At 47.0% G+C, this 144,179-nt stretch overlaps 3 protein-coding genes across 7 annotated transcripts; 1 reads left to right on the top strand and 2 right to left on the bottom strand.

Moving 5' to 3' along the window:
• Window positions 1-46,825: 46,825 nt before the first annotated feature.
• LOC138661665 (immunoglobulin superfamily member 6-like) lies at window positions 46,826-80,680 on the bottom strand. The gene is made up of 5 exons (XM_069746507.1): window positions 80,112-80,680; window positions 63,922-64,296; window positions 59,984-60,094; window positions 49,209-49,231; window positions 46,826-47,139 (listed from the first exon to the last, which is right to left on the bottom strand). The coding sequence occupies exons 1-5, from the start codon at window positions 80,173-80,175 to the stop codon at window positions 46,978-46,980; spliced, it is 735 nt and encodes a 244-aa protein (XP_069602608.1). The 5' UTR covers window positions 80,176-80,680; the 3' UTR covers window positions 46,826-46,977.
• A 543-nt stretch (window positions 80,681-81,223) lies between these two features.
• Window positions 81,224-106,020, bottom strand: GPANK1 (G-patch domain and ankyrin repeats 1). Of its 3 annotated transcripts, none has more exons than XM_069746504.1 (3): window positions 105,930-106,020; window positions 92,858-93,467; window positions 81,224-81,732 (listed from the first exon to the last, which is right to left on the bottom strand). In XM_069746504.1, the coding sequence occupies exons 2-3, from the start codon at window positions 93,439-93,441 to the stop codon at window positions 81,273-81,275; spliced, it is 1,044 nt and encodes a 347-aa protein (XP_069602605.1). In that variant the 5' UTR covers window positions 93,442-93,467; window positions 105,930-106,020; the 3' UTR covers window positions 81,224-81,272. The 3 variants fall into 3 exon arrangements, with proteins under 3 accessions (XP_069602605.1, XP_069602604.1, XP_069602606.1); XM_069746503.1 differs by having other exon boundaries at window positions 105,765-105,992; XM_069746505.1 differs by having other exon boundaries at window positions 105,769-105,992.
• Window positions 106,021-107,649: 1,629 nt separating this feature from the next.
• On the top strand, window positions 107,650-124,643 carry CSNK2B (casein kinase 2 beta). Of its 3 annotated transcripts, none has more exons than XM_069746500.1 (7): window positions 107,650-107,800; window positions 117,036-117,119; window positions 118,638-118,740; window positions 119,160-119,275; window positions 122,354-122,429; window positions 122,517-122,706; window positions 124,334-124,643. In XM_069746500.1, exons 2-7 carry the CDS (start codon window positions 117,048-117,050, stop codon window positions 124,422-124,424), a joined length of 648 nt encoding a protein of 215 aa, XP_069602601.1. In that variant the 5' UTR covers window positions 107,650-107,800; window positions 117,036-117,047; the 3' UTR covers window positions 124,425-124,643. The 3 variants fall into 3 exon arrangements, with proteins under 3 accessions (XP_069602601.1, XP_069602602.1, XP_069602603.1); XM_069746501.1 differs by having other exon boundaries at window positions 107,658-107,753; XM_069746502.1 differs by having other exon boundaries at window positions 107,663-107,750.
• Window positions 124,644-144,179: the final 19,536 nt, after the last annotated feature.

Below are 144,179 nucleotides of genomic sequence, written 5' to 3'. Positions count from 1 at the left end.
CACGCAGAGTTTACAAAAAATCTCCACACCTGACTAAAGGTGTGGAGGGCAAATCTGCCTCCCAGAGCTTCCAGCAAGACAGAATTAATTTACACTGATAAGCTGGACAAACATAGAAAGCACAGAATGGATAAGTCCACAATCTATGGACAGAAAAGGGCAAGCAAAAACTTAGCTTAGCTGAACTGGTCAGGATAACAGGGAACTCCAAAGAGATGTGAATCCAACCAGGAACCATTTACAAGTGGCACTGGCTGGAGATAGAGCCAGACTTAAATAGCCGAGCAGAAGAGACGATAAGTGGAGGCAGCTGATGACAAAAAAAAAAAAATTATCTTTCACAATTGGTGCAGAATCCAACCAGAGGAGCAGCACTTTTAGACCTAATACTATCTAATAGACCTGACAGAATAACAAATCTGCAGGTGGTCGGGCATCTAGGAAATAGCGACCACAATATTGTACAGTTTCACCTGTCTTTCACTAGGGGGACTTGTCAGGGAGTCACAAAAACACTGAACTTTAGGAAGGCAAAGTTTGACCAGCTTAGAGATGCCCTTAATCTGGTAGACTGGGACAATATCCTCAGAAATAAGAATACAGATAATAAATGGGAAATGTTTAAGAACATCCTAAATAGGCAGTGTAAGCGGTTTATACCTTGTGGGAATAAAAGGACTAGAAATAGAAAAAACCCAATGTGGCTAAACAAAGAAGTAAGACAGGCAATTAACAGTAAAAAGAAAGCATTTGCAATACTAAAGCAGGATGGCACCATTGAAGCTCTAAAAAACTATAGGGAGAAAAATACTTTATCTAAAAAACTAATTAAAGCTGCCAAAAAGGAAACAGAGAAGCACATTGCTAAGGAGAGTAAAACTAATCCCAAACTGTTCTTCAACTATATCAATAGTAAAAGAATAAAAACTGAAAATGTAGGCCCCTTAAAAAATAGTGAGGAAAGAATGGTTGTAGATGACGAGGAAAAAGCTAACATATTAAACACCTTCTTCTCCACGGTATTCACGGTGGAAAATGAAATGCTAGGTGAAATCCCAAGAAACAATGAAAACCCTATATTAAGGGTCACCAATCTAACCCAAGAAGAGGTGCGAAACCGGCTAAATAAGATTAAAATAGATAAATCTCCGGGTCCGGATGGCATACACCCACGAGTACTAAGAGAACTAAGTAATGTAATAGATAAACCATTATTTCTTATTTTTAGGGACTCTATAGCGACAGGGTCTGTTCCGCAGGATTGGCGCATAGCAAATGTGGTGCCAATATTCAAAAAGGGCTCTAAAAGTGAACCTGGAAATTATAGGCCAGTAAGTCTAACCTCTATTGTTGGTAAAATATTTGAAGGGTTTCTGAGGGATGTTATTCTGGATTATCTCAATGAGAATAACTGTTTAACTCCATATCAGCATGGGTTTATGAGAAATCGCTCCTGTCAAACCAATCTAATCAGTTTTTATGAAGAGGTAAGCTATAGGCTGGACCACGGTGAGTCTTTGGACGTGGTATATCTCGATTTTTCCAAAGCGTTTGATACCGTGCCGCACAAGAGGTTGGTACACAAAATGAGAATGCTTGGTCTGGGGGAAAATGTGTGTAAATGGGTTAGTAACTGGCTTAGTGATAGAAAGCAGAGGGTGGTTATAAATGGTATAGTCTCTAACTGGGTCGCTGTGACCAGTGGGGTACCGCAGGGGTCAGTATTGGGACCTGTTCTCTTCAACATATTCATTAATGATCTGGTAGAAGGTTTACACAGTAAAATATCGATATTTGCAGATGATACAAAACTATGTAAAGCAGTTACTACAAGAGAAGATAGTATTCTGCTACAGATGGATCTGGATAAGTTGGAAACTTGGGCTGAAAGGTGGCAGATGAGGTTTAACAATGATAAATGTAAGGTTATACACATGGGAAGAAGGAATCAATATCACCATTACACACTGAATGGGAAACCACTGGGTAAATCTGACAGGGAGAAGGACTTGGGGATCCTAGTTAATGATAAACTTACCTGGAGCAGCCAGTGCCAGGCAGCAGCTGCCAAGGCAAACAGGATCATGGGGTGCATTAAAAGAGGTCTGGATACACATGATGAGAGCATTATACTGCCTCTGTACAAATCCCTAGTTAGACCGCACATGGAGTACTGTGTCCAGTTTTGGTCACCGGTGCTCAGGAAGGATATAATGGAACTAGAGAGAGTACAAAGGAGGGCAACAAAATTAATAAAGGGGATGGGAGAACTACAATACCCAGATAGATTAGCGAAATTAGGATTATTTAGTCTAGAAAAAAGACGACTGAGGGGCGATCTAATAACCATGTATAAGTATATAAGGGGACAATACAAATATCTCGCTGAGGATCTGTTTATACCAAGGAAGGTGACGGGCACAAGGGGGCATTCTTTGCGTCTGGAGGAGAGAAGGTTTTTCCACCAACATAGAAGAGGATTCTTTACTGTTAGGGCAGTGAGAATCTGGAATTGCTTGCCTGAGGAGGTGGTGATGGCGAACTCAGTCGAGGGGTTCAAGAGAGGCATGGATGTCTTCCTGGAGCAGAACAATATTGTATCATACAATTAGGTTCTGTAGAAGGACGTAGATCTGGGGATTTATTATGATGGAATATAGGCTGAACTGGATGGACAAATGTCTTTTTTCGGCCTTACTAACTATGTTACTATGTTACAGCTAACTCCAAGGAGCAGCCATACCACTAGAAATCACAAGAGGGAGCCCAAGAGCAGAACTCACAAAAGTGCCACTTACAACCACCGGAGGGAGCCCAAGAGCGGAATTCACAACACCACCATCCACAATAGGTGATGTCACAGCTCACCTCCTCCTCCTGTACAATGACTGATAACACCTCTATATACTGCAGATAACACAGGATCCACCATTCACAATAGGTGATGTCACAGCTCCCCTCCTCCTCCTGTACAATGACTGATTACACCTCTATATACAGTAGATAACACAAGATCCACAATTCACAATAGGTGATATCACAGCTCACCTCCTCCTCCTGTACAATGACTGATAACACCTCTATATACAGTAGATAACACAGGATCCACCATACACAATAGGTGATGTCACAGCTCACCTCCTCCTCCTGTACAATGACCGATAACACCTCTATATACAGTAGATAACACAAGATCCACCATTCACAATAGGTGATGTCACAGCTCCCCTCCTCCCCTCCTGTACAATGACTGATAACCTCTATATACAGTAGATAACACAGGATCCACCATTCACAATAGGTGATGTCACAGCTCACCTCCTCCTGTACAATGACTGATAACACCTCTATATACAGTAGATAACACAAGATCCACCATTCACAATAGGTGGTCACAGCTCCCATCCTCCCCTCCTGTACAATGACTGATAACCTCTATATACAGTAGATAACTGTTATGGACCTGGTGGTTAGGAGCACCCGGAACGACCTTATGGTTAAACTCACACAGGACAAGCTCCGGGAAGTGGGAACTCTGCTGACCGCAACCCCTAATCCTATCACACAACAAGAAATAGCCGTGGAGCGTACCTAACACGACCTAGACGCCTCTACACAGCCTAAGAGCTAACTAGCCCTAAAGATAGAAAATAAAGCCTACCTTGCCTCAGAGAAATTCCCCAAAGGAAAAGGCAGCCCCCCACATATATTGACTGTGAGTTAAGATGAAGTCACAAACACAGAAATGAAACAGGTTTCAGCAAAGGGAGGTCAAACTTACTAAACAGACTGAGGATAGGAAAGGTATCTTTGCGGTCAGCACAAAAAACTACAAAAGACCACGCAGAGTGTGCAAAAAGACCTCCGCACCGACTCACGGTGCGGAGGTGCCACTCTGCATCCCAGAGCTTCCAGCAAGCAAGACAAAATCATGATAGCCAACTGGACAAGGAAACAATGAACAAATAAATAACTAGCAGGGACTTAGCTTCTGCTGGAGTAGACAGGTCACCAGAAAGATGCAGGAGCAAACTGAACCAGTACAAGAACATTGACAGCTGGCATGGAGTAACGATCTGAGTGGAGTTAAATAGAACAGCCAGCCAACGAATAAACTACGTCACCTGTGGAAGGAACCTCAGAAGCAGCAGCTCCACTCACAGCCACCAGAGGGAGTCCATGGACAGAACTCGCCGAAGTACCATTCATGACCACAGGAGGGAGTTCGAAAACAGAATTCACGACAGTACCCCCCCCTTGAGGAGGGGTCACCGAACCCTCACCAGAGCCCCCAGGCCGATCAGGACGAGCCAAATGAAAGGCACAAACTAGATCGGCAGCATGAACATCAGATGCAAAAACCCAGGAATTATCTTCCTGACCATAACCCTTCCACTTGACCAGGTACTGGAGTTTCCATCTCGAAATACGAGAATCCAAAATCTTCTCCACCACATACTCCAACTCCCCCTCGACCAACACCGGGGCAGGAGGATCAACGGAGGGAACCATAGGCGCCACGTATCTCCGCAATAACGACCTATGGAACACATTATGGATGGCAAAAGAAGCTGGAAGGTCCAAACGAAATGACACAGGATTAAGAACTTCAGGAATCTTATATGGACCAATGAAACGAGGCTTAAACTTAGGAGAGGAAACCTTCATAGGAACATGACGAGATGACAACCAAACCAAATCCCCAACACGAAGTCGGGGACCAACACAGCGCCGGCGGTTAGCGAAACGTTGAGCCTTCTCCTGGGACAATGTCAAATTGTCCACCACATGAGTCCAAATCTGCTGCAACCTGTCCACCACCGTATCCACACCAGGACAGTCCGAAGGCTCAACCTGCCCTGAAGAGAAACGAGGATGGAAACCAGAATTACAGAAAAAAGGCGAAACCAAAGTAGCCGAGCTGGCCCGATTATTAAGGGCGAACTCAGCCAAAAGCAAGAAGGACACCCAATCATCCTGATCAGCAGAAACAAAGCATCTCAGATATGTCTCCAAAGTGTGATTAGTTCATTCAGTTTGGCCATTTGTCTGAGGATGGAAAGCCGAAGAAAAAGACAAATCAATGCCCATCTTAGCACAAAAGGACCGCCAAAACCTCGAAACAAACTGAGAACCTCTGTCAGAGACGATGTTCTCCGGAATGCCATGCAAACGAACCACATGCTGGAAAAACAATGGCACCAAATCAGAGGAGGAAGGCAATTTAGACAAGGGTACCAAATGGACCATCTTAGAGAAGCGATCACAAACCACCCAAATGACCGACATCCTTTGAGAGACAGGGAGATCTGAAATAAAATCCATGGAAATATGCGTCCAGGGCCTCTTCGGGACCGGCAAGGGCAAAAGCAACCCACTGGCACGAGAACAGCAGGGCTTAGCCCGAGCACAAGTCCCACAGGACTGCACAAAAGAACGCACATCCCGTGACAAAGAAGGCCACCAAAAGGATCTAGCCACCAAATCTCTGGTACCAAAGATTCCAGGATGACCCGCCAACACCGAACAATGAACCTCAGAGATAACTCTACTAGTCCATCTATCAGGGACAAACAGTTTCTCCGCTGGACAACGGTCATGTCTATCAGCCTGAAACTTCTGCAGCACGCGCTGCAAATCAGGGGAGATGGCAGACAAAATTACCCCCTCTTTGAGAATACCCGCCGACTCAGGAACACCCGGAGAGTCAGGCACAAAACTCCTTGACAGGGCATCAGCCTTCACATTCTTAGAGCCCGGAAGGTACGAAACCACAAAATCAAAATGGGAGAAAAACAGCGACCATCGAGCCTGTCTAGGATTCAACCGTTAGGCAGACTCGAGATAAGTCAAATTCTTGTGATCCGTCAAGACCACCACGCGATGCTTGGCTCCTTCAAGCCAATGTCGCCACTCCTCGAATGCCCACTTCATGGCCAACAACTCTCGATTGCCAACATCATAATTGCGCTCAGCAGGCGAGAATTTTCTAGAAAAGAAGGCACATGGTTTCATCACCAAGCCATCAGAACTTCTTTGCGACAAAACAGCCCCTGCTCCAATCTCAGAAGCATCAACCTCGACCTGAAACGGGAGCGAAACATCTGGCTGGCACAACACAGGGGCAGAAGAAAAACGACGCTTCAACTCCTGAAAAGCCTCTACAGCCGCCGAAGACCAATTGACCACATCAGCACCTTTCTTGGTCAAATCAGTCAATGGTTTAGCAACACTAGAAAAATTAGCGATGAAGCGACGGTAAAAATTAGCAAAGCCCAGGAACTTCTGCAGGCTCTTCACAGATGTCGGCTGAGTTCAATCATAAATGGCCTGAACTTTAACAGGGTCCATCTCGATAGTAGAAGGGGAAAAAATGAAACCCAAAAATGAAACCTTCTGAACCCCAAAGAGACATTTCGACCCCTTCACAAACAAGGAATTCGCACGAAGGACCTGGAACACCATTCTGTCCTGCTTCACATGAGACTCCCAATCATCCGAAAAGACCAAAATATCATCCAAATATACAATCATGAATCTATCCAGGTACTCTCGGAAGATGTCATGCATAAAGGACTGAAACACAGATGGAGCATTAGAAAGCCCGAATGGCATAACCAGGTACTCAAAATGGCCCTCGGGCGTATTAAATGCTGTTTTCCATTCATCGCCCTGTTTAATTCGCACAAGATTATACGCCCCTCGAAGATCTATCTTGGTGAACCAACTAGCCCCCTTAATCCGAGCAAACAAATCAGACAGCAGCGGCAAAGGGTACTGAAATTTGACTGTGATCTTATTAAGAAGGCGGTAATCAATACAAGGTCTCAAAGAGCCATCCTTCTTGGCCACAAAAAAGAACCCTGCTCCCAACGGTGATGACGACGGGCGAATATGACCTTTCTCCAAGGATTCCTTTATATAACTCCGCATAGCGGCGTGCTCTGGCACAGATAAATTAAACAGTCGGCCCTTAGGAAACTTACTACCAGGAATCAAATTAATAGCACAATCGCAATCCCTATGAGGAGGTAAGGCACCGGATTTGGGCTCTTCAAATACATCCCGGTAATCTGACAAAAACTCAGGGACTTCAGAAGGAGTGGAAGGCGAAATTGACAGCAATGGAACATCACCATGTACCCCCTGACAACCCCAGCCGGACACAGACATAGATTTCCAATCCAATACTGGATTATGGACCTGTAGCCATGGCAACCCCAAAACGACCACATCATGCAGATTATGCAACACCAAAAAGCGAATATCCTCCTGATGTGCAGGAGCCATGCACATGATCAATTGAGTCCAGTATTGAGGCTTATTCTTGGCCAAAGGCGTAGCATCAATTCCTCTCAATGGAATAGGATACTGCAAGGGCTCCAAGAAAAAACCACAGCGCCTGGCAAACTCCAAGTCCATCAAATTCAGGGCAGCGCCTGAATCCACAAATGCCATAACAGAATAGGACGACAGAGAGCAAATCAGAGTAATGGACAAAAGAAATTTCGACTGTACCGTACCAATGGTGGCAGACCTAGCGAACCGCTTAGTGCGCTTATGACAATCGGAGATAGCATGAGTGGAATCACCACAGTAAAAACACAGCCCATTCCGACGTCTGTGTTCTTGCCGTTCAGCTCTGGTCAAAGTCCTATCACATTGCATAGGCTCAGGCCTATGCTCAGAGAATACCGCCAAATGGTGCACAGCTTTGCGCTCACGCAAGCGCCGATCGATCTGAATGGCCAAGGACATAGACTCATTCAGACCAGCAGGCATGGGAAATCCCACCATGACATCCTTAAGGGCTTCAGAAAGACCCTTTCTGAACATTGCCGCCAGGACACACTCATTCCACTGAGTAAGCACAGACCACTTTCTAAACTTCTGACAGTACACCTCCGCTTCATCCTGACCCTGACACAAAGCCAGCAATATTTTCTCTGCCTGATCCACTGAATTTGGTTCATCATAAAGCATTCCAAGCGTTAGAAAAAACGGATCTACATCACACAATGCAGGATCTCCTGGCGCAAGGGAAAATGCCCAGTCTTGAGGGTCACCACGCAACAAAGAAATAATGATTTTTACTTGTTGAACGGGGTCACCAGAGGAGCGGGGTTTCAAAGCTAGAAACAGTTTACAATTATTTTTGAAATTCAGGAATTTAGATCTATCCCCAGAAAACAAATTAGGAATTGGAATTCTAGGCTCTAACATCGGATTCTGAACCACAAAATCTTGAATGTTTTGTACCCTTGCCGTGAGATGATCCACACAAGAGGACAGACCCTGAATGTCCATATCTACACCTGTGTCCAGAACCACCCAGAGGTTAAGGGGAAAAGAAAGACAAAAAACACTGCAGAGAAAAAAAATGGTTTCAGAACTTCTCTTATCCCTCTATTGAGATGCATTAATACTTTGGGCCAGCTGTACTGTTATGGACCTGGTGGTTAGGAGCACCCGGAACGACCTGTTGGTTAAACTCACACAGGACAAGCTCTGGGAAGTGGGAACTCTGCTGACCGCAACCCCTAATCCTATCACACAACTAGAAATAGCCGTGGAGCGTACCTAACACGACCTAGACGCCTCTTCACAGCCTAAGAGCTAACTAGCCCTAAAGATAGAAAATAAAGCCTACCTTGCCTCAGAGAAATTCCCCAGAGGAAAAGGCAGCCCACCACATATATTGACTGTGAGTTAAGATGAAGTCACAAACACAGAAATGAAACAGGTTTCAGCAAAGGGAGGCCAGACTTACTAAACAGACTGAGGATAGGAAAGGTATCTTTGCGGTCAGCACAAAAAACTACAAAAGACCACGCAGAGTGTACAAAAAGACCTCCGCACCGACTCACGGTGCGGAGGTGCCACTCTGCATCCCAGAGCTTCCAGCTAGCAAGACAAAATCATGATAGCCAACTGGACAAGGAAACAATGAACAAATAAATAACTAGCAGGGACTTAGCTTCTGCTGGAGTAGACAGATCACCAGAAAGATCCAGGAGCAAACTGAACCAGTACAAGAACATTGACAGCTGGCATGGAGTAACGATCTGAGTGGAGTTAAATAGAACAGCCAGCCAACGAATAAACTACGTCACCTGTGGAAGGAACCTCAGAAGCAGCAGCTCCACTCACAGCCACCAGAGGGAGTCCATGGACAGAACTCGCCGAAGTACCATTCATGACCACAGGAGGGAGTTCGAAAACAGAATTCACAACAGATAACAAGGATCCACCATTCACAATAGGTGAAGTCACAGCTCACCTCCTCCTCCTGTACAATGACTGATAACACCTCTATATACAGTAGATTATACAGGATCCATCATTCATAATAGGTGATGTCACAGCTCACCTCCACCTCCTGTATAATGACTGATAACACCTCTATATACAGTAGATAACACAGGATCCACCATTCACATTAGGTGATGTCACAGCTCACCTCCTCCTCTTGTACAATGACTGATAACACCTCTATATACAGTAGATAACACAGGATCCACCATTCACAATAGTTGATGTCACAGCTCACCTCCTCCCCTTCCTGTACAACGACCTTTATCCATATTAGAGCATGCCCTGTTTAAAGTTCTATGTAACTAAATAGGGTTTTTGTCAATCTATTGCTGCTAATGTCTGTGCCTAGTCGAAAGTATAGAAAATGGATGAGTATTGTTTTTTAATAAGGAAAATGATCTGTAAAATAAATAAATACATTTCATATTTCTTACAAACTGATCCAACTCCAAAGCACTTCTTGAGTCGACAGAGGTGATCCAGCTATTATGAAAGAGAAGGTGCTGAGGTCTGAAACTAGCAAGGATAGCCACAGAGAAACAAAATAAAGGCTAGCCACAGAGAAACAAAATAAAGGATAGCCACAGAGAAACAAAATAAAGGATAGCCACAGAGAAAGAAAGAAAAATCTGATCCTAGTTATAAAATTCTAGAGGACAAAGAGTAGGCTGAGATAGTAGACATGCACTTCTGCCCGCACTAGGTAGCATTCAGCAAGGTAGAAATCAAAGTTTACCACTAGTGATGAGCGAATATACTCGTTATTCGAGATTTCCTGAGCACGCTCGGGGTCCTCCGAGTATTTTTTAGTGCTTGGAGATTTAGTTTTCATCACCGCAGCTGAATGATTTACAGCTACTAGCCAGCTTGATTACATGTGGGGAATCCCTAGCAACCAGGCAACCCCACATGTACTTATGCTGGCTAACAGATGTAAATCATTCAGCTGCGGTGAAGAAAACTAAAACTCCGAGCACTAAAAAATACTCGGAGGACCCCCGAGCGTGCTAGAGAAATCTCGAGTAACGAGTATATTCGCTCATCACTATTTACCACCCAATATTACAAAATTAGATATTGATAAAGTCCGCACACCAGATGGCATTCACCCATGGATATTGAGGGAGTTGAGCTCAGTAATTGACAGACCACTGTATCTCATAGTCTTAGACTCTCTTGCAACAGGGCTGGTGCCATAGGATTGGAGGATGGCTCACGAGGTACCGATATTTAAGAAAAGTAAGAAGGTATATCCAGGCATCTACCATCCAGTGAGTCTGACATCAGTAGTGTGCAAAGTTTTTGAGGACATTATCAGAGCTAACCTGCACAGATATATTGCAGAGAGTAATATAATAAATGACGACCAGCATTCCTGAAAGATAAGTCGTGTCTCACCAACATACCGACTCTCTGCGGTAAGGCAAGTACAAATCAGGTTGTACTGAAGTTCCAGATGCAGGCACTAGGGGGCGCTATATGCTCACAGGAAAAAAAAACTGGTTAAGTGACAGGAAATAAAATTCAGTTTTCATTTATTTGCCAATATAAGATAATTGATGGAACATTCTGTTTAGGTGGCATCTTTAATCCACAAATTTGATTTTTTTTTCGAGGCGGGTAAAATATTGAGAATTAATCAAGAGAGGGAATATTTTACAATGTAAAGTTATAAAAACAATACTTTTACTGTAGGTGCATTGTAATACATAAAATCTACAAAAACGCTGAGATACATTTTTATTTTATTTCCATTGTTTCTGTATATACTATAAATGTAGTCTCTTTAGCCAATTAGGCATGGTTCTCAATACTTTTCTGCGGGCTTCTTCTTAGGACCATGCCCACTTGGCAAAAAGGATGGATTAGATTTATAATGAGGGAACAGGGACCTTATATTAGTAATGGAGAGGCACAGGAACAAAAGAAAAATGATGCCAGATTCAGGTGCATCACTTCATTTACACCAGGTAAAAATGACATTTATGGAAGTGACTGGTCCTCGGCACCACAATTAGTCCATGCCCAAATATCTCAAACACATAAATACTAGTACAAATTCTTTATAGAGACTTTTTTTTATTGGAAATACACAAAACATGAGGAGAATGTACAACTTTTTTTTTTTCCAAAGAACTTTATTGGAATTTTGTGTCTTAACCTGGAGAGGAGGGGCAGGGAATAAAAGGAGGGGAGGAGGGGAGGAGGGGAGGATACGAGTAAGGGAAATATGGGAGGGCAAAGACAATACATAACAAGCAAAACTTTTGAAGAGTAATAACAATTCAACGTAGAGTAGTGCAAGGGACGTAGCCCTTGAGAGGCATATAGGCAGAATATGAATCAACAACAATGTTTCAAAACAATGCCAGGGGACGGCCCTTGTGGAAAACTTGTTAATATCAAGTAACTGCAACTACAAAACCAAAGTTTAGTGTGGGAAGGGAAGGAGAGAGAAGATCTTGTGAACATTTACGTAGACATAAACCAATTTAGGAATGTTGGTTTTTCAAGGAGGATAATGCTGCTCCCATATATGCCACTTTTGGTAAAATCTGCTAAACTCATTATTGAGCAAGGCAAATTTGAGCTCAAGCTCTCTATGCTGCATCATTAACTTGATGACAAAAGCTGCATTGGGCAGAGTGGCCTTTTTCCAATGACAGGCAATGGATTTTTTAGCTACCAAGCAGATATGCAAGATTATGCGCAATAAGGGTCTGTCGATAAGGTTGGTGTCCAAGGAGAGAAGGGCTAGTTGTGGGGAGAGTGTAAAAGGGGATCCTGACAATTTAGAGATGATTGAAGAGATTTCCAGCCAAAAGAGGGCCGCAGTGGGGCAGCTCCAAAAAATATGTAATAGGTCGCCTTTATGTCCACAGTTTCTCCAACATAGGGAGGAGTTGGATGGGCTGAAGTGGGACAGTCTTGCTGGGGTGTAATACCACCTGGAGCACACCTTGAAGTGCGACTCCAGAAGGGACATTGAAATTGTTGATTGGTATGAAGCCGAAAAGGCCTCCTCCCAATCGTCTATGGAGGCGGAGAGACCTAAGGATTTCTCCCAGGTTATGAGAGCTGCGCTTTTAGCCAATGATTCATCTTTATTGAAACTGTTGTAAATGAACTTGTGACTCCAGAAAATTGAGTGATTTGGATTAGAAAGGATTTTTGAAGAAAACTCCGAGAGTTTCAGTTTGAGGTTAAGAAAAAGGCTTAGGTTTTCCCTCAGGATCATGTATTCAAGGAAGAGAGATGAGGGGGCATTAAATTTGCTTTTTAGTGAACTGAAGTCAATGAATTTAGGCCCAGTGTAAATGTCGCCAAGTGTTTGAATTTTTAAATCAGCCCATACAGGGGGTAGGATAAGATTCAGAATTGAGTAGATAAATGATAAGGATAATTTGAGAAGAACGGAACTGTTTTGATCACTATCCCTCTTTTTTAAAGTAGAAGACCATGTGAGGGAAATCGCCTGAAAAATTGGGTGGTTATGAATTTTGTTGGGGGAACTGGAAATAGCTTTGAGAATGATGGATTTAAGGGGTTTTCTTCCGTTGATCTCTTCCTCCAAGTCGAGCCATGCAGGCTCATTCTGGTCTGACCACCAGGGTGAGCTTTGTTTTAGTAGGAGCGTATTATAGTGGGCCGTAATATTTGGGAGATCTATTCCTCCGTGGATTTTTGTTTTGTAAAGGGATCTGGTATTTGTTCTGGGCTTTTTATCATTCCAAATGAATTTATTTAGCCTTGTTTGGATCTTCCGCAGGAGAGATGCGGAGATGGGAAGGGGAATACATCTAAGAATATATAAAATTTTTGGAAGGGTGAACATCTTAACTGTTAGGTTTCTCCCCCACCAGGACAAACTTTTATCATTAAAAGTGGTGCAATCTTTTTTAAGTATTTCGTCTATCTTTCTCAGGTTTGAGGAGACAGTCTTATCAAGGTTTTTGTTAATTATGATCCCTAAGTATGGGAATTCTTCAATGCACCACCTGAATGATATTACTTTTTTCAAGGAATTGATTTCCTTTTTGCAGAGGTGGATGGGTAGGATGTTGGATTTTGAACCGTTAATTTTGAATTTGGAAAGAGATGCAAAGTTTTCAAGTTCTTTGATAGTTTCTAGGGTGGAGACAGCTGGGTTGGTGAGGGTTAAAATTATGTCATCTGCAAATAAACTGAGTTTATGGTGACGTTTGTTGGTGAATATGCCTGTAATGGAAGAATTTTGTCTAATGTGTTCTGCCAGGGGTTCAAGAGCCAAATTAAAAAGTAAAGGGGATAGGGGGCAACCTTGTCTAGTGCCGTTGTTAATATGGAAGGGGTCAGAGATATGGTTATTGCAGGTTACTTTAGCTGTAGGGCCTTGATATAATGTCATAAATGAGGAGATGAGTTTGTCATTAAAACCAAATTTTTGAAGTGTGTGTTTGAGGAAGCTCCAATCTATACGATCAAAGGCCTTTTCAGCGTCTAAGGAAACAAAAACTGTAGGGGTTTTGAATTTATTGGTGAGTTTAATTTGGTTCAGAATCCTTCTGGTGGCGTCAGCTGGTTGCCTATTTTTAATAAACCCCATTTGATCATTGACTATTAGTCTGGGGAGGATGACGCTAAGTCTATTGGCCAAAATTTTTGAGAACAATTTGATGTCTGTGTTCAGAAGAGATATAGGCCTATAACTACTAGTAGCCATAGGGTTAGCCGCTTGCTTTGGGATAAGGACGATTGAGGCCTCCAACATTTCTGGAGGGAAGGAACCCGAATTGGATGCATAGTTAAATAGTTTTACCAGGTGAGGTATTAAGTTTGTTCCGAAGGCTTTGTAATAAGAATTACAGAAGCCATCTGGCCCTGGGGATTTTTGCGATTTAAGGTGGTTGATGGCCTCTTCAACTTCTGAGGAGGAGAAAGGAGCTGATAGAGATTCAATTTCTTCCTTTGTAAGGGAAGGGAGGTTGATATTGGCGAGATAGGCTTTGATGTCCGAATCTTTTGGTGGGGGGGATGATGGGTCTAGATTTAAGTTATATAGTTTAGAATAATATTTGGAAAATTCATTAACTATATCTTGGGGATGAGACAAGGTGGTATTGTCAGAGAGGGAAGAAATTCTGTTAATTTTGTTGTGTATTCTAAATTTTTTTATTCTATTTGCCATATATTTGGTTGGCTTGTTCAGGGAGGAATATACCTTAAATTTGGAGGAATTGAGGGCTGCTTCGTAGGGTGAGAAGAGGAGGGATCTTAGGTCTTGTCTAAGGGAGTTTAAGTCTGTTTGGAGTTTAGATGAGGGGGAAGGGAGGCTAATTAAGGATTTTTCCAAGTCACGAATGTCTTTTTGAAGTTTTTTAATTTTTGCTCTTTTTTCCCTTTTTATTTTAGAGGATATGCTTATTAGGGTGCCTCTAATAACAGCTTTATGGGCGCACCAATTGGTTGCGGGATTGGTGATTTCTGGAGGGTTTTCATTGAAGTAGTGGGAGATATTATTACGAATCGTTGTCGCATGGATAGAATCATGGATGATAAATGAGCTGCATTTCCATGCTTTAGAGTTTTTTAGGGAGGGGCCAAGGCTAACTTCTCCAGTTACAGGGGAATGATCCGACAGTGTCCTGTCCCCTATGTCCACCTTTTTGAATTTTTCGAGAGAGAAAATGTCTGACAATATCAGATCAATCCTGGATGCTGAATGGTGGACCGAAGAAAAGTGAGTGTATTCTCTTGATGTGGAATTAAGACATCTAAAGGTGTCGTAGAGCTCACTTTTATCCAGCCACCAATTCAGGTCCTCTGAGGCTGGTCTCAGGCCGGAGGAAGAGTCGAGCGTTTTGTCAGGGGTGGCATTAAAGTCACCTAGGAAGATGAGGTTACCCTTCTTAACCTTGTTAATTTTCTTCAGAAGCTTGGACAAAAAACTAATCTGGTTTTTGTTTGGGGCGTATGTGTTGATTATAGTACATTCTTGGCCGTTAATATTGCATATCAGGATGTGGTATCTGCCTTTTGGATCAGCATATTCCTCAGTGAACTCGAAAGGTACACTATTCCTGATCAGGGTAATCACCCCCGCCTTTTTGCTGGAATTACAGGCCTCAAAAATATGAGGAAAGCTACGATGATTAAAGTAGGGGTGATTCCCCGCCAGGAATTTTGTCTCCTGTAGGCATGCAATGTCTGTCTGAAGGCTGATCAACTCTCTCCACAAAGCATGTCTTTTTTGTGGGCTATTCAGCCCTCTAACATTATAGGAGAGTAACTTGAATGACATATTTACAACGTAGAACAAAAAGGGCTGATGTAACCTAGGGAGAAGAAAAATTAGAACAAAACTGGTAGGTCGGCAGAGCTACCTAGGAGAAAAGGAGAGGGGGTTAGTACACGTGGACGGGAATAAGGGGTTTATCCCAAAATATGGTGAGGAAGAGAAAGGAAAAGGAGACCCCTTATAATAAAGCTTAGCCACATATATGGAACATAAACGATCAACGGCCCAATGATCTGACGAAGTCCATTCCTTCCTCGACCGAGTAGATCGGGATGATTTTTTCCCGGAAGGAGACTAGAAGTTTGAGCGGGAAGCCCCATCTATATTTAATGCCTCTGTCGCGGAGGGCTGATGTGACAGGCCTGAACTCTCTGCGACCCTCCAGGGTGTCTTTGGAAAAATCGGGAAAAACCTTCAGATTTTTGTAGGGGTCTGGGAAGGATTTTTTGTCCCTCAGGTAAGAGAGAATGGCTTCTTTAGTCTTGAAAAAATGAACTTTGAGAATAGTATCTCTAGGTAGATCAGCGGGGACCTTAGGAGGTTTTGGCAGTCGGTGGGCCCTGTCAATTGTTAGGTCTAGGTCTGATAGATCGGGCAAGGCTGATTTGAATATGTCTTTTATATGATGAGATAACTGATCTTGAGGCACATCTTCAGGGATACCTCTGATTTTTAAGTTATTTCTTCTACTTCTGTCCTCCAAGTCGGCCATCTTGGAGCGTAAGTTTTTCAATTCAATGTTAACTCGGTCAAGTTCGTCAAATGACATTGATGACCTGTGTTCGAGCCTGTTGATCCTTTCCTCATGTTTGGATAGTTGTCTGTCTAAGTTGTCTATTTTATCGTCTAATTTGTCACAGTATTTTTGGAAGTTAATATCCATTTCCGTCTTTAGTGTTTTGACGGCGATATTCAACCTTTCGTCTATTTTTGATGCTAGTTTATTAAGTAAATCTTCGTAGTCTGGCGGATTAGAGCTTACGAAGGGGCCTGGGTTAGCGTATTTAATTTTGCTCTTCATGGGGGTTGGATTTGGAGAGGTGTCACTAGAGTCAATCTCGTCTTCTACTCCAGAGTAATTTTCCGTAGATGTGTATTTCTCACTTATTGCGCCTGGGTTCGATCTTTTTAGGCTAGACGATGAGTCCATTTTTATTGGGGAAGGTTTACTGGTTGGAGACTTGCTAAAAGATTCGTATTCTAGAAAGTTAGGTAGGTCTCTCCTTGGGGACCTAGATCTGGGCCTGGGAGAGGAGAAGGAATTGTGTCTGGTTTTTTCCTGGTCTCTGCGACTTAGGGTTTTCTCCTGTTTCTGGCTGTATTGGGATCTAAGTGTCGCGGACAGGGCGGTTTTTCCTTTGGGTTTAGTGCCGCTCATATTGGCAGATAAAGGCGTATGAGCCGTTGGTACCTTGGCTAAATTTATACTGATGTATTTGAGTTGAATGCAGTGGCACTGAGTTTCAACCTTTTCCCCTTAGTTATCTGTTAATGTAGGAAATAAAGCTCCTTATTATAAGAAGTCAGGAGAGAAAATACTGTAAGAGTCTCTGGACAGGAAAATTTTTTATAGTTTTGGTAAAGAGCTTAGAATTTAGAGCTGTTGTTCTCTGTTGTCAGTTGTAAGGAGCAAACAGCAAAAAGGCCCCTGCGTATGAATTCCTGGGAGATATTGCCGGGACTACTTCCCATAGGCAGCTGATTTGGGATCTTAAATATTAGTAGGAAGGAGAGGTGGAGGGGGATCAAACCAGTGACCCACCGGAGCTGCGCTGTGGAAATGTGCCCCAAGGATTGCCCGATAGGTCCGGGGTTACTGGGGAGAGTGAGAGCTTAGGGGTATGGAGCGGTGCCGGTAAATCGGCAGCACCGCTGATAGGCAAGCCTTCAGGAGAGTCGGCACAGCGTGTCAGGGCCCGATGGGGGGTCAGGAGCTGGGGCGGTTACCTGGATCCGTGCCGCTGCAGCTCCGTGCTCACCAGCGCAGTCCGATGTGGCTGAAGATGTCCTCAGCGGCGCCGCGGTCTTGAGAGGTTGGGGCGGAGCTTCGGGTCTCCGTCCGAGACCCGAGCTCCGGTGTTTGCTGCGTTCCGGGACTTCCTACCCTGGAGTGTCGGCCGGGGGGGGTCTTCTGCCCGCAGCTGCGGGGAATTCTTGGTGCGCGGCAGAGCCTCTGTGGCTCTGCACTGGTTGTCAGCGCCTGTCAGGCGTTGGCGATGGGGTCCCGGCGGTGCTGTGCCTGAGGTGGGAGGAGTCTTCTTCCTTCTTCTGTCGCCGACGCTCCGGTGCCGGCTGTCTGAGGATAAGCGCCGGGTCTTCTCACGGAGCAGACGGCCGGAAATCCTCGGCTTCCTGGTCGGCTGGTACTTGCTTGTAGGTGCTGCTGCAGCTTCGCCCTCGCCGCCCGTGGATAGCGGCCGCTGAGGGCGGATCTCCGGCGGCGCTGCAGGCCTGAGGGCTGGTACTATTTTGGCTGTGTTCTTCTGGTAAAGCTGGGGTCCCAGATGCTTGGTGCTTTACTCTGCGCTTGACTATGCAGGGGGGTCGGTCAGGGGGACCCCGGAAGGCGTAGATGAGCCTTAGATGAGCCTTTTCTGGGATGTGTTCCTAGGTGCAGGAGGCAGAAACCTCCTTACACAGCGCGGATTAATCCGCCGGGCAGCGGCAGGCCTGAGGCCTAGATGTGCTGGTGCAGCTTTGGGGCTTTGGAGCCCTAAATGTGGAAATGTTGCCCCGGAACTTGGTTGGAGGGGGTCTCTGGTGCATCAGCTGGTGTTATAAAGGGTCTTTGTGGCGTGGGGGTCTCCTTCATGCGGTGAATGTAGATTATTTGGGACAAAACCCCAGGAGCTCCCTCTTCACAGGTGCTTCTCCATCAGCACCGAAGCCACCCCGAGAATGTACAACTTTAACCTCTTTCAACTTTAAGCTTCTGAGACCCCTACGCAATAATGCTACAACATGAGCTGATCAATGGTAATATCTGTATTACCTGTACACTGACACTATATACAGAGCTCCTGTGTATAATGTTGCTGGTGATCCCTGTATTACCTGTACAATGACACTATAAACAGAGCTCCTGTGTATAATGTCACTGGTGATCACTGTATTACCTGTACACTGACACTATATACAGAGCTCCTGTGTATAATGTTGCTGGTGATCCCTGTATTACCTGTACACTGACACTATATACAGAGCTCCTGTGTATAATATCACTGGTGATCACTGTATTACCTGTACACTATTGTCGGGGTCGTCACGACAATACCCTTCATCCACCAGTCATTCCAAATCAAATTTAAAGCAGTGGTACCGGAGTGAAGAATGAGTCAGACAAAAGCTGGTTCAAACTCAGTGTCTGCTTATGCTTCCACACGTAGTGGCAACCTCACAGCAACTGGTTTATTTCCAAATACACAACATTATATGACTTATTGGGGGAAGGTGTGCAGAGGGCGGGGTTAGGCGGGGTTTAAGCAATGTATCTAGTATTCAGTCCCTCTGGTTGGCCTGACATCATATGATGGATCCTCCTTCCTCCACGTCACTTTAAGTTTCCATTTCTCCAGAAACGATACTTTAGCTTCAGAAACGAAAGTAGATTCTTGGCAAGTACAAAAACTAAGGCAAAGGTGAATACTGGCAGCCATCTTAAATACAGTTAAATTTGCATTGGCAAGTATGAAGGGAAAAACTTATTGTTTCACAGCATAAGAATATATAAAAGTACAAAAGTGTATAAAGACATATATTTTCACCTTGACACTATATACAGAGCTCCTGTGTATAATGTCACTGGTGATCACTGTATTACCTCAACACTATATACAGAGCTCGTATATATAATGTCACTGGTGATCACTGTATTACCTGTACACTGACCCTATATACAGAGCTCCTGTGTATAATGTTGCTGGTGATTCCTCCTTCGTCAGGGGGCGTGCGGGGCCTGACGAAGGAGTTTGCGGGCTCCGAAACGCGCGTCGGGTGACCAGCGGACCGGACCCAGGGACACCGGAGTACCTTCCCCCCTTTCTTGAGAGGTAATATATATATGGGCTGAGCGGCCGCTAGCCCATGGAGCCACAGTTAGACTCTCATTATATTTTGTCTACCTTTACTATGGGGGGAACTAGTTAGGTTAGGTGTATGGTGCACCTTTATTGTCTTCCCCACTTGATTTTCCTAGGGATGTGTATGTGTCGTTGGGCTACAGATACTTATTGCATTAAACCCTATGTGTTATACATTATAAATATTAGCACATTGTAGTGCCCACACTCTAGGACTTGGGTTTAGTATTGTTTTTGCCCCATAGCCTTAGGATTGATATCCATACTCTAGTGTCCTCTCCTCTATACGGCCATCTTTTATTATTAGGAGTCTGTGTCTCTCCATCCGCTGACACAATTACACCTCTGTGCGGTGTCTCGTACCATGGTCCCATTTTGTACCATTCATGTCCTGATTTTTTCTATGTGTAATATTTTATATGTTTATATGTTCAATAAAATTATTTATAGAATTGAGTTTCCAGTTTTGGTCGTTTTATGTGGTTTCCACACCTCTACTTATATGCTGTTGTACAGCTTGGTTTGAATTTAATCCCCTATAGAAGCAACAGATTAATATAGACTCTGTTTCAGTGATGTTGCTATTGAATACCCTTATCCTTGTATTATACAGAGCTCCTGTGTATAATGTCACTGATGATCCCTGTATTACCTGTACATTATATACTATATACAGAGCTCCTGTGTGTAATGTCACTGATGATCACTGTATTACCTGTACACTGACACTATATGCAGAGCTCCTGTGTGTAATGTCACTGGTGATCACTGTATTACCTGTACTCTGACACTATATACAGAGCACCTGTGTATAATGTTTCTGATGATCCCTGTATTACCTGTACAGTAACACAATTTACAGAGCTCCTATATATAATGTCAATGGTGATCCCTGTATTACCTGTACACTATATACAGAGCTCCTGTGCATCATTTCACTGGTGATCACTGTATTACCTGTACACTGACACTATACACTGTATACTATGTACAGAGCTTCTGTGTATAATGGCACTTATGGTTATAGTAGTATTGTGGATTTTTTTCTATTACTATTCAGTATTGTAGTATTCAGTCACTGTGTGGTAGTAATATGTGGTCTCTCCATAGTGTGATGGTGTTTGTTACTTGTATGTGGTATTATTTGGTCACTATGAGGTGGTAATATGTGGTCTGGTCATGGTGTGACGGTATTTGTTCCTTGTATGTGGTATTTGGTCACTATGTGGTAGTAATATGTGGTCTGATCATGGTGTGCCAGTATTTGTTCCTTGTATGTGGTAGTATTGGCCATTTTAAAAAAATGTATGTGACACATTCCCTTAAGGAAAAATAAATAAAAATATACCTAAAAAGAGTATTGGATATTATAAGAAATGTTTAATAGGTTTAGAGTAGAGTGCGGCCTGGCTCAAAAAGTCTATCTTGTCATGGTGGCAGCTTAAAAAAATATTTTGGCCAAAACAAAAGCGGATGATGGCAATGTATGTGATATGATATTCGATGGGAACTATTAATGTGTGATTGGTGAGGGTGTGGTGCAGAAGTGGAGTTTTTCCAAGAGTGGGCGGTGGGACTACAGAAGGTTCGAGGGGAGGAGGTGGAGCCTGGGCGGAGTCTCAAGGGGGCCTGAAAATTTTGCCTGTGTGGGGCCCTGAAGTTCCTGGTGGCAGCCCTGATCCATGGCGTTAACAAAAAGTGACCAAGCCTCTGTTTGTTATTTATAACTCACTCATGCCTAAAAAAAACATTTTTTAACTACTTGTGAATTGTAAACTCGATTTTCATCTAGAACATAAAAATAAATTAGTACACATGGCATTTGGTAGATTAGTAAGTGAAGCGTAGAGGGAGTTTAATGGATCAGACTACACAGGGGAGCGTTGTAGTCTGTTACCATGGAGATACATAGTTCTCCATATGAGATGTATACACAAAACATTATAAAGATTAGGCACTGTTCTAAATGTCTCATCTTTGAATAGGTTTGCAAAAATTTAGTTCTTCAGGCGAATACAGGGATATAATTACGGGAGTTGAAGAAGGCGTAGTCACATTGGAGCCCTAGAGCCCATGGAGGCCCCAAAGACCCCTCTGTCCTAGATGAAGTTCGTTCTATATGTAAATTATGGTAGTTGGGAGTTTCCTTCCAGATTTTCTATTGGGCCCCTCGGGATTGAAGTAGTTGTTGATGGTGCAGCTCTCGAGTTATTAAAAATGTAAGTAATAATCAGTGTATTAAATGGACATTCAATCCGGAGGCAATTAGTTCACACGCTTCTGGTTCAGCCAAGTACCTGCTCCCCAGTGTCCGTATACTGTATGCGGCATGACACACTTATTATAGCGAGCGCAGTGGCTACAACAGGATATCACATAACAAAGAAGCATAAGTATGAACATACGTCTCACCTGAGAAGGATAGCCGAATCTTGTCTGAGGTTTTACACTCAGCACAAAAGCCAAAACCACAGGTTAAGATTAATGGGGACGTTCACAGCAACAAAGCAGCCAACAAGCAAAGTGACTAAGCTATTCGTTCTATTTCTATGAAGCTTGTATTATATCATGCTGGGCTCTAAATATGCTCTTCCGTTAACAGGACTTCTACCTGGGGGGGACAGGGAATATTCAACATTCAGGTGTATATCTAGTGCCATGAATAGGATGGTATCCTTAGTACTGATGAGCAAGTGTGCTCGTTACTCGAGTTTTCCGAGCATGCTTGAGTGTTCTCCGAGTATTTTGGGCATGCTCGTATATTATGTTTGAGTCCCTACAGCTGCATGATGTGCGGCTGCTAGACAGCCTGAATACATATGGGGATTCCCTAACAGGCAATACCTGCATGTGTTCAGGTAGTCTAGCAGCCGCACATCATGCAGCTCTGGGGACACAAACATTAATCTAAGGTTTTGGCTACATCACTGGCGTCACGTCAACAACATGCGCCACCGCTCTAGCAGGTGTTGAGGGTGCACATCTCTGAGCTCAGCGCACGAGCCGTTAAGCTCACAGACTTTCTAGATCGGTGACACACGCTGTGGACACGATGTCAGCGCTGCAGCGAAAACACCAGTATCAAAGCAGTGATGAGGGGCTGGGCTGGACCTAGGGAGGGTGATCACCTACTGAGTTTGCTATTTTAGGTACTTTACACAGTTCCTGAAAATGGACACCCCCTTTAAACCTCTATGCATCAACAGAAATAGATCCCCAAGGAGTCAATTTCTGCTTTTCAGCTCAGTGGTGAAATGAGATCCCTATGTATCATAAGATCGACCACTTTTTGACAATTCAACAAAGTTGTCAACCTCATCTGCTTTGCATTATATTCTATGGAAGTTACAGAAAGGACCAATCACTGGCGTGCACTTTCCATCGGCAAAAAGGAGGGGACTCCCATTCACCTGATAGACGGGGGTCTCACAAACGGGACCCCACAGGGTTCTAAAAAAAAAAATCAGGGGCAGAATTCCTAAGGCTTATATTTGCATACCCAGTAATCCAGGTCCTATAATGCCTGCACTTCACAGAATACAGACAAGGATGCAGACATTATATAAGCACTCCTCCTCTTCCTCCTCTTCCTCCTCCTCTTCCTCCTCTTCCTTCTCCTCCTCCCATCAAAGTTTGTATCCTCTTAATATATAGCAATCATCTTATTATATAGCACCGTCTGCTTACAATTGCTCATTTTGCCTTCCTACCCAGCTAATTCTTCTCTTTTCCCTTAGGTCTATGATATCACATGATTAAAAACTCACAAGCTGAATCCTTCTAAGCTCTATTTAAAGACAGGAGGTTAATTTTCCCTGCATGAGTCACTGCAAAAGTCCCTAACATGGGTGAAGAGGGAGCAGCTGGGTCAAGAGTTAGGGAGGAGGATGATAAATGCAGGGACAAGAGACTTTTATTTTCTACATGGAGCTGAGAAAAGAGAATAATTATCTAGGTTGGAAGGCAAAATGAGCAATTGTAAGCACACAGTGCTGTACAATATGATGACTGCAATATAATAAGAGAGAAACTTTGATGGGTGGAATGCTTAGGAATGATAAAGGATTTCAGCTCTGAAGCTTGCCGAACTGAGTATGCAGCTCTGAACTAGGATGGATATTGGATATTGCAGGTGTCTTCATATCAGCAACAGTCTGTTTAAGGCAGCTTCTTGATTATTACACTTAGCAGGATGATGATGATGGTAAGAACTGTCATGCGGACGACCTCTATCACGATACAGACGGTTTGAGAAAAATATTCTGTGAATCAAAAAAGGTAAAAATTACTACCTGATATGAAGTTTTTTATAGTAGCTTATATGAACCACTTGTAAACATGTGGAAATAATAGATCGTATTATTTTATTATATATATTTATCTATACATATATATATATATACAGCTCTGGCAAAAATTAAGAGACCACTGCAAAATGTTCAGTTTCTCTGATTTTTCTCTTTATAGGTATATTTTTGAGTAAACTATAAATTGTTCTTTTATGCTATAAACTTCTGACAAGATGTCTCTAAATTTCCAAGAAATAAATTTTGTATTTTTTTTCTGACAAAGAAAAATGGTCAAAATTAAAAAATAAAACGGTGCTTTCAGACGTCAAATAATGTAATGAAAACAAGTTCATAATCATTTAGAAACAATAATATTAATGTTTTAGCTCAGGAAGAGTTCAGGAATCAATATATTGTGGAATAACCATGATTTTTAATCCCAGCTTTCATGGGTCTTGGCATGCTTTCCACCAGTCTGTCACACGGCTTCTGGCGCAAAAATGTAAGCAGTTCTTCTCTGCTTGATGGCTTGTGACTATCCATCGTCCTCTTGATTACATTCCAGAGCTTCTCAATGGGGTTCAGGTCTGGAGATTGGGCTGCCAATGACAGAGGTTTGATGTGGTGGTCTCTTAATTTTTGCCAGAGCTGTGTGTGTATATATATATATATATATATATATATATATATATATATATATATATATATATATATATATATATATATATATATATATATATATCTATATATAGATATATAGATATATATAGAGAGAGAGAGAGAGAGAGAGAGAGAGAGAGATACAGTATATACTGTATATATATATATATATATATATATATATATATATACATATATACTGTGTATATAATATATATATCAACATAACTTGGTTCCAAAAAATTGCCTGTCTGCCCTGTACTTGGCTATTGAATTGTTTGTGCTCACACAAGAATCTCTGCACTCACTGAAACATTATTGGGAATGTTTTAAAGCATCTCCTTCAGGAATTTAATTACACAGAAACATTACTTAGTGTTTTCTGTAGCAAAATTTCCCCACAAGGGATGAGGCACCTCCTAACACAGCCTGTGCCTATCCCTAAGCTCCCCTAATGCCCTATACGGGTCCTTCCCCCGTCACCGTCAAATGCCTAGTCTCTAGCTGTCACCTCACTAAACCCTGGCTAGTGCACTGACAGGCACGGACGCTAGACTCATCACTGCACATGGTAAAGACAGGGGGTAGTGACAAGCACCAGACAGACAACGATAACTTAGCTCAAGCCTCTGCTGCAAAGCTCCACACAGCAAAGGACATTGAACCAGGACCTCCAACTCCACCGAAGAAGCTGATACACTTCTGGCACCAGAGAGCTCCCAACTCCTAGGATGGTCTCCAGAGATAAACTCTATTACCAACAGTCAGCTGATGCATCATGTGACTATTTAAAGGATGGTGGGAAAGGTCACAACCCACATCAGCTGACCAGCAACACAGCAGCTGCCAGCAAGGACATTGACATTAACTCTTGCTGGCCCAAAAGTAACAACCATGTTTGAATTAAAGCAGAACCAGGCTGTGATGACTCCAAAAATGAGTTGTGACAGTCTTCTTCTGGAGATGAGCTAAAGAACTACAGGATTTGAGCCTGCAGACTGACAAAGCTACAAAAAACACATCGCACAAGAAACATTGGGGTGTGAATACTTATTTTTCTCAAGTGTATGCATGACAGCTTTTTGTGATACCCTAAGAGAGAGGGTTGCCTATCTGCAGTTAGCTTATAGGGTAGCTGCAGATTGATCTATATTATTATACATTGGTCAGAAATGATTTTTCAGATCGAGACCATCACCCTCTGTAAGTGATTGCCAGCTGTTATATGAGGCAATTCAGTACCACAATGAACATAGCGGTCAGAGCACATACAGTGATCTGACAATAACCCAAAATCATAGAACGAGCTCTGAGACGTGGGAACTCTGCAGACCGCAATCCCTAATCCTCTCCAAACAACACTAGAGGCAGCCGTGGATTGCGCCTAACTCTGCCTATGCAACTCGGCACAGCCTGAGAAACTAACTAGCCTGAAGATAGAAAATAAGCCTACCTTGCCTCAGAGAAATACCCCAAAGGAAAAGGCAGCCCCCCACATATAATGACTGTGAGTTAAGATGAAAAGACAAACGTAGATATGAAATAGATTCAGCAAAGTGAGGCCCGACTTTCTTAACAGAGCGAGGATAGGAAAGATAACTTTGCGGTCTACACAAAACCCTAAAGAAAACCACGCAAAGGGGGCAAAAAGACCCTCCGTACCGAACTAACGGCACGGAGGTACACCCTTTGCGTCCCAGAGCTTACAGCAACAAATTAGACAAGCTGGACAGAAAAAATAGCAAACAAATAGCAAAGAAGAACTTAGCTATGCAGAGCAGCAGGCCACAGGAATGATCCAGGGATAAACAAGTCCAACACTGGAACATTGACAGGAAGCCAGGATCAAAGCATTAGGTGGAGTTAAGTAGAGAAGCACCTAACGACCTCACCAGATCACCTGAGGGAGGAAACTCAGAAGCCGCAGTACCACTTTCCTCCACAAACGGAAGCTCCCAGAGAGAATCAGCCGAAGTACCACTTGTGACCACAGGAGGGAGCTCTGCCACAGAATTCACAACAGTACCCCCCCCTTGAGGAGGGGTCACCGAACCCCCAGGCCGACCAGGATGAGCCACATGAAAGGCACGAACAAGATCGGGAGCATGGACATCAGAGGCAAAAACCCAGGAATTATCTTCCTGAGCATAACCCTTCCATTTAACCAGATACTGGAGTTTCCGTCTTGAAACACGAGAATCCAAAATCTTCCCCACAATATACTCCAATTCCCCCTCCACCAAAACCGGGGCAGGAGGGTCAACAGATGGAACCGTAGGTGCCACGTATCTCCGCAACAATGACCTATGGAAAACGTTATGTATGGAAAAAGAATCTGGGAGGGTCAGACGAAAAGACACAGGATTAAGAACCTCAGAAATCCTATACGGACCAATAAAACGAGGTTTAAACTTAGGAGAGGAAACCTTCATAGGAATATGACGAGAAGATAACCAAACCAGATCCCCAACACGAAGTCGGGGACCCACACGGCGTCTGCGATTAGCGAAACGTTGAGCCTTCTCCTGGGACAAGGTCAAATTGTCCACTACAGGAGTCCAAATCTGCTGCAACCTGTCCACCACAGTATCCACACCAGGACAGTCCGAAGACTCAACCTGTCCTGAAGAGAAACGAGGATGGAACCCAGAATTGCAAAAAAATGGCGAAACCAAGGTAGCCGAGCTGGCCCGATTATTAAGGGCGAACTCAGCCAAAGGCAAAAAGGACACCCAGTCATCCTGATCGGCAGAAACAAAGCATCTCAGATATGTTTCCAAGGTCTGATTGGTTCGTTCGGTCTGGCCATTAGTCTGAGGATGGAAAGCCGAGGAAAAAGACAAGTCAATGCCCATCCTACCACAAAAGGCTCGCCAAAACCTCGAAACAAACTGGGAACCTCTGTTAGAAACGATATTCTCTGGAATGCCATGTAAACGAACCACATGCTGGAAGAACAATGGCACCAAATCAGAGGAGGAAGGCAATTTAGACAAGGGTACCAGATGGACCATCTTAGAAAAGCGATCACAGACCACCCAAATGACTGACATCTTTTGAGAAACGGGAAGATCTGAAATAAAATCCATAGAGATATGTGTCCAAGGCCTCTTCGGGACTGGCAAGGGCAAAAGCAACCCACTGGCACGAGAACAGGAGGGCTTAGCCCGAGCACAAGTCCCACAGGACTGCACAAAAGCACGCACATCCCGCGACAGAGACGGCCACCAAAAGGATCTAGCCACCAACTCTCTGGTACCAAAGATTCCAGAATGACCAGCCAACACCGAACAATGAACCTCAGAGATAACTTTATTGGTCCACCTATCAGGGACAAACAGTCTCTCCGCTGGACAACGATCAGGTTTATTAGCCTGAAATTTTTGCAGCACTCGCCGCAAATCAGGGGAGATGGCAGACACAATTACTCCTTCCTTGAGGATACCCGCCGGCTCAGACAAACCCGGAGAGTCGGGCACAAAACTCCTAGACAGAGCATCCGCCTTCACATTTTTAGAGCCCGGAAGGTACGAAACCACAAAGTCAAAACGGGCAAAAAACAGCGACCAACGAGACTGTCTAGGATTCAACCGCTTAGCAGACTCGAGATAAGTCAAGTTCTTATGATCAGTCAATACCACCACGAGATGCTTAGCTCCTTCAAGCCAATGACGCCACTCCTCAAATGCCCACTTCATGGCCAGCAACTCTCGGTTGCCCACATCATAATTTCGCTCAGCAGGCGAAAACTTCCTGGAAAAAAAAGCGCATGGTTTCATCACTGAGCAATCAGAATCTCTCTGCGACAAAACAGCCCCTGCTCCAATCTCAGAAGCATCAACCTTGACCTGGAACGGAAGAGAAACATTTGGTTGACACAACACAGGGGCAGAAGAAAAACGACGCTTCAACTCCTGAAAAGCTTCCACAGCAGCAGAAGACCAATTGACCAAATCCGCACCCTTCTTGGTCAAATCGGTCAATGGTTTGGCAATACTAGAAAAATTGCAGATGAAGCGACGATAAAAATTAGCAAAGCCCAGAAACTTTTGCAGACTTTTCAGAGATGTCGGCTGAGTCCAATCATGGATGGCTTGGACCTGAACAGGATCCATCTCGATAGTAGAAGGGGAAAAGATGAACCCCAAAAATGAAACCTTCTGCACACCAAAGAGACACTTTGATCCCTTCACAAACAAAGAATTAGCACGCAGGACCTGAAAAGCCGTTCTGACCTGCTTCACATGAGACTCCCAATCATCCGAGAAGATCAAAATGTCATCCAAGTACACAATCAGGAATTTATCCAGGTACTCTCGGAAGATGTCATGCATAAAGGACTGAAACACTGATGGAGCATTGGCAAGTCCGAATGGCATCACTAGATACTCAAAATGACCCTCGGGCGTATTAAATGCAGTTTTCCATTCATCGCCTCGCCTGATTCGCACCAGATTATACGCACCACGAAGATCTATCTTGGTGAACCAACTAGCCCCCTTAATCCGAGCAAACAAATCAGATAACAATGGCAAGGGGTACTGAAATTTAACCGTGATCTTATTAAGAAGGCGGTAATCTATACAAGGTCTCAGCGAACCATCCTTCTTGGCTACAAAAAAGAACCCTGCTCCTAATGGTGACGATGACGGGCGAATATGCCCCTTCTCCAGGGATTCCTTCACATAACTGCGCATAGCGGCGTGCTCAGGCACGGATAAATTAAACAGTCGACCTTTTGGGAATTTACTACCAGGAATCAAATTGATAGCACAATCACAATCCCTATGCGGAGGTAGGGTATCGGACTTGGGCTCATCAAATACATCCCGGTAATCAGACAAGAACTCTGGAACCTCAGAAGGGGTGGATGACGAAATTGACAGAAATGGAACATCACCATGTACCCACTGACAACCCCAGCTGGACACTGACATGGATTTCCAATCTAATACTGGATTATGGGCTTGTAGCCATGGCAACCCCAACACGACCACATCATGCAGATTATGCAACACCAGAAAGCGAATAACCTCCTGATGTGCAGGAGCCATGCACATGGTCAGCTGGGTCCAGTATTGAGGCTTATTCTTGGCCAAAGGCGTGGCATCAATTCCTCTCAATGGAATAGGACACTGCAAGGGCTCTAAGAGAAACCCACAACGCCTAGCATACTCCAAGTCCATCAAATTCAGGGCAGCGCCTGTATTCACAAATGCCATGACAGAATACGATGACAAAGAGCAGATCAAGGTAACGGACAGAAGAAATTTTGACTGTACCGTACCAATGGTGGCAGACCTAGCGAACCGCTTAGTGCGCTTAGGACAATCAGAGATAGCATGAGTGGAATCACCACAGTAGAAACACAGCCCATTCAGACGTCTGTGTTCTTGCCGTTTAACTCTGGTCAAAGTCCTATCGCACTGCATAGGCTCAGGTTTAAGCTCAGGTAATACCGCCAAATGGTGCACAGATTTACGCTCACGCAAGCGTCAACCGATCTGAATGGCCAAAGACATAGACTCATTCAAACCAGCAGGCATAGGAAATCCCACCATGACATCCTTAAGGGCTTCAGAGAGACCCTTTCTGAACATAGCTGCCAGCGCAGATTCATTCCATTGAGTGAGAACGGACCACTTTCTAAATTTCTGACAATATACCTCTATCTCATCCTGAGCCTGACAAAGAGCCAGCAAATTCTTTTCTGCCTGATCCACTGAATTAGGCTCATCGTACAGCAATCCGAGCGCCAGGAAAAACGCATCAATATTACTTAATGCAGGATCTCCTGGCGCAAGAGAAAATGCCCAGTCCTGAGGGTCGCCGCGCAAAAAAGAAATAATAATCAAAACCTGTTAAACTGGATCACCAGAGGAGCGAGGTTTCAAGGCCAGAAATAGCTTACAATTATTTTTGAAACTCAGAAACTTAGTTCTATCTCCAAAAAACAAATCAGGAATAGGAATTTTTGGTTCTAACATAGATTTCTGATCAATAGTGTCTTGAATCTTTTGTACTCTTGCCGAGAGCTGATCCACAAATGAAGACAGACTTCTAATGTCCATCGCTACACCTGTGTACTGAACCACAGAGGCGTAGCTAGAGCTATTGCCGCCCGGGGCTGTTCCCGAGTTTGCCCCATAGTCTCCAGTATTGCCCCAGTGTGTCCAGCAATCTGCCCCATGCTCTCCAGTATTGCCCCAGTGTGTCCAGCATTCTGCCCCATGGTCTCCAGTATTGCCCCAGTGTGTCCAGCAATCTGCCCCATGCTCTCCAGTATTGCCCCAGTGTGTCCAGCAATCTGCCCCATGGTCTTCAGTATTGCCCCAGTGTGTCCAGCATTCTGCCCCATGGTCTCCAGTATTGCCCCAGTGTGTCCAGCAATCTGCCCCATAGTCTCCTGTATTGCCCCAGTGTGTCCAGCAATCTGCCCCATGGTCTCCTGTATTGCCCCAGTGTGTCCAGCAATCTGCCCCATGCTCTCCAGTATTGCCCCAGTGTGTCCAGCAATCTGCCCCATGCTCTCCAGTATTGCCCCAGTGTGTCCAGCATTGCCCCCAGACAGTCAGACATAAAGAAAAAAAAAAGTAAAATCCTCACCTCTCCCGTTCCTAGCGCAGGTCCGGTGCAGTCAGCGTCTCTCCGGCTCTGCGATGCTCAGGACAGAGAGGCAGAGCGGCGCGCACAGTAGTGACGTCATCGCGCCCTCTGCTCTGAGACGTCGCAGAGTCAGAGGATGCTGAAGCCGCAGGAACCAGGAGAGGTGAGTATTTTAGAGCGGAGAGCGGGGGGCGGGAGCGGGGGGCGGGGGTGGGGGGAGCTGGTCGTGGCGGCGAACGGCGCCGCCCGAAGATTTAAAGGGGCGTCTTTTTTTTTTTTTTTTTTCTTCTCTTGCAGCGCCGGCCGCCCCCCGCATTGTGCCGCCCGGGGCGGACCGCCCCCCCCGCACCCCCCTTCCTACGCCACTGCTGAACCACCCTAATGTCTAGGGGAAAAAAAAGGCAAAACACAGTGCAAAGAAAAAAAAATGGTCTCAGAACTTCTTTTTTCCCTCTATTGAGAATCATTAGTACTTTTGGCTTCCTGTACTGTTATATGAGGCAATTCAGTACCACAATGAACATAGAGGTCAGAGCACATACAGTGATCTGACAATAACCCAAAATCATAGAACGAGCTCTGAGACGTGGGAACTCTGCAGACCGCAATCCCTAATCCTCTCCAAACAACACTAGAGGCAGCCGTGGATTGCGCCTAACTCTGCCTATGCAACTCAGCACAGCCTGAGAAACTAACTAGCCTGAAGATAGAAAATAAGCCTACCTTGCCTCAGAGAAATACCCCAAAGGAAAAGGCAGCCCCCCACATATAATGACTGTGAGTTAAGATGAAAAGACAAACGTAGATATGAAATAGATTCAGCAAAGTGAGGCCCGACTTTCTTAACAGAACGAGGATAGGAAAGATAACTTTGCGGTCTACACAAAACCCTAAAGAAAAAAACGCAAAGGGGGCAAAAAGACCCTCCGTACCGAACTAACGGCACGGAGGTACACCCTTTGCGTCCCAGAGCTTACAGCAACAAATTAGACAAGCTGGACAGAAAAAATAGCAAACAAATAGCAAAGAAGAACTTAGCTATGCAGAGCGGCAGGCCACAGGAATGATCCAGGGATAAACAAGTCCAACACTGGAACATTGACAGGAAGCCAGGATCAAAGCATTAGGTGGAGTTAAGTAGAGAAGCACCTAACGACCTCACCAGATCACCTGAGGGAGGAAACTCAGAAGCCGCAGTACCACTTTCCTCCACAAACGGAAGCTCCCAGAGAGAATCAGTCGAAGTACCACTTGTGACCACAGGAGGGAGCTCTGCCACAGAATTCACAACAGCCACCCCCTTCTGTATATAGAACTTTCAATATATGTGTAAGGACCATGTCTGTACTCATCATGGTCTCTATCGGCTGCTAAATGGGTAGCGCGCTGCCCTGACCACTTGACCAAAGACAGGAAGACCTATCTAAGTGAGGAAATCAAGCTTTTTACTTAACTTATTTTGTAATGATTTGGAAGAACATCATTCTCGTCTACTCGTTTTCTCCAGCCACATTCAGAGCTGTTTCGCAATTCTATCACTTATCCATTGTGGTTCATCTGTAGTTTACAGCGTAAGTGTGTAGTGTTGGGTAAGAGCTGAGGTCATGTTTGGCTACAACCACTGTCATCCCCTCCCCATGCTGTTACACTGTGATGAACATCAGCCGCAGCTCCATCCCCCTCCTCTCCCTCACCTCCATCTTTGGGAGATATTTTGTGACAACCAATTTCGTCCTTTCTATACAGTTATACAATGAAACTCTAAGCATTGGTGCCCTAGGCACTTGCCATCCTCACTCTTCCCCCCTCCATAATCACTATCCTTGGTTCAGGAGATTATTGTCCTCCAGTCAGTAAAATCTTTGCATGGCATTCCTCCCAACCGTCCTGGATCCAGCGATACAGTCCAGGATTTGGCTAGCTGTCTCGGGAGGGACAGTTGAATATAACGAAGGAGCATGAATCATTCACCCCCTCTCCACTACTCATCTATGCCATCTGAGGCTCAGTATGGGAGGCACAATGATGTCGCTACAGTGGGGAACTGCTCTACTCATCGTTGGAACGGGGATAGGTGGCAATTCACATTTTTGTGCCATTGTGCTGCTGTCGCTGGGCCTTTCCTGACATTCTCTGTGCTGCTGTCACTGGGCCTTTCCTGACATTCTCTGTGCTGCTGTCGCTGGGCCTTTCCTGACATTCTCTGTGCTGCTGTCGCTGGGCCTTTCCTGACATTCTCTGTGCTGCTGCGGCTAGCTTTGCTCTCCTGACATCCTTTGTGCTGCTGCGGCTGGGTCTCTGGAGGGGACGGTGTACATATGATTGGTTCCTGTGGATGATAGAGAGAAAGAGGAGGAGGTGTCTGATAAAATGTGCCCTAGTCAGAGAGACAACCTACAGGCAAGGCACCTAGTACCTGGAGTAGACAACCACCTCCAGATTTTACAACCATCTCTGCATCATGAAGGTAAAATTTTCCCTTTCTAATTGGAGGCCAAAGTATTTTCCTTTCTCACCTATCTGTGGTCCTTGTCTTGCCTTAGTGCTTATTTTCTAGGGACCATTGATTGACCACAGACCAGCTCTACAAATAGTGGGAAATTAGTATTGCTTGGGGGATCAATGACCCCAAAATATTTAAAAATCTGATAAAAAAAAAATTACCTTCCACCTGCACGACTGGAGCAACGTGCAACAAGGTTGAGCTCAGGGTTATTCTGTCTCTGTAACTTTGATGCTCAAGAAGAGACGTCAACTGGTAAAATAACATCCACTTCACAGTAAACGAAGGCGACCTCGTTGCAAAGAAGCAAGAAATGGTCACCGATTCCCCAACTTTTGTCTTGATGAACAATGGTTGCCTCACCAATAGATTTTTTTGAGCACCTAACAAACGGAGAGAAGTCCATTAATCACCTGGTGATTAATCCTTGATCAAACCCTTTTCTTTAGGAAAGAGTCAGATGACCATATAACTCGGATGAGGATCGCAACGCAATACTTGGAACTTGCCATCGGCTCTCCCGACCTGAGTGATATTTCTATGCAGCTGTCACTCTCGGGACGGGACAACCTGAGACCCATAGATACAGTACGTCAGCAGTCCTGTGTGTGTGGATGGAGCGGGCTCAGGAGCTGAGCCCGCTCCATGTACAGCCGAAGCCGGTGGTGTTATACAGCCAAAATCTGCTTCTAACAGCAACAACTGGAGCAAACTCGGAGTGCTGCTATTTATTTAACCATTTTGATGTTACAGTCAACAAGTTCAGTTTGGACTTTAGTTGGACTAAAAAATATATTCAGCATAAATTATATATATTTACGAAACGAACAAAAAAATATAAAAAAATAAAAAGCGATCATAATATTATATTAACCTTATTGCTTGCCACTTACAAAAACAAGCTCTCATACAGCTCCATCGATGGAAAAATTAAAAAGTTGCATGTTGCAGAAAATGGCGACTCAAACCAATTTTTTTCTTTCAAAGTACAAATTTTTTTAAAAACAAATTTAAATAAAAACAGTATACATACTGACCTCTAAAACCATGGTGTCAGGTCATTTTTAGCAAACAGTGAACACCGTAAAAACATAACCCAAAGAAAAGAATGTCAGGATTTCTTCACCATTTTATTTTTTTTTATTTTCTTGTTTTTTTAGGACAATATATGGTAAAATGAATGTTGTCATAAAAAACTAAAACTTCTCCTGCAAATAAAAACAAAACAAAACCCATAAGCCTTTATATGTTTATATGGCTAGGTGGCTCTTGGAAGAAGGGAAACCTCTTAGGACTCACTAGTCTTCTCACATGGGGAAGGGTCACTTTTTTTGGCCCCCTCTGGCTCAGAGGCCACAACCACAGCACCTCGGCTTATTACATAATATTAAGGAACCAAAGGATGCATTACATTATTTATAAAATAATCATAAAAATCAAGGAACTTATCTTCACAAAATGACGCTACTGTTTTAAGTTGTGCTTCATGTTCCATCCTTCAATTACAAGACTAAAAGCTTTTCAGAAAATTATTATTTTAAAGGTTATTTTAAAAAAATGACAACACCTATAAAACATTAAAATGTAATAGGATTTTTCTAAACAAACTGGTTGTGTCTGATAGGTTTACTTTATTAAAATGTTAGATTATTATATTTATAAATGTTAAAAATTCAATAAAAAAAAGACAGAACATATAAAAATAAGTAAAAAAAAAAATAAAAAAAACATTTTTGCCTTCCTGTATTTCAACTGGTTTAGCAGGAAAGATATTTTGTTTTATTCAATCTTGCTATCATCTACCTATTATCTATCTATATCTATCTATTATCTATCTATTATCTATCTATATCTATCTATTATCTATCTATTATCTATCTATCTATTATCTATCTATTATCTATCTATCTATCTATCTATTATCTATTATCTATCTATTATCTATCTATTATCTATCTATATCTATCTATTATCTATCTATCTATTATCTATCTATTATCTATCTATCTATTATCTATCTATTATCTATCTATCTATCTATTATCTATCATCTATCTATCTATCTATTATCTATCTATCTATCTATTATCTATTATCTATCTATTATCTATCTATTATCTATCATCTATCTATTATCTATCTATCTATCTATTATCTATCTATTATCTATCTATCTATCTATTATCTATCTATCTATCTATTATCTAAAATCTATTATCTATCTATTATCTGTCATCTATCTATTATCTATCATCTATCTATTATCTATCTATCTATCTATTATCTATCTATCTATCTATCTATATATTATCTATCTATTATCTATCATCTATCTATTATCTATCTATCTATCTATCTATTATCTATCTATCTATCTATTATCTATTTATTATCTATCTATTATCTATCTATCTATCTATCTATCTATCTATTATCTATCTATCTATCTATCTATTATCTATCTATCTATCTATTATCTAAAATCTGTTATCTATCTATTATCAGTCATCTATCTATTATCTATCATCTATCTATTATCTATCTATCTATCTATTATCTATCTATCTATCTATTATCTATCTATCTATTATCTATCTATCTATCTATCTATCTATTATCTATCTATCTATTATCTATCTATTATCTATCTATGATCTATCTATCATCTATGTATTATCTAGTGATTATCTATCTAATAATGTAAATATTGAATTATAATTATATATTATTCTGTGACATAGTTTTTGAGAACTAAATAAATGTTGAGCTAGTGCCTTTGGTTCTTTTTTTGTTTTTTATTTTTTTCAATGTCCTATTTTTCATTTTCATCCTAACGGTAGTATTTTATTTTACATATTAAAATGTGCGTCTCTTCAGTAAGATCTGTTTAATGAGCTCCGTCAAGTGGCATCATGGAGTCCACAAAATCTAACAAAGCTTTTAATACAAGTGTGAATTAGCTGTGATTTTTTTTTTACTTACCGTATGTCCATATTAAGGGCAGATCCTAAACTTTTAGGAAACGATGTTTGCATTTACACTAAATTTCCCTTTATTTATTAACGAGCGACTGAATATTATCCCCACATTCATAGATATTATTGATGCCAGTGTTTCTTACCTGTGCTCGTGTGAACCACCAGGATCAGGACCAGGCTGACCACGAGAAGAGCTGACGCCTTCATCTTCCTTGATTATAGCTGGACGGTCGCTACAACACATTTTATTTCTGTATCTTAGGCTGCGGACAGCCATTTCCTGTGTGAGTTTTGGGCGCACCTACGGTACTTTATATACGGTGTCTCGCCGCCCACGCGCCTGTGGGTCGGAACATAGCAGAAATATTATGGCTTGTCTTCTTTTTGGTGCGTCATAAACTCTGACCGGCTCTTCTATTTTTGAAAGTGCAATATCAAAACATGACCCAATGCCAAAAACCTGACTACAAAGACATACAAAAAATAAATCAGTGTAGAAATGAGTGAATCTTTTGAAACTCCAATTCATCAGTGTCGACAGGAGGAGGTGAGCTGTGATATCGCCTATTGTGAATGGTGGATCCTGTGTTATCTACTGTATATAGTGGTGTTATCAGCCATTGTACAGGAGGAGGAGGTGAGCTGTGACATCACCTATTGTGAATGGTGGATCCTGTGTTATCTACTGTACATAGAGGTGTTATCAGTCATTGTACAGGAGGAGGAGGTGAGCTGTGAAATCACCTATTGTGAATGGTGTATCCTGTGTTATCTACTGTATATAGAGGTGTTTTCAGTCATTGTACAGGAGGAGGAGGTGAGCTGTGACATCACCTATTGTGAATGGTGGATCCTGTGTTATCTACTGTATATAGCGGAGTTATCAGTCATTGTACAGGAGGAGGTGAGCTGTGACATCACCTATTGTGAATGATGGATCCCATGTTATCTACTGTATATAGAGGTGTTTTCAGTCATTGTACAGGAGGAGGAGGTGAGCTGTGACATCACCTATTGTGAATGGTGGATCCTGTGTTATCTACTGTATATAGAGGTGTTATCAGTCATTGTACAGGAGGAGGTGAGCTGTGACATCACCTATTGTGTATGGTGGATCCTGTGTTATCTACAGTATATAGAGGTGTTATCAGTCATTGTACAGGAGGAGGAGGTGAGCTGTGATATCACCTATTGTGAATAGTTGATCCTGTGTTATCTACTGTATATAGAGGTGTTATCAGTCATTGTACAGGAGGAGGAGGTGAGCTGTGACATCACCTATTGTGTATGGTGGATCCTGTGTTATCTACTGTATATAGAGGTGTTATCAGTCATTGTACAGGAGGAGGAGGAGGTGAGCTGTGACATCACCTATTGTGAATGGTGGATCCTGTGTTATCTACAGTATATAGAGGTGTTATCAGTCATTGTACAGGAGGAGGAGGTGAGCTGTGACATCACCTATTGTGAATGGTGGATCCTGTGTTATCTACTGTATATAGAGGAGTTATCAGTCATTGTACAGGAGGTGAGCTGTGACATCACCTATTGTGTATGGTGGATCCTGTGTTATCTACTGTATATAGAGGTGTTATCAGTCATTGTACGGGAGAGGGAGGAGGAGGTGAGCTGTGACATCATCTATTGTGTATGGTGGATTCTGTGTTATCTACTGTATATAGAGGTGTTATCAGTCATTGTATAGGAGGAGGAGGAGAGCTGTGACCACCTATTGTGAATGGTGGATCCTGTGTTATCTACTGTATATAGAGGTGTTATCAGTCATTGTACAGGAGGGGGAGGAGGTGAGCTGTGATATCACCTACTGTGAATGGTGGATCCCATGTTATCTACTGTATATAGAGGTGTTATCAGTCATTGTACTGGAGGAGGAGGAGGTGAGCTGTGACATCATCTATTGTGAATGGTGGATCCTGTGTTATCTACTGTATATAGAGGAGTTATCAGTCATTGTACAGGAGGAGGAGGTGAGCTGTGATATCACCTATTGTTAATGGTGGATCCTGTGTCATCTACTGTATATAGAGGTGTTATCAGTCATTGTACAGGAGGAGGAGGTGAGCTGTGATATCACCTATTGTGAATAGTTGATCCTGTGTTATCTACTGTATATAGAGGTGTTATCAGTCATTGTACAGGAGGAGGAGGTGAGCTGTGACATCACCTATTGTGTATGGTGGATCCTGTGTTATCTACAGTATATAGAGGTGTTATCAGTCATTGTACAGGAGGAGGAGGAGGTGAGCTGTGACATCACCTATTGTGAATGGTGGATCCTGTGTTATCTACAGTATATAGAGGTGTTATCAGTCATTGTACAGGAGGAGGAGGTGAGCTGTGACATCACCTATTGTGAATGGTGGATCCTGTGTTATCTACTGTATATAGAGGAGTTATCAGTCATTGTACAGGAGGTGAGCTGTGACATCACCTATTGTGTATGGTGGATCCTGTGTTATCTACTGTATATAGAGGTGTTATCAGTCATTGTACGGGAGAGGGAGGAGGAGGTGAGCTGTGACATCATCTATTGTGTATGGTAGATTCTGTGTTATCTACTGTATATAGAGGTGTTATCAGTCATTGTATAGGAGGAGGAGGAGAGCTGTGACCACCTATTGTGAATGGTGGATCCTGTGTTATCTACTGTATATAGAGGTGTTATCAGTCATTGTACAGGAGGGGGAGGAGGTGAGCTGTGATATCACCTACTGTGAATGGTGGATCCCATGTTATCTACTGTATATAGAGGTGTTATCAGTCATTGTACTGGAGGAGGAGGAGGTGAGCTGTGACATCATCTATTGTGAATGGTGGATCCTGTTATCTACTGTATATAGAGGAGTTATCAGTCATTGTACAGGAGGAGGAGGTGAGCTGTGATATCACCTATTGTTAATGGTGGATCCTGTGTCATCTACTGTATATAGAGGTGTTATCAGTCATTGTACAGGAGGAGGAGGAGGTGAGCTGTGACCTCACCTATTGTGTATGGTGGATCCTGTGTTATCTACTGTATATAGAGGTGTTATCAGTCATTGTACAGGAGGAGGAGGTGAGCTGTGACATGACCTATTGTGAATGGTGGATCCTGTGTTATCTACTGTATATAGAGGTGTTATCAGTCATTGTACAGGAGGAGGAGGTGAGCTGTGACATGACCTATTGTGAATGGTGGATCCTGTGTTATCTACTGTATATAGAGGTGTTATCAGTCATTATACAGGAGGAGGAGGCGAGCTGTGACATCATCTATTGTGTATGGTGGATTCTGTGTTATCTACTGTATATAGAGGTGTTATCAGTCATTGTATAGGAGGAGGAGGAGAGCTGTGACCACCTATTGTGAATGGTGGATCCTGTGTTATCTACTGTATATAGAGGTGTTATCAGTCATTGTACAGGAGGGGGAGGAGGTGAGCTGTGATATCACCTACTGTGAATGGTGGATCCCATGTTATCTACTGTATATAGAGGTGTTATCAGTCATTATACAGGAGGAGGAGGTGAGCTGTGACATCACCTATTGTGAATTGTGGATCCTGTGTTATCTACTGTATATAGAGGTGTTATCAGTCATTATACAGGAGGAGGAGGTGAGCTCTGACATCACCTATTGTGAATGGTGGATCCTGTGTTACCTACTGTATATAGAGGTGTTATCAGTCATTGTACAGGAGGAGGAGGTGAGCTGTGACATCACCTATTGTGAATGGTGTATCCTGTGTTATCTAATGTATATAGAAGTGTTATCAGTCATTGTACAGGAGGGGGAGGTGAGCTGTGATATCACCTATTGTGAATGGTGGATCGTGTGTTATCTACTGTATATAGAGGTGTTATCAGTCATTGTACAGGAGGAGGAGGTGAGCTGTGATATCACCTATTATGAATGGTGGATCCTGTGTTATCTACTGTATATAGAGGTGTTATCAGTCATTGTACAGGAGGAGGAGGTGAGCTGTGATATCACCTATTATGAATGGTGGATCCTGTGTTATCTACTGTATATAGAGGTGTTATCAGTCATTGTACAGGAGGAGGAGGTGAGCTGTGACATTACCTATTATGAATGGTGGATCCTATGTTATCTACTGTATATAGAGGTGTTATCAGTCATACAGGAGGAGGAGGAGGTGAGCTGTGACATCACCTATTGTGAATGGTGGATCTTGTGTTGTCTACTGTATATAGAGGTGTTATCAGTCATTGTACAGGAGGAGGAGGTGAGCTGTGACATCACCTATTGTAAATAGTGGATCCTGTGTTGTCTCCTGTATATAGAGATGTTATCAGTCATTGTACAGGAGGAGGAGGTGAGCTGTGACATCACCTATTGTGAATGGTGGATGCTTTGTTATCTATTGTATATACAGGTGTTATTTTTCATTGCAATCCTGTCTGTGATGATAATGAGCCTTAAGCTATGGTTACACTATCAGTATTTGCTCAGTATTTCACATCAGTATTTGTAAGCCAAAACCAGGAGTGCGTCAAAAATGCAGAAGTGGCGACGAGTTTCTGTTCTACGTTTTCTCCGATTCTTCCTCACAAATACTGATAGCTGTAGCCTCAGGAAAAGTCACATATGCAGAACAGGAAGTCTAAAATAATCCTGGCGGTCAGAGTGAAATTTGCAAGTTTTCCAATTTTGTTTTTTTAATACAGATTGTGATATGGAAAACAAATTGCTGAAAATGTTTAAATAAGTATACATATAATACAAAAAACAGATTTAAACGCTAGATCATTTTTTGATTATTCATTCACTTTAAAGGGAACCTGTCACCCCGTTTTTTCAAGATGATATAAAAATAGCGCTAAATAGGGGCAGAGCTGTGCTTTAAATTAGTGTATTTTTGGAGCCTTTATTCCCCACCTATGCTGCCGAAATACCTTTGTAAAGTTGCCGTTTTGGGCTGTCACTCATGCTGGTCTGGTCATATGGGCGTGGTGACAGCGCTGTTTCTCCCCCAGATCTCCGTTGGTGGCGTAGTGGTGTGCGCATGCCCAGCAGGTGAATCCAGTGCGCAGGTGAGGGAAAAAAGCACGATCTGCGCTATTCCGCGGTTTATTGGTGGGCGCGGCCATCTTTGTGAGGCCGCGCGTGCGCAGATAGTACTTCTCGGCTTCCAGGGGCTTCAGGAAAATGGCCGCGGGATGCCGCGCGTGCGCAGATGGAGATCGCGGCGGACATTTTCCTGAAGCCGAGATGCGAACTCAGCTTCCGGAAAATGGCTTTTTTCTCAAGTCATGTGTCAAGATTTGTTAAAGGGTTGATATTGACTTTTAAGATTGCTACTTCTAGTAGTGGCTCTAGAGTTCAAGTTCCTTTGGATCAAAGAAGTATTCTGGCTTGAAAAAAAACGATCAACTATCCATTGGCTGAATGATAATCATTCAAACAATGTGGCTCTGACCAGTTGGACCTCCCTTCAACCTCTCATGGTTGCAGTGTTCCTAGTAAATGATTTAAAGAAAAACTGCTGCGTCTTATTTCCCCCAAACACTACATCAGAATGGTAGATGCACTGGTAACTTATTCTGCAGTGTGCTATGTACTGTGATACATAAAGGCTGCAGAAACCAAATAGTTCAACATTCTTAACGAAACCTAATGACAAAAATGAATGTATTTATGTAAAAAGTGCCCTCAAAAGGTGTCCATATCCTTTAAAGCATATCCTAAACTAGAGACTAGGCCACTTATATCTGTAAATATTGAAGAAAATAATGTTTCCTTGTACAAGTTTATTAACCCCTTTACCCCCAAGGGTGGTTTGCACGTTAATGACCAGGCCAATTTTTACAATTCTGACCACTGTCCCTTTATGAGGTTATAACTCCGAAACGCTTCAACGGATCCTGGTGATTCTGACATTGTTTTCTCGTGACATATTGTACTTCATGATAGTGGTAAAATTTCTTTGATAGTACCTGCGTTTATTTGTGAAAAAAACGGAAATTTGGCGAAAATTTTGAAAATTTCGCAATTTTCAAACTTTGAATTTTTATGCAATTAAATCACAGAGATATGTCACACAAAATACTTAATAAGTAACATTTCCCACATGTCTCCTTTACATCAGCATAATTTTGGAACCAATTTTTTTTTTTGTTAGGGAGTTATAAGGGTTAAAAGTTGACCAGCAATTTCTCATTTTTACAACACCATTTTTTTTTAGGGACCACGTCTCATTTGAAGTCATTTTGAGGGGTCTATATGATAGAAAATGCCCAAGTGTGACACCATTCTAAAAACTGCACCCCTCAAGGTGCTCAAAACCACATTCAAGAAGTTTATTAACCCTTCAGGTGTTTAATAGGAATTTTTGGAATGTTTAAATAAAAATGAACATTTAACTTTTTTACACAAAAAATTTACTTCAGCTCCAATTTGTTTTATTTTACCAAGGGTAACAGGAGAAATTGGACCCAAAAAGTTGTTGTCCAATTTGTCCTGAGTACGCTGATACCCCATATGTGGCAGTAAACCACTGTTTGGGCGCATGGGAGAGCTCGGAAGGGAAGGAGCGCTATTTGACTTTTCAATGCAAAATTGACAGGAATTGAGATGGGACGCCATGTTGCGTTTGGAGAGCCACTGATGTGCCTAAACATTGAAACCCCCCACAAGTGACACCATTTTGGAAAGTAGACCCCCTAAGGAACTTATCTGGATGTGTGGTGAGCACTTTGACCCACCAAGTGCTTCACAGAAGTTTATAATGCAGAACCGTAAAAATAAAAAATCATATTTTTTCACAAAAATTATATTTTTGCCCCCAATTTTTTATTTTTCCAAGGGTAAGAGAAGAAATTGGACCTCAAAAGTTGTTGTCCAATTTGTCCTGAGTACGCTGATACCCCATATGTGGCAGTAAACCACTGTTTGGGCGCATGGGAGAGCTCGGAAGGGAAGGAGCGCAGTTTGACTTTTCAATGCAAAATTGACAGAAATTGAGATGGGACGCCATGTTGCGTTTGGAGAGCCACTGATGTGCCTAAACATTGAAACCCCCCACAAGTGACACCATTTTGGAAAGTAGACCCCCTAAGGAACTTATCTAGAGGTGTGGTGAGCACTTTGACCCACCAAGTGCTTCACAGAAGTTTATAATGCAGAACCGTAAAAATAAAAAATCATATTTTTTCACAAAAATTATATTTTTGCCCCCAATTTTTTATTTTTCCAAGGGTAAGAGAAGAAATTGGACCTCAAAAGTTGTTGTCCAATTTGTCCTGAGTACGCTGATACCCCATATGTGGCAGTAAACCACTGTTTGGGCGCATGGGAGAGCTCGGAAGGGAAGGAGCGCAGTTTGACTTTTCAATGCAAAATTGACAGAAATTGAGATGGGACGCCATGTTGCGTTTGGAGAGCCACTGATGTGCCTAAACATTGAAACCCCCACAAGTGACACCATTTTGGAAAGTAAACCCCCTAAGGAACTTATCTGGATGTGTGGTGAGCACTTTGACCCACCAAGGGCTTCACAGAAGTTTATAATGCAGAGCCATAAAAATAAAACAAAATTTTTTTCCCACAAAAATTATTTTTTAGCCCCCAGTTTTGTATTTTCCCTAGGGTAACAGGAGAAATTGGACCACAAAAGTTGTTGTCCAATTTGTCCTGAGTACGCTGATACCCCATATGTGGGGGGGAACCACCGTTTGGGCGCATGGGAGGGTTCGGAAGGGAAGGAGCGCCATTTGGAATGCAGACTTAGATGGAATGGTCTGCAGGCGTCACATTGCGTTTGCAGAGCCCCTAATGTACCTAAACAGTAGAAACCCCCCACAAGTGACACCATTTTGGAAAGTAGACCCCCTAAGGAACTCATCTTGATGTGTTGTGAGAGCTTTGAACCCCCAAGTATTTCACTACAGTTTATAACGCAGAGCCATGCAAATAAAAAATATTTTTTTTTCCACAAAAATTATATTTTAGCCCCCAGTTTTGTATTTTCCCAAGGGTAACAGGAGAAATTGGTCCACAAAAGTTGTTGTCCAATTTGTCCTGAGTACGCTGATACCCCATATGTTGGGGTAAACCCCTGTTTGGGCACACAGGAGAGCTCGGAAGGGAAGGAGCACTGTTTTACTTTTTCAACGCAGAATTGGCTGGAATTGAGATCGGACGCCATGTCGTGTTTGGAGAGCCCCTGATGTGCCGAAACAGTGGAAACCCCCCAATTATAACTGAAACCCTAATCTAAACACACCCCTAACCCTAATTCCAACGGTAACCCTAACCACACCTCTAACCCTGACACACCCCTAACCCTAATCCCAACCCTATTCCCAACTGTAAATGTAATCTAAACCCTAACCCTAACTTTAGCCCCAACCCTAACTGTAGCCCCAACCCTAACCCTAACCCTAATCCTAGCCCTAACCCTAGCCCTAACCCTAGCCCTAACCCTAGCCCTAACCCTAGCCCTAACCCTAGCCCTAACCCTAGCCCTAACCCTAGCCCTAACCCTAGCCCTAACCCTAACCCTAGCCCTAGCCCTAACCCTAGCCCTAACCCTAACCCTAACCCTAGCCCTAACCCTAGCCCTAACCCTAGCCCTAACCCTAGCCCTAGCCCTAACCCTAGCCCTAACCCTAGCCCTAATGGGAAAATGGAAATAAATACATTTTTTTTTATTTTTCCCTAACTAAGGGGGTGATGAAGGGGGGTTTGATTTACTTTTATAGCGAGTTTTTTAGCGGATTTTTATGATTGGCAGCCGTCACACACTGAAAGACCCTTTTTATTGCAAAAAATATTTTTTGCAATACCACATTTTGAGAGCTATAATTTTTCCATATTTTGGTCCACAGAGTCATGTGAGGTCTTGTTTTTTGCGGGACGAGTTGACGTTTTTATTGAAAACATTTTTGGGCACGTGACATTTTTTTATCGCTTTTTATTCCGATTTTTGTGAGGAAGAATGACCAAAAGCCAGCTATTCATGAATTTCTATTGGGGGAGGCGTTTATACCGTTCCGCGTTTGGTAAAATTGATAAATCAGTTTTATTCTTCGGGTCAGTACGATTACAGCGATACCTCATTTATATCATTTTTTTATGGTTTGGTGCTTTTATACAATAAAAACTATTTTACAGAAAAAATAATTATTTTTGCATCGCTTTATTCTCAGGACTATAACTTTTTTATTTTTTTGCTGATGATGCTGTATGGCGGCTCTTTTTTTGCGGGACAATATGACGCTTTCAGCGGTACCATGGTTATTTATATCTGTCCTTTTGATCGCGTGTTATTCCACTTTTTGTTCGGCGGTATGATAATAAAGCGTTGTTTTTTGCCTCGTTTTTTTTTTTTTTTTCTTACGGTGTTTACTGAAGGGGTTAACTAGTGGGCCAGTTTTATAGGTCGGGCCGTTACGGACGCGGCGATACTAAATATGTGTACTTTTATTGGGTTTTTTTTTTTATTTAGATGAAGAAATGTATTTATGGGAATAATATTTTTTTTTTTTTTTCATTATTTTGGAATATTTTTTTTTATTTTTTTTACACATTTGGAAAATTTTTTTTTAACTTTTTTACTTTGTCCCAGGGGGGGACATCACAGATCAGTGATCTGACAGTTTGCACAGCACTCTGTCAGATCACTGATCTGATAGGAGTGCAGGCTGCTTCACAGTGCCTGCTCTGAGCAGGCTCTATGAAGCCACCTCCCTCCCTGCAGGACCCGGATCCGCGGCCATCTTGGATCCGGGGCTCGAGCAGGGAGGGAGGTGAGGAGACCCTCGCAGCAACGCGATCACATCGCGTTGCTGCGGGGGGCTCAGGGAAGCCCGCAGGGAGCCCCCTCCCTGCGCGGTGCTTCCCTGCACCGCCGGCACATCGCGATCATCTTTGATCGCGGTGTGCCAGGGGTTAATGTGCCGGGGGCGGTCCGTGACCGCTCCTGGCACATAGTGCCGGATGTCAGCTGCGATAAGCAGCTGACACCCGGCCGCGATCGGCCGCGCTCCCCCCGTGAGCGCGGCCGATCGGCTATGACGTACTATCCCGTCCAGGGTCAGATAAGCCCAGGGCACCTCGACGGGATAGTACGTCTAAGGTCACAGAGGGGTTAAACCTGTGAAGATGAATAAAGCAAAACATGTAAATGAAAGGTACAATATGTTCTTAAAAGGCAGACGTCCGGGTAAATCGCTACACATCCTCTACTTGATACTATTGGTCCTCTTCAGGCCTTGGCTTTGACCAGATTTTTTCATTAAAGACCATTTAATATAATTCGCAGTCAAGATTGGTTGAATGTTCTTCGCGGTTGACCTTGACGGCGCAGTAGGTGACGGCATCCACCTCGACTCTAGGTCTTGACCGTTTATGGAAACTTTTCTTAGCGATCTCGGCGTACTGAAGGCCTGAAGGATCCAACTGCGGATTCTACAAAAATAGTTATCATACACCACATTATATCACGCAGAATACAATGGGGAGAGCCGGGCGTCATCTATGGGGGCTGTGGGAATAGGCGACCAAACTGGGTCAGCTGTAATGGAGAGAGCATGGCGCAAACTCAACGTATCCATGCTGTCTTCACCGTATTCTCTGCTGATGGGGACTTTAGATTGTTTTACGAGGTCACCAGACCCCTGTTTTCTCTCCAGGTAGAGGTCCAACCTCGAAATTAAAATATTTCTATGGATTTGAAAACCCTTTTCCATTTGTGATATTTTAGGGAGATATCACGTCCAGGATCCTTATCTCTAGGCAGAATGAAGAGCATCATCAAAGACCGTCTCTCGCGCTGGAGGATCTGTCCTGTATCTTGTAGACAAACCATTGACTTGAGCGGGCACTGCCTAATCTTTAGTTTCCCCTGTGATGCCGATTCAGGGAAATTGAACTCTTAAGGTCCCTAAACACAGACTAATGTCAGCTGAACCCGCCGGTATCTATGGGTTCAGCCAACTGTCTAGCATGGATGGGGACACCGGCCGACTGATCATCGGAAGAGATGTTGAAAACCGGTCTACGCCTTTACATGGTTGTGTGTTCAGAACCTCATTAGGTGAGCATAACCTTAATTATTAATTCATTCATTTACTCAGATAAGATCCTATTTGCGCATTTTTTTCTCATAGAGAGGACAGAAGCGCTCGGCCAACTAAGTGATACTCGCTCATGTACAGTATATGAAGGAGTGTTTGGCCAAACGATCAGCATCGTTTGGCCAACAGTCATCTATTGTGTATGGCCCGCTCTACTGACCAAGAATATTGGTGGAATTTCTCAGAGGACAAAAGCATTGAGTGTCTGAATTAATTTGGGAGGCTCTTGTACACATTAGATGGCTGTAATTGGTGGAATCTTTAATCTAATTGTTTGGGAAACTGTACTGATGACTGTATAGTCCTTACTGAAGCCCACCTACCCAGAACTTAGCCTCGTCCTCGGTGTAAAGTAATACATTTACAAAACATATAGGGGGGAATTTATTACTGACTTTTCACCATCTCAAATTTTAGCACAAGCCAGAGTGGCGAAAAAGGTTTTCCACTTTTTTTCAATTTTTGCACCGGTTCTCACCACAGCAGATGGAGCTTAGGAGGGAGCGAGACCAACGGATTTATTATAGTTTACACCGTCAGAGACGCTCTAAGCTGTCACAGAACTGGAAGCTGAACAACCACTGCTGAAAAGAGATGGAATCAACTGACAGCTCGCTGTTTTCCATGATAAAGACATGTGAAAGAATAATGGGCATCATACAAATACCCTACCGGGGACACGGAAGTAATAGACGAGGATGGAAATGGATGCGATGGTCGCAAGGCCAGTTTTTAATAAAGGAAGTCCATAACGTGTCCACCTGAGTACACGTAGCATAAGCCCTCTGTTTTTAAAGAGAATCTGTCAGCACAGTTTTGCAATGTATTCTGAGAGCAGCATGATGTAGGGGCATAGACCCTGATTCCAGCGATTTGTCACTTACTAGGATGTATTCTGCTGTTTAAATAAAATCAATGTTTTATCAGCAGCAGATTGTCACTGCTGGACTAGGTGTCTTGTGCTTCCTAGTCCGGCCACACCTGCAACCGCTGATTGGCAGCTGTCAAGACACAGTGTGCACAGAAATCAGCCAATCAGTGGTGTGGGCGGGGTTATACAGAGCTTAGCATTCTGTGACTGTATCACAACTGCTGCACCCAGGAAACTGACACATCGCTGGAATCAGGGTCTCTATTCCTAAATCATGCTCCTGTCATAGTAAAAACCTGCTGACAGATACTTTTTAACCCTTTCCCATGGCAGATCCAGCATATTATATTGATGGGACATAAAGATGATTGTCAGCCACATCTGTGGTATTAGAGTGTGAAATCCAAGCTGTTAGATCCTTATTGTCCCCATAGATGATGTAAAGCAAATATATATATATATATACACTGTATAACGTCTGCTCCTCACATCACCCAAGTACAGTATTATTACAATGACGGTCCACACACCTGATCTTTAGATCTCGATAAACCTGTGAAGAAAGCAAAAGAAGTTGGTTACATTTTATATCATTGAATTACATTTACATCAGTAGTAATAATATAATCTTACATCACACCTGACATCTGGACTCTGCTTTCTGTTCACCAGGAAAAGAACCAAGGAACTAATAAGGAAAAGATTATCCCTCCCAGAATGCAATGCAGCTGGGAACAATAGCTCAGATGTTATAGGAAGAGTCTGTGCACATGCTTGTTGACTGTTTCCAGCAGTAACTATATTAATTGTAAAATTATTTCCAGAAGCCCTGCTCTCCAAACCTACAGTAATGACAAAAGTATTGGACACATACTACTTAATAATTAAATCTATGTCCTCATCCATCCCTATTGCCCTCGGGTTAGAACATCCATCCCTGTTGCCCCCCTGCGTGTAACATCCAGCACCCTGTATATAATATTTGGCCTCATTTCCTGTGTATATCATCCGGTCCCTTACCTCCCGTAGTATAATATCTGGCCTCATTGCCCCCGGTGTGCAACATCCAGCCCCTCACTCCCTGGTGCATAACATCTAACATGCAGCCCCTCACCCACCCCGGTTTCTAAGATCTGGCCTCTCACCCCTCCTCAGTGTATAACATCCGGCCCTTTGCCCCCCGGTGTGTAACATCCAGCCCCTCAGACTCCAGTGTATAAAATCTGGTCACCTCCCCTGAGTGTATAACAGCCATCCCTGTTGCCTCTGGTGTATAACATCCAGGCCCTCACCACCATGGTGTATAACATCCAGGCCCTCACCACCATGGTGTATAACATCCAGGCCTCACCACCATGGTGTATAACATCCAGCCCCTCACCACCATGGTGTATAACATCCAGGCCCTCACCACCATGGTGTATAACATCCAGGCCCTCACCACCATGGTGTATAACATCCAGGCCCTCACCACCATGGTGTATAACATCCAGCCCCTCACCACCATGGTGTATAACATCCAGGCCCTCACCACCATGGTGTATAACATCCAGGCCCTCACCACCATGGTGTATAACATCCAGGCCCTCACCACCATGGTGTATAACATCCAGGCCCTCACCACCATGGTGTATATCATCCAGGCCCTCACCACCATGGTGTATAACATCCAGGCCCTCACCACCATGGTGTATAACATCCAGGCCCTCACCACCATGGTGTATAACATCCAGCTCCTCACCACCATGGTGTATAACATCCAGGCCCTCACCACCATGGTGTATAACATCCAGGCCCTCACCACCATGGTGTATAACATCCAGGCCCTCACCACCATGGTGTATAACATCCAGGCCCTCACCACCATGGTGTATAACATCCAGGCCCTCACCACCATGGTGTATAACATCCAGCCCCTCACCACCATGGTGTATAACATCCAGCCCCTCACCACCATGGTGTATAACATCCAGGCCCTCACCACCATGGTGTATAACATCCAGCCCCTCACCACCATGGTGTATAACATCCAGCCCCTCACCACCATGGTGTATAACATCCAGCCCCTCACCACCATGGTGTATAACATCGAGCCCCTCACCACCATGGTGTATAACATCCAGGCCCTCACCACCATGGTGTATAACATCCAGGCCCTCACCACCATGGTGTATAACATCCAGGCCCTCACCACCATGGTGTATAACATCCAGGCCCTCACCACCATGGTGTATAACATCCAGGCCCTCACCACCATGGTGTATAACATCCAGCTCCTCACCACCATGGTGTATAACATCCAGCTCCTCACCACCATGGTGTATAACATCCAGGCCCTCACCACCATGGTGTATAACATCCAGCCCCTCACCACCATGGTGTATAACATCCAGCCCCTCACCACCATGGTGTATAACATCCAGCCCCTCACCACCATGGTGTATAACATCCAGCCCCTCACCACCATGGTGTATAACATCGAGCCCCTCACCACCATGGTGTATAACATCGAGCCCCTCACCACCATGGTGTATAACATCGAGCCCCTCACCACCATGGTGTATAACATCCAGGCCCTCACCACCATGGTGTATAACATCCAGGCCCTCACCACCATGGTGTATAACATCCAGCTCCTCACCACCATGGTGTATAACATCCAGCCCCTCACCACCATGGTGTATAACATCCAGCTCCTCACCACCATGGTGTATAACATCCAGCCCCTCACCACCATGGTGTATAACATCCAGCTCCTCACCACCATGGTGTATAACATCGAGCCCCTCACCACCATGGTGTATAACATCCAGCCCCTCACCACCATGGTGTATAACATCCAGCCCCTCACCACCATGGTATATAACATCCAGCCCCTCACCACCATGGTGTATAACATCCAGCCCCTCACCACCATGGTGTATAACATCCAGCCCCTCACCACCATGGTGTATAACATCTAGCTCCTCACCACCATGGTGTATAACATCCAGCCCCTCACCACCATGGTATATAACATCCAGCCCCTCACCACCATGGTGTATAACATCCAGCCCCTCACCACTAGGGTTGAGCGAAACGGATCGTTCATTTTCATAAGTCGCCGACTTTTGGCAAAGTCGGGTTTCATGAAACCCGATCCGATCCCTGTGTGGGGTCGGCCATGCGGTACGCGACTTTCGCGCCAAAGTCGCGTTTCAATGACGCGAAAAGCGCCATTTCTCAGCCAATGAAGGTGGACGCAGAGTGTGGGCAGCGTGATGACATAGGTCCTGGTCCCCACCATCTTAGAGAAGGGCAATCCAGTGATTGGCTTGCTGTCTGCGGTGTCACAGGGGCTATAAAGAGGCGTTCCCGCCGACCGCCATCTTACTGCTGCTGATCTGAGCATAAGGAGAGGTTGCTGCCGCTTTGTCAGAAGCAGGGATAGCGTTAGGCAGGGTCCATTAACCACAAAACCGCTTGTGCTGCAGCGATTTGCACTGTCCAACACCACCCTCGGTGTGCAGGGACAGTGGAAGTTTTTTTTTTTTTTTTTTCCCCCTCAGCGCTGTAGCTCATTGGGCTGCCCTAGAAGGCTCCCTGATAGCTGCATTGCTGTGTGTACGCCGCTGTGCAAACCAACTGCTTTTTTCAAAGCACAAATCCTCTTGTTCCTTCCTTTCTGCACAGCCATCTTGTTTGTTTGTCCACACTTTTTATTTAATTTGTGCATCAGTCCACTCCTTATTGCTGCCTGCCATACCTGGCTGAGATTACTGCAGGCAGGGAGATAGTAATTGAAGGACACTCCCTGTTTTTTTTTTTCTTTGTTTCGTTATATCTCTTCAAGCCACTTTCTGCCACAGAAAATATACTCTAATACAGTGGCCCAGATTTATTCACGTCTCCCTGAAGGAAAAAAAAAATAAAGGGTGCAGATTAAAATTGGCAAATCTGCATCAGTGGCAGTCCTGTGTGTGGCATCTGTGTCTCATTTTCTGGCACAGAAAACATACAGTCCAAGAGTGGGCCAGATTTCTTGCCAATTCTTCCAGAAATAATAAAAAAATAGTGGGAGATTAAGATTGGCATTTCTGCTTCAGTGCCAGTGCTGTGTGTGCCATCTCTCTCAAATTTTGGTGCACAAAAAGCCTAGTGTCTAATACTGTTTTTTTTTTTTTTTAAATTCTCCCTGAAAAAAAAAAAATAGTGGGAGATTAATATTGGCATTTGTGGTTGAGTGCCAGCCGTGTGTCCCATCTCTCTCAAATTGTGGGGCACAGAAAGCCTAGTGTCTATAATACTGTTTTTTTTGTTTTTGTTTTTTTTTAATTCTCCCTGAAAAAAAAAAATTAGTGGGAGATTAATATTGGCATTTGTGCTTGAGTGACAGTCCTGCGTGTGTGGCATCTCTCTCATTTTGTGCCACAGAAAACCTAGTGTGTAACATTGTGCCTGATTTTCCTTGCAGTCTCACCCACCTATAAAGGGATATCTAAATCCTACAGAAGTTTGAGTTCACCTTGTAAGTTGTTTTACAGTAACAAATACCGTTACTTTGGTTACGTTTTGCAAACAATGAGGAAGTCTGGTGGAAGAGGTCGTGGCCGTGGGCGGTCATTGCCAGCTGGTAATGATGGTAGTGGTGGTGGAGCATCAGGTGGTCGTGGGAAGAGCAATATAGCAGCTAAGTTTCGAGTTGTGGAGCCACCGTCATCGTCTGGCAACACAAGGCCTCGAACGCTCCCTTTTCTGGGAGTAGGAAAACCGCTTTTAAAGCCGGAGCAGCAAGAGCAAGTTTTGGCTTTCCTTGCTGACTCAGCCTCTAGCTCTTTCGCCTCCTCTTCTGAAACTGGTAAATGTAAAAGCAGCGCGTCGTTAGTGGATGTTCACGGTCAGGGACAAGTCACTTCCTTGTCCTCTTCATCAAAAACAACAACAGAGAAGAATGCAGCACGGGTTACTCCATGGAGCTCTTTACACATACCGTTCCTGACTTAGAAAGTGAAACAGTTAACAGGCTATGCCCATTAGAAGTTGAATCGGACATGGAGTGCACAGAAGCACAGCCACAGCCAGACTACTATGCTGTTCCTTTGACTCAGACCAGAACATTGCCCTCGCAGTGTACTAATCCAGAATCAGACCCTGATGAGACTATGGTGCCCCGTCACGAACGCTATACCACCGGCTTACACGGTGACACAGACGAAGTTGCACACGAGATAGAAGAGGAGGTCATAGATGACCCAGTTGTTGACCCCGATTGGCAGCCATTGGGGGAACAGGGTGCAGGCGGCAGTTCTGAAGCGGAGGAGGAGGGGCCGCAGCAGGCATCAACATCGCAACAGGTTCCATCTGCCGGGCCCGTATCTGGCCCAAAACGCGTGGCAAAGCCAAAACCTGTTGGAGGACAGCGTGGCCATCTGGTTAAAGAAGCTCAGTCTGCAATGCCTGAAAAGGTATCCGATGGTAGAAAGAGTGCAGTCTGGCATTTTTTTAAACAACATCCAAATGATCAGCGCAAAGTCATCTGTCAAAAATGTTCAACTACCTTAAGCAGAGGTCAGAATCTGAAAAGTCTAAATACAAGTTGCATGCATAGACATTTAACCACCATGTATTTGCAAGCCTGGACTAACTACCAAACGTCCCTTAAGGTTGTAGCACCCTCGGCCAATGAAGCTAGTCAGCAACGCTACATCCCTTCCGTCACTGTAAGGCCACCATTTCCCGCACCACCTGCAGTATCTGTGCAGGTTTCGTTGCCAGGCCAAAGCAGTCAGGGAATCACCAGTTTCGTAGTAGGAAACACTGCATGTAGGGCACCGGCAAGAATACCGTCTCCAACCGTCTCTCAGTCTGCCATGTCCACCGGCACCCCCGCTAGTTCCACAATCTCTAGCTCTCCAGTCCAGCTCACCCTACACGAGACTCTCATTAGAAAAAGGAAGTACTTAGCCTCGCATCCGCGTACACAGGGTTTGAACGCCCACATAGCTAGACTAATCTCGTTAGAGATGATGCCCTACCGGTTAGTTGAAAGCGAAGCTTTCAAAGCCCTGATGGACTACGCTGTACCACGCTACGAGCTACCCAGTCGATACTTCTTTTCGAGAAAAGCCATCCCAGCCCTCCACCAGCATGTTAAAGAGCGCATTGTCCATGCACTCAGGCAATCTGTGAGTACAAAGGTGCACCTGACCACAGATGCATGGACCAGTAGGCATGGCCAGGGACGTTACGTGTCCATCACGGCACACTGGGTGAATGTGGTGGATGCAGGGTCCGCAGGGGACAGCAATATTGGGACAGTTCTGCCTAGCCCACGGTCTAGGAAACAGTTGGCTTTAGCCGTTCGCCCCCCCTCCTCCTCCTCCTCCTGCAGAAGCGAGAGCTCGTCCACAGACCGCAGTCGCACAACCACTCCATCCGCAGCTGCCACTGTTGCACACCAGGTGTCTCATTATGGGGCAGCTACTGGCAAGCGTCAGCAGGCTGTATTGGCAATGAAGTGTCTGGGTGACAACAGACACACCGCAGAAGCTCTGTCCGAGTTCTTGCAGAAAGAAACGCAGTCATGGCTGGGCACTGTACATCTTGAGGCAGGCAAGGTAGTGAGTGATAACGGAAGGAATTTCATGGCTGCCATAGCCCTTTCCCAACTGAAACACATTCCTTGCCTGGCTCACACCTTAAACCTGGTGGTGCAGTGCTTCCTGAAAAGTTATCCGGGGTTATCCGACCTGCTCCTCAAAGTGCGCAGACTTTGCTCGCATATCCGCCGTTCGCCCGTACACTCCAGCCGTATGCAGAACTATCAGCGGTCTTTGAACCTTCCCCAGCATCGCCTAATCATCGACGTTGCAACAAGGTGGAACTCAACACTGCACATGCTTCAGAGACTGTGCGAACAGAGGCGTGCTGTTATGTATTTGTGGGAGGATACACATACACGGGCAGGCAGTTGGATGGCAGACATGGAGTTGTCAGGTGTGCAGTGGTCGAAGGTACAAGACATGTGTCAAGTCCTTCAGTGTTTTGAGGAATGCACACGGCTGGTTAGTGCAGACAACACCATAATAAGCATGAGCATCCCCCTAATGCGTCTGCTGATGCAAAGTTTGACGCACATAAAGGAGCAGGCGTCTGCAGCAGAGGAAGAGGAAAGCCTTGATGACAGTCAGCCATTGTCTGGTCAGGGCAGTGTACAGGACGAGGTAGCGGGCGAACAGGAGGAGGAGGACGAGGAGGATGATGGGGATGACTTTTTTTTAATGAGGAAGCTTCTCCGGGGCCAATGGAAATTGGTGGCGTGGCAAGGCCGGGTTCTGTTTTTTTGAGGGACACAAGTGACGTAGATTTGCCTGTAACTGCCCCTCAACCCAGCACATCCGCAGATTTGACAACTGGAACTTTGGCCCACATTTCGGATTATGCCTTACGTATCCTCAAAAGGGACCCACGCATTATTAAAATGATGACCAATGACGATTACTGGTTGGCCTGCCTCCTTGATCCTCGCTATAAAGGCAAATTGCTAAATATTATGCCACATGAGAACCTGGAACAAATATTAGCAACCAAACAATCAACTCTTGTTGACCGTTTGATTCAGGCATTCCCAGCACACAGCGCCGGTGATGGTTCTCACACGAGCTGCAGGGGGCAGCAGACCAGAGGTGTTAGAGGTGCACAAATCAGAAGTGGCGTTGGACAGAGGGGTTTTCTGACCAGGTTGTGGAGTGATTTTGCTATGACCGCAGACAGGACAGGTACTGCAGCATCAATTCAAAGTGACAGGAGACAACATTTGTCCAGTATGGTTACTAACTATTTTTCATCCCTTATCGATGTTCTCCCTCAACCGTCATTCCCATTTGATTACTGGGCATCCAAATTAGACACCTGGCCAGAATTGGCAGAATATGCATTGCAGGAGCTTGCTTGCCCAGCAGCTAGTGTGCTATCAGAAAGAGTATTCAGTGCTGCTGGTTCAATATTAACCGAAAAAAGGACTCGTCTGGCTACCCAAAATGTTGATGATCTAACCTTCATTAAAATGAACCACTCCTGGATTTCGAATTCTTTTGCCCCACCTTTCCCGGCTGACACCTAGCTTTCCTATGAAAAGGTCTTGCTTGTGGACTGGTCTGACTGAGTTTTCCAATCTCGTAATTTGCAGCAGCTGTTTGTCCAGCATATGACATGTTTACACCTCCCTAAATGGGCAAACTCCCCCCGCGGGGCCGTGGTCTCGCAACTTGGCGCAAGCACCCGTGAGAGTGCCGTTTGTCTGAAGAGGTGGGTGTGCACGCTTTTGGTCGACGGCACTGCCACTGGGTCCCTCATAGTACAATAAAGTGTCTCTGGCGGTGGTGGCGCGCAACCAACGTCAGACACACTGTTGTAACATGAGGGGCCCAGGGCCTGTACCGCCGGCCACAAGACAGTTCCCCCCCCCAGCTCAAACAGTGCTCTACGATTTGCAAAATTATCTCTCACAGCTCCACCAATGTTTAGTCTATGCGCTGACATCCTTCAATGCCTGGCACTGACAATACCAATGTGTTGACATGTATGATGCTACTTAAAATAGTCAGGGGCAGTGTCCTATATTTACACCAGTAAATACTTAGCGCCAAATTACTAGGTCTGAAACTCAGCAGAGGAGCCCACCCCTGTACCTAAGTATGCCACCCTTTTGTTTTTTGGTTTTGTTGTATTGCGAGACATTAACATCTATTTATTTTTTGTGAGTACTAACTGTCAGACACTCCTTACAATCGGCCTCCGCTGACAACACCAATGCTGCCTGTGTACCCCTGCAAGATAATTCCAAGTGCATAGAGCCTACTTTTGTTATGTTAGGCCTACTAAGCCTGTCTGCGGTCCCTCCTTCCACTAGTCCTCCACTGACCAGACCACTGCTGCCCGTGTACCCTTGGAACCAATTTTAAATTGCCTACAGCCTACTTTTGTTATGTTAGGCCTAGTACTGAGTCTGTCTGCGGTCCCTCCTTCCAATAGTCCTCCACTGACCACACCACTGCTGCCCGTGTACCCCTGGAACCTATTTTAAAGTGCCTACACCCTCCTTCCAATAGTCCTCCACTGACCAGACCAATGCTGGCCGTGTACCCCTGGAACCTATTTTAAATTGCATAGAGCATCCTTTTTTTAATTGTAGGCGTACTAAGTCTGTCTGCGGTCCATAATTGAAATTGTCCTCCACTGACCAGACCAATGCTGGCCGTGTACCCCTGGAACCTAGTTGAAAGTGCATAGAGCCTACTTTTTTTCTTTATTTTATATTTATAAAGCCCAGATGGACTACGCTGTACCACGGTACGAGCTACCCAGTCGACACTTCTTTTGCGAGAAAAGCCATCCCAGCCCTCCACCAGCATGTAAAAGACCGCATCGTCCATGCACTCAGGCAATCTGTGAGTACAAAGGTGCACCTGACAACAGACGCATGGACCAGTAGGCATGTCCACGGAAGGTTGCGTGTCCATTACGGCGCACTGGGTTAATGTGGTGGATGCATGGTCCACAGGGGACATCCTACTAAGTCTGTCTGCAGTCCCTAATTTAAATTGTCCTCCGCTGACCACACCAATGCTGCCTGTGTACCCCTGTAACCTTTTTTTAAACTGCATTGAGACAAATTTTTTGTTTAAGGCCTACTACCTGTGTGTCTACGCCACTCAATACAGCGGTCCTCCTCTGAGCTTCAATTTTCAGTCTCTCGTTGAAGAGTTTTTTTTTTATTTAAAAACTGCAGTGGGCCTACTTGTTTGGTTGGGTTCTAGAAACGGTGTCTGCCGCTCCAAGGTGTTCTCCAGGTTGCCTTTCCTTAGCTTCAATTTTGAGGCTCTCGTTAAATTTTGTAATATAACAATGCATTTGGCCTACTTGTTTTGTTGGCCCTACTAACAGTGTCTGCCGCTCCTTGCTGTTCTCCACTGAACAAACCAGTGCCGCCTGTTTACTTCTGTTTCCAATTTTGAACTGCATTTAGCCTACTTACTGATTTGTTTCAAAAGACTGACCGTCACATCCAAACATAGACTAAGTGTGAACAGGTGCTGAACCTAGAGTCGCCAACTCATATATAGTCAAATAAATAAGGCACCACACTGCAGCGCTAAAACATACAAACATAAAACACGAAAATTGAACTGTATTACTGCACTAGAAATATGAAAAATGAGAGCGTTTAGCGCATAAAAATGGCCAATTTTATGTGTACCTGGTAGCCACTTTACGGCATCTCTCTTATACCAGGTCCTAAACTTGCCTTTCAATTTTGAACTGCATTTAGCCCACTTTATTATTTGGGCCTATATCTGTGTTTCCTCCTCATCCTGCCCATTGCCCAGCCAGTGATAGATGAGTCTGCTGGTACATTGCCCCAGACCACTACATTCCCCTTGCACGCTACACAGCCAGAATCTGACCCTGCTAAAATTCAGGTTCCCCTTCCCACATACTATACCACCTTTCAAGGGGACAAAGAGGAAGGTGCAGATGAAAGTGCAGGTTCCTTCATCAGGTGGGGGGGATACTCGTTGGCGACGTCACTGGCACAGGGCCCCTCATAGTACACAAAAGTGTCGCTGCCGGTGGGAGGTGCCCCCGCCGTGCAAACACACCGCCGTACTTTGAGGGGCCCTGTGCCAGTGCCAATGCCAAACAGTGCCCCCCCCCTGCTTGCTCAGGATCACAGCACTTGCAAAGTTTAAATACTTACCTCGCCCTGCTCCACTGCCGTGACGTGGTCCAGATTTCCTGGGCCCACAAAATACTTGAACCAGCCCTACCCCCAACAACTTTAGCCAAATGACCCCCAATTTCCAATGCCTAACTATTATTATAAGGGAAATTAAGATTGACAAGCTTCATTAAGAAGAATGGATGTTTTTGCCATTAAAATGGGCACTCTAGGTGTTTTCCTGGCCCCCCACTCACTGCCGACTATGCTGCCCCATTGACTTGCATTGGGTTTCGTGTTTCGGTCGATCCCGACTTTTCGACATAATCGGCCGATTTCACTCGACCCGACTTTTGAGATAGTCGGGTTTTGCGAAACCCGACTCGACTCTAAAAAAGTCAAGGTCGCTCAACCCTACTCACCACCATGGTGTATAACATCCAGCCCCTCACCACCATGGTGTATAACATATAGCCCCTCACCACTATGGTATATAACATCCAGCCCATCGCCATGCTGTCTACTTTTACCAATATGTGACAGAATGTACGCTTGTAAATCATGGAAATTATTATTTCTGACTTCCACATGTACATTCATACAAACCTCGGGAATGATTCCTAATAACCACAGCAATCAGGATTACTATAACACATGCTTCAGCTCCAATGACAGCAGAGAATATATACATTTTCAGTGGTGCTTGATGCTCTCGTCCTGAGAAAAAAAAGTAAATATTACAAATTCAATATGGTTCCCTCTTAGATTCTTATTAACAACACCTCCTTCCTCAACCTTATAAAAAGTGAGACAAAAACCTGCCCACACTACCTCTAGGGATAAAAACAACTCATCCTCACTTGCTCTGTAGAGACAAAAACCTGCCTCACTTCCTGTGGAGAAAGACTAGCCCTCACTTCCTGTGGAGACCTGCCATCACTTACTTTGGAGAAAGGCCCGCCCTCACTTTTTGTGGAGAGAGAAAGACTAGCCCTCACTTCCTGTGGAGAGAGAAAGGCCCACCCTCACTTCCTGTGGAGAGAGAAAGGCCCACCTTCACTTCCTGTGGAGAGAGAAAAGTCCTCTCACTTCTTGTGGAGAAAGGCCAGCCCTCACTTCCTGTGGAGAAAGGCCCGCCCTCACTTCCTGTGGAGAAAGGCCCACCCTCACTTCCAGTGGAGAGGAAGGCCTGCCCTCACTTCCAGTGGAGAGAGAAAAACCCGCCATCACTTCCTGTGGAGAGAGAAAAGTCCACTCACTTCCTGTGGAGAAAGGCCCGCCCTCACTTCCTGTGGAGAAAGGCCTGCCATCACTTCCAGTGGAGAAAGGCCCACCCTCACTTCCTGTGGAGAAAAACCCGCCATCACTTCCTGTGGAGAGAACAGCCCGCCCTCACTTCTGGTGGAGAGAGAAAGGCCCACCCTCACTTCCTGTGGAGAAAAGCCCATCCTCACTTCCTGTGGAAAGGCCCGCCCTTACTTCCTGTGGAAAGGTCTGCCCTCACTTCCTGTGGAAAGAGAAAGGCCCACCCTCACTTCCTGTGGAGAAAGGCCCACCCTCACTTCCTGTGGAGAAAGGCCCACCCTCACTTCTTGTGGAGAGAGAAAGGCCTGCCCTCACTTCCTGTGGAGAAAGGCCAGCCCTCACTTCCTGTGGAGAAAAACCCGCCATCACTTCCTGTGGAGAGAACAGCCCGCCCTCACTTCTGGTGGAGAGAGAAAGGCCCACCCTCACTTCCTGTGGAGAAAAGCCCATCCTCACTTCCTGTGGAAAGGCCCGCCCTTACTTCCTGTGGAAAGGTCTGCCCTCACTTCCTGTGGAAAGAGAAAGGCCCACCCTCACTTCCTGAGGAGAAAGGCCCACCCTCACTTCCTGTGGAGAAAGGCCCACCCTCACTTCTTGTGGAGAGAGAAAGGCCTGCCCTCACTTCCTGTGGAGAAAGGCCAGCCCTCACTTCCTGTGGAGACCTGCCATCACTTCCTTTGGAGAAAGACCTGCCATCACTTCCTTTGGAGAAAGACCCGCTCTATATTCCTGTGGAGAGAGAAAGACCCGCCCTCACTTCCTGTGGTGAGAGAAAAACCCACCAGGGAACATTTAAAACTATAATATATAGAAAGAGAAGCCGCCTTTCTTTTACATAATAAAAGACTGGCGATTTTAATAAATATGTTATTTTCAAAAGTGCTCATAAGTAACTCTCATGGTCTAGCAAAACCCCCACACCATCACACCTCCTCCATGCTTCACGGTGAGAACCAGGCATGTAGAGTCCATCCGTTCACCTTTTCTCTGTCGCACAAAGACACGGTGGTTGGAACCAAAGATTTCAAATTTGGACTCATCAGACCAAAGCACAGATTTCCACTGGTCTAATGTCCATTCCTTGTGTTCTTTAGCCCAAACAAGTCTCTTCTGCTTGTTGCCTGTCCTTAGCAGTGGTTTCCTAGCAGCTATTTTACCATGAAGGCCTGCTACACAAAGTCTCCTCTTAACAGTTGTTGTAGAGATGTGTCTGCTGCTAGAACTCTGTGCGGCATTGACCTGGTCTCTAATCTGAGCTGCTGTTAACCTGTGATTTCTGAGGCTGGTGACTCGGATAAACTTATCCTCAGAAGCAGAGGTGACTCTTGGTCTTCCTTTCCTGGGGCGGTCCTCATGTGAGCCAGTTTCTTTGTAGCGCTTGATGGTTTTTGCCACTACACTTGGGGACACTTTCAAAGTTTTCCCAATTTTTCAGACTGATTTACCTTCATTTCTTAAAGTAATGATGGCCACTCGTTTTTCTTTACTTAGCTGCTTTTTTCTTGCCATAATACAAATTCTAACAGTCTATTCAGTAGGACTATCAGCTGTGTATCCACCAGACTTCTGCTCAACATAACTGATGTCCCAACCCCATTTATAAGGCAAGAAATCCCACTTGTTAAACCTGACAGGGCACACCTGTGAAGTGAAAACCATTCCTGGTGACTACCTCTTGAAGCTCATCAAGAGAATGCCAAGAGTGTTCAAAGTAGTCATCAAAGCAAAAGGTGGCTACTTTGAAGAACCTAGAATATAAGACATAATTTCAGTTGTTTCACACTTTTTTGTTAAAGGGAACCTGTCACCCCGAAAATCGCAGGTGAGGCAAGCCCACCGGCATCAGGGGCTTATCTACAGCATTCTGTAATGCTGTAGATAAGCCCCCGATGTTACCTGAAAGAGGAGAAAAAGACGTTCGATTATACTTACCCAGGGGCGGTCCCGCTGCTGGTCAGGTCAGATGGGCGTCTCTGGTACGCTGCGGCGCCTCCCATCTTCTTTCCATGACGTCCTCTTCTGATCTTCAGCCACGGCTCCGGCGCAGGCGTACTTTGTCTGCCCTGTTGAGGGCACAACAAAGTACTGCAGTGCGCAGGCGCCGGAAAGGTCAGAGAGTCCCGGCGCCTGCGCACTGCAGTACTTTGCTCTGCCCTCAACAGGGCAGACAAAGTACGCCTGCGCCGGAGTCGTGGCTGAAGATCAGAAGAGGACGTCATGGAAAGAAGATGGGAGGCGCTGCAGCAGACCAGAGACACCCATCCGACCTGACCAGCAGCGGGACCGCCCCTGGGTGAGTATAATCTAACGTCTTTTTCTCCTCTTTCAGGTAACATCGGGGGCTTATCTACAGCATTACAGAATGCTGCAGATAAGCCCCTGATGCCGGTGGGCTTAACTCACCCGCGATTTTTGGGATGATAGGTTCCCTTTAAGTATATAATTCCACATGTGTTAATTCATAGTTTTGATGCCTTCAGTGTGAATGTACAATTTTTATAGTCATGAAAATAAAGAAAAATCTTTAAACAAGAAGGTGTGTCCAAACTTTTGGTCTGTACTGGTATATATATATATATATATATATATATATATATATATATATATATATATATATATATATATATAAAAATCGATTAAAGTTTGGTATCACTGTAATTGTACTGATCTAGTGAATCATGATTCAGGGACATTTTTATGACAGAATGAATGCTGTAAAAAAAAAAAAAAAAAAAAAACATGCAGAATTGCATTTTATTCACAATTTCACCACATCCATCTCTAGCCAATGGAATAAGGAGTAAAATCTCAAATTTGAGAAAGGCTTTGTGGGTTTTTTTGTGAAAGTAGTGACACTGTAGAATAGCTAATTGTGTTTAATAATAATAAATATGTTAACAGCCTTCGGCTCGATCTCGAGCCATGGTGGCTTGATGGATGAACGCTAGGAAGACTGACCTTGTACAAGCCTAGATAGGTCCACCAGGGTCTTCTCCAAAATTATCACGATAGTATCAAGAAAATAACATAAGGGTTATAGAAAAGTATACAAAATGCTTAATCAACTTTCTCTACAAACTTGGGTCCAAATGGAGTCAGGTCTCCATCCTTTTATGGCAAATTTCTTAAGTTGTATTTTTTGCCTTCCTCTGATACAAAGTACCGTAATCTAGGGCTCCTAGGCCAAGTTACACTTACAATTCAATCGATGCGGACATAAACTACTGCTCATAAAATACCTGAAAAACATGATTTCCGAGTGACCTCCAGTCTGGTCCCAGTTCCGGTTCCAGTCTTACTCACAGAATTTATATGACAGCAGAACTTTCCTGAATCGTTCTCTGTCAGGTTGTTGATAGTGATTGTGGTCTTCCCCTCATAGGTGGGTTCTTTTGACTTGTGTGGCGTTTGGACAGCATCTTGGAAGGAGATGTTTACCCTACGCTGGTAACACGGGTTATACTGAAGGTTCTGGGTAATAATGCACCCTATGGACCATGTCACAGAGTAGGAAGGAGACTCAGATGTAAATGAGCAATTGATGGTCACCGACTTCCCAACTTCTGCGGTCATGTTCTCTGGTTGTGTCACCACCAATCCTTCTTGGACAGCTCCTGTAAAGTAGTAGAGATGGCCATAAACATTCGATAGAAGTAGGTCGATGGTTGAACAACCTTTGAATGGCTGACAGAAGATATGATCATTCACCACTTAGCCAAATGCATGTTTGACCATTACAGTTGCAGTTTGATTTCCAACTTCTTTACCGATGACAATGATGCAACATTATTCTGCTAAAGTCGCATTGTTAAATTTCCCCAAGTGACACCATAGTTAAAAATCACCTCTTCAACTTTAAGCTGGCCATACGAAAGATGGCTTTTGGCCTAAAATTTGTTGCGCAGATAACCATTTCCACAGATTCACCCTTACACACGGGCACTCAACTCGAAAGAGTGGTCATGTTTTTTTCAACGGTAAGAGGAAGAAAACTAGTGCCAGGTTCCCCGGTCAATGTCTTAGCTACCCTGAAAACAAAAAGGATCGACTGTTGAAATTCCAATATCCTGATCCTTTTCTCCCTCATCTACTGTCACGGGAAAGGTGGTCAGGCTACAATACTAACATATATGAGCACTGCACTAAACGCTGAGCTCAATTATGCAGGTTACAGAACTTAAAGAACACCTGTTATGCAAAAAATTAAATTCCTTGTAAAAATCCCTGAGCGCCCCTACTTCAGCTGCTGTTTTTCATTTTGGGCTGCATTGCTCCATTGCAGAGATATTCACATTTGTTGATTCTGGAGAGCAGTATGTGAAATCTCTGCTTGTAGTGCAACTGAGTATTTCTTCTGAATCTTCTCTGGAGGCATACACTTTCACCCATCCCTCCCAGACGCAAAGAACCACAGCTCAGTATCTGTGGCTGTCAGACTGCTAGATCAACTGCTGAGCTGGGATTGGCAGCGTCTAAGAGGGAGCGGTAAAAATCACACATCCAGAGGGAAGTCTCTGAAAAAAACGCTCACTTGCACTACAAGCAGTGATTTCACATACTGCGCTCCAAAAGCAACAAATGTGAATATCTCTGCAATAGACTGTCACAGTGCGAAACAGAAAATAGCAGCAGGATCAGGGGAGCTCAGGGATTTTTACATCAATTCTTTGAGCAAGTGACAGGTCCTCTTTGGGGTATGTTCACACAGGGCGTTTTTGCTGCTTTTTTTATGCTAATTTTCAGCTGCGTTTTACAGTACCAGCAAAGCCTATGAGATTTCAGAAATCTCATGCACACACATTGGGTTTTTGTGTGATCAGTATTTTGCACGTTGCTGCGTTTTTTGGACACAGAATGTCACTCAGCATTTTTACTGCGTTTTTCACCCATTGACTTGAAGGGGTGTTGAAAAAAAAATGCAGCAAAAACACAGGTATCATTATTTGCTGCATTTTTGCCGCTGAAAATTCTAGGACATTACCATGTACAAAGAGAAAAAAAATGCACATAAACCTTCGTTTTTGACGCAGCTTCTTTCCTGCCAAGAAGATCAGGTTTTACTGCAGAAAAAAAAAAAAAGCAGCAAAAACGCCCTGTGTGAACTTACCCTTAAAGGGAACCTGTCAGGTGATTCATGCAGCCCATAGTATGGGCAGCATGATTGTACCCAGGTATAATATTCTCTGAAACACTGGAGCATTTAAAGGGACATTTTCAAAGATATGATGTACAAGTTCCTATGTATTCATAAGGGAGAGACCAGTCAAGCACCTGAAGCAGCACTGAGAGAAACCATCCGGAAGTGGCGTCAGACTGATTTGGTCTCTAGGAGGCAAAACTTACTAAAACAAGGTCTTCTTCCCGAAGAGTATTCCGAAAATAGGAAGAGATCCTCTCGCTCTACTCGAGTCTCAGTCTTTAGAGAATAGGCCTTTGGGGTCATGCAGTCCTTCAGTTTATTACTGAATGAAAAAGTGACCAAGAACCTGGTACATGGGCCAACTTTTAAAAACAAACAGCAAAGAAAAGGAACGAGAAGACCAAGTTAACCTGATGGGATTACGGTTTGCCCAAAATGCTCACTTAGCATGTGAAACCTTTGATGATATCACTGGGGTAGAAAGAGATTGTTAAATCCATAACGTCTTTAATTCCAATACAAAATCCCTATAGCGTTATGCCCATTAGGACGTTCTGTCTTCCATCATCTACTCTAAGCTCACAATCTGTGGTCACAGAGTCAAGAAGTGATAATATGATTGACAGGTGTAGACCAATTGGAGTAGATCGTGGCTTCACACAGGAAGCTTCCTGTAAAGGTATAACCGAGAGGGTAGTACCTGTTATGTTATTTTGTCAAGAAATTTAGACTTTAAAATATGTTCTTCAGTGCGTGGGGCTTAATGCATCATTAGAAATAATCATATTTAGAAATAAGAACATCAAGACTAAGACGTAAGATTCACACAGTGACTAATGTCTCACGTTCTTTCTCAGACCGAGCTGCTACTTAGAAGAACCCTCTGTGGTCATGAGGATAATAGATGACCCACTTCATTCTCGCGTGGCTTTTAGTGGACCACCAGTTCTGTATGTTGTATTAGACATACATGCGATGTGGCTGCCAAGGACCCATTTTCACATAATTTCCCATATACAGCCAACTACAATAAAACTAGACGCGGAGACATAGCACCGTGACCCACCGAGACTCTACCTCCATCAAGATTTAACCATTTCGTTTGTGAGACTTGATTTTAGACAATAAAGAGGAGCTGTCACCAGGTCAATAGTGTGCAGTTTTTGCTCCTATTTCATTCCTGCTGCTCCCCCGAGAATTACAGATTTTTTTTTTCTTTTAAACCCGCCATACAGTTCTAGAGTTATGTGCCTGTTTATTAAGTGGTGGTGCGGCTCACAGGTTAATCATGCAGCCTAAAGACACGCCCCAGAGGATCCCGAGAGTCTCGCCTGTTTAGTAAAGAAAACAAAAAGGTAGAACTAAAAAAAAAATGCTAATCTCTCTAAAACCGTATGATGGATTTACAAAAACAAAACATGAAATAGTCAAAGAAGCAAAGCGAATACAAGTGCAACATCTGCACACAACATCTATACTATTCAGAGTAACAAACATCCATAAATTCATGGACAGTTCATAAAACTGGGCACGATATCCAATGTCTATTATATAAAAAAAATTACCCCAAAAAATAAAAAGTATCGATTTTCCAGGTCATTGTCCTCAGAATACTCAGAATTAGGGTTGAGCGACTTACTTTTTTAGGGTCGAGTGGGGTTTCGCGAAACCCGACTATCTCAAAAGTCGAGTGAAATCGGCCGATTATCGCGAAAAGTCGGGGATCGACCAAAACACGAAACACAATGCAAAGTCAATGGGAAATCTCTCTCTCTCTCTCAACAGAAAAGCTGGTGTTACACATTGCAAATCGCTACAGCGCACAAGCGAGAAGATGGCGATAGGCGTGCACGCCCCTAAGACCTATGTCATCACTCTGCCCACGCTCCTTCATTGGCTGAAAAAATGGGGCCAAGCGCATCATACGAAACGCGACTTTGGCGCGAAGATTGCCGACCGCATGGCCGATCCCACACTAGGATCGGGTCGGGTTTCATGAAACCCGACTTTGCCAAAAGTCGGCGACTTTTGAATTTGTCCGATCCGTTTCGCTCAAGCCTACTCAGAATAGTTATTGATTAGTAGCAGGTGAACAATAGAGAAGTAGGGAACCTAGCCAGGAGTCATCAGCACAGGGGGAAAGGTTAGTAGTAGTGATGAGCAAACGTGCTCAAATAAGAATTTATCAGAGCATGCTTGGGGCTAATCGAGTATCTCGGGAGTGCTCGAATACTACCGTATGTTTGAGTCCCCGCGGCTGCACGTCTCCTGGTTGCTCAACAGACGCAACGCAACAATCCCTGCATGTGTTGCAGCTTTCGAACAGCCGCTGAGACTCGAACATAGTATTCAAGCACTCCGAAGATACTCTTAGCACAGAAGCATGTTCGCTCATCAATAGTTAGTAGTCAATATTAGGAATCAAAGTACAAGTACCAAGAAACAGAGGACAAAAAAAAAAATAGTTTGGTAAACCTAGTAGAGAACAGTTTTCTAAACTATTTTCCTAAATATTTGTCTACCTGAAAACTAATATTTTTTTCCATCATTTGCTTATTTCTTCAAAGATTTTCTCGAGGTCAGGCCAGAAATCGTGGTCCATACACGGACTGTAAAACTCAGACATGTGAAGCCAGCCTAAAGGTGTGAACGCTGACAAACACATAAACCAATATAACATATAACCTATCACCAGTGCTGTGTTTAATAAAAAACAACAATAAACCACAAAATTAGAATGCGATAAAATTGTATCATTTCCACAGAGCTGCAAACAATAGAACACAAAAAATAAAATAGAAAAAAAAAAACAAAACAAAACATACAATGGCTTGTTTTTACTTGTAAGGGTAGGTGTATGAAGTAGTGGTGTCAATGTTTAGAATATAAAATATATCAGCTTTTAAAAATATAAATCTAGATAAGATAGATAAAATGTATTCTAGTGGTCTCAAGTAATTCATATCAACTATTTGAGGAACAGAAATTTTCCAAAAATCGTTTATTTGTACTTTACTTAATGACTCGAGTATAAGCCTAGGGTGGGAAATGCAGCAGCTAAAAATAGATACCAATAAAAGTAAAATTGAGACATCAGTAGGTTAAGTGTTTTTGAATATCCATATTGAATCAGGAGCCCCATATAATACTCCATGCAGTTCATAACGGGCCCATAAGATGCTCCATACAAAATAGGCCCAATATAATGCCCATCATCATCAGTCTAGTTTATGCGGATATGCTTAGGCTACTTTCACACATCAGGTTTTTTCTTTCAGGCACAATCCGGCAAATTTAAAAAAAAAAAAAAAATGGATCCGTTGCAAATAGTGGAAAACTGATGCAACTGATCCGTTTTTTAGCTGGATCCGTTTTTCTATTTTTAACCCGGGAATGCAGTGATGAGGGAAAGAGAGACCCCAGGACGGAAAATCTGCTTGATTTCAATGCAAAATGCCTTAAGAACCGGATTCAATGTTTCACATCTCCGTTCCATGCATTTTTGGCCCGTTCTGTCACTCTGCACTTTTTTCGCCGCACAAAAAAAAGTCCATCTGGACGTTTTATCCGGCTGCCAGAAACGGCTATTCGGATGGATGTGGAAAAAAAAACAAAACTGATGGAACGTCTGGCCATCAGGCCATCTATGGGAAAAAAACGGATCTGGCGTAAAAACAAAACTAATTCTTTTTTTTTTTTTTTCAAAAATTGCCGGATTGTGCCTGAAACAAAAATCCTGATGTGTGAAAGTAGCCTTACCGTACTGTATATCTGCTGCAATCGAAAAAAAAAAAATGACATACTCACCTCTTGTCGCTGCCCCTCAGCTTCGCCGGTTCTCTGCAGTGACTGTTCAGGCAGAGGGCGCACACTGATCACGTCATCGCATCTTCTGACCTGAACGTCACAGCTGGAGGACGCGGAAGACAGCGCGGCGGTGGAATGGGGACAGGTAAATATCGCAAGTGCCGGGGGCCTGAGCGGCACAGGTACATGGCCCCCATAGCACGCCGGTGTCCCTGCCTGCTCAGGACCCCGGCACTTATCCCGGTGCCAAAGCCGACCGCCAGTCCTGTCAGCAGCCACCGACACACTTACCAAGGCTGCAGCGGAGCGCGGACATGTTCTGGAAACGCCGGGGACCTCCGCACTGGGACAATGATTCGTGTATAAGCAGGAGTTATTCAGTCCCTTTTTTGGCTGAAAAAGACCCCCCTCGGCTTATACACGAGTATATACGGTAAGTCTTTTTGATATTCCACCGGTAGTGTGGAGGCGTAATAAAAGTGTTTGTTTTTTTTTATGCATAGAATGCATAGCATCATGCATCTCGAATACATATTTGATACTACACATTCTACGCAAGAGAAAAAAAACCTATTTTATTACATATCCACACTACCAGAATATCCAAAATTATTATATATTTTTTCCCTAATTTGTCCCAAATTACTTCACTTGTAAACCCGCCTGATGAAGGAGCCTGAAAACTGGAACGAACACTTTTGTAATTTTTTGGCATAAAAGTATTTACATAGTTTTTTTCGGGCTAACACGGTAGCACAATATAATAATTTCTTATTGTACATCCTGAAAGAATAATCTAGTTCCATGGGAAAACAACTCTAGAACGACAAGTCACCGGCAGAGCGCTACACAGCTGGCAAAAATGAGATTCGAATCATTTCTAATAATCTATAAATTATATAGAATATTAATTATTCTGTTCTCATTTTTGCCAGCTACGTATCGCCATGCCAGTGACTTGTGTCATTTTCCCCTGTAACTAGGGCTCCTATGTACACAGTCTCCTTCTTATGTTCCCTGACTGTGTCCAATACATTTCGGAAACAAATGCTTCGTGCAATCTTGCGGGAATATTAAAAAAAAAAAAAAAAAAAAAAGGAACCCATGACCAAGTTCTGTGAATGTCCTTGGTTCCCAGATTGGTAGAATGGAGGTCTACGATTAAGGAAAAAAAATAAAGTAATCAATCGTGCATGCTGTGATTTTGCAAAAATGCCACAAATGCACTGTCGACTGAACTTTTTATGCACCATACAGGATCTATTAGGTCGGTATCTACATTTCCTGTGTTTTTATCTTCCTTAGATCAGAAGTATGTCTGTAGGATTCCTAGGCATGGCGTTCTACACTCTGTTTTCGATTTAAAAATGTAACTTCAATTATTCTATTTTTCGGTTATTATTGGATCCTCTCGACAACTAGAGTAAGTGATAGCCATAAGAACATGTTTGGTATTTTCTTTCAAGCTGTAGTTTTAGAATTGTAAATTATAGGACGAATGTAACCCTTTAGTTTAATGTACATCATGTACAAAGTCAGCAGAAAAAAAAAAAATTAAAAAAAAAAACACAATCTTCTTTGCAAGATAAAGGACCAGCAAAAGTGCACAAAACAGAAAATCAATCACTGCATCTAAATTGGGTAATTTACCAATTTCTGAATCACATATCATATATGCTTGTTTATTAAAGAAGATGTTTCCCTGCAAGAAGAAAAAAAAAAAAAAAAAAACTTTCTTGACAACACCAATATATAAATTATCCAATAATTATACTTGGATCCTGCAGAACCCATGGCAAATGTGGCCTAAAGGTCACTATCCAAAATGAAGAAATGGAGTTTTCTTGCTTAAATGTGGCTCTTTCACTATACAAACTGTAAAAAAAAAATTAAAAAAAATACTGGCATATAATTAAAAAAAAATTAATATGTAAAAAAGTGGTTCTAAATCTTACAACTAAAAACATGTAACAATTTTGAAATGTTCTGTAACCAGAACACAACAATATTATATAATTTTTCTTTTTTTGTAAAGAGCCGAATTTTGGATATTTTATTCATTTACATTTGATGACACTATTACAACTTATTTTGATCACATTTTGATCACAATCCCCCTTTTTTCTTGAACAGTTGATTGCTCTACATATTAATCTGAACAGACAATGACATGTTGTATAAATGTTCTATTCTGGTCACGGAACATTTCAAAATTGTGTTACACTTTTTTTATTTTTTAGTTGTAAAATTATTTAAAAAAAATGTAAAAAAAAAATAAATTGAATTGCCACTAAAACATCCAGAATGTTAACACTTTCTGGCAGAATTTCAATGTTTTTTGTACAGGAAAGATATATATCTTTGTACCGTGTTAGCCAGTAGACAAAAAAATGTTTAGAATTGAGAGTCCTCAGTGGTTGATACCTTTTAATGGCTAACTGAAAAGATGGTAATAAATTGCAAGCTTTCGAGACTACACAGGTCTCTTCATCAAAATAGAGACATCCCTGTATCAGAAGCCAATCGACCGTCCAACATACCTTAAATGGGACAGTTTCCATCCAAAACACATAAACTCTATTGTCTACAGCCAAGCCATCAGATACAATCGTATATGTTCCAACCCAGTGGATAGGGATGAACACCTTGGTCGCCTCAGAAAGACCTTTTTGAATCAGGGCTACCATCCAAGAACAATTGAAAACAAGATCACAAGAGCCACCAGAATATCAAGGAATCACCTGCTACATTACAAAGCTAAAGAAGAAAATAACCGGGTGCCTCTAGTTGTTACCTACAATCCAAATCTGGAGGTGCTAAGGGGAGCTGCATGGAAATTACAACCTTTACTACAAAAAGATGCCCGCTTACAATCCATTTTTCCAGACCCCCCACTACTGTGTTTTAGGCAGCCCCCAAATCTAAGAAGCATCATTGTCAAGAGCTCCCTGTCCTCTCCAACAGCTGCAGGTACCTTTCCTTGCAACCAGAAAAAATGTAAAACCTGTCCATTTATAATGACCACGGACAAGATAAAGATCCCCAATTCACATCAGGACTACAAGATCCCAGGTACTTTCAGCTGCGTCACTTCTAATGTGGTGTACTTAATTATTTGTACTAAATGTCCAACTGGGGGTCTGTATGTGGGGGAGACAGGGCAGAAACTGAGAACAAGGATGAACTCTCATCGCCACACAATAAGAGAAAAAAGAATGGATCTACCTGTGGCAATACATTTCTGTCTCCCAAATCATAGCATTATGGACATGAAATTACTTGTGTTAAAAGGTAACTTCAAATCTCAGAGACAGAAGAGTCTGGGAATACAAATTGATGACGACCTTTGACAGTCTCAAGGCAGGAATGAATGTGTTGCATGGATTTATGTCTTTTTACATCAACTAAGGAACTCGCCTCTCAGACTATGAGGGGTAATCACAACAGAGACCCTAATCAGAGGACAATAAAACAATCCTTATCTAAGAACTGGCCCAATATTTATGGACCTAACTGTTTATCACTCATGGTAATTCTGCTTCATGTCACCCGTCTTATCCATGGTTCCCCCCCCCCTTTTTTTTCTGTGCTATGTTGTGCTTAAATATGTGATTCTTAAGAATTTGCGTTAGGCTGTGTTGCACACGTTGCTGTTTTTTCGCGGTTTTTACCGATACCGGTTTTTACGTAATAGGATTTTACAGAGTCCACGACAGCACCCACAACGAGAGAGGGGATCCGCCCACCTTCCGGACAGGAACCTACAGGTTAAAAAGGGGCGGTCCCCCTCGCCCTCCAGTTTGTGTTCCAGAGTACAAGGGATACCGCCAATGAATCAGTACATGACAATATTATCTTAAACACTACTAAATACCACCACCTCTATAGAGTGATCTCTAAGGCACACCTTCCAACAGAGTGCAGGAATAAGTAACTAAATACGGGGGGGAATGTATGGGTGCTGTCGTGGACTCTAAAATCCTATTACCGGTACGTAAAAACCGGTTTTCCTATCGCCACGACAGCACCCACAACGAGAGACTTTCAAAGACTATTTAACTGGGAGGGACCACAGCACTAAGTACTGAACGGCCAAACTGTAAGCTGGAATTGGCAGATAGATCAAGGCGATAGTGCTTATAAAAGGTGGAAGGTGATGACCAAGTTGCCGCCTTACATATCATTTCAATGGGGACATCTGCCTTCTCCGCCCAGGATGATGCCATAGCCCAAGTGGAGTGCGCCCTGATGCCTTCTGGTGGTGTTACTCCCCTGGCAGAGTAGGCAAGACATATCGCTTCTCTAATCCATCTAGCGATAGAGTTCTTCGTGACACCAGAACCCTTTTTCCGATTCTGGAAAGAAACAAACAAACAGAGCCCTACTCTGCCTCCAGCTTTGTGTCCTATCCAAGTATTCTAATATCGCCCTCTTTACATCTAGGGTATGATATTTTTTCTTCTCTTCTGAACCTGGATTTTCATAGAAAGATGGTAAATAAATCTCCTGACTTCTATGAAATTTAGTTGCTACTTTTGGTAAATATGCAGGATCAGGTTTTAAGATAATCTTATCCTGTAGAATTATTAGATAGGGAGGATCTACTGATAGCGCATGTATATCACTGACCCTCCTGGCAGACGTTAATGCTAAAAGTAGAGCTGTTTTTAAGGTTAAATTTTTTATCGAAATAGAGTCTAATGGCTCGAAAGGAGGTTCAGTCAACGCCTCAAGCACCAAAATTTAAATCCCAAGGGGGTATTCTTACAATATGGATTGGGTTAGAACGCTGACATGCCTTAATAAACCTAGCAACCCATCTATTACCAGCTATATCACTGTTATATAGAGCTCCCAAGGCTGAAACATGAACTCTTAGAGTGTTGACTGCTAAACCCAATTCCCAGCCTTTCTGAAGGAATTCTAAAATAGCTGAAATCGGAGCCTTATCTCCTAATGGTTGCTGATAAAACATAAGGAATTTCTTCCAAATTTTTGTATAGATCTTCGTAGTGACCTCCTTTCTGCTTTTCAATAAGGTGGCTATTAAAGCATTAGAGAACCCCCTCTCCCTCAGAAGCTCCCTCTCAAGTTCCAAGCCGTTAAGTGAAGAGTCTCCAAATTTGGATGACGAAATGGACCTTGAGAAAGGAGTTCTGGAACCACTGGCAACACCCAGGGATCGGACACAGACATTGTCCTGAGGAGAGAGAACCAAGGCCTCCTGGGCCAGAAGGGGGCGATTAAAATCACTCTGGCTCTTTCCTCCCGGATCTTTCTGAGAACTATCGGAATCAGACACATTGGGGGAAAGGCATATGCCAGCTGGAAGTCCCAACGGACACGAAGTGAATCCACTATGAATGGTTGGTCTACTATGTGTAAGGATGCGAACCTCCTGACCTTCCTCGTAGCAAATAGATCTATTATCGGCAATCCCAACAGATTGACTATTTGATCGAATATCTGTTGGTTTAGGGACCACTCTCCCTGACGAAGGGAATGGCGACTGAGATAGTCCGCCTCTATATTGAGTTCCCCTTTTATGTGAACTGCTGACAGGGATTGTAAGTGATTCTCGGCCAGACAATATCTGTGCTGTAGTGGTCATTAGGGATCGTGACCTTGTCCCCCCCTGATGATTGATGTAGGCTACCACAGTCATATTGTCTGTTTGTATCTGTACATGCGAATTCCTCAGGGATGGTAGTAAGCAAAGAAGAGCCTGATTGACTGCAGCAAGCTCTCTTAGATTTGAGGAATTCTGGGACTCTTGAATCGACCATCGCCCTTGGGTTAGAATGTCTCCCATATGGGCTCCCCAACCGAACGGACTGGCATCTGTTGTAACTACATTGTCCGGAGTGATGGTCCAGAGAACTCCTTTTGACAAATGTGCTAGATTGAGCCACCATCTCAGATCGTGAAGAGTGGCGGGTGATAATTTGAACTTTCTGCTTAGAGCACCGTGAAGATCTTTCTCTGCTTGAAGAACTTCGTATTGAAGCATTCGGGTATGAGCCTGAGCCCATCTCACCGCCGATATACACGCAGTCAAAGATCCTAGTAGAGACATTGCGTCTCTTAAACTTAAGTTTGGAACTTTCCTTACGGCCATGATCCTTTGAATGATCTTCTGCTTCTTCTCTTCTGGTAGGAAGGATGACTGATCTTCTGAGTCTAGAAGAACTCCTAGGAACATTTGACGTCTTGTGGGTTCCAGTTTTGACTTTTCCCAGTTGATTATCCATCCGAGTTCCTGTAGGGATGATATTATGGCATTTACCCTCGCCGTACACTGAGCAATTGAATTTCCAACTATTAAAAAATCGTCTAGATAGGGCACTACAAGGGTTTCCTTTTCCCTGATATCGGCCATTACTTCCGAAACAACCTTAGTAAAAACTCTAGGTGCCATGGACAGGCCAAAGGGCATTGCCAAAAATTGGAAATGTTTAATCTGATGGTTTACCCATACTGCCATCCTGAGGAATTGCTGGTGATTTCTGTGAACTGGAAGATGCTAGTACGCATCTTTTAGATCCAAGACCGACATGTAGCACCTAGGAAACAAAAGCTTAGTTGTTGATTTAATGGATTCCATCTTAAAAGCGTGGTACTGAAGATATTTATTCAATTTACGTAAATTTATGATAGTCCTAAAGGACCCATCAGGTTTAGAGATTAAGAATAGCGGAGAATAAAAGCCCGTCTTCTCCTGATGTTTTGGTACTTCAATAACTCGCTTTGTAAGCAATTGATGAATCTCTAATTCTAAGGCCTGTTGTTGGGCCGGAGTGTCCAGCGATGTTATTACAAAATGATTTGGGGGAGTTCTCAAAAATTCTAATTTTGACCCTGACTCAACTACCCCCATTATCCAGGCACTAGAAGTTATCTTTCTCCATTCCTCTGAGAAGAACCTTAGTCTTCCCCCTACTGGTAGATCTGTTCTATCTGTAATTACGTCTACGTCTTAAGAAAGATGAAGGGTTCTTATAGTATCCACCTTTCTTCTTTTGATCCGACGTCTCCCAGTCACGATTATATCCCTGCTGGTCTGACTGGAATTTTCTGAAGGGCATGCGTCTCCGGAAGGCATTCCTAAAAGTGGGATTAAATGTTTTAGGAAATCCCTTCTTTCTGTCTTCTGCTTTTGCAAGGATGTCATCCAGCAGCGGGCCGAATAGGTACTCACCCCTACACGGAATGGAGCACAATTTGGCTTTTGCCTGAGCATCCCCCTTCCAGGTCTTTAGCCATAATGCCCGCCGGGCTGCATTTGAAAGACCCGCTGATCTTGCAGCCAATTTCAGGGAATCAATCGAGGCATCCGCTAGATAAGCCGCTCCTTCTCTGACCTGAGACAGGGAATTTAACAATTTATCCCTGGGTACTTTAGCTTTAAGCTGTTCTTCCAGCTGAGTTACCCAGACCATAATTGATCTAGCCGTACAGGTGCCTGCGATTGCGGGCTTAAAGGCTCCAGATGACGCTTCCCACGACTTCTTAAGGAGCATGTCAGCCTTCCTGTCTGAAGGATCTTTAAGGAGTCCTACATCCTCTAATGGTAGCGAGGCTGTTTTCGAGGTAGAGGCTACTGCCGCATCTACTTTTGGGATCTTCATCCACTGGGATAAGGTGTCATCCTCAAAGGGGTACCTCCTTTTTGCGGCCGAAGGTAAGAACCCTTTATCCAGCTTGTCCCACTACCGTTTGACCAGATCTTTAATGGAATCTACCACCGGGAAAGCTTTGCGACTTTTCTGGCTCAGCCCTGCGAACATGATCTCCTGGGTTGTTTTCGGTTCTTTACTCTCTGCAACCCCCATAGTTGCACGGACTGCCTTAATTAAAGTCTCCATATTGTCAGTGGAAAAGCAAGGCCTTCCCTCCTCATCTGAGGAGGATGGTGAAGAACTCTCCGAGCACTCGCCCTCTTGCAACGAAGGGCTGGAATCGGATACCATCTCCATACTGCTCTTCTCATGCTGTCTAGATTTAAGGGACAATTTTATTTCTTCCCTAATTACTTCCCTCAAATCCGATACACGGAGGGGGGCCTCTTCCTCTAACGTACGGTATATACACGTTTGACATAATTTCTTTAAATAGGTGTCAGGTAGTGGCTCTGTGCATAACGCACACTGCTTATGCTTAGATTTTGAGACCTTTTTCCCCTACAACAAAGCATAGTATAGAAGACCGTTTTGTCAGCCAATGGCTCAGATATAACACTCACCACTGCTGATGAAATTAGAGTACCGGTTTCTGAGGGGGTGAGGTGCGACGTGATGTCGGGTTGCCAGGGACCTGCTGCCCACGTGCCACATCTCCACTATGAGATCTGCTGCTGCTCCTCTGTTCTCCTGTCTGTGTTCGGCGTCTCCTGTGGAAGACATGTTGCCGCACACCACTCACCAAGCGCTGCCTTCTTTTCAAAGGTCCCGCGCTCCTCCTCCCGGCCTCCTCCGGAAGTCGTTGGTCCACTTCCGGGTCATAAGCGCCGACCTGCTCCTGCAGCATCGCGCGCGTGTGGACGACCCAGGGCGGCGTGCCTTCCCCCGGGAACGCCACCGCTCCTTGCCAGACGAGGGGGAAGCTGGACACAGGACTTCCCCCGACGCTGCTTCCGGGCCCCCGACTCTGCCGTTCCCCCCAGACACCGCACAGAGGCTTGGCGGACCCGGGTAAGAGAACGAAACCTGTAGGCTCCCGCCGTCCGGACAGGAACCCAAACTGGAGGGCGAGGGGGACCGCCCCTTTTTAACCTGTAGGTTCCTGTCCGGAAGGTGGGCGGATCCCCTCTTTCGTTGTGGGTGCTGTCGTGGCGATAGGAAAAAAGATGCTATAAAACCGCAAAAAAAAAAACAAAAACGCATACAATAAGCATCTCATCATTTAGAATGAATTCCGCACGTTTTGTGCACATGATGCGTTTTTTCCCGCAAAAAAAACACATCGCGGTAAAAACCGCAGCATGTTCATTAATTTTGCGGGGTTTTTTTTGCGGATTTCCCACTACAAAATGCATTGGGAAATGTCCAGAAAAAAAAAAACGCAGCAAAACCGCATGCAGATTTCTTGCGGATTTCTTGCAGAAAATGTCCGGTTTTTCTCAGGAATTTTCTGCGAGAAATCTTGAACGTGTGCACATAGCCTTAGTCTTTGCCTGATGAAGAAACATGTGTAGTCTTCAGTTAGCCATTAAAAGATATCAACCACTGAGGACTCTCAATTCTAAATATTTTTGGTGCATTTTTAAATTAACATAATTTAGTACTTTAAGACTTTTCTTTAAAATGTAGAAAAAATTGGCAGCTCACCTCCCTCAGAGTAGACGAAGCAGTCCTGGTAACAGTAGAAAATCCCCCCCAAAAAGCACTAAAGGATTGAAGTAGTTCACACACAAATTCAGCCTTTGATTTGGACACATCATAAAAATAGAAAAGAAAGAAAGAAAAATTAATTTATATATATATATATATATATATATATATATATATATATATATATATATATATATATATATATATATATATATATATATATATATATATATATATATATATATATATATATACACTCTTTTTTTGGGTCTGTTAAGGATTCTTGTTAAACCACTTCAATGATGGAGCGCATTTTTATTTTCTTTGCCTCTTTGTGATTCTAAAATTCCACTTAGAATCAGATGATTTGTAATGTCAAACCACAAATATAAAAAAAAAAAAAAAAAAAAAAAATGCAATAAAGAAAATATAAATAGAAACAAATGGCACATATTGTCTAAAAATATAAAAACAGACCTAGAGAACTCTGACATTTTGTAAAGAAAAAACAAAATTGTAGAATTTTTATTTTTATTTTTTAAATAAATTTGTGAGGAGGTTCTTGATCAATATCATCCTAGAGTGGGAAGAAAAGATTTGTTCCCCCCCCACAATTTCAGTTTCTTGTATAAGCTTTATATCCAATAATAAAAATTAGACTTTATATGTAAGTATTTACAGTAGATGAACATTAATAAAAGAAATAAATAAAACTGGAAGGAACATTGATTAATAATTCTTTATAATTATTTTTTTCCCCAAGTCAAGTAGAAGCAGAATTACTAGGATTATTTGCTAAATAAAATACAAAAAAAAACCTCAGTGGTAGTATTACTATAAACAAAAAAATAAATAAAATGCAAATATGATTATATTAATCATTAGTACTGCAAATTAAAAAAAAAAAAAATGCCGTTAAATAAAAAAGCCAAAAAAAAGGTACATTTTATAAACTACAGTATATTTTGTTTTTTGATTGCCAGATAATTTAGTGAATATTAAAATTGTAAAACACAAAAAAAAAAAATTATATATATATATATATATATATATATATATATATATATATATATATATATATATATATATATATATATATATATATATATATATATATATATATAATTCTTTTCCAAGATGATCAGCTCCTTACCGGTTAGCAGAATAGAAAAAATTACGAGAAAAGCGAAAGCTGAGCGTCCGAGCTGAAGCTTCATTTTTGCCGGAATGGAGAAATAATTATTACGATGGTTATTTCTACATTTGACCGTCTTACCCCCCAGAGCCCACCCATATGTCACACCTTCTGCTTTACCCTGTATGATTCACTCATCGTGGAAAATGTGGTTAGGCTGTTTGGGGTTAGCTATCAAAGCGTTGCCTTAAGGGTGACCACCGGCGTGTGCTGCCTCGAAAAGTGTTATCGAGCTCGTGATCTGTCCTCCTAACGAGGCCAACGTCGACTCTAGAGGAAGTCGGTACGGAGACCACAAGATTTAATTCTTGAAGTCAGCAAGGATTTATCACCGATCTGCTGTCCGTAGAAGAGGCAAAATCTACAAAATTATCTGTAGTGGAAAGGTGATCTGGACGATATCCCACCATTAAACCCGGTTACTTTTATTCTGGAATAAATAACTTCATCATGTAAGGCATACGCAGCGCACACGGCATACGCAACACACACGCCATACGCAACACACACGCCATACGCAACACACACGCCATACGCAACACACACGCCATACGCAACACACCCGCCATACGCAACACCCCCCCCCCATACGCAACACACACGCCATACGCAACACACACGCCATACGCAGCAGGCACTGCTTTATGACACAACTGGCCATCTCCACCTATATAATCGACGTCAATCTCAAAATCACACACCTGCTCCGTGTTCACTTGAAACCCGTCTTTGTGCAAAGCAGGGTTGTTTCCCCAGCGCTGAAAAGAGCAGCGTGTAATGTGCATGCGCCGTCCTTTCAGAGAACACCACATAGACGCCCAAACGAGGCAGAAGGGTGAACTGAATGGCTTGGGAGAAGGTGCCGAAGCCAGCCAGGCACTACCCACTGGGCCAGCGCCCATTTTTATACGACGCGGAACACAGCTCATTTGCCACTAATTGGGGAAGGGGATTACAGTGGCAATTATAGGGTGGAATTTCCTGTAATGTTCACTCATCCCGTCCCAAGCTTGCCAATCCGTTGACTTTTGTAAGCGGGTACAAACCCTGCAAGAACACAAGCCCATTAATAAAGGAAAAAGATTGGTTTATTAACATTACTGAGAAACCACACTGATACTATAGGTCAATATTCATGTATGTCCTCAAGTCTCGCTCCCAGGCCTTCGCTTTGGCCTCTTTCCTCCTCTCCTCCTTCCTGCTGACAGTCGCCACTCGCTCGGTTCTCCGGTGTGTGATCGCCGGCCTGGCTACTGCCAAAGTGTCGTTAGCGGCAAAATGGGTGACTTTTGGCTTCTCGTTGCTTTGGAAACCAAGGCCTTTGTGGTCTCTCTTGAGAACGGTCTGTACAGGGAACTTCCTGCCGGTGCCGTCGGGCCCGAGCCCGGCCTCAGAGTCCCAGCCCTCCTTCACCATCATCTTATACCCGATGTTGTGCTGCGGGATGACGTAGTAGGTGGAAGGAAGCTTCTTTTTTGTGTTGAAGAGATGCACGGTGGAGCGCTCGTGAGTCTCGATACTGTCTTCTTGGTAATGAGTCTTGCAGACGTTGCAGTATTTTCTTTCCGGTGGATTAGCTCTGCGTAGGGAACAGACATTGTGGTGAATGCAGAGAATTACTCATAAAGGAGTTATCTGGTCACTACTATTGATGGCCTATCTTTAGGATTGGAAACTAATGGCAGATTGGTGTGGGTGCAACACTTGGCACACCACCAATCAGCTAGGCCCGATGCTAGATGTGATCAGTTGTGGTGCTGCACAGCGCCGTCATATGTATAGTGGTCGCAGCCGGGTACTGCAGATAGGCTACCTATTGATTTAAATACCTGGCTGCAACCATCTTGCTGTTGACGGAGCTGTGATGTTCGGCTCTATGACTACCGCCAGACCTCGGAACAGCTGATCACGATGGTGCCATGTATCGTACCCCCACCAATCAGGTATTAATGAACTGAGATGAGGGTCCTCAATGGGGCTGGTCTAAAACTTCCATCAACATATCAGTACATTTCTTTTCCGAAGGACCAGTTCTACACACATATTTTGGATGCTTAGACTGTTATAGATAAGTACTGTCTGAATAACACAAAATGTAATTTCTTAGTAGAAATATGTAACTTATTAAAAAGAGGAACATTTCCTAAATAATTCTCGCTAGTTAAAGGGGTCGTCCATACACATTTATCATCTAAAAATTCCAAATGTGGTGAAATGATTAAGCAAAAAAAAAAATTGCCATGCTTTCATGGGTTTTATTTTCATGATGATCATCATGCGGTAAAATTTAGCCAGCCCAATTCACCATGATGCTCCAATTACGGTGATATCAAACTTATACATATTTTATATTCGACAACTTCAGAGTTTAAAAAATAAAAATATGAGATTTGTGTCATCATATTCTGAGACCCATTACTTCATTTTTATTGGTACATAACGGTTATGTTCACCATATGGGAGATATCTATCTATCTACTATATAATTGTCTAAGGGGCACTTCCATCTTTCTGTCCTTCTGTCGGCAACTTCCGTCACGGAAATCCCGTGTCGCTGATTGGTCTCGCCAGCTGCCTGTCCTGGCTGCCGCGACCAATCAGCAACGGGCACAGTCCGGCCGAGAATTAGTCCCTCCCTACTTCCCAGCAGTCAGTGCCTGGCGCCCAGATACTCCCCTCCAGTCACCGCTCACACAGGGTTAATGCCACGTTAATGGACCGCGTTATGCCACGGGTAACGCACTCCGTTAACGCTGCTATTAACCCTGTGTATCCCCAACTTTTTACTATTGATGCTGCCTATACGGCATCAATAGTAAAAAGATGTCATGTTAAAAATAATAAAAACCTGCTATTCTCACCTTCCGTAGTCCGCCCAGGCGCGCGCGGCTGCCGCCAACTTCCGCTCCCAGAGATGCATTGCGAAATTACCCAGAAGACTTAGCGGTCTTGCAAGACCGCTAAGTCATCTGGGTAATTTCACAATGCATCCTGGGAACGGAAGATGGCGGCAGCCGCGCTCGCATCGACAGAGCTTCGCTGGATCCCGGCAGGTGAGTATATAACTTATTTATTTTAATTATTTTTTTTTTTTTTTACAGGAATATGGTGCCCACACTGCTGTATACTACGTGGGCTGTGTTATATACTACATAGGCAGTGTTATATACTATTTCGCCTGTGCTATATATTACGTGGCCAGTGTTATATACTGCGTGGCCTGTATTAACACATCGGGTATTCTAGAATATGTATGTATATAGCAGCCACATAGTATATAGCACAGGCCACATAGTATTTGTCTGCTATATACTACATGGCTCCTATATACTACGTGGCCTGTGCTATATACATAAATTCATATTCTAGAATACCCAATGCGTTAGAATCGGGCCACCATCGTGTGTGTGTGTGTGTGTATGTGTGTGTGTGTGTATATGTGTGTGTGTGTGTGTGTGTGTGTGTGTGTGTGTGTGTGTGTGTGTGTGTGTGTGTGTGTGTGTGTGTGTGTATATATATATATATGTGTGTGTGTGTGTGTGTGTGTGTGTGTGTGTGTGTGTGTGTGTGTGTGTGTGTGTGTGTATGTGTGCGTGTATGTGTGCGCGTATATATGTATATATATATATATATATATGTATATGTATATACATTACATATATATATATATTCTACACATCTGCTATATAATTGTCTAAGGGTCACTTCCGTCTTTCTGTCTGTCTTTAACGGAAATCCCAAGTCGCTGATTGGTCGTGACTGTTTTGCCGCGACCAATCAGCGACGGGCACAGTCCGGTGGCAAAATGGATACTAGTATAAACCTAGCTAAATCGGGCAAATGGATACTTGAATAGCCACTATTATTTATTTATTTTTCATTCATATTTATATGTACTTAGTTTTTTTTTTTTTTTTTTTATTTGATAGGCTAATATTTGCTTTTGTTTATTATTTAGAATTATTTTTCTTATACTGTTTCTTTGTTTTTGTTTTATTTTCTGTGTATGGGGTTGCTGCAGCTTAGTGTCTATTCAAGTATCCATTTGCCCGATTTAGCTAGGCTTATACTAGTGTTCTGTTATTCATCTGTAGGAGCATATAGAGTGCCTACTTATTATACGGCGCATCCTGCTTCCTTACTACGAGTGTGTATCCTTATACCTGTGCGCACATTCTTTCCGCTCTCTGTCTCTGCACTTTGTCCATAATTGCCATTGATTGTCTCTGTGCAAGCGCATTAGCCAATGTGTACATGCTGCCTTGACGACCGAGAGCGGTTTGCACTCTTCCGCTCTGGGACGCCGGCGCATGCGCACTGATTACATGCCGGGACCGGCGGGTGCAATCGCCATTTGAATTTACTCCATGCGGCACGTCTAGCCGCTGCACGGCTGAGGCTTGGTAAGTTGCGGATTTTTCTATATTTAAACAAGAGGCTGGCCATGCAGGCACTACCCGTGATGAAGCCACCAGAGCGTGGCGACACACGTTGGGTGCCTACAGCCCGCACGCTCTCTGTACTGGGTACGCATTCCCTTTCTACCCTGCATGTGACCGGTGCTTTTGGAATGTTGCCATCCATGCATTTTATGCATATATCTCACTACTAGATTGTGGCCCGATTCTAACGCATCGGGTATTCTAGAATATGCATGTCCCCGTAGTATATGGACAATGATGATTCCAGAATTCGCGGCAGACTGTGCCCGTCGCTGATTGGTCGAGGCACCCTTTATGACATCATCGTCGCCATGGCAACCATTATGACATCTACGTCGATACTGTGCCCGTCGCTGAATCAGAAACGTGGGATGTCTACGTCCTTTATGACATCATCGTCGCTGTGCCCGTCGCTGATTGGTCGAGGCCTGGCGGCCTCGACCAATCAGAGACGCGGGATTTCTACGTTGATACTGTGCCCGTCGCTGATTGGTCGAGGACTGGCGGCCTCGACCAATGACAGACGTGGGATTTCCAGGACAGACAGAAAGACAGACAGACAGACCCTTAGACAATTATATATATAGATGGGCGCACGGTCTGATTATAGGTGGGTAGTGGACAACTAATACTTGTTCATTTGCGGTCTCAGCTTATTTACATCCTCATGACCGGCTTTTGGTTTTTCCAGCACCACTCCATTAGTGGCTACTATGCTACATTGACTATAGGGTGCTTGGCTTGTCATGTTTCCCTAGGTTCTCATAACGTTCATCTACGTGAGTGTATGTATGGGGCTTGTTGGGATTGCTCAATTTTGTTATCATGTTGTCAGTTAGGCTATTCTAACCTATGGGTATGTATTTTTCACCCTGTTCAGGTCTGTGCGGGCTTTTTGCCTTATTTTGGGCTCTAGTGTTTATGGGGTTATTTCATATCCCCATGTTTTAAATGTTTTTAGTGTGTTTTGCCTTTTGTATGTTTTTGTAATTAATAAAGCTGTGATTTCATATTTGTCTAGTGGTGACTGTTAGGAGTCGAGTTTCCTCTGCTGCACAGGGGGAATCTCGATCCGTGTCTGCTGCGGTCTCCCATTCTGCTTCGGCCGCAGTGGGCTCTGCTCAGCGGAGGCGCCGCTCCCAGCGTCTTGCTGGGACTGATTCTGTGCAAAGGGTTACTGCTGCCTTTTCTGGCTCTCCTGTTGTACCCTGCACTGATCTGCGGCGAGCGGGCTTCTCTGGGACTAAGTCCTTATTTGCACACACTGAGCATGCCCAGGGCAAGATCTCCCGTTGGAGATCGAGGGTCACATGCTCAGGTACTGCAGCACATCCCATTGGTCCTTTTGGCAGGTCCTGAAAGGGCAAAACTTCTGTAGCTGTTTCCTGTGCTGCAGCTATATAAACTGCGCATGACCGCACGGCCATGCGCTAGTATTGTCTTGATATTATGTGTGTGTGTAGATGGATGAAAGCTCCTAAGTATCCCTCCCTAGAGTTGTTGACTGCTTGCGGATGATGGTAGCTGTCTAGCGCCCGACTAGCCATCTGCATGTAACACACATCACAGCGTCCTGTTGCTGTGCCCGCCAGTACGGCGCCGTGCGCTTCCTCTGCGCTTTCCTTACCCAAGCCTGGGTGGTTAGTGGCGTCCGTCAGTGCGGCACCGCACGCACTCTCGTGCCTATAGATTCTATTTTATAAGTTTCCTTACACACCCAGTTGCGGTGTTGTGCCAGCAAGTGTCTAATCGGACTTCAATCCTGTGTAGGGGTTGAGTTCGCTGACTTCTTGCTCGCGCTCTATGTGCGGTACTGCGGTCCTGTGACGCAACAGGATCGCTTCCTTCACGCAGGGTGAAGTTAACCCGTGTGTGTATTCTTATAGTACCGCCATATAGTCCGTCTTACTAGCAGCAGGGTCTTTTACCTGCACGGTGGACCTCGGACTGCGAACGCACCTAGTTTCATATTATCTATACTTGGTGCGTTCCGCCGGTCCTTAACATAATACTAGCGCCAAGGTCTGGCTAGTAATAACGGACGATCAGCGTTTACAGCGGTACATCCAGCAGCTGGAGGGAAGGTTGGCGGCTCTTGAGCGTTCAACCTCAGCTGTGGATGTTACTGCTGTCGCTGTTCAGGCTGCAAGTGTGGCTGCAGCTACCTTGTCCAGTGCCGCCCCTGTACCGACGCTATCTCGCCTCCCGCTACCAGAGAAATTTTCTGGTGACAGTAAGTCCTGTAGGGGTTTCGTGAGTCAGTGCTCAATACATCTCGAGCTTCTGGCCTCTCGTTTCCCTACAGAGCGGGCTAAGGTGGGCTATATCGTATCTTTACTGTCGGACAGGGCGTTGCAGTGGGCTATGCCGCTGTGGGAGCTTGGCGATCATGTGGTGCAGAGTGCTCCGTTATTCCTGAGCACTCTGAAACAGGTCTTTTTAGGACCTCGTGTCACCCATGATACGGCGCTCCAACTGTTGGCATTGACTCAGGGCTCGTCCTTGGTCAGCCATTTTGCCGTCCGCTTCCGCACTCTAGGATCTGAGCTGGAGTGGTCGGATAAAGCCCTTATTCCCATATTTTGGAGGGGGCTGGCTGACCACGTTAAGGACACCCTGGCCACTAAAGAGATTCCCGCCACACTGGAAGAATTAATAACAGTGTCTACTCGTATTGACCTCGGTTTTCACGAGCGGAGGTTAGAGCGAGCCCAGTGTAGTCAGAGGTTTCGGCTGGCTCCCACCTTCGCCAAACCTTTGGAATCTCCAGTCCAGGCTCCTGAGTCCCATGAACCTAAGGTAGTGTCTCGAGCGGGATCTAAGTCCCGCACCGCTCGTGCACTCCAGGTTTGCCATGTTTGCCAACAGTCAGGACATCTTGCCACCAGATGTCACCAGCGGTCGAGGAAACGTCAGCGTCTAGTGGTAGTAGGTGGAGGTGCACTAGACACGGCGACGTTTGCCTCCAAATTGTCCTTTAAGGGGACAATAACTTTTGGCTCATCCTCCCACTCGGTGGAGCTCTGCGTGGATTCTGGGGAGGAAGGCAATTTCATGTCTTCTGCCTTCGCCCAGCGTCACGCAATACCCCTGGTTATGCTCTCTCAACCAGTAACGGTACGAGTGGTGAATGAGTCGACACTCCCCGCACAGATAACACATCAGACCATCCCTTTTACTCTGTCTATGTCACCATCCCATCAGGAGATTTTATCTCTGCTCATCATTCAGGAGGGGATTGATGAGGTCCTGTTGGGGATACCTTGGTTACGGTTCCACTCTCCTCACATCGAGTGGTCCTCAGGCAGAATTCTGGGATGGGGTGAATCATGTGGGGGTAGGTGTTACCGAGAGTGTGTTCAGGTTGCTACTACTGAGGTACCCGCAGATCTTTCCTCTCTCCCCAAGCAATACTGGTCTTATGCAGACGTGTTCTCCAAAAAGGCGGCGGAGACCCTTCCGCCGCCCCATCGCCCTTATGACTGTCCTATCGATCTCTTGCCTGGTGCAGAGCCTCCCCGGGGTCGAGTTTATCCATTATCTCTCCCGGAGACGGAGGCCATGTCTCAGTACATTCAAGAGAATCTGGCAAGAGGGTTCATCAGGAAGTCAGTGTCACCTGCTGGGGCAGGGTTCTTCTTCGTGCAGAAGAAGAATGGGGAACTACGTCCATGCATAGACTACAGGGGTCTTAACGCTATCACCGTTAAGAACAAGTATCCTTTGCCCTTGATATCCGAGCTCTTTGATAGTCTTCTGGGAGCTAGAGTGTTTACTAAATTAGATCTGCGGGGTGCTTATAACCTGATTCGCATCCGTGAGGGGGACGAATGGAAAACGGCGTTTAACACCAGAGATGGGCATTATGAGTATCTGGTGATGCCCTTCGGGCTCTGTAATGCCCCAGCCGTTTTCCAAGACTTTGTCAATGACATCTTCCGGGATATGCTTTCCACCTCGGTTGTAGTCTATCTGGATGATATTCTCATCTTTTCTCCAGATATTGACTCCCACCGGAGAGATGTTGGCAGAGTCTTCGACCTCTTACGGGCAAACTCTCTCTATGCAAAGTTGGAGAAGTGTATGTTTGAGCAGGAGTCTTTACCGTTCCTGGGCTATATCATCTCCGCCCAGGGATTGGCTATGGATCCTGCCAAACTACAGGCTGTGATGGACTGGCAAGAGCCCCATTCTCTTAAGGCGGTGCAGCGCTTTATGGGGTTCATTAATTATTACCGCCAGTTCATTCCCCACTTCTCAACTCTGGTAGCTCCCTTGGTGGCCCTCACCAAGAAGGGAGCGAATCCCAAATTGTGGTCGGAAGAGGTCTCCAAGGCCTTCACTTCTGTTAAGTCTCATTTTGCTAGCGCTCCCATCTTACATCGCCCCGATGTGGATAAGCCATTCCTAATGGAGGTGGATGCCTCATCCGTTGGTGCTGGAGCAGTCCTCTATCAAAAGGACGCTCAAGGTCAGAAGCATCCATGCTTCTTCTTCTCTAAGACCTTCACATCAGCGGAGAGAAATTACTCCATCGGGGATAGGGAGTTGCTAGCAATGAAGTTGGCCTTTTCAGAGTGGAGACATCTTCTGGAAGGTGCACGGTTTCCCTTCCAGGTTTTCACGGACCACAAAAATTTGGTGTATTTACACACAGCCCAGCGGCTGAATTCTCGTCAGGCCAGATGGTCCTTATTTTTCTCCCGGTTCCATTTTACTCTGCATTATCTCGCCGGGGAGAAGAATATTCGTGCTGACACTCTCTCTCGCTCCCTTATGTCAACTGAGGAGGAGGAAGAGGAGCCTCGGCTTATTGTCCCTTCTGAGAGCCTGAGAACCGTCGCGCCGGTTATGCTAGAGTCTGTGCCTTCGGGCAAGACTTTTGTGCCCATTAATTTGCGACCGGAGGTTTTCTCCTGGGCTCATTCGTCCAGAGTGGGTGGACACTTAGGGACAAAGAGGACATCTGAGCTACTGGCGAGGACGTACTGGTGGCCGCATATGGTCCGGGATGTCAGGGATTATATTCTGGCGTGTGTCTCCTGCGCCAAAAATAAATCTCCGCGTCAAAGGCCAGCTGGGTTGCTCTATCCCTTGCCGGTGGCAGATAGACCCTGGGAGATGGTCGGGATGGACTTTGTTGTGGGTTTACCCAAGTCTCGCGGCTGTACCATCATTTGGGTCATCACCGATCATTTCTCAAAAATGGTGCATTTGGTGCCGCTACCACAGTTACCTTCTGCACGGGCCTTGGCAGCGTTGTTCATTAAACACATCTTCCGCCTACATGGTATGCCTGACAAAATTGTCAGTGACCGGGGTCCCCAGTTTGCGTCTCGGTTCTGGAGAGCTTTGTCGTCTTCTCAGTATCGAGTTGAATCTCTCTTCCGCTTATCATCCCGAGACGAATGGGTTGGTAGAGAGGGCCAACCAGACCTTGGTCACATACCTGCGACATATTGTTTCAGCCAGGCAGGATGACTGGGCATCCTTGCTATCATGGGCAGAGTTTGCGCTGAACAACGCTGTAGCCAACTCCACTGGACAAACCCCATTCCTTCTCAACTATGGTCAGCATCCACGGGTACCTGTGCCTATGCCCGTGTCTTCCGCAGACTCCAGGGTGGCAGACTGGGCTGTGGAGGCACGGGATATTTGGGACCGCACTCAGGATGCCATTCGGGCCTCTAAGGAGAGAATGAGGTCCTCCGCCGATGCTCATCGACGCCCCGCTCCGACCTTTGCTCCTGGCGACTTGGTGTGGCTCTCCGCCCGTAATATCAGGCTGCGAGTTGAGTCCACTAAGTTTGCTCCTCGCTACTTGGGCTCCTTCAAGGTCCTCGAACAGGTTAATCCTGTGGTCTACCGTCTGGCCCTTCTTCCACGCCTTGGTATCACCGACACCTTTCATGTGTCCCTCCTTAAGCCCGTATACATGTCCCGGTTTTCTGAGTCATCTGCCGAGACATCGGGTTCGTCTACGGATGATTTCGAGGTGAACGCCATCTTGGGGTGCAAGGTGGTACGTGGAAAAAAATTTTTTTGGGTGGACTGGAAGGGGGGGCCCTAGGAGGGGGGGGTGAAGTTAGGAGTCGAGTTTCCTCTGCTGCACAGGGGGAATCTCGATCCGTGTCTGCTGCGGTCTCCCATTCTGCTTCGGCCGCAGTGGGCTCTGCTCAGCGGAGGCGTCGCTCCCAGCGGCTTGCTGGGACTGATTCTGTGCAAAGGGTTACTGCTGCCTTTTCTGGCTCTCCTGTTGTACCCTGCACTGATCTGCGGCGAGCGGGCTTCTCTGGGACTAAGTCCTTATTTGCACACACTGAGCATGCCCAGGGCAAGATCTTCCGTTGGAGATCGAGGGTCACATGCTCAGGTACTGCAGCACATCCCATTGGTCCTTTTGGCAGGTCCTGAAAGGGCAAAACTTCTGCAGCTGTTTCCTGTGCTGCAGCTATATAAACTGCGCATGACCGCACGGCCATGCGCTAGTATTGTCTTGATATTATGTGTGTGTGTAGATGGATGTATGTCGATGGATGAAAGCTCCTAAGTATCCCTCCCTAGAGTTGTTGACTGCTCGTGGATGATGGTAGCTATCTAGCGCCCGACTAGCCATCTGCATGTAACACACATCACAGCGTCCTGTTGCTGTGCCCGCCAGTACGGCGCCGTGCGCTTCCTCTGCGCTTTCCTTACCCAAGCCTGGGTGGTTAGTGGCGTCCGTCAGTGCGGCACCGCACGCACTCTCGTGCCTATAGATTCTATTTTATAAGTTTCCTTACACACCCAGTTGCGGTGTTGTGCCAGCAAGTGTCTAATCGGACTTCAATCCTGTGTAGGGGTTGAGTTCGCTGACTTCTTGCTCGCGCTCTATGTGCGGTACTGCGGTCCTGTGACGCAACAGGATCGCTTCCTTCACGCAGGGTGAAGTTAACCCATGTGTGTATACTTCGTACCGCGATATAGTCCGTCTTACTAGCAGCAGGGTCTTTTACCTGCACGGTGGACCTCGGACTGCGAACGCACCTAGTTTCATATTATCTATACTTGGTGCGTTCCGCCGGTCCTTAACAGTGACTCCCATTTGTAAGGCCTACCTGTTTTCTCTTAGTATATACTTGGTAGTTTTTAGGCCTGGTTTGAGTCCTACTTACCGTGGTGCCCCCATCTCTTTTCTTACTGGCATATGATGCCCACATTGCTATATACTACGTGGGCTGTGTTATATACGGCGGGCGTGGGCTGTTATATGCAATGTGGGCTGTGCTATATACTCCGTGGGCTGCGCTATATACACATACATGCATATATATATATATATATATATATATATATATATATATATATATATACACACACACACACACATATATATACACACATGCATACATACATATACATATATTATACATGCATACATATGGGAGACCCCCTAAAGCGCCGTTTGGGGCGATAGAAAACAATGCAGCCAGTCAGGATGTAATCGCTATAATGCTGCTGTCGGTGACTGATGGCAGCATCTGACTACACCGCAGTGATTTAGCTCCTGATTGCTGATATTACAGGAAGCACATATGGAGCGGACTCCGCTCTTAAGCCGAAATGGACCCATGTAAGCCCCATGTCCACTGTACATGAGTGGGTGTGTGGATGGGTTACAGGGGGGCTCCCAACAGAATGTCTTACAGCATGTTGCAGAATATACGGACACTTTCTTGCTGCTGGGAGTTTTAACTGCGGAAACCCACCATCAGTTTATTCCAGCAGGCCGGTGTGATTGGTTTGTCACTATGTGACTGTAGACTTGTGAATCCTCACAGTGCACACACTGCACGCTTTGAGGATTGTCCTCTGCCTGGACAGTGACCACAAGTATGGAATTTGCCTACATGCCGCCGAGTGCCGACTAGATGGACACAACCTCACTCTGCAAGTGTACTGAGTGAGGCCGGACACAGTGTAATTAGAATGTGGCCGGAAACATGCAAATTTTATTCTTGAGGTCACATGATCGCCGACATTGGAGAATCCTCACAGTGCACCATATGCACACTGAGGAGTCACAAGTCTGCAGTCCCATAGCACAACTGCGAACTTGTAATTTGAGACTGGACAACCCCTTTAATGGAACTAGCTGCTATGACATCAGCAATGTCCACCACCAATTAGTGACATCATTACTGGTAAAACCTCACCGGCCTCCTAATGTGATGCTGCTGTAGACGTCCCATCTACAATACACGTGGTAACACCTTCACCCACCTTGGAGTCCTGTCTTGAGGTTGATCCCTCAGGGAATCCTGGAGCATCTGTACCACGTCCCGATGACCGGCCTCTTCTGCTAAGGTCAAAGCGTCTTTTCCCTTAGTGTCGCATACCCCAATCCAGGCTGCGCCCCTCGTCAGCAGATACCCCACTACATCCTTTTTCCCAGCATATGCGGCGCACATCATGGCCGTCCAGTAATAACCATCCTGAAAATTGACATTGCAGCCCTCCTTCTCCAGGAGCCGTCTCACACCCTTTAGGTCTCCATGTTGTGAGCAGTTTAGTAGCCGGTGGCTATCTAGATGGTCAATGCCCCGAGGAGCAGTCGTGGTCGGTCTGTGCTGAGATTGTCCTGCTCCCTCGTATGAGGACAAAGTGACCCGCTTACGTTTCTGAAAAGGTTTCTTGGCCGTCTCCCCTTCATTTGATAGGAGACTCTCATAGAAAGTTTTTGCCTCCGCACCAGAGATGTTCCCCTCTCCTGTCCGGGGTGAAGCCTTGGTTCTTTGTTCTCCGTTTTCCCAGAGGTCTGACTTCTCCCGAGCTTTGGTGAATGTGATGAGCCGAGGGAAGTTCATCTTCTTTATGATGGGGTAGGGGGGACCTAAAGGAAACAGAAGTCTTTATCAGTGGCTAAAAAGAGTTAATAAATGGGTAATCGATAAACACAGGGAGGGGGGACAGGTCTGTGACCTCGTTCTTCACAGGATCCGTGGAGTTCCCTAGAGTCCGATACCCACTGATTATACACTCCTGGAGAGAAGTCGTCACATTACATGGGGCTTCCTACTAAAACATTTACCCACTATCCATAGGAGGGGTAACGAAGGCCTGTCCTCCGAGGGGCCCTCCAGCCCACTATCCATACGAGGGGTAATACAGGGCCTGTCCTCCGGGGGGCCCTCCAGCCCACTATCCATAGGAGGGGTAATACAGGGCCTGTCCTCCGGGGGGCCCTCCAGCCCACTATCCATAGGAGGGGTAACGAAGGCCTGTCCTCCGAGGGGCCCTCCAGCCCACTATCCATAGGTGGGGTAATGAATGCCTGTCCTCTGAGGGGCCCCCCAGCCCACTATCCATAGGAGGGGTAATACAGGGCCTGTGCTCCGAGGGGCCCTCCAGCCCACTATCCATAGGAGGGGTAATACAGGGCCTGTCCTCCGAGGGGTCCTCCAGCCCACTAACCATAGGAGGGGTAATAACGGCCTGTCCTCCGAGGAGCCCTCCAGCCCACTATCCATAGTAGGGGTAATACAGGGCCTGTCCTCCGAGGGGTCCTCCAGCCCACTATCCATAGGAGGGGTAATACAGGGCTGTCCTCTGAGGGGCCCTCCAGCCCACTATCCATAGGAGGGGTAATACAGGGCCTGTCCTCCGGGGGGCCCTCCAGCCCACTATCCATAGGAGGGGTAATGAAGGGCTGTCCTCCGAGGGGCCCCCCAGCCCACTGTCCATAGGAGGAGTAAAAACGGCCTGTCCTCCGAGGGGCCCTCCAGCCCACTATCCATAGGAGGGGTAATACAGGGTCTGTCCTCCGAGGGGCCCTCCAGCCCACTATCCATAGGAGGGGTAATACAGGCCTGTCCTCCGAGGGGCCCTCCAGCCCACTGTCCATAGGAGGGGTAATACAGGCCTGTCCTCCGAGGGGCCCTCCAGCCCACTATCCATAGGAGGGGTAATACAGGGCCTGTCCTCCGAGGGGCCCTCCAGCCCACTATCCATAGGAGGGGTAATACAGGGCTGTCCTCCGAGGGGTCCTCCAGCCCACTATCCATAGGAGGGGTAATACAGGGCCTGTCCTCCGAGGGGCCCTCCAGCCCACTATCCATAGGAGGGGTAATAAAGGCCTGTCCTCCGAGGGGCCCCCCAGCCCACTATCCATAGGAGGGGTAATGAAGGCCTGTCCTCTGAGGGGCCCTCCAGCCCACTATCCATAGGAGGGGTAATACAGGGCCTGTGCTCCGAGGGGCCCTCCAGCCCACTATCCATAGGAGGGGTAAAACAGGGCTTGTCCTCCGAGGGGTCCTCCAGCCCACTATCCATAGGAGGGGTAATACAGGGCCTGTGCTCCGAGGGGCCCTCCAGTCCACTATCCATAGGAGGGGTAAAACAGGGCTGCCCTCGGAGGGGCCCTCCAGCCCACTATCCATAGGAGGGGTAATAACGGCCTGTCCTCCGAGGGGCCCCCCAGCCCACTATCCATAGGAGGGGTAATACAGGGCCTGTCCTCCGAGGGGCCCTCCAGCCCACGGTCCATAGGAGGGGTAATACAGGGCCTGTCCTCCGAGGGGCCCTCCAGCCCACTATCCATAGGAGGGGTAATGAAGGCCTGTCCTCCGAGGGGCCCCCCAGCCCACTATCCATAGGAGGGGTAATACAGGGCCTGTCCTCCGAGGAGCCCTCCAGCCCACTATCCATAGGAGGGGTAATGAAGGCCTGTCCTCCGAGGGGCCCCCCAGCCCACTATCCATAGGAGGGGTAATACAGGGCCTGTCCTCCGAGGGGCCCTCCAGCCCACTATCCATAGGAGGGGTAATACAGGGCCTGTCCTCCGAGGGGCCCTCCAGCCCACTGTCCATAGGAGGGGTAATACAGGGCCTGTCCTCCGAGGGGCCCTCCAGCCCACTGTCCATAGGAGGGGTAATACAGGGCCTGTCCTCCGAGGGGCCCTCCAGCCCACTGTCCATAGGAGGGGTAATACAGGGCCGGTCCTCTGAGGGGCCCTCCAGCTCACTATCCATAGGAGGGGTAATGAAGGCCTGTCCTCCGAGGGGCCCCCCAGCCCACTATCCATAGGAGGGGTAATATAGGCCTGTCCTCCGAGGGGCCCCCCAGCCTACTGTCCATAGGAGGGGTAATACAGGGCCTGTCCTCCAGGGGGCCCTCCAGCCCACTGTCCATAGGAGGGGTAATGAAGGCCTGTCCTCCGAGGGGCCCCCCAGCCCACTATCCATAGGAGGGGTAATACAGGGCCTGTCCTCCGAGGGGCCCTCCAGCCCACTATCCATAGGAGGGGTAATGAAGGCCTGTCCTCCGAGGGGCCCCCCAGCCCACTATCCATAGGAGGGGTAATACAGGGCCTGTCCTCCGAGGGGCCCTCCAGCCCACTATCCATAGGAGGGGGTAATGAAAGCCTGTCCCCCAAGGGGCCCTCCAGCCCACTGTCCATAGGAGGGGTAATACAGAGCCTGTCCTCCGAGGGGCCCTCCAGCCCACTGTCCATAGGAGGGGTAATACAGGGCCTGTCCTCCGGGGGGCCCTCCTGCCCACTGTCCATAGGAGGGGTAATGAAGGCCTGTCCTCCGAGGGGCCCCCCAGCCCACTATCCATAGGAGGGGTAATATAGGCCTGTCCTCCGAGGGGCCCCCCAGCCCACTGTCCATAGGAAGGGTAATACAAAGCCTGTCCTCCGAGGGGCCCCCCAGCCCACTATCCATAGGAGGGGTAATATAGGCCTGTCCTCCGAGGGGCCCCCCAGCCCACTGTCCATAGGAGGTGTAATACAGGGCCTGTCCTCCGAGGGGCCCCCCAGCCCACTATCCATAGGAGGGGTAGTATAGGCCTGTCCTCTGAGGGGCCCTTCAGCCCACTATCCATAGGAGGGGTAATGAAGGCCTGTCCTCCAAGGGGCCCTCCAGCCCACTGTCCATAGGAGGGGTAATACAGGGCCTGTCCTCCGAGGGGCCCTCCAGCCCACTGTCCATAGGAGGGGTAATACAGGGCCTGTCCTCCGGGGGGCCCTCCTGCCCACTGTCCATAGGAGTGGTAATGAAGGCCTGTCCTCCGAGGGGCCCCCCAGCCCACTATCCATAGGAGGGGTAATACAGGGCCTGTCCTCCGAGGGGCCCTCCTGCCCACTATCCATAGGAGGGGTAATGAAGGCCTGTCCTCCGAGGGGCCCCCCAGCCCACTATCCATAGGAGGGGTAATACAGGGCCTGTCCTCCGAGGGGCCCTCCAGCCCACTATCCATAGGAGGGGTAATGAAGGCCTGTCCTCCGAGGGGCCCCCCAGCCCACTATCCATAGGAGGGGTAATACAGGGCCTGTCCTCCGAGGGGCCCTCCAGCCCACTATCCATAGGAGGGGTAATGAAGGCCTGTCCTCCGAGGGGCCCCCAGCCCACTATCCATAGGAGGGGTAATATAGGCCTGTCCTCCGAGGGGCCCCCCAGCCCACTATCCATAGGAGGGGTAATATAGGCCTGTCCTCCGAGGGGCCCCCCAGCCCACTGTCCATAGGAGGGGTAATACAGGGCCTGTCCTCCGAGGGGCCCTCCAGCCCACTATCCATAGGAGGGGTAATGAAGGCCTGTCCTCCGAGGGGCCCCCCAGCCCACTATCCATAGGAGGGGTAATATAGGCCTGTCCTCCGAGGGGCCCCCCAGCCCACTGTCCATAGGAGGGGTAATACAGGGCCTGTCCTCCGAGGGGCCCCCCAGCCCACTATCCATAGGAGGGGTAATATAGGCCTGTCCTCCGAGGGGCCCCCCAGCCCACTGTCCATAGGAGGTGTAACATAGTAACATAGTTAGTAAGGCCGAAAAAAGACATTTGTCCATCCAGTTCAGCCTATATTCCATCATAATAAATCCCCAGATCTACGTCCTTCTACAGAACCTAATAATTGTATGATACAATATTGTTCTGCTCCAGGAAGACATCCAGGCCTCTCTTGAACCCCTCGACTGAGTTCGCCATCACCACCTCCTCAGGCAAGCAATTCCAGATTCTCACTGCCCTAACAGTAAAGAATCCTCTTCTATGTTGGTGGAAAAACCTTCTCTCCTCCAGACGCAAAGAATGCCCCCTTGTGCCCGTCACCTTCCTTGGTATAAACAGATCCTCAGCGAGATATTTGTATTGTCCCCTTATATACTTATACATGGTTATTAGATCGCCCCTCAGTCGTCTTTTTTCTAGACTAAATAATCCTAATTTCGCTAATCTATCTAGGTATTGTAGTTCTCCCATCCCCTTTATTAATTTTGTTGCCCTCCTTTGTACTCTCTCTAGTTCCATTATATCCTTCATGAGCACCGGTGCCCAAAACTGGACACAGTACTCCATGTGCGGTCTAACTAGGGATTTGTACAGAGGCAGTATAATGCTCTCATCATGTGTATCCAGACCTCTTTTAATGCACCCCATGATCCTGTTTGCCTCGGCAGCTGCTGCCTGGCACTGGCTGCTCCAGGTAAGTTTATCATTAACTAGGATCCCCAAGTCCTTCTCCCTGTCAGATTTACCCAGTGGTTTCCCGTTCAGTGTGTAATGGTGATATTGATTCCTTCTTCCCATGTGTATAACCTTATATTTATCATTGTTAAACCTCATCTGCCACCTTTCAGCCCAAGTTTCCAACTTATCCAGATCCATCTGTAGCAGAATACTATCTTCTCTTGTATTAACTGCTTTACATAGTTTTGTATCATCTGCAAATATCGATATTTTACTGTGTAAACCTTCTACCAGATCATTAATAATAATAATAATAATAATAATAATTTTATTTATATAGCGCCAACATATTCCGCAGCGCTTTACAAATTATAGAGGGGACTTGTACAGACAATAAACATTACAGCATAACAGAAATACAGTTCAAAACAGATACCAGGAGGAGTGAGGGCCCTGCTCGCAAGCTTACAAACTATGGGGAAAAGGGGAGACACGAGAGGTGGATGGTAACAATTGCTTTAGTTATTCGGACCAGCTATAGTGTAAGGCTCAGGTGTTCATGTAAAGCTGCATGAACCAGTTACCTGCCTAAGTATGTAGCAGTACAGACACAGAGGGCTAATACTGCATAAAGTGTATGAGAACATGATGCGAGGAACCTTTTTTTTTTTTTTTTTTTTATTATAAATAGGCCACACAGGGATCGTTAGGTTAATGCATTGAGGCGGTAGGCCAGTCTGAACAAATGAGTTTTTAGGGCACGCTTAAAACTGTGGGGATTGGGGATTAATCGTATTAACCTAGGTAGTGCATTCCAAAGAATCGGCGCAGCACGTGTAAAGTCTTGGAGACGGGAGTGGGAGGTTCTGATTATTGAGGATGCTAACCTGAGGTCATTAGCGGAGCGGAGGGCACGGGTAGGGTGGTAGACTGATACCAGGGAGGAGATGTAGGGTGGTGCTGAGCCATGGAGTGCTTTGTGGATGAGGGTAGTAGTTTTGTACTGGATTCTGGAGTGGATGGGTAGCCAGTGTAATGACTGGCACAGGGTAGAGGCATCGGTGTAACGGTTGGTGAGGAATATGATCCTGGCTGCAGCATTCAGGACAGATTGGAGCGGGGAGAGTTTTGCAAGAGGGAGACCGATTAGTAGAGAGTTACAATAGTCCAGACGAGAATGAATAAGTGAAACAGTCAGAGTTTTTGCAGAGTCGAAATTAAGAAAAGGGCGAATTCTAGAAATGTTTTTGAGATGCAGGTAAGAAGAGCGAGCCAGTGATCGGATGTAGGGGGTGAATGAAAGGTCAGAATCAAGGATGACCCCAAGGCAGCGGGCATGTTGCTTTGGAGTAATGGTGGAACCGCACACGGAGATGGCAATGTCAGGCAAAGGTAGGTTAGTAGAGGGAGAGAACACGAGGAGTTCAGTTTTTGACAGGTTTAGTTTCAGATAGAGGGAGGACATGATGTTAGAGACAGCGGTAAGACAATCACTGGTGTTTTCTAAAAAGGTCGGCGTGACAACAGGAGAAGAGGTGTATAATTGGGTGTCGTCAGCATAGAGATGGTACTGGAAACCAAATCTACTGATTATTTGTCCAATAGGGGCAGTATACAACGAGAAGAGGAGGGGGCCTAGGACTGATCCTTGAGGAACCCCAACAGTAAGGGGAAGGTGAGAGGAGGAGGAACCAGCGAAACATACAGTGAAGGATCGGTCAGAGAGATAGGAGGAGAACCAGGAGAGAACGGTGTCCTTGAGGCCGATGGAGCGGAGCATAGTGAGGAGGAGCTGATGATCCACAGTGTCAAATGCTGCAGAGAGATCCAAGAGAATTAGCATGGAGTAGTGACCATTAGATTTAGCTGTTAGTAGATCATTAGAGACTTTAGTGAGGGCAGTTTCAGTAGAGTGTAAAGAGCGGAAGCCAGATTGAAGAGGGTCGAGAAGAGAGTTATCTGAGAGATAGCGGGTAAGACGGGAGTGGACCAGGCGTTCGAGGAGTTTAGAGATGAAGGGAAGATTAGAGACAGGTCTATAATTAGCGGCACAGTTTTGATCGAGGGATGGTTTTTTAAGTAATGGATGTATGATGGCATGCTTAAATGAGGAGGGAAAAATACCGGAAGTGAGGGAAAGGTTGAATATTTTTGTTAGGTGAAAGGTGACAGCCGGGGAAAGGGACTGGAGGAGATGTGACGGAATGGGGTCACTGGTGCAAGTGGTCGGGCGAGAAGATGCAAGGAGCCTGCTTACTTCTTCTTCTGTAACTGCTTCAAAGTCAGAGAGTGAACTAGATGCAGTGGGGGAGGGAGGACAGTGCATGGTATGAAGAGATTGGGAGATGATTTCCTGTCGAATGTGGTCAATTTTTTCTTTGAAGTAATTGGCCAGATCGTCAGCACGGAGATCCGTGGTTGGGGCCTGCTCTCTTGGGTTGAGTAGGGACTGGAACGTGTCAAAGAGACGTTTAGGGTTATTGGACAGAGAGGTGATGAGGGTGTTGAAGTAGGTTTGTTTGGAGAGGTGAAGGGCAGAATTGTATGTCTTTAGCATGAACTTATAATGGATGAAATCTTCGGGTAGATTAGATTTTCTCCACAGACGTTCTGCGCACCTGGAGCACCGCTGCAGGAAACGTGTTTGCAGCGTGTGCCACGGTTGTTGCCGTCTGTGCCGAGTTGTTTTATGTATAGGAGGAGCAGCTTCATCCAGGGCACTTTGCAGGGTTTCATTGTAATGCTTCAATGCAGAATCAGGACATAAGATGGAGGAAATAGGGGCCAGTGAGGACTGCAAGTTCATCATAAGTTTCTGGGTGTTAATGGCCTGTATGTTTCTATAGGTGTGGAAAGTGGGGGTGACCTGAGCGGGATGGCAGTTCTTGATAGAGAATGAAAGAAGGTTGTGGTCAGAGAGCGGGAGAGGGGAGTTTGTGAAGTCATCCACTGAGCAAAGTCGGGAGAAGACCAAGTCAAGGGAGTTTCCATCTTCATGTGTTGGAGAGTTAGTATGCTGCGAGAGGCCAAAAGAGGAGGATAGAGATAAAAGGTGAGAAGCAGATGGGGAGAGGGGAGAGGCAATGGGGATGTTGAAATCACCCATGATAAGGGTAGGGGTGTCACAGGAGAGAAAGTGTGGAAGCCAGGTGGCAAAGTGATCCAGGAACTGATGAGAGGGGCCGGGAGGACGATACACCACCGCCACTCGCATGGAGAAGGGGACGTAGAGTCTGACCACATGGACCTCAAAGGAAGGGAAGACAAGTGAGGGTACTTGGGGGATAACTTGGAAAGTACATTTGGGTGAAAGGAGCAGACCAACGCCTCCACCTGCTCTGTTGTCTGATCTTGGGGTATGAGAAAAGTGCAGTCCACCATATGAAAGAGCAGCAGCAGCGGTGGTGTCTGACTGCTGGATCCAGGTTTCAGTAAGAGCCAGGAGATTAAGAGAATTAGAAAGGAAGAAGTCATGAATGAAGGAGAGTTTATTACACACAGAGCGAGAATTCCAAAGGGCATTAATGAATATGTTGAAGAGAACAGGTCCCAATACTGACCCCTGCGGTACCCCACTGGTCACAGCGACCCAGTTAGAGACTATACCATTTATAACCACCCTCTGCTTTCTATCACTAAGCCAGTTACTAACCCATTTACACACATTTTCCCCCAGACCAAGCATTCTCATTTTGTGTACCAACCTCTTGTGCGGCACGGTATCAAACGCTTTGGAAAAATCGAGATATACCACGTCCAATGACTCACCGTGGTCCAGACTATAGCTTACCTCTTCATAAAAACTGATTACCGTATATACTCGAGTATAAGCCGAGATTTTCAGCCCAAATTTTTGGGCTGAAAGTGCCCCCCTCGGCTTATACTCGAGTCACGGTAGCGGTGGGGTCGGCAGGTGAGGGGGAGAGGGCGCTGAGGTATACTTACCTAGTCCCAGCGATCCTCGCGCTGTCCCTGCCTTCCTCCCCGTCTTCTGTGCTGCAGCGTCTTCCCCTCTTCAGCGGTCACGTGGGACCGCTCATTAGAGATATGAATAAGCGGCTCCACCTCCCATAGGGGCGGAGCCGCCTATTCATTTCTCTAATCAGCGGTGCCGGTGACCGCTGATAGGAAGATGCTGCAGCACAGAAGACGGGGAGGAAGGCAGGGACAGCACGAGGATCGCTGGGACTAGGTAAGTATGTTATATTCACCTGTCCGCGTTCCAGCCGCCGGGCGTCGCTCCATCTTCCCGGCGCCTCCATCTTCCCGGCGTCTGCGCTCTGACTGTTCAGGCAGAGGGCGCGATGACGCATACAGTGTGCGCGGCGCCCTCTGCCTGATCAGTCAGAGCAGAGACGCCGGGAAGATGGAGGCGCCGGGACCGGACGCTGGGAGCTGCAATCAAGGGAGGTGAGTATGTGTTTTTTTTTTATTGCAGCAGCGGCGGCACAGATTTATGTGGAGCATCTATGGGGGCAGTATGAACGGCGCAGAGCACTATATGGGGGCAGTATGAACGGCACACAGCACTATATGGGGGCAGTATGAACGGCACACAGCACTATATGGGGGCAGTATGAACGGCACACAGCACTATATGGGGGCAGTATGAACGGCACACAGCACTATATGGGGGCAGTATGAACGGCACACAGCACTATATGGGGGCAGTATGAACGGCACACAGCACTATATGGGGGCAGTATGAACGGCACACAGCACTATATGGGGGCAGTATGAACGGCACACAGCACTATATGGGGGCAGTATGAACGGCACACAGCACTATATGGGGGCAGCCACACAGCACTATATGGGGGCAGTATGAACGGCACACAGCACTATATGGGGCATCTGTGCAGCATCTATGGGGCAGTATGAACGGCACACAGCACTATTTGGGGCATCTGTGCAGCATCTATGGGGCAATATGAACAGTGCAGAGCACTATATGGCACAGCTATGGGGAAATAATGATCTATTTTTATTTTTGAAATTCACCGGTAAATGCTACATTTCCACCCTAGGCTTATACTCGAGTCAATAAGTTTTCCCAGTTTTTTGTGGCAAAATTAGGGGGGTCGGCTTATACTCGAGTATATACGGTAGATTGGTTTGACAGGAGCGATTTCTCATAAACCCATGCTGATATGGAGTTAAACAGTTATTCTCATTGAGATAATCCAGAATAACATCCCTCAGAAACCCTTCAAATATTTTACCAACAATAGAGGTTAGACTTACTGGCCTATAATTTCCAGGTTCACTTTTAGAGCCCTTTTTGAATATTGGCACCACATTTGCTATGCGCCAATCCTGCGGCACAGATCCTGTCGCTATAGAGTCCCTAAAAATAAGAAATAATGGTTTATCTATTACATTACTTAGTTCCCTTAGTACTCGTGGGTGTATGCCATCCGGACCCGGAGATTTATCTATTTTAATCTTATTTAGCCGGTTTCGCACCTCTTCTTGGGTTAGATTGGTGACCCTTAATATAGGGTTTTCATTGTTTCTTGGGATTTCACCTAGCATTTCATTTTCCACCGTGAATACCGTGGAGAAGAAGGTGTTTAATATGTTAGCTTTTTCCTCGTCATCTACAACCATTCTTTCCTCACTATTTTTTAAGGGGCCTACATTTTCAGTTTTTATTCTTTTACTATTGATATAGTTGAAGAACAGTTTGGGATACAGGGCCTGTCCTCCGAGGGGCCCCCCAGCCCACAGTCCATAGGAGGGGTAATATAGGCCTGCCCTCCGAGGGGCCCCCCAGCCCACTATCCATAGGAGGGGTAATACAGGCCTGTCCTCCGAGGGGCCCCCCAGCCCAGTATCCATAGGAGGGGTAATACAGGGCCTGTCCTCCGAGGGACCCCCCAGCCCACTATCCATAGGAGGGGTAATATAGGCCTGTCCTCCGAGGGGCCCCCCAGCCCACTATCCATAGGAGGGGTAATATAGGCCTGTCCTCTGAGGGGCCCCCCAGCCCACTATCCATAGGAGGGGTAATATAGGCCTGTCCTCCGAGGGGCCCCCCAGCCCACTATCCATAGGAGGGGTAATATAGGCCTGTCCTCCGAGGGGCCCCCCAGCCCACTATCCATAGGAGGGGTAATACAGGGCTGTCCTCCGAGGGGCCCTCCAGCCCACTATCCATAGGAGGGGTAATACAGGCCTGTCCTCCGAGGGGCCCTCCAGCCCACTATCCATAGGAGGGGTAATACAGGCCTGTCCTCCGAGGGGCCCTCCAGCCCACTATCCATAGGAGGGGTAATACAGGGCCTGTCCTCCGAGGGGCCCTCCAGCCCACTATCTATAGGAGGGGTAATACACGGCCTGGCATCCGAGGGGCCCTCCAGCCCACTATCTATAGGAGGGGTAATACAGGGCTGTCCTCTGAGGGGCCCTCCAGCCCACTATCCATAGGAGGGGTAATACAGGACCTGTGCTCTGAGGGGCCCTCCAGCCCACTATCCATAGGAGGGGTAATACAGGGCCTGTCCTCCGAGGGGTCCTCCAGCCCACTATCCATAGGAGGGGTAATACAGGGCCTGTCCTCCGAGGGGTCCTCCAGCCCACTATCCATAGGAGGGGTAATACAGGACCTGTGCTCTGAGGGGCCCTCCAGCCCACTATCCATAGGAGGGGTAATACAGGGCCTGTCCTCCGAGGGGTCCTCCAGCCCACTATCCATAGGAGGGGTAATACAGGGCCTGTCCTCCGAGGGGCCCTCCAGCCCACTATCTATAGGAGGGGTAATACAGGGCCTGTCCTCCGAGGGGCCCTCCAGCCCACTATCCATAGGAGGGGTAATACAGGGCCTGTCCTCCGAGGGGCCCTCCAGCCCACTATCCATAGGAGGGGTAATACAGGGCCTGTCCTCCGAGGGGCCCTCCAGCCCACTATCCATAGGAGGGGTAATACAGGGCCTGTCCTCCGAGGGGCCCTCCAGCCCACTATCCATAGGAGGGGTAATACAGGGCCTGTCCTCTGAGGGGCCCTCCAGCCCACTATCCATAGGAGGGGTAATACAGGGCTGTCCTCCGAGGGGCCCCCCAGCCCACTATCCATAGGAGGGGTAATACAGGGCCTGTCCTCCGAGGGGCCCCCCAGCCCACTGTCCATAGGAGGGGTAATAGAGGCCTGTCCTCCGAGGGGCCCTCCAGCCCACTATCCATAGGAGGGGTAATGAATCCTGTCCTCCGAGGGGCCCCCCAGCCCACTGTCCATAGGAGGGGTAATACAGGGCCTGTCCTCCGAGGGGCCCCCCAGCCCACTGTCCATAGGAGGGGTAATACAGGGCTGTCCTCTGAGGGGCCCCCCAGCCCACTATCCATAGGAGGGGTAATACAGGGCCTGTCCTCCGAGGGGCCCCCCAGCCCACTATCCATAGGAGGGGTAATACAGGGCCTGTCCTCCGAGGGGCCCTCCAGCCCACTATCCATAGGAGGGGTAATACAGGGCCTGTCCTCTGAGGGGCCCTCCAGCCCACTATCCATAGGAGGGGTAATACAGGGCTGTCCTCCGAGGGGCCCTCCAGCCCACTATCCATAGGAGGGGTAATGAATCCTGTCCTCCGAGGGGCCCTCCAGCCCACTATCCATAGGACATTATTTGGGGGTATTACCCCTCCTAAATCATTAGGGGGCAGCGATTATTGGACAAAACACACCCAAATATAAGTGTCTGGGAGAAAAGGGTTACATAGGTGTCCACTCACTGACAGCAGACTGCGGCGCTCTCCTCTTCCCGGTGCTGCTTCCTGCGGCAGTCCTCCTCCTCCTCCAGCCTCCCTCTCTCGCTCGCTCCCCAGTCACCGTGTTCTCTCACAGCCGACACTTCCGGCCATTATTACACTGTTAGAATCAGGAAGCCCAAAACTCACCAGAACAGCGCGGCCGTCCGACCACAACAATAATGGCGGCGACGTGGTCAGGTGGTCATCTATACGCGAAAGGGGCGGAGCTTTTCCTTTATACATGTGAAGGGCGGGAAGACAATGGAACGCGAGAGCCAATCAGCGGATGAGAGTAAAAAGACAGAGCGCGTGATTGGTCAGAGCGACGCGACGTCACGCGTGAGAACGCGTGCGCGGTCAACCTGCTTCCACCAGCACCGCGCACGCGCACTGCCTAACGAGCTGCAGGCTGAGTGACGTCATCCGTGGGTGACTACCCGCTGCCACGCCCTCCTGACTTAGCTCCCAGCATGCTCTGCCAGCTTGGCCGCTGCTGTCATCTAAAGTGTCAAATTGTAGGATGTTAAAAAAAAGAGGAAAACCTTCGTAATGTTCTAATCTATCATTCTCCTGCTCAAAAACACATACTGACTGCAGGGGCGGATATGGCTTTAAATGTGTGTTTAACTGGTGAGGGGGCGGCAGCGGTCTGAGAATGAATTGTAGACTGCTGCGGAATATGTTGGAGCTATAGAAATAAATACAATTAATAAATATTAATCAAAAATATTTAGATACGCTTACAGGGGATTTCTGCTTTTGAAAACAAAAATTAGGATAAAAAAATGAATAACTAGATACGGATAGTTCTCACTGTCCCTATCAGCGCTGCAGCCAGTCACTGAGCTTATCAGCTTTTCTGATGTAGAAGATATGAATTCAGCAGTTGGCTGCAGTGGTGACGTCATGACTACAGCTTACATCACCGCTGCAGACAATCACTGAGCTCAGCAGCTTTGCTGATGTACACATGAGCAGAGTGATTGGCTGCAGCGGTGATGTAAGCTGTAGTCATGACGCCACCTCTGCAGCCCCCAAAAATAGACCAGAGAAGCTGAACCCGAGGACGGTGAGTATTATCTCTATTCACTTTTCTAAAAGTGGAAAACCCCTTTAAATGATGAAAGAGGCTGTCGGGGAAAAGAAGAACAATAATCTCCTGTTATATTTGCCCCATTGATTCTGGACACCGCCCTGATGGTCCCTGGGGGTCTTTGTTTCCTCCCCTGCAGTGGTGAAGTGACTCACATCTACATGACCGCTGCAGCCAATCACTGGGTTCAGCAGCGTTTTCGTGCACTGCGTGAGACCACTGATTGTCTGCAGCGGTCAGTCCCTGTGCACAATCCTGCTGACAGCTTCCCTTTAAGGCAGACCGTAATACTGGTGACTGCAGTCGCTCTGCGCCCCCCACTAGTTGCCGTGACGACGGTCTGAAGACTTTACGTGTCACAGTCACTTGATGGCGGCAACACTTATGTTAAAGGGGTCCTCTGCTATGAGATGCCCCTTTAAGGGGATTGTTGTGTGTATTGATTTCAGCGGCTCCTCAGTAAACCCCATCAAAACCAGTCAGGACCCCCTGCATGCACTGGGGTGGGCAGCAGCAGCACCGACCACATCTATCACTAGGGGGGCAGGTATGTGACCTGCAGTGTAAATCATGGGGGACAAGACACGTGACCGGCTCCACAGCTCCCAGTCCCCCTCAGCCCTGCAGTACGGCGCTGTCTGCACACTGATTCCGGTCTGTCTGCGGTCACACGCTGCAGCGCTGCGGTATTTACATGTTTGGGCGCTACAGTTACTATAGCGACAGGACAGCGCTGACGTCACGGCCCGGAAGTCCATGCTCTGGACTACACTTCCCGTCGGTCTAGGTCTTCACTTCCGGACACGCCTCTTCCGCTCCGGGCTGCTGCGGCGCATTCACAGAGGACCGGGCCTTGTGTGTAGCGGCGGCGGCGGCGGCGGCGGGTGAGAACCGGAGAGATCCTGACACCGGGGAGATAGAGCAGGTGTGAGGCCGCTCCGTGCTGCGGGGGACGGACAGATCTCACCCGGCCCCGTACCTGCTCTCACCCCGACGGCAGCGGGTGTCAGTGCCGGACTCTGCCGCCTCCTGCGTCACTGGGTCCCACATAGACCCTCCGCTCCTCCGGTCTCATTGGGCTCCAGTCCCCGCTGCGGCCCCAACTGTCTCTCCTGATACTCAGCGACCCCCATTTACTGGTTACATTTATGAGACCCCACATCTCCCCGCTGCCCCGCTAGCCCCCGTATACTGACTCCCTCTCTTGTCTCTCCCCTCGTCTTCCCTCTCCCCGCTGCCCCTCTAGTGCCCCTGTCTACCCTCTCCCTGCCGCCCTCCAGCTTCCCGCTGCCCCTCTCGTGCCCCCGTCTGCCCTCTTCCCGCTGCCCCTCTCGTGCCCCCGTCTGCCCTCTTCCTGCTGCCCCTCTCGTGCCCCCGTCTGCCCTCTTCCTGCTGCCCCTCTCGTGCCCCCGTCTACCCTCTTCCCGCCGCCCCTCTCGTGCCCCTGTCTGCCCTCTTCCTGCTGCCCCTCTCGTGCCCCCGTCTACCCTCTTCCCGCTGCCCCTCTCGTGCCCCCGTCTGCCCTCTTCCTGCTGCCCCTCTCGTGCCCCCGTCTACCCTCTTCCCGCTGCCCCTCTCGTACCCCCGTCTGCCCTCTCCCCGCTGCCCCTCTAGTGCCCCTGTCTACCCTCTCCCTGCCGCCCTCCAGCTTCCCGCTGCCCCTCTCGTGCCCCCGTCTACCCTCTTCCTGCTGCCCCTCTCGTGCCCCCGTCTACCCTCTTCCCGCTGCCCCTCTCGTGCCCCCGTCTGCCCTCCAGCTTCCCGCTGCCCCTCTCGTGCCCCTGTCTGCCCTCTTCCTGCTGCCCCTCTCGTGCCCCCGTCTACCCTCTTCCCGCTGCCCCTCTCGTGCCCCCGTCTGCCCTCTTCCCGCTGCCCCTCTCGTGCCCCCGTCTGCCCTCTCCCCGCTGCCCCTCTCGTGCCCCCGTCTGCCCTCTTCCCGCTGCCCCTCTCGTGCCCCCGTCTGCCCTCTTCCCGCTGCCCCTCTCGTGCCCCCGTCTGCCCTCTTCCCGCTGCCCCTCTCGTGCCCCCGTCTGCCCTCTTCCCGCTGCCCCTCTCGTGCCCCCGTCTGCCCTCTCCCTGCCACCCTCCAGCTTCCCGCTGCCCCTCTCGTGCCCCTGTCTGCCCTCTTCCTGCTGCCCCTCTCGTGCCCCCGTCTACCCTCTTCCCGCTGCCCCTCTCGTGCCCCCGTCTGCCCTCTTCCCGCTGCCCCTCTCGTGCCCCCGTCTGCCCTCTTCCCGCTGCCCCTCTCGTGCCCCCGTCTGCCCTCTTCCCGCTGCCCCTCTCGTGCCCCCGTCTGCCCTCTTCCCGCTGCCCCTCTCGTGCCCCCGTCTGCCCTCTTCCCGCTGCCCCTCTCGTGCCCCCGTCTGCCCTCTTCCCGCTGCCCCTCTCGTGCCCCCGTCTACCCTCTTCCCGCTGCCCCTCTCGTGCCCCTGTCTGCCCTCTTCCTGCTGCCCCTCTCGTGCCCCCGTCTACCCTCTTCCCGCTGCCCCTCTAGTGCCCCTGTCTACCCTCTCCCTGCCGCCCTCCAGCTTCCCGCTGCCCCTCTCGTGCCCCCGTCTACCCTCTTCCCGCTGCCCCTCTCGTACCCCCGTCTGCCCTCTCCCCGCTGCCCCTCTAGTGCCCCTGTCTACCCTCTCCCTGCCGCCCTCCAGCTTCCCGCTGCCCCTCTCGTGCCCCCGTCTACCCTCTTCCTGCTGCCCCTCTCGAGCCCCCGTCTACCCTCTTCCCGCTGCCCCTCTCGTGCCCCCGTCTGCCCTCCAGCTTCCCGCTGCCCCTCTCGTGCCCCTGTCTGCCCTCTTCCTGCTGCCCCTCTCGTGCCCCCGTCTACCCTCTTCCCGCTGCCCCTCTCGTGCCCCCGTCTGCCCTCTTCCCGCTGCCCCTCTCGTGCCCCCGTCTGCCCTCTTCCCGCTGCCCCTCTCGTGCCCCCGTCTGCCCTCTTCCCGCTGCCCCTCTCGTGCCCCCGTCTGCCCTCTTCCCGCTGCCCCTCTCGTGCCCCCGTCTGCCCTCTTCCCGCTGCCCCTCTCGTGCCCCCGTCTGCCCTCTTCCCGCTGCCCCTCTCGTGCCCCCGTCTGCCCTCTTCCCGCTGCCCCTCTCGTGCCCCCGTCTGCCCTCTTCCCGCTGCCCCTCTCGTGCCCCATCTGCCCTCTTCCCGCTGCCCCTCTCGTGCCCCCGTCTGCCCTCTTCCCGCTGCCCCTCTCGTGCCCCCGTCTGCCCTCTTCCCGCTGCCCCTCTCGTGCCCCCGTCTGCCCTCTTCCCGCTGCCCCTCTCGTGCCCCCGTCTGCCCTCTTCCCGCTGCCCCTCTCGTGCCCCCGTCTGCCCTCTTCCCGCTGCCCCTCTCGTGCCCCCGTCTGCCCTCTTCCCGCTGCCCCTCTCGTGCCCCCGTCTGCCCTCTTCCCGCTGCCCCTCTCGTGCCCCCGTCTGCCCTCTTCCCGCTGCCCCTCTCGTGCCCCCGTCTGCCCTCTTCCCGCTGCCCCTCTCGTGCCCCCGTCTGCCCTCTTCCCGCTGCCCCTCTCGTGCCCCCGTCTGCCCTCTTCCCGCTGCCCCTCTCGTGCCCCCGTCTGCCCTCTTCCCGCTGCCCCTCTCGTGCCCCCGTCTGCCCTCTTCCCGCTGCCCCTCTCGTGCCCCCGTCTGCCCTCTTCCCGCTGCCCCTCTCGTGCCCCCGTCTGCCCTCTTCCCGCTGCCCCTCTCGTGCCCCCGTCTGCCCTCTTCCCGCTGCCCCTCTCGTGCCCCCGTCTGCCCTCTTCCCGCTGCCCCTCTCGTGCCCCCGTCTGCCCTCTTCCCGCTGCCCCTCTCGTGCCCCCGTCTGCCCTCTTCCCGCTGCCCCTCTCGTGCCCCCGTCTGCCCTCTTCCCGCTGCCCCTCTCGTGCCCCCGTCTGCCCTCTTCCCGCTGCCCCTCTCGTGCCCCCGTCTGCCCTCTTCCCGCTGCCCCTCTCGTGCCCCCGTCTGCCCTCTTCCCGCTGCCCCTCTCGTGCCCCCGTCTGCCCTCTTCCCGCTGCCCCTCTCGTGCCCCCGTCTGCCCTCTTCCCGCTGCCCCTCTCGTGCCCCCGTCTGCCCTCTTCCCGCTGCCCCTCTCGTGCCCCCGTCTGCCCTCTTCCCGCTGCCCCTCTCGTGCCCCCGTCTGCCCTCTTCCCGCTGCCCCTCTCGTGCCCCCGTCTGCCCTCTTCCCGCTGCCCCTCTCGTGCCCCCGTCTGCCCTCTTCCCGCTGCCCCTCTCGTGCCCCCGTCTGCCCTCTTCCCGCTGCCCCTCTCGTGCCCCCGTCTGCCCTCTTCCCGCTGCCCCTCTCGTGCCCCCGTCTGCCCTCTTCCCGCTGCCCCTCTCGTGCCCCCGTCTGCCCTCTTCCCGCTGCCCCTCTCGTGCCCCCGTCTGCCCTCTTCCCGCTGCCCCTCTCGTGCCCCCGTCTGCCCTCTTCCCGCTGCCCCTCTCGTGCCCCCGTCTGCCCTCTTCCCGCTGCCCCTCTCGTGCCCCCGTCTGCCCTCTTCCCGCTGCCCCTCTCGTGCCCCCGTCTGCCCTCTTCCCGCTGCCCCTCTCGTGCCCCCGTCTGCCCTCTTCCCGCTGCCCCTCTCGTGCCCCCGTCTGCCCTCTTCCCGCTGCCCCTCTCGTGCCCCCGTCTGCCCTCTTCCCGCTGCCCCTCTCGTGCCCCCGTCTGCCCTCTTCCCGCTGCCCCTCTCGTGCCCCCGTCTGCCCTCTTCCCGCTGCCCCTCTCGTGCCCCCGTCTGCCCTCTTCCCGCTGCCCCTCTCGTGCCCCCGTCTGCCCTCTTCCCGCTGCCCCTCTCGTGCCCCCGTCTGCCCTCTTCCCGCTGCCCCTCTCGTGCCCCCGTCTGCCCTCTTCCCGCTGCCCCTCTCGTGCCCCCGTCTGCCCTCTTCCCGCTGCCCCTCTCGTGCCCCCGTCTGCCCTCTTCCCGCTGCCCCTCTCGTGCCCCCGTCTGCCCTCTTCCCGCTGCCCCTCTCGTGCCCCCGTCTGCCCTCTTCCCGCTGCCCCTCTCGTGCCCCCGTCTGCCCTCTTCCCGCTGCCCCTCTCGTGCCCCCGTCTGCCCTCTTCCCGCTGCCCCTCTCGTGCCCCCGTCTGCCCTCTTCCCGCTGCCCCTCTCGTGCCCCCGTCTGCCCTCTTCCCGCTGCCCCTCTCGTGCCCCCGTCTGCCCTCTTCCCGCTGCCCCTCTCGTGCCCCCGTCTGCCCTCTTCCCGCTGCCCCTCTCGTGCCCCCGTCTGCCCTCTTCCCGCTGCCCCTCTCGTGCCCCCGTCTGCCCTCTTCCCGCTGCCCCTCTCGTGCCCCCGTCTGCCCTCTTCCCGCTGCCCCTCTCGTGCCCCCGTCTGCCCTCTTCCCGCTGCCCCTCTCGTGCCCCCGTCTGCCCTCTTCCCGCTGCCCCTCTCGTGCCCCCGTCTGCCCTCTTCCCGCTGCCCCTCTCGTGCCCCCGTCTGCCCTCTTCCCGCTGCCCCTCTCGTGCCCCCGTCTGCCCTCTTCCCGCTGCCCCTCTCGTGCCCCCGTCTGCCCTCTTCCCGCTGCCCCTCTCGTGCCCCCGTCTGCCCTCTTCCCGCTGCCCCTCTCGTGCCCCCGTCTGCCCTCTTCCCGCTGCCCCTCTCGTGCCCCCGTCTGCCCTCTTCCCGCTGCCCCTCTCGTGCCCCCGTCTGCCCTCTTCCCGCTGCCCCTCTCGTGCCCCCGTCTGCCCTCTTCCCGCTGCCCCTCTCGTGCCCCCGTCTGCCCTCTCCCTGCCGCCCTCCAGCTTCCCGCTGCCCCTCTCGTGCCCCCGTCTGCCCTCTTCCCGCTGCCCCTCTCGTGCCCCCGTCTGCCCTCTTCCCGCTGCCCCTCTCGTGCCCCCGTCTGCCCTCTTCCCGCTGCCCCTCTCGTGCCCCCGTCTGCCCTCTTCCCGCTGCCCCTCTCGTGCCCCCGTCTTCCCGCTGCCCCTCTCGTGCCCCCGTCTTCCCGCTGCCCCTCTCGTGCCCCCGTCTTCCCGCTGCCCCTCTCGTGCCCCCGTCTTCCCGCTGCCCCTCTCGTGCCCCCGTCTGCCCTCTTCCCGCTGCCCCTCTCGTGCCCCCGTCTGCCCTCTTCCCGCTGCCCCTCTCGTGCCCCCGTCTGCCCTCTTCTGTAGTGTCATCAGAGGAGGAGGAGCCTCAGCTTATTGTCCCTTCTGAGAACTGTGGCTCCGGTTTCGCTGGAGTCTGTGCTCCCAGGCAAGACTTTCGTTCCATCTAATTTGCGACCGGAGGTTCTCTCTTGGGCTCACTCGTCCATGGTGGGTGAACACTTTGGGACCAAGAGGACATCTGAGCTCTTGGCGAGGACGTACTGGTGGCCGCATATGGCTCGTGACGTCGCAGACTATGTTCGGGCATGTGTCTCCTGCGCCAATAACAAGTCTCTGCAATGGCCAGCTGGGTTGCTTTACCCCATGCCGTTGGCTGACAGGCCCTGGGAGATGGTCGGGATGGATTTTGTATTGGGCTTACCCAAGTCTCGTAGCTGCACCATTATCTGGGTGATCACCAACCATTTTTCCAAGATGGTGCACTTGGTGCCTCTTCCACGGCTACCTTCTGCACTGGCTCTGGCTGCGGTGTTCATCAAACACATCTTTCGCCTACACGGTATGCCGGACAAAATTGTTAGTGACCGGGGTCCCCAGTTTGCGTCTCGATTCTGGAGAGAGCTTTGTCGTCTACTCAGTATTGAGTTGAATCTCTTCGGCATATCATCCCGAGACGAATGGGTTGAGAGGGCCAACCAGACCCTGGTCACATATTTACGACATTTTGTTTCTGCCAGGCAGGATGACTGGGCGTACTTGCTACCGTGGGCAGAGTTTGCGCTTAACAACGCCGTAGCCGACTCCACCGGTCAGACTCCATTCCTCCTAAATTACAGCCAGCATCCGCTTGTCCCTGTGCCCATACCCGTGTCTTCCGACTCCAGGGTGGCAGACTGGGCTGTGGAGGCACGGGACATTTGGGACCGCACTCAGGATGCCATTCGGGCCTCCAAGGAGAGAATGAGGTCCTCCGCCGATGCTCATCGGTGCCCTGCTCCGACCTTTGCTCCTGGCGACTTAGTGTGGCTCTCCGCCTGTAACATCAGGATGCGAATTGTGTCCACTAAGTTTGCACCTCGCTACTTGGGTCCCTTCAAGGTCCTCGAACAGGTTAACCCTGTGGTCTACCGCCTGGCCCTTCCTCCCTGCTTGGGTATCACCGACACCTTTCATGTGTCCCTATTGAAACCCGTATACATGTCCCGGTTTTCCGAGTCATCTGGTGGGACATCGGGTTCGTCTACGGACGATTACGAGGTGAATGCTATTTTAGGGTGCAAGCTGATACGTGGCAAAAAATTCTATTTGGTGGATTGGAAAGGTTATGGCCCAGAGGACAGGGAGGGGGGGGCCTAGGAGTTGTGACGCAACAGGGTTCGCTTCCTTCACACAGGGTGAAGTTAACCCGTGTGTGTATCCACATTGTACCGCCATATAGTCAGTCATTACTTGGCAGCAGGTTCCATCTCTGCACGGTGGACCCCGGGCTGCGAACGCACCTTACTCTATCTTTCTTATTATTTGGTGCGTTCCGCTAGCCCTAACACCTTGTCTGCCCTCTTCCCGATGCCCCTCTCGTGACCCTGTCTTCCCGATGCCCCTCTCGTGACCCTGTCTTCCCGATGCCCCTCTCGTGACCCTGTCTTCCCGATGCCCCTCTCGTGACCCTGTCTTCCCGATGCCCCTCTCGTGACCCTGTCTTCCCGATGCCCCTCTCGTGACCCTGTCTGCCCTCTTCCCGATGCCCCTCTCGTGACCCTGTCTGCCCTCTTCCCGATGCCCCTCTCGTGACCCTGTCTGCCCTCTTCCCGATGCCCCTCTCGTGACCCTGTCTGCCCTCTTCCCGATGCCCCTCTCGTGACCCTGTCTGCCCTCTTCCCGATGCCCCTCTCGTGACCCTGTCTGCCCTCTTCCCGATGCCCCTCTCGTGACCCTGTCTGCCCTCTTCCCGATGCCCCTCTCGTGACCCTGTCTGCCCTCTTCCCGATGCCCCTCTCGTGACCCTGTCTGCCCGATGCCCCTCTCGTGATCCTGTCTACCCACTTCCCGCTGCCCCTCTCGTGCACCTGTCTACCCACTTCCCGCTGCCCCTGTCTACCCACTTCCCGCTGCCCCTCTTCCCGCTGCCCCTGTCTACCCTCTTCCCGCTGCCTCTCTCTACCCTCTTCCGACTGCCCTTCTCGTGCCCCTGTCTGCCCTCTTTACGCTGCCCCTGTCTGCCCTCTTCCCGCTGCCCCTGTCTGCCCGTCTGCCCTCTTCCCGCTGCCCCTCTCGTGCCCCTGGCTGCCTCTCTCGTGCCCCTCTCTGCCCTCTTCCCGCCGCCCCTCTCTGCCCTCTTCCCGCCGCCCCTCTCTGCCCCTCTCGTGCATCTGTCTGCCCTCTTCCCGCAGCCCCTCTCGTGCATCTGTCTGCCCTCTTCCCGCAGCCCCTCTCGTGCATCTGTCTGCCCTCTTCCCGCAGCCCCTCTCGTGCACCTGTCTGCCCACTTCCCGCTGCCCCTCTTCCCGCTGCCCATGTCTACCCTCTTCCCGCTGCCCCTCTCGTGCCCGTCTATCTTCCCCCTGCCCCTCTCGTGCCCGTCTATCCTCTTCCCGCTGCCCCTCTCGTGCCCCTGTCTGCCCTCTTCCCGATGCCCCTCTCGTGCCCTTTGTCTTCCCGCTGCCCCTGTCTGCCCTCTTCCCGCTGCCCTTCTGGTGCCCGTCTATCCTCTTCCCGCTGCCCCTCTCGTGCCCGTCTATCCTCTTCCCGCTGCCCCTCTCGTGCCCGTCTATCCTCTTCCCGATGCCCCTCTCGTGACCCTGTCTGCCCTCTTCCCGATGCCCCTCTCGTGACCCTGTCTGCCCTCTTCCCGATGCCCCTCTCGTGACCCTGTCTGCCCTCTTCCCGATGCCCCTCTCGTGACCCTGTCTGCCCTCTTCCCGATGCCCCTCTCGTGACCCTGTCTGCCCTCTTCCCGATGCCCCTCTCGTGCCCGTCTGCCCTCTTCCCGCCGCCCCTCTCTGCCCTCTTCCCGCCGCCCCTCTCTGCCCTCTTCCCGCCGCCCCTCTCTGCCCTCTTCCCGCCGCCCCTCTCTGCCCTCTTCCCGCCGCCCCTCTCTGCCCTCTTCCCGCTGCCCCTCTCTGCCCTCTTCCCGCTGCCCCTCTCTGCCCTCTTCCCGCTGCCCCTCTCTGCCCTCTTCCCGCTGCCCCTCTCGTGCCCGTCTATCCTCTTTCCGCTGCCCCTCGTGCCCGTCTATCCTCTTCCCGCTGCCCCTCTCGTGCCCCTGTCTGCCCTCTTTCCGCTGCCCCTCTCGTGCCCCTTGTCTTCCCGCTGCCCCTGTCTACCCTCTTTTCGCTGCCTCTCTACCCTCTTCCGACTGCCCTTCTCGTACCCCTGTCTGCCCTCTTTACGCTGCCCCTCTCTCCTCTCTTCCCGCTGCCCCTCTCCCCACTGTCTTTTTAGACCTTTTTCTCCTCTTGTCCCCCTCTCTAATACTTCCTAGCCCCTCTTCTACCTCTGACTGTTGAGTCCCCCTCTGGACCTTCCTTTTGTCCTCCTCGGTTTCTTCCCTCTCCACTATGCTGTTTCCAGTCCCCTCCATGCTTTTATACTGTGCTATTAGTTCTGAGTCTCTGTGATGCATGATGCCCCTGCTGTAAGTCCGGTGCCCACGATCCGGAACTGGCAGCGCTTCGGACACAGTGTATGCTCGCTACGTCCAAAGCGACAACCGTCTATTGATCGTGGGTGATTCCGCATGTGTTCACTGGACTGTACAGATTTACAGCGTCCAATACATTGTACGGGTGAAATTTTTCTTGTGGAGACTAACGTCAACGCAAGAGATATGGACATGGGTGCCGCATGGAAAGCCGAGCTGCATGTCCGTCTCTGTGGGTGATCCGCAGGCGTCTGTGGATGCATTGTGGACATGGGATATCTTTAAATCCCCTCCACTATGCTGTAACATCTGGACGCTGCACAAGTGCACAGCATCCAACCCGCAGCATTGACTGATCATGTGCACTTACCCTTACACAGATCCCTGTGGCCCCTCGTGCATTCCTGCTCTCACACGATGGGATCTAAGCCAAAACCTGTGACATGTCCGTCCTCCCGTTTATGGTAACTGCATCCATTTACCTTTTTGTTTCTTCACAGACAGTCGGGAAAATGAGTAGTTCAGAAGAAGTGTCGTGGATCAGCTGGTTCTGCGGGTTACGGGGCAACGAATTCTTCTGTGAGGTGAGATCTCCGGTGCAGAAATCAAGCGACGTGCCGACTCGGAACGGGCCGTGCACATGAAATTACATCAGTGCGACCTCCCATCATCATATCAAATGTCGGGGTCCGCATGTGGTGTCCTTGCAGAGAGATCGTGCAGCTGCGAGAGCCGCGAAGGCTGTAAGAGGAGGCCGGACTCCCCGCGGAGAAGGCTAAGAGTGTTTATTACCATTAATTGTTTCCCAACCCAATGTTCTTTTACAACCTTTTGGATGGGCGCAAATTATGAAAAATAAGATGGTCCCAAAAAAAGAAAAGGGTAGCGTAACCGGCAGTGTCCCGCCGCAGCGCTGGCGTAACCGGCAGTGTCCCGCCGCAGCGCTGGCCTAACCGGCAGTGTCCCGCCGCAGCGCTGGCGTAAGCGGCAGTGTCCCGCCGCAGCGCTGGCGTAAGCGGCAGTGTCCCTCCGCGATGCTACATTTAATCCACTATAGGACAGTAATTGTAATAGATGCAGATTTGTAGGTGTTTGTTTGTTTTGTTTTTTTACCATATATCCCTGAAAATAAAAAGTAAAAAATGTGATCTAAGAAGCAAGCTTCAAGTATGAACGGATCTCATGAAGATCAAGCAAACGAGGGAGAAAAAAAAAGCTTTAGAGCTCTTCAACCCACATGTCCCCCCCCCAAACACCCCCCCCCCCCCTGAAAATAGCTGGGTCGGAAACGGATTAGAATATGCTCCCACGACGAGTAATTGGTGAGTTTTTGACGCTGTAGATCGCCTGCACCCATTAGCTGAGTTCGGTCTCATGCACTTTTCTCGTGTCTTTGATGCTGTGGTTTTTGTCTTTTTGGTGTCACGCTTTATGCTTTGTTTTTGGTACTTCCATGTATTTGGCGTAGACCACTTTATTTCTACCGTCGTGTGCAAATTACATTTTTATTTTAGTGCCTTTCAGCAGCGCGTGCATTTTTTTTTTTTACTTGCAGATTTTCCTCATCTAAAGCAAATCTATGGGGAAAATCTGCTCCTAAAACTTAGCGTACCCGTGAGGGAAGCTGACATGAAAAACGCACCGTAGGACAGTAAAGGATGAAAGCCTAGCGGGCAGGAGATTTCTATCAATCCCATCCACTGTGCTGGAAATGTAATATGCTGCTTTATTGATTCAGAGAAAATAACGCAGCGTCAAAAACTCATTGTGGGAATGTGACCCTAAAGGGAGACCTCCGACGTCCTGCGTGAGTGCTGCTGATGAGATCGGCAGATGATCTGTGGGTATCGGGGTCACGTCCCGGCAGCACAACATCATCCGCAAAGCTCAATCTCTCGGTCACGACGGCAATAGCCCTGTAACACAAGTGTGCCAGAGGTCCACAAATGGCATTTACCCACGTCATGCAGCGGTGGTCTAGCCTCAAGATCTGCCTTCTTGTGCTCACTAGTTCTTATTGTGTCCTATTGGGGTCCTCTATTCTTGCGCTGCCACCAAGCCTTCTCCTCTCCTTGTTACCACTTTCTGTTACTCTCTTACAGGTAGATGAAGATTATATTCAAGATAAATTCAACCTGACCGGACTCAACGAGCAGGTCCCTCACTACCGACAGGCGCTGGACATGATCCTGGACCTAGAGCCTGGTCAGTGTGCCGAGACCCCGTACATTTCTTTATATGGATGTATTGATGTTAACCACTCGCGGGCAATCAGTGCAGATCCGTATACTTTTTTTTGGAGGGGGCAAGGTGCTCGCTAAAGCCTCTCAGCCCCTTCCAACAGCTCATTGACATTACTGCCAAAAGTTTGATTCGCCCAAACTTTATATGGATGGTCTGTGTTAGTAATGGTAATGTTGGAGAATAGGATAACGGGTAAATGTAAAGTGCTGCACCCTAAACTGGGGACAACAAGGTGATGCGGGCAGCCATTTTCACTCGTTTGCTGTCCGTGCTGGAGTGCGCCGGTCCGTGCGGGAGTGCGCCGTCACATGGAGATCCCGGCTGATTTCAGTAGAGGACTGCACTGATTTGTGTCAGTTTCTCATCTGTTTTCTTTCCAGATGAGGAGCTGGAGGACAATCCGAACCAGAGCGACCTGATTGAGCAGGCGGCTGAGATGCTGTACGGACTGATCCACGCTCGCTATATTCTCACTAACCGCGGCATCGCCCAGATGGTAAGAACATTTGCATTTCCATTAAGAGGACTTCCACCCCCTTCCTCCAGGCCTTGTAGCATATGTAATATCTAATGGATATGTAATGTTTCCGCACTTTATGGCTGCTGTATTTAAAGAGGTTTTCTAGCTTTGGAAACTCCTAAGCCTTGTTCCAACAAAATAAGAAAAGTTTCACCCTCGCTTGGCCCTCAACTGTGGTATCGGTTATTGTCTGCAGTAATAATGACATGTCAACAGCGCTGCTGACAATCACCGAGCTCAGAGGGTGTTTCGTTTTGTTGAAAACAAAAATTCATCCTGGTGAAGGGGTTTTCTGAGACTGGATGTCACGGATAACAGCCGGGGAGGTCATGCAAATCCCACCGCTGCCACCAGCTTGTCAGGGGAGTCACGCAGTTGTCTGACGAGTGATAGACGAGGCAGCGACTGTTTCCACTGCTAGGCTGTTACTGAGGAACTCGCAGTGAGCGTGTGGTATATAGACCTCCAACGTATGGAATATATATAAATACATGAATACGGTCACTGCCAACTCCACAATAACAAGAGGAAATTCTGGCTGGCACCACCAATCGTTTTATACAGGCCGACCGGACCACCGTTACAGGTAGCTAGTGGCTTCAGGGGTGCGGTTTACAGAGCAAGAGGAACAGAGCTATTACATTTTATAGATTCAATCCAGAAAGGTAGTCAGTGTTTATAAAAAAAATATATATATATTTATATATAAAGATGATACAAAGTAGGAACAAAACAACACTGTATATAGAATTACATAAAGAGAAATAATGAAATAGAATTGCTAAACCTGAGGTCACGGAAATGGCTCAGCCCTTAGCGGAGGAGGTTACTCCTTAGGAAAACAGACCGAACCCACAGCAAAACCTAAATTCTGCTGTTTATTAGGTCGCGGTTACGCCCTTGTACCTCTTCTTGATCAGCTCATATGAGGGTTGGTTGTGGGATGTGTTATGTCTTTTAGAAGTTTATGAGGTCCCAACATACAGGAAATTTGTCTCTGGAGGTCCCTGGCGGTAGATATTTTCGTCAGGTTTACTATAGCGATTTTATCTTTCTATAAAGACTAAACATGGCATGTGTGGCATTAGCTATCTGACTTAATGTTAAGTTGGAGGGCTTAGAATGGTCTTAAGGTGATGTGAGTGAATGGTTATGTTCGTCCCTTCGCTACAAGGCCGAAAATACATTTCCCATAAATATCAGATCGACGCAAAACCCCAATATTCATCATCTTTGACCAATGACTCCAAAAAGTCTGTTATAACTTGCTTCGATCAGAGGAAGCTCTGGCCCCGGGAACGGTATTTCCCTGCCTCTGATTAAACAAATCCCAGTCTTGTCTGTTTCCCCAGCAGATTTCATGCTTTAATTACCTGTCCACTGCATGAGGCCCCTGCTTCAATGGAAGTTTCGGTGTCCGATATTTCTCCCTTCCCAGTTAATTCTGTCTTCCTTAATTGTAATTAATCCCATGTGTTCATTGTGAGGGTCTTACTTCAGTGGAGTGTGTAAGTGTCAGCTCCTGCTATGTCCCGTCTCCGGACAGGTCTTGATGGGTTTTATTTTTACTCCATGACACTGGAGATTAATAGCTTTGTGTGACATGCACATTGGGCAGCTGCTTCCCGGACCTGGCCGGAGGGGGTTAAATCTTAGTTGTAGAGTCCTATTAAATACGTATGAGACGTCACTGCACGGACTACTCCTCCCATGGCTGCACTGATCAGTCGTAGTGACCGTATTGATCGGATGTCACAGTGTCCCCCTCTCCTCGTACACTCGTCCTGTTCTCCGTCACACGTGGAGCCTGGCAATGACAGGAGCACCCAACCCTCCTCCCGGCGGCGGCCGTATCCTGCCGCAATGTGGAGCCCGGGGAATCTCCCCGTCGGTCAATAGGCATCAATCATTCAGCAGTTTTACCGCAGAGGCAGCTGCACCCCAAGCCTCGTCCCTGGATGACTGCCGCCGCCGTGCAGCTGCTGACCTGGGTATTTCTGGCATCAAATGTGACGGGCGCTGCGCCAATCTCCATCTGTGCTACCCACACTTCTGCAGCCATTATTTATTTGCTCATGTGAAGCCCAGCTACAGTCTGAGCTCCGTAGGTGAAGCACAATGACGCCATATACTGTGAGACCGCAGCGTAAAGGACTAGCAAAGCTACTCTGGGGATTAACAAGGTTTTAAAATAAAATCTAAAATTGGAAAAATATAAAAGTTTTAAAGCTTTGGCCCCTGTTTCTCCCTCAAAAACAAAGAAATGGAAAACTCAACCTTTCTTGACCATTGTCGATTACCCCCCATCTAAATTATGTAACTATGATATTAAAACACAAAAAAGACCAGATTTTTCTCTTGTTGTTGCCACACTACAAAAAATGCAATAAAATCATATGAACCTTAAAAAACAAAACAAAAAAAAAACAACTTTTTTTTGTGTGTGTATATATGTTAGCGCTATATAAAAAAAAAAAAAGATTATTATTTTATTCTTTTTTTACCACTAAAATAATAAGAACAAACACCGGCTAAGTTTGGTATCACCATAATCAGCTTCACATGGAGAATCATGTTGTGAGATCATGTTTGCAACAAAATGAATGTTCTAAAACCATGCGGAATTGCAATTTTTAAAAAAAAAAAATATTTTTTTTTTCCCCCTTGTTAGTAATGGCTCACTCAGAACTACAACCCGATCACTATAACTCTGCTCAATAACAATCTCCCCCCATGGTTGTGTAGACGGAAAAATAAAATAAAAGTGACGACTCTTCGAAGAAAGGGAAGGAAAAAAAATGAAATCGCTAACAAAGTTGAACAATTGCCTGGCTGTTACATAGTTAAAGGGAATGTTAGACCTTATGTACCTATGCATATGGTAATCCTTACCGCGGAAAAACTGTATACCAACCTGCCTGAGGTTGGCAAGCGCATAAATCGCAGCTGTAGGGGAGACCAGAGATTACAAGCTGATCCCGGCTTGTAATGTCCGCCCTCGTCTCCCGGCGGTATCCGGTCTGGGCCCCCGATAACGATTTCTTGTCTTTGCAGTTGGAGAAGTATCAGCAGGGAGACTTTGGTTACTGTCCCCGCGTTTACTGTGAGAACCAGCCCATGCTGCCCATCGGTAGGTCCCTGTCCTCCTGTCCCAGAGGCTCCCCGTTCTGCACATTGTATTAATGGCGGCTCTGTTTCCCCCCCCACCTTCCCGCAGGTTTGTCTGACATCCCCGGTGAAGCGATGGTAAAGCTGTATTGCCCCAAGTGTATGGATGTTTACACCCCCAAGTCCTCCCGTCATCACCACACGGACGGAGCATATTTTGGCACTGGATTCCCCCATATGCTCTTTATGGTTCACCCCGAGTATCGACCCAAGAGACCCGCTAATCAGTTCGTCCCCAGGTAAGACCACCCATTTCTCGTTCCGGAAGGAACTGGTGACACTGTTATTACTGTTAGTGATGATAAAAGGGGGACGGATGGGTTCACATCGCAAGAAGCGAGTGCAGATCATTAGGATTTGCAGTACCCAACTGTCCATGGCCATCAGATGGGAAGCCCCCCGAGCCGCCTCCTACCTGGCGTGATGCACACATGTCACGCGGAGGCCAACTGATCTAAAGAGGGGCAGGTCGGCGGCCACAGTGTACAGATGTGACTTATGGACCCGGCTCCTCTAGTTAGGATATGTTGCTGCATTCTGCCCTGAGTCCAGCAGGGGGCGCTCTCGGATACGTCTGTGCCTCGTATGGGTTCCTGGGGTCAGATTTTGTGCTGGCGCCTTTAGTAATATGCATTGTAAATAGGGAAGGATCACACAAGTGCAATGGCCGCCTCCGTCTATATTTAGTCATAAAATCATTCTCATAAACTTCTGTTGCCACTTTACATCTGCAGCTCGTCAGGCGCAGGCTTCTAATTGCTTCTTCCCAGAGTCCTAGATCTGAGGCGGGAGATCAGACGAAGCTTTTAATTAGGGAAACCAACAAGATTCAGTGATCTTTTATAATCGACCACATACAAAAAGACAAAAAAAAAAATTGGGAGGGGTCCGCTACTTGCAGAAAAAAAATCACTGCAGCGATGCGACTGTAGCTTTTTACTATGAGAGAAGGTAGTAAAGGTTCAGGAGACAAACATCCACCCAGTAAAAAAATTAGGGAGAACAAACAGACCAGATAAAATCTCCAATCGTAAAGTGCCCAACAGTGAATACATAACAGGAAATAGCCTGGCGAAACCGCTCAAAAATAGTTATAGAGGCAATAAAAGACGAGGTCAGATCTAGTACACGGTGATCTACCTGAACAACATGAGAAGACAGAAATGTATGAATGGTAATGGCTGAAATGGCACCGGCTCATCCTCTAGGACGCACATCATGTGTTTCGCATCCGCTTCATCAGGGGGATGCTGCCGAGTAGGAAACCTTTTTATATTTTTGTGTTTTGTTTTGTCAATTAGCACCACCTCCTTTTGTATCGCATTTTAGTCTTCTAAATCCCGTACCTTATTTTAAAGTGCTGCGTTGACTGACAGCAGCGTTACTTATTGTCACACCAATCCTTTTCAGCACCCGCACTAAGGCTAGGTTCAGATTGCGTTAGTGCAATCCGTTAAGCGCCTAGCGCTAGCGGATTGCGCTAACGCAATGTGTTGTAAAGGGGTCGCGTTAAACGTCCCCACTTTCGCAGATCTCCGATCTGCGGGAGCGGGGAATGGACCGCGGGCGCGCCTCGGACGCTGCATGCAGCGTCCGCGGCGCGCCACAAAACACCGGCACATCGCTAGCGCATGCCGAAAATGCTAGTGATGGGCGCGCTAACGGACGCGTTGCACGGCGTTAATTTCGCCGTGTAACGCTGTCCGTTAGCGGGTCCCATGGGAACCTAGCCTAAGCTACTTGTTTTCCTTTTCCAAGAGCGATTTATTTTTTTCATTTTGTTTTGTTTAATTCGAAGCAAAAAAAAAATTGCCGCTGGAATTCAAAGAAAAGCTTTATTGTCATTTGTCGTTTCTCTGTTCCCAGGTTATATGGCTTCAAAATCCACCCCATGGCGTATCAGCTCCAGCTCCAGGCGGCCAGCAACTTCAAAAGTCCTGTGAAGACGATGCGCTGAGTATCATCCCTGCCAGACGGTTTCAGTATCGGACCCGATCACCCTCCCCAAAGCCTCACATTATTGTGCCACTTCATGGCGCAATGTGTTTTTGTTTTGTTTTTTTCGGTGTATGATTTTCCAACCTTTTATTTTCATTTTAGTCCTGTTAAAGAGTGTGTTCATATACAGCCAGCGACTGGTGAGAGAAATAAAGTTATATAGAATGAAAGAAAATCAGCTCGTGAAAGGATACGTGTATTTTTTTTGTGTGTGTGTAAAGAAATACAAACTAGAACACTAGGAGGGGGATGAGTAGACTTTATAAAACGCCTGCTGAGCTCTGAAGTTGCAGCTGCACGAGAGGGAGAAGGCAACAAAGGAGTCAGCCAACAGAATAGAGCCGCTATCTAGATATCATGTCCCATATTTTTCAAATAAAGCGCAAAAGAGAAAAGACTAGACCAAGAACGGTATGCACACCCATAGAATATACAAAACATCAAAAAAACTTTAATTGCACCTCAAAAAGACAAATACATGATAAAACCACGAGAGGGAGAAAGCAACAAAGGAGTCAGCCAGCAGCATAGAGCCGCTATCTAGATATCATGTCCCATATTTTTCGGACTACAAAACACACTTTTTCCCCAAAAAAATTTTTGGGGAAAATGTTGGTGTGTCTTATAGTCCAGATATACTTACTAGGAGTGTGGTGGTGGCAGCAGGAGTCGGGTGATTCTGCCAGGGCTTGGAAGAGGGGGGGGGGGGTTGTTCAGTGGTTCAACGCTGCAGGGCGATGACCTGACTCCCATCCCCAACAGGCGTGAAAGGTTCGGCGGTGTGAGGGCTCCGCCGACGCTTTGTCAAAGCCTGAAGCCCCCGCACTTCCATTGCTGTAATGCGGTGGCGTCCAGGAAAAATGGACGGCGGAGGTGGCACATGTGCAGATTGAGACCTCGTGCCAAGATCTGCAATGTGGTGGCCAGTTTTCCAGAGGTCACCACGTTTCAGCAATGGATTTGCAGGGGCTCTGGGCTTTCACTAAACATCGGCGGAGCCGCCGCATCAGCCTGGGATGAGTCAGACCATCACCAGACCACTGGACACCTCCTCTGACCCCGCTTCACCAGCGCCCCCAGTAAGCTGAATTCCGACTGTAAGATGGACCCCCATTTCACGCATTCATTTTTTTTCTCCTACTTTCCTTCTGAAAAGTTGGGGTGCGTCTTATGGTCCGAAAAATCCAGTGTCATGTCAGGTTCAATACCCAGCTGTGCCTTTGTTTCTACAGGAAAAAGGTTGTTTTTTTTGTTTTTCAGTGATGGGGCAGTCTAATGTTACTATGTGTTATACCTATTTATTGTGCAGAGTCTTTACATTCAGCTGCAAAGCATTTGACTCCGTCTAACATTTGAAGGGTTTTCTCCCACTTCACCCACAGGAATGCAATTACTTTGCCACATAAGGACCTCTGCTGTGTACATTGCGGAAGAAAAATGTTCTGGGGTATAAGGAATTTGTGTAGAGACTTCTTATTTTCTATATATTTATAGAATAGATATTTATATTTTAAATATGAGGGGGGAAAAAAATCCTATTTTGTGGACTATAAGATGCAGCAGACCATAAGATGCACCCCAAATTTTGAGGCGTAAAATAGAAGAAAAAAATATTGTTTTAATGTCAAATGTTGGGTGGGTTCATCTTGTAGTCGGAATTTGGCTTATCGCGGGGGCGGCAGGAGTGGAGTGGCGTTACAGAAGGCAGGGTCACTGCCGCAGGAAGCTGGCGGTGGCAGAAGTGGGGTGATATTTGGGCCCTAGGCTGGGAGGAAAGGGTGTCCAGGCGGTGGGCTTCATGAAAATTTCAGCAGAGCAGGCAGGAGCAGAGTCCTTGTTCTACACATTGCTCTCCCGGGAGTGGACTTCAGAAAAATGGTCGCTGGAGGCGGCGCTTTTGCAAATTGAGATCTCGGCTCGTCATTGATCTCGTATTATATCTGGTCTAAAAATTCACGGTAGTTGTTGGATTAGCAAAACTGGGGGAAAAAAAATACGTAACTTTGCGAAATGCACTATAGAAAAAGTCCCCTCCCTTCTTGTGATTTCTACTTCATTTTTCCATTACTGTGAGCTGACTTTTATTTGGCAGATTAGCAAAAAAATACGGAACAAGATGAAAGGACGTCTGACTACGCAGGTTTTGTTTGTAGTCTGTTGCCGTGGAGATCTGTAGAAGCAGAACAGTAGCGAATATTTACTTGTGACCCCATTGCGAGGTTGATTCAGTTCCTTCATAGATGACATTGAAATGTTATATATACCCCAGAGTCCGGGGGGATCAAATGTGGTATCCTCGCTGTGCCAGATAATGGGTTTTGCTTGCAGCTCTCCTGGTTCATGTTTTATGTTAAGCTGGATCTTATTTTTTTTTTTATTGCCTCACATAGGGCACAGGGGCATTTGCTATGATAAGTTAGTCCAATATTTATCTTTTTTTCTTATTTTGAGGAGAACCCATTTAACCTTCGTCAGGCTGCATAATTTTACAACGTTAACAGGCTGCAGAGGTACAATTGTACCTTCATATATATTTTATTGAAATTTGGGCAATATATTCTGGACCAAAACTGCAGAGATGTCACGAAATTTCAGCCCTCTACGGCTTTTCGAAAAAAAAGTTATTGCAATTTTAAAACGGAATAGTTACAATTGTACCTACTCAGCCGGCCGAAGGTGAAAGATTCGTGTCTGCTGTACAGAATAGTACAAGGTATTGTCTACTAGATTGAGTTACCGAAGACTCTGCAGAAACGTATTGTCTCGAGTCGTAACTTCTAAATTTGGACATCTACGTGCCAGAAGGGGATTGTCATGTGTTGTTGACGCCTCCATTGAGGTGAACGTATCTGGTCAGTGGTTTACATTTCATCGTGGCCATCCAAATACTCGTTTGCTTCATTAATGGTTTTTTCTCATGGACGTCTGCTTTGGCAATTACACTTGGCATGAGAAAGGATGTTTTTCATCTGGTACTTCCCCATTGAAGCCCGTAGGCAGGTTACATGTGACCGACCTAATTTCACATATAGCTCGAGTGAATAATAGGATTAGCTCATCCCATGACTCTCGTCTGGGGTGGGTGATCTATTGAGCAGCAAGAGAACAATTGGTTCGTGAGGGTGTTGGGAACAGCAAGTATAAGCATGAGTGACTATAAAGGGCCAAGCTGTGGTAGGTAGGGTCTGAACATCTCTTGGGGTTAGTAACTGCCAAAAGTTGTTCAAGCAAGGAAATCCAGTGAATGGCTCATGGATGGGGAATGAAAGTGTCAGGTCACATCCTATGGAAGAGTTATGGTAGCACAGAATGATGGGAAGCTCACTGTTGGCTTTAATAGAAAAAAATTGTCAGAACATCACAGGCTTCGTGGTAGTTGTGGAACATTCACCGTGCCCGTGCTGCCCTTGCACACCACCAAAAGACCGTACAATGGTCGAGAATTGGACCGTGGAGCCATGGAAGAAGGCAGCTTGATTTGAAGAATCACGTTTTCTTTTACATCACATCAGTTACTGGGACAAAGAGGGCACAAAAACGCATTATGGGAAGATGATGGGCAGGTGTAGACAGTGTGATGTTCTGAGCAACTTACCACCTACCTAAATAATGTACAGACCAAGTACCCCCCTTATGGCAGCAGGATTCCCTCATGGCAGTGGTCCCTCCAGAAGAATAACGTCTCTGTAATAAGGGTGCTGGAATAGTTTGTGGAATCCGACAGAGTTAAAAGCATAGACGTGTCCCCTAAATTTCCCAGATCGCAATCCGATCGATCATCTGCAGGATACAGCAGCTTGCAGTTCCCTTTCCCTGCCTGCATGCTGTCTGTAAACATTCATATACAAATTCACACTCCCAATAATTCGTCTGTGCACGTACTGAGGTTTTGCAGTGGATTTTTCTGCGACAAAAATGCATGTCTTGGCAAGAAAAACAGCATACAATACGCACGTTTTGAAGGATTCTGACTTGCATTTTTTAATAATTTATTTGAAGGGGTGTGAAATGCTGCAGTCTCCGACGTATTTACGACCCCTAGTTACAAACATCAGATGTTAAAAAAAAAAAAAACCTAATACATCACTACAGACCTGTCCGACCATCATCCAGTCCTTCTTTTCACTCTCTCGCTCCTGATATCCGTATCTTCACTATAGAGCAGCACTCTTGGTCAGGTCTTCATGCAACCTTTTGACGCACAGTGACCTTCGGTGTGGATGCGGCCAGTAGTTTTAGCCTATGGAACAGTGGCAGAAAGACCAGACTTTGACCAGTGAGGCAGCTGGAGAGGTGAGTATTGGTTAAAAGAAAATCCGGTGACCCAGATGTTTGCCCGTCCGGTCCTCTTCTTTCCACCACATCTTTAAGACTTCTGGCGTTGAGCAGGTCCTGAAGGTCAATGTTCATACCATTGCGATGTTGAAGTTGTGACCTCATGTCACAGAGTAACCTTCGGGCCTAGATGTGTCCTAACCTGTAATGTAGAGGTCATGAGGTATGTGCACCCTACGACAAAAAGAAGAGGGTTCGATGGTTGGCGTCAAGCAGCGGAGCAGTATTAGTTTATTTTTTGGTTGGTTTTTTTTTTTCCCGGTCCAAGACCTCTGTGAGATGGAGGAAACTTCTGACCTGCTCACAGCACCCAGGACCGCTCGTGACATGGCTCCAAGAAGAGCCCGTCTACTTTATTAAGGAGATTTCTTAGAATTCATCCTAGAGAAGGAAAAAGGTGCTGGATCCTGCTCTGTTTTCCTGATTTTACAGAATAAATAATTCTCCCTGTGAGAACGAGATAACGGCTCTACAGAGCTCAGATACTGGATTTATCAACTACGCTAAGTGGTTTATAATAGTTTCTGCTAAGTTACTGATTTACATATCGCGTTAGGTCACTTGTGAAGTCATACGACTGAGCTGCCAGCGATTACTAGTTTATGTAACAGATATCACACGGGCGTATTGTCCAGCCGTAATAGTCGGGGGGGAAAAAATAAAAAGTTCTTCAAAAAGTTAGGACATCTATACATGCGTACAATTAGCACCGTTCTATTATTGGGGTTTACCAGGACTATGATATTGATGACCAATCCTTATGATAGAGCATCAATATCAAATCATGGAGGTCAAACTCCTGGCACCACCACCAATCATCTGATTGAAGACGCCCCAACTCACCAGGACTGGGCACAGATCTCTGCACCGTACTACTTCTTTCTCACATTCACTTGTATGACCGAGAACTGCAGTACCATCTATAGCCATTATGTAATTTATGGCGCCATCTCACTTCCATGGCACCTTGGCTTCTTCAATCAGTGCTTAAGAATCACTCGTCAATATCCTAGTCCCGGAAAACCCCTTCAAGTGCTTTCATATTGAACTCTGGAAGAATTGCTGAATTTTGGAAACTTCTCGCAAAGGTGCAAAGGGGCAAAGTGTAGTCGGACTGCACGTAGTAGCATTAGAACTGGTCTGAAGCAGCTTGTCAATCGCAGATAGAGTCGGAGGGCTACAGGCAGTGATACTGTGTAAATTTGGACATCTACGTGCCAGAAGGGGATTGTCATGTGTTGTTGACGCCTCCATTGAGGTGAACGTATCTGGTCAGTGGTTTACATTTCATCGTGGCCATCCAAATACTCGTTTGCTTCATTAATGGTTTTTTCTCATGGACGTCTGCTTTGGCAATTACACTTGGCATGAGAAAGGATGTTTTTCATCTGGTACTTCCCCATTGAAGCCCGTAGGCAGGTTACATGTGACCGACCTAATTTCACATATAGCTCGAGTGAATAATAGGATTAGCTCATCCCATGACTCTCGTCTGGGGTGGGTGATCTATTGAGCAGCAAGAGAACAATTGGTTCGTGAGGGTGTTGGGAACAGCAAGTATAAGCATGAGTGACTATAAAGGGCCAAGCTGTGGTAGGTAGGGTCTGAACATCTCTTGGGGTTAGTAACTGCCAAAAGTTGTTCAAGCAAGGAAATCCAGTGAATGGCTCATGGATGGGGAATGAAAGTGTCAGGTCACATCCTATGGAAGAGTTATGGTAGCACAGAATGATGGGAAGCTCACTGTTGGCTTTAATAGAAAAAAATTGTCAGAACATCACAGGCTTCGTGGTAGTTGTGGAACATTCACCGTGCCCGTGCTGCCCTTGCACACCACCAAAAGACCGTACAATGGTCGAGAATTGGACCGTGGAGCCATGGAAGAAGGCAGCTTGATTTGAAGAATCACGTTTTCTTTTACATCACATCAGTTACTGGGACAAAGAGGGCACAAAAACGCATTATGGGAAGATGATGGGCAGGTGTAGACAGTGTGATGTTCTGAGCAACTTACCACCTACCTAAATAATGTACAGACCAAGTACCCCCCTTATGGCAGCAGGATTCCCTCATGGCAGTGGTCCCTCCAGAAGAATAACGTCTCTGTAATAAGGGTGCTGGAATAGTTTGTGGAATCCGACAGAGTTAAAAGCATAGACGTGTCCCCTAAATTTCCCAGATCGCAATCCGATCGATCATCTGCAGGATACAGCAGCTTGCAGTTCCCTTTCCCTGCCTGCATGCTGTCTGTAAACATTCATATACAAATTCACACTCCCAATAATTCGTCTGTGCACGTACTGAGGTTTTGCAGTGGATTTTTCTGCGACAAAAATGCATGTCTTGGCAAGAAAAACAGCATACAATACGCACGTTTTGAAGGATTCTGACTTGCATTTTTTAATAATTTATTTGAAGGGGTGTGAAATGCTGCAGTCTCCGACGTATTTACGACCCCTAGTTACAAACATCAGATGTTAAAAAAAAAAAAAAACCTAATACATCACTACAGACCTGTCCGACCATCATCCAGTCCTTCTTTTCACTCTCTCGCTCCTGATATCCGTATCTTCACTATAGAGCAGCACTCTTGGTCAGGTCTTCATGCAACCTTTTGACGCACAGTGACCTTCGGTGTGGATGCGGCCAGTAGTTTTAGCCTATGGAACAGTGGCAGAAAGACCAGACTTTGACCAGTGAGGCAGCTGGAGAGGTGAGTATTGGTTAAAAGAAAATCCGGTGACCCAGATGTTTGCCCGTCCGGTCCTCTTCTTTCCACCACATCTTTAAGACTTCTGGCGTTGAGCAGGTCCTGAAGGTCAATATTCATACCGTTGCGATGTTGAAGTTGTGACCTCATGTCACAGAGTAACCTTCGGGCCTAGATGTGTCCTAACCTGTAATGTAGAGGTCATGAGGTATGTGCACCCTACGACAAAAAGAAGAGGGTTCGATGGTTGGCGTCAAGCAGCGGAGCAGTATTAGTTTATTTTTTGGTTGGTTTTTTTTTTTCCCGGTCCAAGACCTCTGTGAGATGGAGGAAACTTCTGACCTGCTCACAGCACCCAGGACCGCTCGTGACATGGCTCCAAGAAGAGCCCGTCTACTTTATTAAGGAGATTTCTTAGAATTCATCCTAGAGAAGGAAAAAGGTGCTGGATCCTGCTCTGTTTTCCTGATTTTACAGAATAAATAATTCTCCCTGTGAGAACGAGATAACGGCTCTACAGAGCTCAGATACTGGATTTATCAACTACGCTAAGTGGTTTATAATAGTTTCTGCTAAGTTACTGATTTACATATCGCGTTAGGTCACTTGTGAAGTCATACGACTGAGCTGCCAGCGATTACTAGTTTATGTAACAGATATCACACGGGCGTATTGTCCAGCCGTAATAGTCGGGGGGGAAAAAATAAAAAGTTCTTCAAAAAGTTAGGACATCTATACATGCGTACAATTAGCACCGTTCTATTATTGGGGTTTACCAGGACTATGATATTGATGACCAATCCTTATGATAGAGCATCAATATCAAATCATGGAGGTCAAACTCCTGGCACCACCACCAATCATCTGATTGAAGACGCCCCAACTCACCAGGACTGGGCACAGATCTCTGCACCGTACTACTTCTTTCTCACATTCACTTGTATGACCGAGAACTGCAGTACCATCTATAGCCATTATGTAATTTATGGCGCCATCTCACTTCCATGGCACCTTGGCTTCTTCAATCAGTGCTTAAGAATCACTCGTCAATATCCTAGTCCCGGAAAACCCCTTCAAGTGCTTTCATATTGAACTCTGGAAGAATTGCTGAATTTTGGAAACTTCTCGCAAAGGTGCAAAGGGGCAAAGTGTAGTCGGACTGCACGTAGTAGCATTAGAACTGGTCTGAAGCAGCTTGTCAATCGCAGATAGAGTCGGAGGGCTACAGGCAGTGATACTGTGCCTAAGTGTTATGATAGGCAATTCAGTAACACAATGTACATAGCGATCAGAGCACATACAGTGATCTGACAATAACCCAAAATAATAGAACGAGCTCTGAGACGTGGAAACTCTGTAGACCGCAATTCCTGATCCTCTCCAAACACAACTAGAGGCAGCTGTGGATTGCGCCTAACGCTCCCTATGCAACTCGGCACAGCCTGAGAAACTAACTAGCCTGAAGATAGAAAAATAAGCCTACCTTGCCTCAGAGAAATACCCCAAAGGAAAAGGCAGCCCCCCACATATAATGACTGTGAGTAAGATGAAAAGACAAACGTAGGGATGAAATAGATTCAGCAAAGTGAGGCCCGATATTCTAGACAGAACGAGGATAGGAAAGATAACTTTGCGGTCTACACAAAACCCTAAAGAAAACCACGCAAAGGGGGCAAAAAGACCCTCCGTACCGAACTAACGGCACGGAGGTACACCCTTTGCGTCCCAGAGCTTCCAGCAAAACAAATAGACAAGCTGGACAGAAAAAATAGCAACAAATAGCAAAGAAGCACTTAGCTATGCAGAGCAGCAGGCCACAGGAATGATCCAGAGAAACACAAGTCCAACACTGGAACATTGACAGGAAGCATGGATCAAAGCATCAGGTGGAGTTAAGTAGAGAAGCAGCTAACGACCTCACCAGATCACCTGAGGGAGGAAACTCAGAAGCTGCAGTACCACTTTCCTCCACAAACGGAAGCTCCCAGAGAGAATCAGCCGAAGTACCACTTGTGACCACAGGAGTGAACTCTGCCACAGAATTCACAACAGTACCCCCCTTGAGGAGGGGTCACCGAACCCTCACCAGAGCCCCCAGGCCGACTAGGATGAGCCACATGAAAGGCACGAACAAGATCGGGAGCATGGACATCAGAGGCAAAAACCCAGGAATTATCTTCCTGAGCATAACCCTTCCATTTAACCAGATACTGGAGTTTCCGTCTTGAAACACGAGAATCCAAAATCTTCTCCACAATATACTCCAATTCCCCCTCCACCAAAACCGGGGCAGGAGGCTCAACAGATGGGACCATAGGTGCCACGTATCTCCGCAACAATGACCTATGGAATACGTTATGTATGGAAAAAGAATCTGGAACGGTCAGACGAAAAGACACAGGATTAAGAACCTCAGAAATCCTATATGGACCAATAAAATGAGGTTTAAACTTAGGAGAGGAAACCTTCATAGGAATATGACGAGAAGATAACCAAACCAGATCCCCAACACGAAGTCGGGGACCCACACGGCGTCTGCGATTAGCGAAAAGTTGAGCCTTCTCCTGGGACAAGGTCAAATTGTCCACTACTTGAGTCCAAATCTGCTGCAACCTGTCCACCACAGTATCCACACCAGGACAGTCCGAAGACTCAACCTGTCCTGAAGAGAAACGAGGATGGAACCCAGAATTGCAGAAAAACGGCGAAACCAAGGTAGCCGAGCTGGCCCGATTATTAAGGTTGAACTCAGCCAAAGGCAAAATAGACACTCAGTCATCCTGATCAGCAGAAACAAAGCATCTCAGATATGTTTCCAAGGTCTGATTGGTTCGTTCGGTCTGGCCATTAGTCTGAGGATGGAAAGCCGAGGAAAAAGACAAATCAATGCCCATCCTACCACAAAAGGCTCGCCAAAACCTCGAAACAAACTGGGAACCTCTGTCAGAAACAATATTCTCTGGAATGCCATGCAAACGAACCACATGCTGGAAGAACAAAGGCACCAAATCAGAAGAGGAAGGCAATTTAGACAAGGGTACCAGATGGACCATCTTAGAAAAGCGATCACAGACCACCCAAATGACTGACATCTTTTGAGAAACGGGAAGGTCAGAAATAAAATCCATAGAGATATGTGTCCAAGGCCTCTTCGGGACCGGCAAGGGCAAAAGCAACCCACTGGCACGAGAACAGCAGGGCTTAGCCCGAGCACAAATCCCACAGGACTGCACAAAAGTACGCACATCCCGCGACAGAGAGGGCCACCAAAAGGATCTAGCCACTAACTCTCTGGTACCAAAGATTCCAGGATGACCAGCCAACACCGAACAATGAAGTTCAGAGATAACTCTATTCGTCCACCTATCAGGGACAAACAGTTTCTCCGCTGGGCAACGATCAGGTTTATTAGCCTGAAATTTTTGCAGCACCCGCCGCAAATCAGGGGAGATGGCAGACACAATTACTCCTTCCTTGAGGATACCCGCCAGCTCAGATAAACCCGGAGAGTCGGGCACAAAACTCCTAGACAGAGCATCCGCCTTCACATTTTTAGAGCCCGGAAGGTACGAAATCACAAAGTCAAAACGGGCAAAAAACAACGACCAACGAGCTTGTCTAGGATTCAAGCGCTTGGCAGACTCGAGATAAGTCAAGTTCTTATGATCAGTCAATACCACCACGCGATGCTTAGCTCCTTCAAGCCAATGACGCCACTCCTCGAATGCCCACTTCATGGCCAGCAACTCTTGGGTGCCCACATCATAATTTCGCTCAGCAGGCGAAAACTTCCTGGAAAAGAAAGCGCATGGTTTCATCACTGAGCAACCAGAACCTCTCTGTGACAAAACAGCCCCTGCTCCAATCTCAGAAGCATCAACCTCGACCTGGAACGGAAGAGAAACATCTGGTTGACACAACACAGGGGCAGAAGAAAAACGACGCTTCAACTCTTGAAAAGCTTCCACAGCAGCAGAAGACCAATTAACCAAATCAGCACCCTTCTTGGTCAAATCGGTCAATGGTTTGGCAACACTAGAAAAATTGCAGATGAAGGACGATAAAAATTAGCAAAGCCCAGGAACTTTTGCAGACTTTTCAGAGATGTTGGCTGAGTCCAATCATGGATGGCTTGGACCTTAACCGGATCCATCTCGATAGTAGAAGGGGAAAAGATGAAGCCCAAAAATGAAACCTTCTGCACACCAAAGAGACACTTTGATCCCTTCACAAACAAAGAATTAGCACGCAGGACCTGAAAAACCGTTCTGACCTGCTTCGCATGAGACTCCCAATCATCCAAGAAGATCAAAATGTCATCCAAGTACACAATCAGGAATTTATCCAGGTACTCACGGAAGATGTCATGCATAAAGGATTGAAACACTGATGGAGCATTGGCAAGTCCGAACGGCATCACTAGATACTCAAAATGACCCTTGGGCGTATTAAATGCAGTTTTCCATTCATCGCCTTGCCTGATTCTCACCAGATTATACACACCACGAAGATCTATCTTAGTGAACCAACTAGCCCCCTTAATCCGAGCAAACAAATCAGATAACAATGGCAAGGGGTACTGAAATTTAACAGTGATCTTATTAAGAAGGCGGTAATCTATACACGGTCTCAGCGAACCATCCTTCTTGGCCACAAAAAAGAACCCTGCTCCCAATGGCGACGACGACGGGCGAATATGCCCCTTCTCCAGGGATTCCTTCACATAACTGCGCATAGCGGTGTGCTCAGGCACGGATAAATTAAACAGTCGACCTTTTGGGAATTTACTACCAGGAATCAAATTGATAGCACAATCACAATCCCTATGCGGAGGCAGGGCATCGGACTTGGGCTCATCAAATACATCCCGGTAATCAGACAAGAACTCTGGAACCTCTGAAGGGGTGGATGACGAAATTGACAGAAATGGAACATCACCATGTACCCCCTGACAACCCCAGCTGGACACCAACATGGAATTCCAATCCAATACTGGATTATGGGCTTGTAGCCATGGCAACCCCAACACGACCACATCATGCAGATTATGCAACACCAGTAAGCGAATAACCTCCTGATGTGCAGGAGCCATGCACATGGTCAGCTGGGTCCAGTATTGAGGCTTATTCTTGGCCAAAGGTGTAGCATCAATTCCTCTCAACGGAATAGGACACTGCAAGGGCTCCAATAAAAACCCACAACGTTTAGCATAATCCAAGTCCATCAAATTCAGGGCAGCGCCTGAATCCACAAACGCCATGACAGAATACGACGACAAGGAGCATATCAAGGTAACGGACAGAAGAAATTTTGACTGTACCGTACCAATGGCGGCAGACCTAGCGAACCGCTTAGTGCGCTTAGGACAATCAGAGATAGCATGAGTGGAATCACCACAGTAGAAACACAGCCCATTCAGACGTCTGTGTTCCTGCCGTTCAACTCTGGTCATAGTCCTATCGCACTGCATAGGCTCAGGTTTAACCTCAGGTAATACCGCCAAATGGTACACAGATTTACGCTCACGCAAGCGTCGACCGATCTGAATGGCCAAAGACATAGACTCATTCAAACCAGCGGGCATAGGAAATCCCACCATGACATCCTTAATGGCTTCAGAGAGACTCTTTCTGAAAATGGCTGCAAGCGCAGATTCATTCCATTGAGTGAGCACGGACCATTTTCTAAATTTCTGGCAATATAGCTCTATCTCATCCTGAGCCTGACAAAGAGCCAGCAAATTTTTTTCTGCCTGATCTACTGAATTAGGCTCATCGTACAGCAATCCAAGCGCCAGGAAAAACGCATCGATATCACTCAATGCAGGATCTCCTGACGCAAGAGAAAATGCCCAGTCCTGAGGGTCGCCACGCAAAAAAGAAATGACGATCCTAACCTGTTGCGCTGGGTCACCAGAGGAGCGAGGTTTCAAAGCCAGAAACAGTTTACAATTATTCTTGAAACTCAGAAATTTAGTTCTATCTCCAAAAAACAAATCTGGAATAGGAATTCTCGGTTCTAACAAAGAATTCTGAACCACAAAATTTTGAATATCTTGAACTCTTGCCGTGAGCTGATCTACACATGAAGACAGACCTTTAATGTCCATTGTAACACCTGTGTCCTGAACCACCCAAATGTCTAGGGGAAAAAAAGACAAATCACAGTGCAAAGGAAAAAAAATGGTCTCAGAACTTCTTTTTTCCCTCTATTGAGAATCATTAGTACTTTTGGCTTCCTGTACTGTTATGATAAGGTAATTCAGTAACACAATGTACATAGCGATCAGAGCACACACAGTGATCTGACAATAACCCAAAATAATAGAACGAGCTCTGAGACGTGGAAACTCTGTAGACCGCAATTCCTGATCCTCTCCAAACACAACTAGAGGCAGCTGTGGATTGCGCCTAACGCTCCCTATGCAACTCGGCACAGCCTGAGAAACTAACTAGCCTGAAGATAGAAAAATAAGCCTACCTTGCCTCAGAGAAATACCCCAAAGGAAAAGGCAGCCCCCCACATATAATGACTGTGAGTAAGATGAAAAGACAAACGTAGGGATGAAATAGATTCAGCAAAGTGAGGCCCGATATTCTAGACAGAACGAGGATAGGAAAGATAACTTTGCGGTCTACACAAAACCCTAAAGAAAACCACGCAAAGGGGGCAAAAAGACCCTCCGTACTGAACTAACGGCACGGAGGTACACCCTTTGCGTCCCAGAGCTTCCAGCAAAACAAATAGACAAGCTGGACAGAAAAAATAGCAACAAATAGCAAAGAAGCACTTAGCTATGCAGAGCAGCAGGCCACAGGAATGATCCAGAGAAACACAAGTCCAACACTGGAACATTGACAGGAAGCATGGATCAAAGCATCAGGTGGAGTTAAGTAGAGAAGCAGCTAACGACCTCACCAGATCACCTGAGGGAGGAAACTCAGAAGCTGCAGTACCACTTTCCTCCACAAACGGAAGCTCCCAGAGAGAATCAGCCGAAGTACCACTTGTGACCACAGGAGTGAACTCTGCCACAGAATTCACAACACCTATGGTAGGACCCTGAAATTTCAGGTGTCACTATGATATCATGTAGCAAGAGAGGAATAATAAATGGTGGACCATCCCTCAACCAGAGAGAGTTGTAGGAGCGAGTGGGACTGGGGACTCTTGGGATTGTGTGGAAAGTGTTCCTCCTTGTAGAAAGAGAACTGAGAGCTTATTGTATTAACCAGTTTTTCGGTGTTGATGTGCAGTGGTCCGTGGTCAACACCGGCCAGTGGTCTCTGATGAGTAACATTGACCAGTTTCAATTTGAACGACTGTTGAAATTGTGCTTTACAACATTCATTTGTTCCGTACCAGCCAAAGCAACCAGCACCCATCAAGCATAATAATGCCACCTAGTGTCATGGTCCTTTTTTGGATGCGTGGCAGCTCTTGTTCGAGTATGTTTTAAATGTAGCTTTTTTCCTTCCAGGCCAGCGGTGGGTAATGTCAGTTTCCCTTGCTAACATCCTGCTTCAATTGCAGAGTTGCTCGGTCAGTTTATGTGAATGGTGACCACTCCCCCCATCCTTTAAATAGTCACCTGATGCATCAGCTGACTGGTGGCGATGGAGCAATCTATTTTGACCAAGCCTGGAGTAAGGCGCTCTGTGGCTGCAGGGGTGAATCTGCTGGTTTTGTGGAGTTCGTGGCCTGGGTGCCTTTCTTCTTTTGTGGTTGTTCTGCAGCAGAAAAGGCTATTAAGCTAAGTTTGGTGTTTTTTCCTCCTCATGTCTCATGTCTCATGTTTGTCACTATCCCCTGTGTTGTTCCATCTGCAGTGGTGAGGCCAGCGCCCTTGCCGGCCAGTGCCCTTGCCAGGGCAGTGGTAGGTGACACCAAGGGATGAGGTTCCTGACGATGGTGGGGGAAAGGACCCACTTAGGGTGTTAGGGGAGTGCAGAGACAGGCTCAGGTTGGAGGAGGAGGTGTCCATCCCTCATTCCCTATTGGTAGGACCTTCTCCCCATTTCCATCCGGTTGTGTGTGTGTCTTGTCATCCGCTGGGTCGTTAGATATCATGACACTAGACTCATATCCATGAAGCATATTGCACCTTTCTTTGGGAACTTCAACCACTTAATTGTGAAGAAAATAAAGTTATCATCTTCATCCTTACCTCAAAACAAAAATGGTACCTCTCATCTGTGAACTCATAATGTTGAGGTTGTAGTTATATATTAATAACATTTGTGTGCAGACCAACCAAATGTTGCATCACTGGTGAACTTGGAGCCTTTAATCCAGTGTAGAGTGTCCTCCTATATCTTGGCCAATGTGACTTGCTACAAGTATGGTCAATACGAGCTTAGCTATGGCCACCTTGCCATGACATAGCAAGGGAGTGCTGTGGTGTATGTGACATACTTCTTCATTCCATGTTACAAAACTTGTGCTGTTTCCTCTGTGGTGAGGATAATTATAGTCTTTACCACACAAGAGAGAACTCCTGAAGAACGCCCCGTACGTCAGACTCGAGGGGAGACTCTTGGGCTCCAATGTAAAATCTGTAGCATGGACGTACCTGCTATGTGCAACTTATAATAATGCTACCTTTATTGTGGCAGAGAGCCAACGCCTCTGACGTCTGTAGCATCTTCTGCACTACCCCCGGCCCTTGCCACCTAGTCTTCTACAAACCTTGAGTTTTCTATGAATCATTATTTATTATTAGGCAGATATACATTGAGATATTTTTATTGTTCGGGGGTACTTTCTAATGACAAAATCTCCAACAGAATATTTCAGAGGAGCATCAGGAAACATGATATCCTTGAGGAACTGTTCCCAGCTTAGGGAAGATGCCACTGCTGAGCCAACTCTCGATCTGATACCTTCAGCACAAGGTGTAGTTGATGTAACTCATACAGCTAGCATAACAATGTAAAAGGAAATATTAATATTTGGATTCACTATCAAAACTTCTTGTAATTACAGATAGTATACAGTGGTATAATGTGTGTGGTCAGGGCTCGGGGCAAGGCAGATATCTTGCACCCCCTAACCCATAACATATTATCACTCCCTTAGTCTCTTCCACAGGTCCAGTATTTGATCTCTTATCTGCAAACTATTTCTCGCCTTAGCTCTAACTTTGGCCCTATCTCCAACCCTAGCCCTAACCCTGACACTATTCTTCACTTTAGCTCTAAACCTGGCCCTATCTCCAACCCTAGCCCTAACCCTGACAATATTCTTCACTTCAGCTCTAAACCTGGCCCTATTTCCAACCCTAGCCCTAACCCTGACAATATTCTTCACTTCAGCTCTAAGTTTGGCCCTATCTCCAACCCTAGCCCTAACCCTGGCACTATTCTTCACTTTAGCTCTAAATCTGGCCCTATCTCCAACCCTAGCCCTAACCTTGGCACCATTCTTCACTTTAGCTCTAAACCTGACCCTATTTCCAACCCTAGCCCTAACCCTGACACTATTCTTCACTTTAGCTCTAAACCTGGCCCTATCTCCAACCCTAGCCCTAACCCTGACAATATTCTTCACTTCAGCTCTAAACCTGACCCTATTTCCAACCCTAGCCCTAACCCTGAAAATATTCTTCACTTCAGCTCTAAACCTGGCCCTATCTCCAACCCTAGCCCTAACCCTGGCACTATTCTTCACTTTAGCTCTAAACCTGGCCCTATTTCCAACCCTAGCCCTAACCCTGACACTATTCTTCACTTTAGCTCTAAACCTGGCCCTATTTCCAACCCTAGCCCTAACCCTGACACTATTCTTCATTTAGCTCTAAACCTGGCCCTATCTCCAACCCTAGACCTAACCCTGACAATATTTTTCACTTCAGCTCTAAACCTGGCCCTATTTCCAACCCTAGCCCTAACCCTGACAATATTCTTCACTTCAGCTCTAAGCTTGGCCCTATCTCCAACCCTAGCCCTAACCCTGGCACTATTCTTCACTTCAGGGGCAGCACGGTGGCGCAGTGGATAGCACAGCAGCCTTGCAGCGCTGGAGTCCTGGGTTCAAGCCCCACTAAGGACAACATCTGCAAAAGAGTTTGTATGTTCTTCTCCGTGTTTGCGTGGGTTTCCTCCGGGCACTCCGGTTTCCTCCCACATTCCAAAAACATACTGATAGGGAATTTAGATTGTGAGCCCCAACGGGGACAGCGACGATAATGTGTGCAACCTGTAAAGCGCTGCGGAATATGTTAGCGCTATATAAAAATAAAGATTATTACTTTAGCTCTAAACCTGGCCCTATCTCCAACCCTAGCCCTTACCCTGACACTATTCTTCACTTTAGCTCTAAACCTGGCCCTATTTCCAACCCTAGCCCTAACCCTGACACTATTCTTCACTTTAGCTCTAAACCTGGCCCTATCTCCAACCCTGCCCTAACCCTGGCACTAGTCTTCACTTTAGCTCTAAACCTGGCCCTATTTCCAACCCTAGCCCTAACCCTGACACTATTCTTCACTTCAGCTCTAAACCTGGCCCTATCTCCAACCCTAGCCCTAACCCTGACACTATTCTTCACTTCAGCTCTAAACCTGGCCCTATCTCCAACCCTAGCCCTAACCCGGACAATATACTTCACTTCAGCTCTAAACCTGGCCCTATCTCCAACCCTAGCCCTAACTCTGACACTATTCTTCACTTCAGCTCTAACCTGGCCCTATCTCCATCCCTAGCCCTAACCTTGACACTATTCTTCTCTTTAGCTCTAAACCTGGCCCTATCTCCAACCCTAGCCCTAACCCTGACACTATTCTTCTCTTTAGCTCTAAACCTGGCCCTATCTCCAACCCTAGCCCTAACTCTGACACTATTCTTCACTTCAGCTCTAACCTGGCCCTATCTCCAACCCTAGCCCTAACCCTGACACTATTCTTCACTTCAGCTCTAAACCTGGCCCTATCTCCAACCCTAGCCCTAACCCGGACAATATTCTTCACTTGAGCTCTAAACCTGGCCCTATCTCCAACCCTAGCCCTAACTCTGACACTATTCTTCACTTCAGCTCTAACCTGGCCCTATCTCCAACCCTAGCCCTAACCTTGACACTATTCTTCTCTTTAGCTCTAAACCTGGCCCTATTTCCAACCCTAGCCCTAACCCTGACACTATTCTTCATTTAGCTCTAAACCTGGCCCTATCTCCAACCCTAGACCTAACCCTGACAATATTTTTCACTTCAGCTCTAAACCTGGCCCTATTTCCAACCCTAGCCCTAACCCTGACAATATTCTTCACTTCAGCTCTAAGCTTGGCCCTATCTCCAACCCTAGCCCTAACCCTGGCACTATTCTTCACTTTAGCTCTAAACCTGGCCCTATCTCCAACCCTAGCCCTAACCCTGACACTATTCTTCACATTAGCTCTAAACCTGGCCCTATTTCCAACCCTAGCCCTAACCCTCACACTATTCTTCACTTTAGCTCTAAACCTGGCCCTATCTCCAACCCTGCCCTAACCCTGGCACTAGTCTTCACTTTAGCTCTAAACCTGGCCCTATTTCCAACCCTAGCCCTAACCCTGACACTATTCTTCATTTAGCTCTAAACCTGGCCCTATTTCCAACCCTAACCCTAACCCTGACACTATTCTTCACTTCAGCTCTAAACCTGGCCCTATCTCCAACCCTAGCCCTAACCCTGACACTATTCTTCACTTCAGCTCTAAACCTGGCCCTATCTCCAACCCTAGCCCTAACCCGGACAATATTCTTCACTTCAGCTCTAAACCTGGCCCTATCTCCAACCCTAGCCCTAACTCTGACACTATTCTTCACTTCAGCTCTAACCTGGCCCTATCTCCAACCCTAGCCCTAACCCTGACACTATTCTTCACTTCAGCTCTAAACCTGGCCCTATCTCCAACCCTAGCCCTAACCCGGACAATATTCTTCACTTCAGCTCTAAACCTGGCCCTATCTCCAACCCTAGCCCTAACTCTGACACTATTCTTCACTTCAGCTCTAACCTGGCCCTATCTCCAACCCTAGCCCTAACCTTGACACTATTCTTCTCTTTAGCTCTAAACCTGGCCCTATCTCCAACCCTAGCCCTAACCCTGACACTATTCTTCTCTTTAGCTCTAAACCTGGCCCTATCTCCAACCCTAGCCCTAACCCTGACACTATTCTTCTCTTTAGCTCTAAACCTGGCCCTATTTCCAACCCTAGCCCTAACCCTGACAATATTCTCCACTTCAGCTCTAAACCTGGCCCTATCTCCAACCCTAGCCTTAAACCTGACACTATTCTTCACTTTAGCTCTAAACCTGGCCCTATCTCCAACCCTAGCCCTAAACCTGACACTATTCTTCACTTTAGCTCTAAACCTGGCCCTATCTCCAACCCTAGACCTAATCCTGACACTATTCTTCACTTGAGCTCTATACATGGCCCTATCTCCAACCCTAACCCTAACCCTGACACTATTCTTCACTTCAGCTCTAAACCTGGCCCTATCTCAAACCCTAGCCCTAACCCTGACACTATTCTTCACTTTAGCTCTAAACCTGGCCCTATCTCCAACCCTAGCCCTAACCCTGACACTATTCTTCACTTTAGCTCTAAACCTGGCCCTATTTCCAACCCTAGCCCTAACCCTGACACTATTCTTCACTTCAGCTCTAAACCTGGCCCTGTCTCCAA

This window comes from Ranitomeya imitator, chromosome 2, assembly GCF_032444005.1.
Source record: "Ranitomeya imitator isolate aRanImi1 chromosome 2, aRanImi1.pri, whole genome shotgun sequence".
NCBI classification, from domain to species: Eukaryota; Metazoa; Chordata; class Amphibia; order Anura; family Dendrobatidae; genus Ranitomeya; species Ranitomeya imitator.
The sequence above is the reverse complement of the archived record's forward strand: the minus strand, read 5'-3'. Positions and strand labels throughout refer to the sequence as shown.

Excerpts from the sequence above, each read along its gene's own strand:
- LOC138661665 (XM_069746507.1), bottom strand. The coding sequence starts at position 80,175 with ATGAAGCTTCAGCTCGGACGCTCAGCTTTCGCTTTTCTCGTAATTTTT. Across the intron at positions 60,095-63,921 it reads TCGGAAATCATGTTTTTCAG|GACGAGAGCATCAAGCACCA; the intron begins GTATTTTATGAG and ends TTTTTTTCTCAG. Across the intron at positions 47,140-49,208 it reads TATCGAGATCTAAAGATCAG|AATCCGCAGTTGGATCCTTC; the intron begins GTGTGTGGACCG and ends CTATTTTTGTAG.
- GPANK1 (XM_069746504.1), bottom strand. The coding sequence starts at position 93,441 with ATGAACTTCCCTCGGCTCATCACATTCACCAAAGCTCGGGAGAAGTCA. Across the intron at positions 81,733-92,857 it reads CCTCAAGACAGGACTCCAAG|AGCTAATCCACCGGAAAGAA; the intron begins GTGGGTGAAGGT and ends TTCCCTACGCAG.
- CSNK2B (XM_069746500.1), top strand. The coding sequence starts at position 117,048 with ATGAGTAGTTCAGAAGAAGTGTCGTGGATCAGCTGGTTCTGCGGGTTA. Across the intron at positions 118,741-119,159 it reads GATCCTGGACCTAGAGCCTG|ATGAGGAGCTGGAGGACAAT; the intron begins GTCAGTGTGCCG and ends TTTTCTTTCCAG. Across the intron at positions 122,707-124,333 it reads GCTAATCAGTTCGTCCCCAG|GTTATATGGCTTCAAAATCC; the intron begins GTAAGACCACCC and ends CTCTGTTCCCAG.